Raw genomic sequence first — 144,179 nt, 5'->3', positions numbered from 1 at the left:
CATAACTGTCTAGTTGTTAATATATCATCAGGATTTGAGAGGGGCAGGTAGAAATTGTGTTTTTTTCTAATAGGCGCAAGTAATCAGTTGAATAGATCTGGTTGATTTAGCCTGAGTTAAGTGCCTGCTCAATAAAATGTGTGCCAATGAGCGCATTTTCAAAGGCATGTTACAAATAAAACTGCCGTGGAATTGTAAATCAACTCATAAATTGTTAAAAGCACTCAGTCATGTTATTGTAGGATAACTTTGTTCTGTATTTTTTCTTAGTTGTGATACTAAATGAAAGACACTCTGAGATGCTTAATATTCCTTCTCTTTGTAAATTGTATCTTGGTAAGAATTCCAGAAGAAAAAATGAACCTAAAATGCCTAGAAAAATTGCACCTTATTGTTTTTTCAACCCACTCAAAGTAAACTAACCTTGATAACACTTTAGTTCCTTCCCAATTTATATATCTTGCTTGCTTGTTTTTGTAATTAATAGAAATTCTAAATGAGTAACCCAATCCTAAGAAGAAGAATACATATTGCTCTACCTCCTGTCTTCTCATGCTCTAATGCTTTTATATCCCCATAAAAACCTGTCCTTTGAGGGTACAACATCCTTGGCTTCATTGATCCCCCTTTCTTCCCTGCCTTTCAGTCATACCCATGGTAACAGCTACTCTCATTTGTGCACCTATGTTGTCATAATTTATAAATGTTTCAGGCTGCCTGTAAAGAATGGCTGTTGGCGATTTCTTGGGTACAATGTTCTGTACATCTCAACTCAAGCTTGTGTGTGTATTTGTAAATTCATATACCTTGGTGCATGAAACAAATATTTTCATCATGTATTATAAGTTATAACATAAAATTTATTTTATTACCAATAATTGATACATCTGTTATGTAAAATAAATACTAAACATTTTAATATATGATTATAGTTTGTGTAATCATATATGTTGATGCAATATTAGTTATATACATGTACAGGAGTGTAACTATCCTCACAATGAATTGTTCCTTTAATGATGAGAAATTATATTATACTAGTAATGGTGCATTTTGCCCTAAAATATTTGGTTGGATACTAGTATTTTTGTACCTTAATTATCTTAGTTAATGGTTGCCTATTATATTTGTACTAAATTTTTACTTTCAACTTTTCTCTCACTTAACATGCTGTAAGGCTATCTCTAGTAAATAACATAGATGCAGATTTAGATGTTATCTATTTGTTCATATTGTGTGTGTAATGGATATTTCTAATTTATGTTAATTTTGATAACTGATTTTTTGGAAATGTATCTACCTTTTTAAAATTTGCTATGCTTTTCCTATAATAACATTTTCCTCATTTTTTGACTTTTGGATTGATTCATTTTTCTGTTGGATTGATCATGTTTTTGATTTTCCTTTTCCTTCTATATTATCTTAGAAAGTATTGCAGTGATATTTCTATTATTCTTGTGCTTACCCTTAAATTTGTACCATGCATAGTTCATTTAATCTATAGGCTAAGATTTTTATTACAAACTTTACCTCCCATTTTCCATGTCTTCTATTGTGTATCAATTTACATTATTTTAATTCTAAAAAAAATTACTGTTTTTATTATCATTATATACAGTTAATCATTATTATTCAGAATTGACATCTACTCAAATTTAACAGCATGTTTACTAATTTCTTTGCTCATTGCTTCTTGCAACAACTTCCTACCTCTGGTTTCAGTTTCCTTTTTTCCTACTATACTCTCTTAACTTACTATCATAGAAGTTCTTTCAATGAGGCTGTGGATTTTAAATTCCTTTAAAATCTGTCTGAAAATGTCTTTATATGACCTTTAAACTCAACAGTAGTTTAAGTGGGTATATACCTGTGGTTGCAATTTATTTTCTCTCATTCTGAAAAAGATATTATTCTTTTGTTTCCTGATGTTAATCTCGCTTATGTGAATTCTTCTGTCAGTTTAATGATTGTGACCTTGAAATTTACTTTTTTTCCTGGCTGTTTCCAGTATTGACACTTTATCGTTGAGCTGTTTCAATTTTATCATAATTTACCATAGTGTGGGTTTACTTTTTTTTTAATTGAGATTGTTCACATACCATACAATTATCCAAAGATCCAAAGTGCACAATCAGTTGCCCATGGTACCATCATACAGCTGGGCATCCATCAAAACAAATAATTTTTTTCAATTTTTAGAACATTTTCATTACCCCAGAAAAGAAACAAAGACAAAAAAAAAAAAAAAGGAAACACAAATCCTCCCAAACCCCTAACCCCCCCTCCATTGTTGACTCATAGTATTGGCATAGTACATTTGTTACTGCTGATGAAAGAATGTTAAAATACTACTAACTGTGGTATATAGTTTGCAATAGGTATATTTTTTCCCATATGCTCCTCTATTATTAACTTCTAGTTATAGTGTCACACATTTGTTCTAGTTCTGAATGAAATGAAGAATTTCTAATATTTGTAGTTAATCATGACATTGTCCACCACAGATTCACTGTTTATACATTCCCATCTTTACACCTGCACTTTCCTTCTGGTGACATATGTGACACTGAGCTCTTCCCCTTGCCACCACATTCGCACACCATTCAGCACTGTTTAGATTTCTCACAGTGTGCTACCCATAACCTCTGTCCATTTTCCAAACATTTAAGTTCAAGCTAGTTGAACATTCTGCTCATAATAAGCAACCACTCCCCATTCTTTAGCCTTGTTCTATATCCTGGTATACTTATTTTTCATGTCCTATGAGTTTATGTATTATAATTAGTTCATATTAGTGAGACCCTGCAATATTGTCTTATGTGTCTGACTTATTTCACTCAATACAGTGCCCTCAAGACTTCTTCATCAACCCATTTTTTTCTAAGATGGTTTTCTTCACACACCATGAATTCCGTCCTAAGTAAACAATTGATGGTCCCCTGCATAGTCATGTATTTATGTATTCACCACCATCACCACTCTCTATATAAGGACATCTCCATTTCTTCCACAAAGCAGGAGGAAGAGTCAAAGAAGGCAGAGAGACAAAAGAAAAAGAAAAAAGAGGGAGAAAAAATTACAACAAAAGGAAAGGTAGCATTAAACTAAAGTAGAATAAAGAATCAGACAACATCACTAATGCCAAGAGTCCCATATCCCTCCCTTATGTCCCCCTCTTACATGCATTTAGCTTTGGTATATTGTCTTTGTTACATTAAAGGAAACTTAATACAATGTTTTTGTTAATTATGTGTCTAGTTTGCATCGATTGTAATTTTCCCCCAATATCACCCTATTTTTAACACCTTGCAAGCTTGAATTCATTTGTTCTACCTCACATAAAAAAATATTTGCACACTTTATCACAATTGTTGAGCACTCTAGGTTTCGCTGAGTTATACAGTCCCAGTCTTTATCTTTCCTCTTTCCTTCCGGTGTCTCACATGCTACTAACCTTCCTCTTTCAACCATACTCACAGTCATCTTTGTTCAGTGTACTTACATTGCTGTGCTACCATCACCCAAAATTGTGTTCCAAACCTCTCACTACTGTCTTTTTCTATTTGTCTGTAGTGCTCCCTTTAGTATTTCCTGTAGAGCAGATATCTTGTTCACAAACTCTGTCATTGTTTGTCAGAGAATATTTTAAGCTTTCCCTCATATTTGAAGGACTGTTTTGTCAGATATAGGATTCTTGGTTGGTGGTTTTTCTCTTTAAGTATCTTAAATATAGCACCCTACTTCCTTCTTGCCTCCATGGTTTCTACTGAGAAATCCACACATAGTCTTATCAAGCTTCCTTTGTATGTGATGGATCACTTTTCTCTTGCTGCTTTCAGGATTCTCTCTTTGTCTTTGATATTTGATAATCTGATTATATTAAGTGTCTTGGTGCAGGACTGTTCAGATCTATTATTTTTGGGGTATGCTGAGCTTCTTGGATCTGTAATTTTATGTCTTTCATAAAAGATGGGAAATTTTCAATGATTATTTCCTCTATTATTGCTTCTGCCCTTTTCCCTTCTCTTCTCCTTCTGGGACACCAATGACATGTACATATTTGTGTTTATGTTGTCATTCAATTCCCTGAGACATTGCTCATATTTTTCCATTCTTTCCCTGTCTGTTCTTTTTTGTGTAGGATTTCAGGTGTCTTATTCTCCAGTTCCTGAGTGTTTTCTTCTGCCTCTTGAAATCTGCTGTTATATATCTCCATTGTGTCTTCTCTAGTGTCGTGGCTTTCATATCCATAGATTCTGCCAGTTGTTTTTTCAAACTTTCAATTTCTACCTTATGTTCACCCATTGTTTTCATTATACGCTTCATCTCTTTTGCCACAACTTTCCTAAACTTTTTCAATTAATTTAGCATTAGTTGTATCAAGTCCTGTATCTGAGTTGAAGCATAAATTCATTCTTTTGAATGGGCCATAACTTCATTTTTATTAGTGCAGGTTGTAGTTCTCTGTTGTCTAGGCATCGGGTTTCCTTGCTTACCCCAATTAGGTTTTCCCAGACCAGAAAGGGCTCAGATCTCAGAAGGGGGCAATATTCAGCATCAGGTTTCCCCGAGGGTGTGTCTTAGAAGACTGACACACCCTGTGAGGCTTCTAGCCACTGTTCTTTGCCTAACCTGCCCAGCAGGTGATGCCTGTCAGGCTGTCACACCTGACTGGTGTAAGAAAGTGTGGCCCCTTTAGTTTCTGTTTTGGCTATTCTCCCCCAGGCTCTGGGGTCTGGTTCTGAATGGGAGGCCAGTAGTAGAGCTGGACACCACTTCCTTCCTCTTAGGAAAGATACACCCTCTAGTGAGTCATCATCTGCATTTAAATAGGTTCTTTGTCTCTTTGACTTTGCTATATCCACCCTTGTCTGGATCAGAGCACTGTGAACTGAAAATGGCTGCAGTTTTCTCCACCAAGCTGCCCAGGTTGAGAGAGAGAAATAGGGACAGAAAACCCCCCTTCAGGGCCAATCCACAGCTCCCTCCCACCCAGCTTCATCTGCTGACTAGAAATAGCACCTGGTCCTCTGAGCTCCCCCTCCTGGGGCAGAGAAGTCCTCCAGCTCTTTAAGGTCAGTCATCACTAAAAGCATCTGTCTGCTTGTTGGGGATTTGTAGCTTGTATTGAGCCATCCATGTTTGTTAATTAAAACCCTAGTTGGAGCTGGACTGAGGTATATTTGCTTGTTCAGAGAGTGCTGCTTTCTACTACAGTGAGGTTTTGCAGTTCAGGCTGCCATGGGGGCACGGGGCTCCTGGCTCAGGCCCATGGTTTTTATTTACAGAGTTTATGCCATGATCTCAGGCATTATTCCCAATCCAGGTTGGTGTACAATGTGTGGACGGTCATGGTTGTCCCCCAGCAGTTATTCCAGATTATTTACAAGTTGTTCTTGGTTGTTTATTAGTTGTTCCAGGGGGAGTAACTAACTTCCACTCTTCTCTATGCCACCATCTTCTTGGTCTCTCTGGGTTTACTTTTATTTGCCAGTCTTGTTTCTTAGTATTTGCTTTCTCAGTCAGAAGAACAATGGTTTTAATTCTAAAAAACATTCAACAATTATCACTTCTTTTTTGTCTTTCCCCTATTTTTCTAATTTCTTACTCCAAAATACCTGGATATTTGAAATTTCTTATTCTGTTCTTGATATCTTTTACCTGTTTTTCCTTCTTTTTCTTTTCATTTTCTCTCTCCTCAGGAGTAATTTCCATTTCCGCATTGTTCTAATCTGATTAATTATGATTCATTAGCTTAAGATGCTTAAGATTTTTCTGAATTTTATTCCAAAGTTCATAGTTTTATTCCCAGAAAATCTATTTAGTTATTTTTACATTTTTTTCATATCTATTTTTCCTTTTTTCATGCTTTTTCTTTCTGTATATTTCTCATTCTTGTTTCTTCTTTACTAGTTTTTGCATGTTTTTTAAATCAAATACTTATTGTTTACCCAACAATTAATGAAACCAATGTTTACATTAAAAAATCCAACTAACCAGGTAAAAAAATCTCTAATCTTAAGCTAAAGTGTATCAGTTTGTTGCCAATTCCATGTAGGTGCAAACATATATACACATACATACATGCATATATGTATTTTTTTAATTTTAAACTTTTTATTTTGAAATACTTTCATACTTACAGGATAGTTATAAAAATAATATAAACCCCATACAGAGAACTACAAAATACACCTATCCCCTCAGATACCCATATCCACCAATTTTAACATTTTGCCCCATTTGACATATCATTCTCTCTGTCCATTAATTTATCAATGCATCTTTCTATCTGTCTATCTCTAGATCTTTCTGTCTCCCTATGTATCAGTCCATTTTCTGAACATTTGAGTATAGATTGGGTACATCATGCACCTTGAACACAATACTGCCATGTACATTTCCTTAGAACAAGGATATTCACTTATGTTGCCACCTTAAGTTCAGATAACAAGTTCAAGAAACTTAACACTGATATAAAGCTTACAGTCTATAATCCAATTCTTTTATATGTCCCAATAATGTCCCTTTGATTCTTCTCTCCTCCCCTGTTAGATCCCATCCAGGATCATGTATTACATTCAATTATTTTTGTCTATTTATTTGTTCATTTGTTTATTTTTGGAACAACATAAACTTTTCTATTGCAACCATTCCCAAGCTTATCATTCATATCATTCCAACCCCTATGCTTGAAGCTGTTGGGGCCTTCACCCCAGCATTTGGCAGGAACAGGAACACTGTGCAAGCCCTTGGGGAGTATGGTGCTGTCACTCTATCAAGCTTTGAGGACAAAATGTCATTCTAGAGATGACTCTTAGACCTTGAAATCTAATGGAGTATGCCTACAGGGTTTCGGAACTGCTTGGGATCCCCCTTCCAATTTTTCCCCATGACAGTAGTAATGTTTATGACTGTCCCTCTTTTGTATATTAGAAGCAGATAACTTGTTCTAAGTTTCAGAAGCCTGAGGGGAATTGTGCCTAAGGACACACCACACCTGTAACTGATTTTGATGGGACTTTGTACTTAATATTGTTACTAAAATAATTTAAGGCTTTAATGATTTACAGATAGGTAGCCACTGAAGCTGGAAGCTGAAAGCAACAAAACATGGAATAGAAGGGAGAGACAGTAGATGCCATCATGTGCCTTGCCATGTGACAGAGAAGTCCTAGATCGCCAGCAGCCTGTGTTCAAGAAGACAGTATCATCTTGATGATGCTTGAGTTTGGACATTTTCATGCCCTCAGAACTTTAAACTTGTAAACTAATTAATCCTCATTGTTAAAAAGCCAACCCGTTTTATAGTATCTGCATTTCAGCAGCTTTTGCAAACTAAAACTACCTCCATGGAACACTGAATTTTGGAGAAGTCCACTGGCTGGAATTTAATAGGAAAGCAATCTATCTGCTGTCCTTTTACATCTCCTCTTTCTCACTGATCAAAGTCTGTTTCCATGGGAAGATGTCTCCTCACACTGTAAAGAGCTTCTGGGACAGGCAGAGGTTTACCAGGCCCAGCCTGGCCAGTGGGCTGAAGTAGTAGTCTCTTTGTTAAACTGATGCTTTGCGTGTGTCATCTTTGGTCTATGTGATATTCATGGCTCCTGTGGCACTGGGCTGGGATTTCTTTTTTTTTTCTTTTTAATTTTTATAGGGATTGTTCAGATACCATACAATTATCCAAAGATCCAAAGTGTACCATCAGTTGTCCCTGGTACCTTCATACAGCTGTGCATCCATCACCACACTTAATTTTTGTTCAATTTTTAGCAACTTTTCATTACTCCAGACAAGAAATAAAGTGAAAGATGGAAAAAAAGAAAAAAGAAAAAAAAAAAAAGGAAACTCGAATCCTCCTACATCCCTAATCAACCCCCCTCGATTGTTGACTCGTAGTGTTGGTACAGTACATTTGTTACTGTTTATGAAAGAACGTTGAAATACTACTAACTGTAGTATATAGTTTGCAATAGTTATATATTTCTTCCCTATATGCCCCTCTATTATTAACTTTTAGTTGTATTGTCATACATTTGTTCTGGTCCATGGAAGAGATTTCTAATATTTGTACAGTTAATCACGGACATTGCCCACCACAGGATTCAGTTTTATACATTCCCATCTTTTGACCTCCAGCTTTCCTTGTGGTGACATATATGACTCTGAGCTTCCCCTTTCCACCTCATTCATGCACCATTCGGCTCTGTTAGTTATTCTCACATCTTGTTACTGACACCTCTGTTCATTTCCAAACATTTAAGTTCATCCTAATTGAACATTCTGCTCATACTAAGCAACCGCTCCCCATTCTTAAGCCTTGTCCTATATCTTGATACCTTATATCTCACGTCTATGAGTTTACATATTATAATTAGTTCCTATCAGTGAGACCCTGCAATATTTGTCCTTGTGTGTCTGGCTCATTTCACTCAGTATACCGCCCTCGAGGTTTTGTGCTGGGATTTTTGACTATGAAAAGAGTATGAACCATCATTAGGATAATTCATCCAAAAATCAAGAGGAACAAATAAGGCCTGGAGAGAAAACGGGATATATTGGATTTAAGATGTACTCAGACTAAATCTGTACAGGTTGGGTGTTTATTCTGTAGGAATCGTGTCCTTGATTCTGCAAATGACATAAATGGGAGATTTCTTTCCGAACTTATGCTGTGACCCAAGTGGTCCTAAACCAGTTTTTATGTTTCTTTCTTGGCTTGAGATTATAGCACCATGATGGTAATGAAAATTCAGATTTAATATGTATGCATGGAAGAGGCTTGGATTTGTATTTTTCATAGTGACTTTTTATTTCTCGCTTAGACCCTAGGAAAAAATAAAAGTTTTCTCTTACATTAGCAATTTTTCTGGTTCACTTTTATGAATTGGGGCAGCTTTTTGTGGCTTTAGTCTTTAGTACGGAAATAATTTTCTGCTACATCTGTCTCCTGGCAACCATTTATGGACATTAAAACCCACCCACCAGCCCCTTGGTTCTAAACTTGGATAAAATAATCACAGTTGCTGCAACTGTCAGTTTCTGCTTGCTACTCTGGCTTTAATACTTTTTCTTCCTCAGTGCTGATACCTAGGGATTCTCTTTTCCTTCTTTTGAGATTATTTGTGCATTTAAATGTTTTTCTCATTTTTTAAATCTGTCATGCTAATGTGTTTGTAAAGGAAAAGAGGGTTTGTGCCAGCTCAGTTCACGATATTGTTGGATGTATCAACCATTGCCTACAATATCAGTTGGTTATAAGAAGGAAAAGACAAATGACATAAGACTGCTTAAGAGAGAGGAAACTAATCTAATTTAAGTTGGTCAGGGTGGCCATAGAAAGGTGAATGTGGCCTGTGTGTTGAGGGGGAATATAAGTGATAATGCCACAGGCCATATTATCAGGTATGATTCAGAAAATGGAAGGGCATATTACAAATTTCATCTTTACCCTAAAAGTAATGTGATGGCAGTGAAGAATTTTAAGTGAAGGAGTAATGCAACCTTATTTTTATTTTAAAAGTGTAACTCTGTCTTCAGAGTGGAAAGAAGAGTGACAAGAATGGATGGATGTGAGAAAACTGGTGAGAAGATCACTAAATAGCTGACAATTAACCAGGCAGGAAAATGATACACCTTTTAAATGCTGATAAAAAATAGTACATTAATTATTTATTATTTTTCCCCACATTAACTGCCAATTCTAGGTATTCTAATAGGGGCTGAGCAGCAACTCTCATCTACATTACTGCGACTGATTCCAGGCTGGTCTTCCAGACTTCTACCTGGCCTCCTTTGAATTGATTTACCCTCTGCAGCCAAAGTGATTACTTTAATATGGGAATTGGATCATAGTGCTCTCTAACTTTAAACCTTCCCATGGGTTCTCAATGTTCTCCATAAAAAGTCCACAATCCTTAAAGTGGTGCACAAGCCCCTTTGCATCTGAGCTTTATTTTCCTCTTTCAATTAAACTCTGTCCATTCACATCAAACTCTAAGATCCAGCCAGAGTGAAGAATTTTGGTCCCAGAAACATGTCACACCTTCTCTTTCCTCTGGGATTTTAGACATGCCCATCACTCTGCCTCTAACTCCTCTCCTAACATGCCCCTTCTTGCCACTCCTAACCCCTGTAACACCCAAAAACACATTTTACCTGGCTGCTGCAGATCACAGGTTTTACAGTACTCATGAGTTCCTCTAGACATACCTACTAGGTCAGGGGTTGGTGATCTCCTGTCATTGCAAGTATCAGCGTTTAATTTTAATTGTATACTTACCCTTGGAAATTTCTAAGTTCTTGAAAAATACTTGTAGAATTAATGAAGAAATGAATGTTTGAATAAATGAACATTTTTGATATTTTATGTATAATGTTAATATCAACAGTATTAAATCAAAACTTTGTTAACTAGGAGTTGTATAACTTCAATAAATTACTTATTTGCAGTTTCTCAGACAAGAGCCTCAAGATCGGTGGCTAAAGAAGGTATGAGTTCTCATCTGCTTTATTGTGTGTCTTAATAAAACCATGGAACATAAAACAAAACAAATGAAACAATAAACTGGTGTTTTTTATCATGGTGCACATGTAATCCCAAACAGTATGAAAACAAAAAACTCTAACTGGTTAAAAAATGGGAAGGATTCTCTAACCTCTGCTTGTATTCCTTCTCTCTAGTTTCATGCCTTGGGTTAAATATATTTGAGGTTTCTGTGTTACGCAGCTTTGGCTCTGGACCAGTCATCAGGAGACTGCTTATTCTGCTCAGGATATACTCATCGTCTCCTGAGACTTTTGGATGAAATTCGGGATATTTAGTTCAAACATCTGATCCTCCTACCTCCCTAGTTCTACACCCTTGCGAGCAGCTTGCTGCCTAAATCTTGCTACATGATTCAGCTATGACGGATTCTATTGGTTTTTGATATTGACATTGCTTTCTGTTGGTTTCAGAAACCTGTGATGCCCTTTGGAATATCTGAAAAAGAATCTAATCGCTTGTCAAGGGAGCCTGCCCAGACCCTGAGGTCAGACTGAGATGTAATTAGGACAAAATAAATAGATTAGCTTTAATCATCTGAATAGTTCAGTGTTCCTTGTCCATTATTCACATTCCCATTGTCCCTGCTTGTTTCAGCTTTAGTTCATGTTTATTCTATTAATCTACATCTTTATTTATTTATAATACTACGTCTTTAAAAACTGCAGATTTAAAACTGCACACTCTCTGTGTTTTCCAGTTTTGGCATTTAAAAAAAATATCTTATTTCTTGTTTCCATTTAATGAAATTCCTCTTTCTTGGTGTAGTTGTTTCTATCATTGTGGTGCAGATGACTGAAGAGGGTATCTCATTTTTATTTATGTCACATAACAAAACAATTTATTTTGAAATACTTAATAATGCAAAATATTGTACCGAAAATGTTTTGTGAATATAAAACTAGTTCAAGGTTTAGTTGTAATGGAAAGCAGAGGGAAGATTTTAATGATACGAGTCAGCTTTCTCATTATATATGACATCATTCTGAATTAATTTCTTCATTTAATTTTATTTATACAATTTGTCCAAACATGAAGTGTTTGTAGAGCTTAAAAAGATGTGAAAAAACTCAGAATAATTCTAACAAAATTTTGTACCTCAAAGAGAGTTCTAAGTATTCATTAATCTAGATGAATTTTTATATAGCTTCTTGTAAATTTAAAATCATTCTAACAGGAAAATCTATCATTTTCTTCTACAAGAAAAAAACTGTCAACATTGCTATCTTATTGAAAGTATTGTATTACAGACATAAGAGCATGTCTGACTCAAAGTAGGTGCTCGAATTAAATATGGTAGCTAATTTTACTGTTTCAAATATTTTGCATCCTAAAATCTTGTTCTGTGATTATAGCAACCCTTTTTTGTTGAATGTATATTAACAATGCATTCTAAAATCATTGTTTTGTGATTACATCAACCCTTTTTGTTTTGAATCTATATCTTACACTTATATTTTAGAAAATAAAGATATTTCATTACTTGTGTTACTATTAATATCATTTTAATTGAAAATAAAAATTGTAAGTGGCTACTGCAGAAAATCTAAATCTGTTTAAGGAAGAAAATGAGACTCATTCATTCTCCTACCACCTGGAGATTATCACTTTAATATGGTCATTTATTCCTTCCTATTGCATTTTATATTTAACATAATTAATATTTACTTTTTCTAAAAATTCCTGTTTTTGGACCTTTCTACTGATGAACTTTAGAATCAATGCTTAAATTTCCCACTGGGATTTTGATTGGGAAGACATTTAATTTAAAATTTAATTTGAGGGAGAATTGATATCCTTACACTGTTGATTCTTTCCTCTCTAGGACATGACATGTGTTTCCAATTTTTTTCAGAGACTTATCTTTTTATACAGACCTGAAACATTTCTTTTCGTAGGCAAAAAAAATTCTAGCTTTATTGCTATTGGGAATGTTACTCACTGCCCCACCCCTCCCCCACTTAACATGTTTCCTCACACATTGCCTGAATTGATTAATGGATTATTGTCAGTGCTGGATTGTTAATATTTTTGTCTGAGCCACCTATCTCTACTTCCTAATTCAACTTGATTTTTTCTGCAGTTAATTGGCCAGGATTTTCTAGATGAAAATCATATCACCTGAAAATGCCAGTTTTATCTCAGTCTGTACAAATTTTAGAATTCAATTATTTTTCCTACATTATTGAATTGAGATGGTGATGTTAAACAATTCTGAAGGTTATAAGTGAAAGCAGGCATCCTCACTTTATTCCAAATTTCTGTTTGCTGTTAGTATGTTTATTATGTTAGGGGAAATGTCTTCTACTTGTAGCTTAATAAAATGTAGTTTTTTAAATTCAGAAATGGGCCTTGAATAATTATTTAAAGATTTAGCATACTGGGTGATGATCATATGTTTATGATCTATAAATCCCAATTCAAATTGCTTCAGACAAGAAGTGAAATGTATTGGTTCACAAAACCAGAAGTTCAAATAGGATCCTAAAAACTGAATGAGCCAAACAAGAGCTCAGCAATGTTATCAAGAACTCAGGTTATTTTCATTTCCCTGCTGTGCCATTCCCAATGTGGTTGTAAATAGCATTTTTAATACCCAACTTCTATTCTATTCCATGAATCATTTATAATTTATTTAATTGCTACCTATTTATTGTATATTTGGACTGTTTCAAATAATTTACACTTATAAATGACATTGGGAAAAATTAGATTGAACTGGTCTTTCCTTCACTGTATATCTTTTCCTTACATTAGACTCAGAGAAGAAGATGTACTGGATCAAAAGATATGAGCAGTTCCAGGCACTAAACAAGAAACAGCCTCATATACTCTCACAGCTATGTATGAGAGTTCCTATCTACTCGCTCTCTCTGCGCAGCCACTAGCATTGAGTGCTGTCATTATAAAAGAAAATAATTGCAGTAAGACAAATATGTATATGTGTATTTCATTTAGATTACTTCCACCAGTGTAACATCATGTCATTCTGCATAATCGATGTGATAGTATTATAAGGTAGTTCATAAATTTCATTTGTTTTCACTACTTTGGGGTAAATCTTATTGGTAAACTGCAAAGGCTGAACTAATTTTTTAGTTATTCATATTTCTTGCAACTCAATTCCTCTTTAATTATGTTTGTTAGCACAAAAATATTAATGTAAAATTATGTGCAGCCCTTCCCACCTTCTACTCAGTGGCTCAGAGATTTCATTTGTAAAAGCCTGCATGGGAAGAGAAAGATTAAAAGTGCTGGAAGGAGAAGAGTGTTCCTTCAGTTTGAGGGGAGAGATAAGAGAGTGATAAAGTAAATAAAGGCTGTGGAAAGCAGAGAAAAATAAGGGGGATGTAAGAAATAGTTCTAGGGATTATGATTCCTTCACGGCATTTGATAAATGTAAATAAAGGAGTTGATGTATATTGAAATTATTTTAGGTTGCATGGATTATGTTTTATGGTCCATAGCACCTCTATTTGACTGAACCCCATCATTTTTAAAATTTTACATATACATTTTGATTGTGCCCCGCATGGCCATCATGAAATCCAAGATAACAAGTCAGTTTCTGCCAGCATTATAATATGTACACTTCACCACTCAGTTCCTTCCTTATTCTTATCTATAATAGGGATGTTTCCTTCCCATCAGACTGGACAATGAAGAATGTGTTAAGCATAACCATGTGTGAGCTATTGTGGTAATGCCATGATGAGGGAATATGAGGAACGTAGTTATGATAACTTGGAGGAGACAGACCCACAGTTGTAGAAAAAGCATGTTTATTTGCTTACCCTGAATCTATTCCTCAACTTTGTAATGCTGATTGCCAACTCATTGGTCCATGACATTGTGGAGAAATTTGGCTCCATCCTCAGTTCCAAAGGTAGTTTGTGATTAGCTTAAATCAATGAGCATATGACATTATCGACATTCTGGCTGTTCAGACTTATGGGTAGGACAACATTCACTGGCTGAAGAAGAGGCTCACTTCCACCAGATGTTAGAAAGGAAGCATATTCCCATTTGCTGCTAAGGGTCCTTATATGACCACAAGGGTAACCAGCTTTATGGTAAAGCCAACGATGTAACTAGCAGAGCAAAAGGATGGAAAGAACTTAAATCCCTGATGGCATCATTAAGCTACTGAATCCACAATCCATAAAATCTGCCTCCCTTTTGACTTCCTGTTATGGAAGCTAATTTTTTTTAAAACATTTTAAGCTCGAGTTTCTGTTAGCTACAGTTGAAAACATCACAACTGATACAACAGTTAATTACGAAACAAGAGCCTTCTGATAATTATTGCAGTATTTTCACTTGGAAGAATTAATTTATTACCTTTTGGTTATGTACTTTCTAGTGTCCATTGTTATTTTTAGTGCAAGAAAAATATTATTTGTTTCCCTAAATAAACTTGCTTTTGAATAAATAACAGATAACTTTTGCAAACCTATGTTTCTCTATCCTCTCTTTTTTCCTCTGCTTAAATGTTATGGTTTGAAAATAAAATATGATCAATATTTTTAAGTGAGAAAATTTGAAAATATTGACTTTCATAAATTGCAATTCTCTAATGTTACATGCTGTATTAAGGGATTTCTTTTAATAGTCAATTAATTTGGTAGAAAATTTTAATGTAACAGTTTGCTGTGTTTGAATTTGCAAGGTCTAAAAGTTTGAGAACACAGTTATATTTTTAAATATTGTTATTGGCATGATTATCAGTGATTAAAATATTCTCAGACCCTTCAATATCCATTATTGTTAATTTTCACAAGAAAAAATAGTAAAATAGGAAACTCTGATGATTAGGTTAACATCAATATAGGGCAACTCAAATATATTGAGGATAATAAAGGAGGATTGAATAGACAGTTTTTTGCATTTTGCAAAATGACTTAGACTGAAAAAGGTGAATTCCTTTTATGACATGCATAAAACATGCAGAGGATCAAGTAAAACCTTCAGGTGTGTTAAAGCCATCAAATAGGGCATATGCTTTGGTTTTATACTCTTTGTGTTTTCACCCTTGATTCACGTTCAAGAATGGAAGTAAATGGGCCAGATGAAAGGCACGGTTCTACATTAGAGTGGGAGTAAGGTTTACAGAACACATACTTGTTAACGTTACCTTGTAATAAACTTGGACTTTAGGTGAGTATCTCAGTTTGCTGGGACAAATACAGAACCCAAAGAACTGCAGTGAGATCACAGAAATGATAGGCTACTGAGAGCAGACTAGGGGAGGTGGGACGCTCCCCTGAATGGTCTGGTGGTTTAGACAAAACACAAATCAAAGTTATTAGATTTGTCCACAGTCTGCAATGGTGATCTTCTTGTTGGTCTTGTCATTCCTGAGCCCAGAGTGCTCCATGGCTTCCACAGTATTCATGACCTCTTTCACCTTGCCAAAGATGACATGCTTGCCACCCAACCACTCAGTCTTAGCAGTGCAGATGAAAAACTGGGAACCATTTGTGCTGGATCCACAATGGCCAAGGACAAGATGCCAGGACCCATGTGCTTCAGGATGAAGTTCTCAGCATCAAACCTTTCCCCAGGACTTGCCAGCAGTGCCATTCTGACATGTGAAGTCACCACCCTGGCACATACACCCAGGAATAATTCTGTGAAAGCAGGAACACTTATAACCAAATTCTTTCTCCCCAGTGCTCAGAGCATGAAGTTTTTCTGCTGTCTTCGGAATTTTGCCTGTAAACAGGTCGAAGGAGATGCAGCCCAAGGGCTTGCTATCAACTGGCAATTGTCAAAGAACATGGCGGGATTGACCATGGCTGCAGGATGGGGACTGTGGCGGCAGGCATTGGCATCTGCAAGGCCTAGGCTTGGTTCTTGACCAGCATGGGAAGTCTCATATTGCAGAGACTTCCCATGTCTTTAAACTACTTTCAGAGTGGCTAAGCAAAGATTTGAGCATAGTAGAAACACATGTTTCTATATGTAGGCCCTTCAAACATTAGAGGGTGCAAAACTGTCTGACACACTAAATTGTGAGGCAATTGAATTCCAGAAGTGCCAGATGATTATATAAATTCTACTGCAAACTCTTAGCACTAGGCATAGTTATGCAGCTCTTGATTAATTGCCACAAATTCTATTCTATATTTCCATGGATGGAACTGTGTGAAGTTGACTACACATTACTGTGTTTTGCCATAGATGCAAGTGTCACCCTACACCTTGTTAAATTAGCTCTAGATTTGTTAATTACATTTAAGGGGAAAAACATCTTTAAAAGACAGAAGCCTTGGATCTAAATAATTCCATAGTAAAATGCAGTTTAAATAGGTATTCTTACACAGTGCTGAAATGTCTGTTCACAAAAAACTGTTCCCTCTATACTAAATTCAGTACATGGATGCCAGGAACACAGGACTCAAGAGTAATATGGAAATTAACGTTTTTTATATGGTGGGTGGCAAAGAAAGTTGTCTTAAATGGGGCTGCCACCATTGCCAGTTTCCAAACTTTGGAAGAAGACTGCCATGTCAAAGATGCCACCTCAAGAGGGTGAAGACAGTATGCATTGGAGCATAGCCTTCAAACACCTCAATTTTGGACTTTAACCTCCAGAACTATGAGATAATAAACTTAAATGTTTTAACACATTCAGTTGTGGTACTTTGTTATGGCAACCCTAGGAAATTAAGACATATTTTATCATTCCCTTGGATCTTAACATTCTGGGACTAACATGAGGAAATGTAGTCTTTGAACTTCAACATCTCTCTAAGAGTTTGTTAAGGGTTTGGGGGAATATATTCATGTTGGGCTATCTGTGTGGTTGGCCTTATTATTATTGGAGTTTATTTTAACCTTGTATTTTAAGAATTTCTGAAATGCTGCATTGGATGAAGTAACTAGACATAATTTGACATGGGAAATAAACTAGAGATTGGGATTTAGATAAAGAGCGATCTTGAGTTTTGATGCATTTAATGTTCTACTCGGAACTATTTTCTGGGGCAAAATCTGTACTACCCACTAGTAGTCCAGTAGAATACTAAAGGAACAGTTGTTTGAGTTTGGAGAGCAGGTTGCAGAACATGGCAACATAATTGTCCTGACAGATTCTTGATCTCCTCCCCTGAAGCTAACCATATGGCTTATAGCTTATTTTGAACATGGGTTAACAGAACAAAACTTGGTGGAATGTTAAGAGGCAAATGCTTTGTCTCCACTCTTGTTTCTCCATCTTCCCTAGTGGAGGGATCCTCTTTAGTATGACACTTTTGACTTTCTCCATTCCCTCACTTACTTTTCCTCAGAAGAGATGGAGTGATTAATCCACTTGTGAAATTTGGGAGAAATATGTTATATGTGGTGAGCTGAGCTCCTCCTTTTTTACCTCTTGTGTGTGTCTTCCAACAGAGCACATAACTTCTCCCTCCACCTCCCTACCCCCACTCCTGCAGGGAAGTATCCCCACAGACCAGCACCCCTACAAAACTGAACAGAAGGGTCTGACATTATTGGATTCTGGATTATGAAGTTTTTTCACCCACATATTTAGCAATATCTTGTTATCCAGCCTTCATTAGTAATAAAAGTGCTGTTTGCCTTGCATTTGTCCTGACTTTGTTTTATTTCTTAATTTTTATCAATCCACCATTTCCTTTACCTCTCTGATAGCACTGACCATCATCTAACTTACTCTATATTTTTTCTTACAAATTTTGTTATTATTATTTACCCTCTTTCTGTAAATTCTAAGACCCATGAGGGCAAGGAATTGTGCTGTGATTTGTTTGTGCTGTGTCTCTAGTGCCTAGAAGAATATGCCTAAAACATAGTAGGTGTTCAATAAATATCAGTTGAATTAATGGATTAATAAAAGTTATTCCAAACTTTAGCAGAATAAGGTGTTACTTATTGAGTCTCCTTCAAGAATCCAAAAATAGGCTTGAGTCACAAAAGTTTTGAATTACAGAGAAATTTATATTTTACTTGTTTTGGGGAAAAGTCACAGAACATTTTGTAAACAAGGGAATAACCTAATTAAAAAACACTTTTGGAATTGTACGCTAGCAGCAAGGCATAGGGGGATGGAGCAAAGAAAACTTTAAAGGCAAGGCATGCATTTGGCAACTTTTGCAAAGTCCAGGTGGGGGAAAACAAAAGCTACTTACACTGAAGTACAAATAGGATTGCAAATGTAGTAATGGTTTTTAAAAAAATGTTATAAAATAAACACACAAGTGGTTGTGGGTTGGCTATTTATCTAATTCAAAGATGACTCTGAGGCATCATGACTTGGTGACAGCATTATCAGATAGAAGTAAATAAGTAGGAAGGAGGATATTATTTGAGTTTTTTATTAATCATCCTTATGAAACCCATCGTTTTGTATATTTTGTCTGTTTTGCTTTTTTTCCTGGGGGGTGGGGGGGGTTGTTTCAAGTCAGAAGTTAAATTTGTCCCTGTTAGTATGATGACCAGAAATGGAAGTTAGATCTATGACTCATAATACAGTGTCTTTCTTTTCATCCTGTAATTTTTCTTATTATATCTATATATGGATACATATCACCACACATGCATATTAGCAATGCACATTGAAGATCTTAACCTTACTGAGCCTTCTTTGCAAATCTGAAAAAACATAGGGACTAATACTACTTGTCTATTGTCTAACCATGTTGATATTTTGTTAATAAAACAGTTGTTCTGGTTTGAGTGTATTATGTCCCCCAGAAAAATCCATATTTTTTGATGCAATCTTGTGGGGCAGATATTTTAGTGCTGATTAGATTGGAATTCTTTCAGTGTTTACATGGAGATGTGCCCCACCCAACTGTAGGTGATAACTCTGATGAGATATTTCCACGGAGGCGTGGCCCTACCCATTCATGGTGGGCCTTGATCATTGGAGCTATATAAATGGGCTGATGGCCAGAGGGAACTCAGTGCAGCTGTGAGTGATGTTTTGAAGAGGAGCTACAGCCAAGAGGGACACTTTGAAGAATGCACTGGAACTGAGAGAGGAGCTTCAGCTTACAGAGACATTTTGGAGATGGCCTTGGAAAGCCGACTTGTGCTCCGGAGAAGCTAAGAGAGGATAAACGCCCCAAGAGCAACTGAGAGTGGCATTTTGGAGAGAAGCTGAAGCCTAGAGAGGAATGTCCTGGGAGAAAGCCATTTTGAAAACAGAACTTGGGAGCAGACACCAGTCACGTGCCTAACAGAGGTTTTCTGGACACCCGATTGTTGATGCGTTACCTTGGACACTTTATGGCCTTAAGAATGTAACTGTGTAACCAAATAAACCCCCTTTTATAAAAGCCAATCCATCTCTGGTGTTTTGCATTCTGGCAGCATTGGCAAACTACAACAATAGTGAATGTGAATTTATTTTAAAAACTCTTAGGCTATTCACTAGACTAGAGTTTAAGCCCTACAAAAGCAGTGACCTTGTCTTTCTTGTTTACTATTGCATGCTTGTTGCTTATGACAGTGCATGGAACATGATAAGTACTCAATATGCTTGGATGTTTGAATAAATATTATTGTGCAAAAACATTATACGTAATAATCTCAAATCTGTCTGCTATGATACCTTTTAGGGCAACACAATTGCTCTGGATATGTGCTTATTTTGCAAATCAAAAAAAAAAATGTTCAAGGAAATAAACTGTGATCACAGCAACAATTAACAACACAAAGCTTTGGAGAGATAGAGTCTTCCAGTTATTTGTAAATATCCAGTATTCCTTGTACCACTATTTTATTCAATCCAAAAAATATATGATGTTTAATGAAAAAAACTTTAAATTAACCTTATTTCATTTAAAAATAATTTGCATACTTGATTATTAGTAGACAATTTTCTACAAACTTCACAATTAATCTTAGGATGAGACTGCTGATCTATGCGTGTGCATAATATATACAATAGTGCAGCTCAGTATTTCCTTCTCAGATGTGAGTTCCAGACCCATGAATTGCATTTGGATTGGTGGGATTCATTTTGTTTTAGTGCCTGACAATGACTCAGTGTAAATAGCCTTTACCTAAAGAGTTGATTGTTCTCAAATTATAATCCAAATGTTTTGACCTTGTTGTCAATATAAAAATGTACAAACTGTATGGAAAATTTAGCTCTCAATTTTCTGATTCATTTGCTCTTCAAATGATGTCATTAAACCACTCCTTATTCAGGAAGCTTGGTAGAAAATTATTTCCAGTTTATTTCATAGTCCCAAGAAGTTGACACTGAGTAACCCAGCCTAAATCCCTGTAGATTCTCTTCATTGTATTAACCAGAACTCATGCAGATTTTATGTTGCTACAGTCAGTGAGGAGATGGGTCTTCAAATCCTCCCTAATACATCTTTTGTAAGCCACTCAAACCAAATTCCTATCAGCTATTCATCCCCATTCTCTCCTTCCCCATACACATTTAAAGGAATAATTTCCATTCTTTTGCTGCTTACAGAATTATGCTTCCTTGTAATACTCTGAATCATACTCACTATATATGACTTCTTTGAAATCCATAGTTTTCATATCTTAATATTCTTTTTTATATTGCTGAAGCTTCCTCTTCTCCTTACAAAACAGTATAGTTCTAGTCTTCTTAATTTTTTTTCTTAAGAAAAAGAAATATTCTAGGTCTTGTGTTCAATATAAGTAAAATCATATTAATTTCAGTGAACCAAGAAGAATGGTAACAGTACACACAAAGGAATCTGATTTAACTGCTGCCAGGAACATAAAAAAAGGTCACTTGACAGTATGTTAAATTCAAGTTGAAAATCATATGATGAAAATAAATGAAAGAAAATAAAAGACATATTCTGGGTCATTGGACTAAGGTGACCTGGCAGAGGGTGGGGGTATAAATTTGTATAAAGAGAAATGAAAGCCTAATTTCTGAACTGGAAATCTATAGGATTTTTATGTTAATTCTTCAGGAAAGATGAGGAGAGGGATCAAATGAGACAACCACAATCCACTCTCAATTTACCAGAAGATTACGGGAGAGTGAGTTCGTGGTTTGCCCCAAATCAATTGTAAACAGACCATATAAGGTCAAGGCATGTGCTGGAAAGACAGTAGTGTTTCAACTGCCAGCAGTAAAAACAGAACATGCCTTCTTGATATATTTTGGAGATGTGCTGATTTGAAAAGTAGTAATACAATGAAATGTTGAGTAAGGCAGAGAAATTCAGCAATATTTCAGGATTGTCAGAGTGATCTTGTTTTGATTATATGTCAGAAAGTGTATTCCAGGGTTTGGAATGTGGAGAACTTCCATAGACACAGAGAGCTTATAATTCATTTTGCAGTGAAATTGGGGTGTTGGATTATGATTGTTTCCTTATATCCATTTCTCAATCACTCCATTTCATTCCCTATTTTACTGAGGTATAACTAAGCATGATAAATGCCTGGATCTTAAACATACAGTTTTATGATTTTTGACAAATGTATTTGCTATTTAATCAACACCCCCGTGAAAGTACAGAATATTTCTATCACTCTAGGATATTCTCTTATGCTCCCTTCCTATTAATTTCCCCTCTCTCAATGGCAACCACTGTTCTGATTTCTATATCTACAGATCTATTTTGACTCTTCCTGAACTTCATATAAATGGAATCATACGGTATGTATGTATTATTTTTTTAATGTAAGACTACTCCACATAGTAGGCTGGTTAAATTTCCAAAAGAAATGGACCCTAGATACAGGTTAGGGTTTGGAAAAAGTGCATATAATGCAAATTGCCAAAACCCTATGTTTCAAATTCTCTTACATAGAGATGCTTGGATGAAATGCTTGGCAAATATTTGTGTAAGTTTTGTGAAACATATCATACATAAATATATACATGTGTGTATACAGGTTAACAATGTTCTCCAGGAGGCTGTGTATGCTCTGAATCAGCATTCACTCTATAGTGCTGTTTATCCCTATGCAAGGATTCCTGGATCCAGGAATCAAGGGAAGTGGGAGTGATCAACTAGAGAATTTTGCTTCCTGTTCCTGCAACCTTAAGCTCTGCTGGTCTACAGGTCTTAGTTCTAAAAGGAGGAGTGCCCCTACCAGGAGACACAATGAGGATTCCATTGAACTGGAAGTTAGGGGTGCCACCTGGTCACTTTGGGTTTCTCATACCTCTGAATCAACAGACAAGGAAGGAGATTATTGCATTGGCTGGTGTGATTTATCCTGACTTTCAAGAGGAAATAGCACTGCAACTACACAATGGAGGTAAAGAAGAGTTTACCTGAAGTACAGGGGATCCCCTAGGGCGTCTCTTAGTACTACCATGCCCTGTGATTAAAGTCAATGGAAGACTGCAACAACCCAATCCAAGCAGGACTACCAATGGTCCAGAAACTTCAGGAATGAAGGTTTGGGTCACCCCACCAGGCAAAGAACTATGACCAGGTGAAGCACTTACTGAGAGTAAAGGGAACATGGAGTGGGTGGTAGAAGAAGGTAGTGATAAATATGAACTACAACCATGTGATCAATTATAGAAGTGAGGATTATGATGTATTTATGTTATAGGATATCAAGTTTAAGAGTGAATGGTACCCAAGGACTTGCACCCTATTCTGGAGAGATTTAGTGTATTTCTGGTTGTACACAGGACAGCTGAGTATTGTTGGGCAAAAATATATGTCTGTTATTGTTTTCTACTTAGAGATTAAGTGTGGTTTATGGTGATGCATATAACTTCCAAGTTGACGAGGGGTGGACTATGATGGTTAGGTTCATGTGTCAACTTGGCCAGGAGATGGTGCCCAGTTGTCTGATCAAGCAAGCTCTGGCCTAACCATTACTGCAAGGACATTTGTAGCTAGTTAATAAAACAGAAGGGTTTTTGTTAAATTATCATTCAATTGAATTCATCTGTGGCTAATTACATCAACAAAGGGAGCATCTTCTGCAATGTAAGAATTCAATCAGCTTGATTTAATTCAATCAGTTGAGGACTTTTAAGGGATGAGAAAGAGAACCTTCATTTCTTCAGCCACCTGTCATCTCCTCGAGAGTTCATTGAAGACCTTCATCAGAGCTGTCAGCTTGCTGCCTGCCCTACAGAACTTGGACTCATGCATCCTGTTCTACAGAATTTGGACTTGTACATCCCCACAGTTGTGTGAGACACTTTTATAAAATCTCATATTTACAGATATCTCCTGGTGGTTCTGTTTCCCTTGAGAACACTAAATAATACACTTTTTAATAACTTTTATTGGATATGTGGTTTCTAAATATTTTCTCTCATTGTGTAGGTTGTCATTGTACCTTCATGAAAAGTCCTTTGATGCACAGAAGTTTTTCATTTTCATGAGGTCCCATTTACCTAGTTTTTCTTTTGTTGCTTGTGCTTTGGCCATGAAGTCTAAGGAGCATTGCCTAACACAAGGTCTTGAAGATGCTTCCCTATATATTCTTCCATGAATTTTATAGATCTGTCTCATATTTAGGTCTTTTTTCATTTTGAGTTTATTTTTGTATATGGGGTCCACCTTCATTTTTACCATATGGATATCCAGTTTTCCCAGCACAATTTGTTGAAGAAAGTCTACTCTTTCCCAATTGACTGTCCTTTACTCCCTTGTCAAAAATCAGTTGGTTTATTTCTGAACTCTTAATTAGTTTCTGTCAGTCTACATATCTGTCCTTGTACCAGTAAAATGCTGGTTTGATTACTATGGCTTTGTAATAATTTTTAAGATCAGGAAGTGTGAGCCCTCCAAATTCATTCTTTTTCAAGATGGCTTTGGCTATTCAGAGTCCCTTGCACTCCCATATAAATTTGATGATTGAGGTTGAGCCCTCTACCATAAGATTTACCCTTGGGAAGATGGTTGCTGCAAAGGAGAGGCTAGGCCTCCCTATAATTGTGCCTAAGAGCCTCCTCCCGAATGCCTCTTTGTTGCTCAGATGTGGCCCTCTCTCTCTAGCTAAGCCAATTTGAAAGGTGAAATCACTGCCCTCCCCCCTACATGGGATCAGACACCCAGGGGAGTGAATCTCCCTGGCAACGTGGAATATGACTCCCGGGGAGGAATGTAGACCCAGCATCGTGGGACGGAGAACATCTTCTTGACCGAAAGGGGGATGTGAAAGGAAATGAAATAAGCTTCAGTGGCAGAGAGATTCCAAAAGGAGCCGAGAGGTCACTCTGGAGGGCACTCTTATGTACAATTTAGACAACCCTTTTTAGGTTCTAAAGAATTGGGGTAGCTGGTGGTGGATACCTGAAACTATCAAACTACAACCCAGAACCCATGAATCTCGAAGACAATTGTATAAAAATGTAGCTTATGAGGGGTAACAATGGGATTGGGAAAGCCATAAGGACCACACTCCACTTTGTCTAGTTTATGGATGGATGAGTAGAAAAATAGGGGAAGGAAACAAACAAACAGACAAAGGTACCCAGTGTTCTTTTTTACTTCAATTGCTCTTTTTCACTTTAATTATTATTCTTGTTATTTTTGTGTGTGTGCTAATGAAGGTGTCAGGGATTGATTTAGATGATGAATGTACAACTATGTAATGGTACTGTGAACAATTGAATGTACGATTTGTTTTGTATGACTGCGTGGTTTGTGAATATATCTCAATAAAATGAAGATTAAAAAAAATTTGATGATTGATTTTTCCATTTCTGCAAAGAAGGTTGTTGGAATTTTGACTTGCATTGTATTGAATCTGTGAATCACTTTGAGTAGATTGGCATCTTAACAATATTTAGTCTTCCAACCCATGAACATGGTATGTCCTTCCATTTATTGAGGTCTTCTATCATTTCTTTTAGCAATGTTTTGAAGTTTTCCATGTAGAAGTCTTTACACCCTTGGTTAAATTTATCCCTAGGTATTTGATTCTGTTAGTTGCTAATGGAAATTAAATTTTTCTTGATTTCTTCTTCTGATTGTTCATTACTAATATATAGAAACACTGCTGAATTTTGCATGTTGGTATTTGCCCTGCCACTTTGCTAAATTCATTTATTAGCTCTAGGATCTTTCTTGTGGATTTTTTGGGATTTTCTGTATATAGAATCACGTCATCTGCAAATAGGTAAAGTTTTATTTCTTCCTTTCCAATTTGGATGCCTTTTATTTCTCTTCCTTTCCTAATTGCTCTGCATTGAACTTCCAGTACAATGTTAAATAACAGTGGTTACAGTGAGTATACTTGTCTTGTTCCTGATTTTAGAGGGAAAGCTTTCAGTCTTTAACAATTAAGTATGATGTCAGCTGTGGGTTTTTTATATATGGCCTCTAACATGCTGAGGAAGTTTCCCTCTCTTTCTAGTTTTCTAAGTGTTTTTATCAAGAAGGGGTACTGGATTTTTTCAAATACCTCTTCTGCATCAGTTGAGATGGTCACCTGTTTTTTCCCCTTCATTCTACTAATGTGAGTATCACATTAATTTTCTTATCTCAATTTACCTTTCATATTTGACTAAATACCATTTGATCATGGTGTATAATTCTTTTAATGTGCTGTTGGATTCAGTTTGCTAGTATTTTATTGAGGATTTTTACATCTATACTCATGAGATATTGTGCAATTTTCGTTTCTTGTAGAATCTTTATCTGGCTTTGGTATTAGGGTGATGTGGCTTTGTAGAATGAATTAGCAACTGTTTCCCTCTCTGTAATTTTTTGGAAGAGTTTGAACAAGATTGACATTAATTCTTCTTGGAATGCTTGGTAAAATTACCCTGTGAAGCCATCTGGTTCTGAGCTTTTCTTATTTGGGCAGTTTTTGTGTACTGAATCAATCTCTTTACTAGTCATTGGTTTGTTAAGATCTGTTTCTTCTTGAGTCAGTGTAGGTAGTTTGTGTGTTTCTAGGAATTTGTCCACTTCATTTAAGTTATCTAATTTTTTGCTGTACAGTTGTTCACAGTACCCTCTTATAGCCTTTTTTTTTCTTTTCTATTTCAGTGGGATCAGTAGTAATGTTGTCTTATTGAGACTTATTTTGGGACTTAAGATATTGTCTATGCTGTGGAATTATCCATGGGCACTCAAGAATAATGTGTATTCTGTTGTTGGCTGAAATGTTCTATATTTGTCTGTTAGGGCTACTTGGTTTAGAGGATCATTCAAGTCTTCTCTTCCCTTACTGATCTGTCTGGATATTTTATCCATTATTAAAAGTGGTGTATTAAAATCTCCCACTATTAATGTACTGTTTCTCCTTTCGAATCTGTCAGTATTTGCTTAATATATTTGGTTCTCTCCTGTTTTGTATATAAGTATTTAAAATTTTTACATCTTCTTGTTGAATTAACCCCTTTATCATTATATAGTGACCATTTTGTGCCTCATAGCAGTTTTTGACTTAAAATGTATTCTACCTGATATTAGTATTGCTACCCCAGCTCTCTTTTTGCTACTACTTGAGTGGTATATTTTTTTTCTATGTTTTCACTATAAACCTACTTTTGTCTTTGAATTTAAGGTAAGTCTCTTATAAACAGCATATAGTTGGGTTTTTATTCATTCTGCCAGTCTCTGCTTTTTTCCTGGACAGTTTAATCCATTTATATTTAAAGTCACTACTGATAATGCAGGAATTTCTTCTATTTTGCTACTTTGTCCTTATAAGTCTTATAACATTTTTGCCCCTCTATTCTTCCATTAAGGCCTACTTTCATATTTATTTGATTATTTTTGTTTTGTACCATACTGAGTCCCTTCTTATTTCTATCTGGATGTATTTTTCATATATTTTTCTTGTGATTTCCATGGGATTACAATTTAACATTGTAAATATATATCATTTATATTTTATTTGCTACCAACTTGATTTCAATATGGAACATAAACTGTTCCTATGCCCTTCCACTCCCCACCACCTTTTTTTGTGCTTGTTTTTGCATGTCCAAATTATAGATTTATCATTACTTTTTATGCATATACATTAAGAACCTGTAGGAAGTAAGAAATGGAGTTACATTCCATAAACTAAAACACCAAAGTGTTGGTATTTATAATTACTTAAATGGCTACCTTTACCAGAGGTCTTTATATATGTTGCTTTGAACCACCATCTAAGGTCCTTCCTTTTTCTTCTGAAGAACTCATTTAACTTTGCTTCTAGGGCAGGTCTTGTGGTAATGAACTTCAGCTTTTGTTTATTTGGGAATGTCTTAATCTCTCCCTCTTTTGAAAGAAAGTCTTGAGATATAAAATTTTGGTTGGTGTTCTTTTCTGTCATCACATTAAGTATTTCAGCTCACTGCCTTCTTGCCTCCATGGACCATGATGAGAAACTGGCACTTAATCTAATTGAGACACTTTTTATATAACATGCTACTTTTCTCTTGCTGCTGTCAGAACTCTCTCCTTGTCCTTTGCATTCAACATTTTGATCAGTATGTGATAGGCATATTTTCCTACATGTTGATCCTGTTTTGTGTTCTCTGGGCTTCTTGGATGTTCTTAATGTCTTTTGCTAAATTTTGAAAGTTTTCTGGCAATATTTCTTTGACTATTCTGTCTGCTGCCTTTTCTCTTTCTAGGATTCCATAGAAATATAATGCATGTATTGGTACACTTCTTGTTGTTTCTTTGGTCACTAGACAGGCTATTTTCACATTTTATAACTCTTTTTTTTCTTTCTGCTCCTCAACCTGACTCATTTCAATTTGTCTTGTTTTCATGCTTGCTGAAGATTTCTTCTGCCAGCTCCACTCTGCTCTCAAAACCTTCCTGGGAAGTTTTCATTTCAGTTATTGTGCTCTTCAATTCCAGTAGCTCTGTTTGATTCCTTTTTAAAATGTATGTCTTCTTACTAAGATCCTTATATTGTTCATTCATTGTTTTCCCGATGCCCTTTATTTCTATCTCTGTTTTCCTGATATCCTTTAGTTCTTTCTCTGAGTTTTCCTTCATCTCCTTGAGCACACTGAAGATTTTATACAGTGTGTGCTTAGTCTAGTCTTCTTTGTTGTTTTCTTTCCTGGATGTTTATCCTCTTCTTCTGGATAGGCCATTATTTCCTGTTTCTTTGTTTGTCTTGTAATCTTTTGTTACAAATAGCACTGAGATTTATTCCATGAGATGTCTGTTTCTGTTTCTTGAGTTTGTATCCAGCTAGATTTGACAGAGATTTTCTTGTGTGTCGAGAGGTAAGAAAACCAAGCAAACCTAAGCAAAAAACACCTTTCACTGTCTTTGCAAACTGGCTTTGCAATGGCTGAGGCTCCTTTCAGGAATGTCAGCTCAAGGTGAATGCAAAGAGCAGGGTCTCTCCCTGTCTTTTCTGGGCCTATGCATTTTCAGCAGTAGCCTTAGGAGTTCTGTTTACAGGAGTTTGAATGCTCCCTCTACTTCCTAGGAAACAGCCCTTCTTTTTCACTGAAGGACTTACAGCTGGGACTTAAAGCCTTTTGTCCCAGTTTGCCCACCTCAATTGTTCTTACACTGCTTTTGTTGTCATTATCTGCTTCCCAGCTGGAACAAGGCCAACTTCCACAAAGGGAGCCCTTGTGCTCTACATTGCCCCAAGTAGGAGAGTTCAGAGGGCCAGAAAGGGCCTCGGGATCTTCCTCCACAGCTCCCCAAAGCTGTGCTTTCTTGACTTGGCCAGCAAATGTAAATGCCCAGCAAATGCAGCCTTCAACCATTTTCCACAGCGTTGAGGAAATGTGTCATCTTTAACTGACCTCTGCTAGAATTGGAAAAATGCCTCCCCCTCAGATATAGGGGCCCAGCAACCTGAAGTAACTAACATAAAATAGGAATCAGTGATGAGACTACACACAGCCCCCAGATATTGGAGAACTGGTTTTTTTAATGTCCCTTTCTGGCAGTAGCAAGCTATGCCAGGTGCTGGATCTCATTGTTACCTGCTATCAGAGTAAACGGTAGGTGACATTTACTGCTGTGAAGAGAGCGTAATTTACTGGTACTTGCCATAATTTACAGCCTTTTCATCCCACTCTTCCCTGGATGTTGTACACTGTTCTTTGGACTCTAGAGTTTTTAAATAGTTGATTCAGACAATTCTTGCTTGTTTAACAGTTGCCTAAATGGAGAGACTGATTCCTGAATCTTTCTACTCTGTGATCTCACTATTCTTTTTTAAAAAACTCTCTTCTACTGAATTCAAGGACACTTTAACTAACCTTAATCTACCCCCTCCAAACCTACATGTTGCTTTATTTGTATTCTATTTATTTCAATTATTAATGATTAAGTATTTATTGTTGTTACTTTTATCATTATTGTTTTATTTGTCAGTGCTTAGATTTATACACATATTTACAAATATCTTTCCTGATCATTTCTTCTCCCCTTTCTGATCTTCTACTTAGGATTCTTTTTCTACTGCCAGAAAAACATCCATTAGAATTTCCATTAGTTTTAGTCATAAATCCATATTTGGCTTGCACAAAAATGTCTATTTTTGTTGTTTTCCTCATCATTTAAGCAGATCTAGGATTATGACAGAATTATTATCATCTTTCAGCACATTGAAGATATTTTCCTGTCATTTTTGCTTTTGAAATTTCATGAGATGTCTAATTGCTAGTCTTTTGAAAATGGTCTCTTTTATTTCTGATGTATTTAGAGATTTATTTTTCTTTGGATTTCTGTTGTTTTACTATGAAGTATTTGTGTGCAGATTCCATTTTAATTATTCTCTTGGAATTAATCAGTCTTGTTAGAGATGAAGAGTGTTATCTTTCAACAAGTCTGGAAAATTCTCTGGTACATTCTCCTTGATTATTTGTTCTTTTACATTCTATTACTGTTTCTTAAACTCTGATAAGGTCTGTAATACCTGCTCACTCTTTCTTCTATATGTCTTAGCTCTCTTCGTATTTTCCACTTTTTCTTTCTCTAGGCTACATTCTCTATAATATATTTTGTATCTATTTTCAAATCCAACAATTCTATCTTCACAGGTTTAATCTATCCATTGAGTTTCCACTGTCAATTATATTTTACTAGAAATGTAATTAGTTTCTTTCATTAACACATATTTTATCTTTGCAGTCTCTTTTCATTAGTCATATTTGTAATATTATGTCTGTTTCTTTAATTATATTATCATAGTCTCTTTTTGATAATTTCAATGTCTGAAGTCCTTAGTCACCTGATTCTGAACTCTTTTTATTTGGTTGAATGTCAATCATGCTGCTATGTGTTACTAATTTGTTTTGTAATTTTTTACTGTAAATTGCTCATTTTCTTTCAGCTTTTTTCTCAGGAATTTTCTGCAGACTATTTGTAAAAGCATTACTCCAGAGTGGATTAGCATTTTATTCTGCTGGTTATTACAATAGTTTAACTCAGCCCAGACCACTTTAAATTATATTCTCCATTTGACATTACTTTTAGACCTCATAGAAGGGCTAGTTCCAGATATTAAAAGTGTTTTCTGTGTGGTTTCTTATTTTGAATTCTCAGGTTAAAATATCTTTCCCCTGGATCCAATGCCAAATTTGAGAAAAGCAAGTTTTTAAGCTGTATGCATCTGTCCTGTGGACTTATTAAAGAGACTAGCTTTATGTAGAGGTCTCTTGGATTTTCTCCAGTGAAAGAGGAAGACATGATATCCAGTAAATGGGTAGTTTACTGGATATATGATGAAGGGAGTTCCCAGGAAATTAGAGAAAGTAAATATCACTAAAATTCACACAAAGCATGCTATGAAATCGACAAATCCAATTTGAGCAGAAAGGTAAAGGATTCAAGGAAGGATACATTAAAGAAAAAAATAATGAACAGATTCCTTGGCATACATATTAGATGGTTTAAACTTCTAACAACGAGAAGATGGAGTAAATGAAAATTAATGCAGTTTTCAACTCCAACAAAAATAATTTTAAAAGAAGTAAATATAATTGTGTTACACTACCCAGATTAGGTGTAAATAAAATTTACAAAGACAAAATAATATAAATTCCAGTTATTATTCAATTAAACTAATAACCCAAAGACTTTGGTAGGATAGAAGACTTGGGGGGATTGTGTGTGTTTATGTGTGTCTGCATATTTGCACATGTGTGTTTACGCACAAAATGTGGAGCATGTATGAGAGCTTTGTCCTTTGTATTAAGACATCAATAACTTGAATCAAAATTGGGGTAAAAAAATAAGAAAATGTAATAAAAACATGTTAGTTAATATCTATATAAGTACCGGAAGAAACAGCTAACATGTTGTGCTGGTTTGAATCTGTTTTGTCCTCCAAAAAAGCCATTTTCTTTTAATCCAATTTATGAGTGCAAACTTATTATGGGTGGGAGTTTTGATTAGGTTGTTTCCATGGAGATGTGACCCACCCAACTGTGGGTGAGACCTATTGATTAGATTACTTTCATGGAAGTCTTGACCTTGCCTATTCAAGGTGGGTCTTGATTAGTTTCCTGGAGTGCTTAAGAGAGCTCAAGGGCTGAAGCAGATCCAGATGCTTGGAGATGCAGACAGAAAGATGTCTGGAGATGCTCAGCAAAGAGATGAAGCCCAGAGTTTGCCCCAGAAAAGCTAAGTGACAACCCACAGATGCTTAAGGAGAAATCCACTGGAATCAGAAGCTGAAAGCAAAGCAACCCAAGAGCAAAAGACCAGCAGACATAAGCCACATGCCTTTCCAGCTGACAGAGGTTTTCCAGACACCATTGGCCTTTTTCTCAGAGAAGGTATCTACCTCTTGATGCCTTAATCTGTATATGTTTATGACCTTAGAATTGTAAATTTGTAACCTAATAACCCCCCTTTATAAAAGTCAATCAATTTCTGGTATTTTGCATTTTGCGAGATTTAGCAAGCCTAAATACATGTTAAAAAATGTTTGCCTCTGAAAAGAGAGGCATGAGGGTAGATATTTGACTCTCTAAATGATGGCCAAGGATTCCAGAAAACAATGTAATTAATTTCTAAAGAGTATCATAAAATAAGTATATTCATGTGCATATTCTAATATTATTTTTATTGAGATATTTCCCCATGGGTGAATATAAAATGTTGGCCAACATAAATGGGAAAAGATTTTTTTTCTCTAGACCAGTTTTGGTCCATTGACATAATAATTAAAGTAAAGTAATTTTGGAGTTTTAAGCTTTCTAATTTATTTTCTTTAACATGAGATATTCAGTAAACCAGTCATTATGCGATATCTATAGTGCCTTCATATCACTTTTTGAAAATACTTGCATTTATGATAACTTTATTCACACTACACTATAGACATAAAAATGTTGTGGCAACGTTTCTCCATTTTTTAGCCTTCATGATCTATCCTTATTTTCTGTGCTACATGAACCAAGTATTTGCTATCAGTTTTCCATAGGGTGAAAACAGATGTATATCCCCAATCCTAATTCCTTTATTCCCAATTTATATTCTGCTGCTTTTTTTTTCCTACTCTGAGGTTTATGTAAAAGGAGTTAAATTACATCTTTCTTTGAATAATACAAATACAGTTTATTTAAATTAGCTTTTTTTCCAAATTCCTTCTGGAAAACCAGTTACAGCTTTTATATGCAGTGTCTTTGTTCCCTCTACAATTAGATTGCTTAACTTTTTAGAAACAATTGCAATTTACAGCAGTGATTTAAAATTATTTTATTAGATTCTAAAATATTTCTGTTAGGTCAGTATTTCTATAGTTATGAGAATCATTTTTCAATTGTCCCCATAGTAGTCCAAAGGTACCATCAAAGAAATACACTGTTTTCCATTAAAATGCTATTGATTGATTGTTTTCACAAATTTGATGACAAAATAATCCAAATGTAAGTGGTAACTATAATTACCCTAACTTTCCTCTCTTATGGAATATATGAAATTCTTACTTGAAGTCCCAGAATTTACACTTTTCCCATCAATTAGATGAATAAGTCCCTTCTTCCTGTTTATCTCTATTGTTTTAAATAAATAAAAAGCAAAAGCATTGGCTTATATACACCCAAAGCTTTGTGTGATTCCAAGTGTTGAATTATATATTCCATATAAAAGGATTTTTGTCTTTTATGGGCTGTTTTTTCCAGCTGAATTCAATTTCCATGTAAGTGAGGAATCAGCTATCCCTGATCAAGATAGGCAGTCACATTGGATATAATGGAAAATTAATGGCTGTTAGTAATATAGATGACCAAATATTCCATCCATACTTGGAATAATACTTCAAGAAAAATGCACACTTCTGCAGTTTATAAATGTGATAATCAAATATGACCAACCTGCAATGTGCTATAACCAAAATTCATGCAAATAAAATCCTTTTTAATATAGATTAAATAAAGCTATTAATATATAATAGATGAATAAAGGGAAGTACAAGATTTTAGTAAGACATTCTTATTTTCTGAGCATAATATCATTAAGAAAAATCAATTGTATTTGTTCTATACATATCTTTTTTTTCTACTGTGAGATAGAATATTATAGGATTAATAAAATGCAGATATAATACAGAATAACATTTTTTTGTTTTTACATGCTTGAAACTCATTATGTCACAATTGCAGAGTATACTAGTGAATATAATTTATACATATAATTTTGAATTTTATTTATCTTACTTATATGTACTTACTTTAGCTCCCGAGAACATAGATTTCATTTCTGACAGGATAATATTCAACACCGAGTAATGTTTTTACCATCATGATATTTGCAATATATTGGCTTTTAATAAAGGAAGTATCATGATGTATAAATTTCTTTGTAGGAGAAGTTATTAGTAGTTCTAACTCTATCACTGAATTCTCTCATTCATCTTTGTTCAAAATTTATGTAACTATCCCGTTACATACAGGTTTGTTCAATGTTCAAGATCCTGAGCAAAATGAATGAATTTCATACTTTTTATACTGCAGATTCTGATATATACAATTCTCCTTTATTGCTCTTTATATCATAAAATGAGGTAATATTCAAGTGAAAATAAATGATTTTCAATAAATTTTACATATTTCATTATTTCTACTGTAATATATATGATACCCAGACATGTGGAACAAACATCATCGCAATTGAATAAACTACATATCACTGTATTCATTTATATGTAGCTACATGTAAATGGACATGGATATTTTCAGAAAGAAAACAAACTTTTTTACTCATTATAGTGGACCGTTAAACCTGGATGTTAGAGAGGCAATTTTACTACTCTAAAGAGATCACTTAGTGGGTGAAATAATGCAGAATGCTTGGAAGATTCCCTTCTTTTGAAAATGGAAAATCAGTTCTATAAAACTTGAAGGGTTATTTGAGATTTGTCTCCAGTCTTTTATATGGAATGAATTGTTCTGGTATAGTGCTAAGAATAATTTTCAGGTTAACTCTATGAAAATATTACAGGAAAAGTTGAACTTCAGTTCACATATAAAATGTTCATTATGAAAATAGAAAAAAAAATCGCTTCTTGCCATTTGTTGGTAAAGGTATTATGTTTTTTAACATTTTGTAAGATAACCTAAATAAAGGCTAATTAATAGTAATACTGATTATTGACAATAATAGGCATCAATATATCCTTAGCATGAATCAATTAACTCAATTTAATTGATTATGGTCATACCTCCACAAAAACAAAAATAGCAAGTATCCTAAAGAATAAAAATGGTGACTCACATGTACTTTCAGATACTTTAAAAATTTATGTACATGTAATATATGGCCTGTTTATGTAAGTGGAATATATGGTCATACACATGAATTTGATTAAGTCTTTATGTCCTTGGAGAGCCTAAGAATTTTTGATGGGAAAAATAAAACAAAAATAAAAAGTTAAGTACCCAGGTGATTGCAAAATCATTAGGAAATGCTTTTTGTCAATACGTTAATCTATGATGTAGTTCTCTTTTCTCTAAAACCCAAAACAATGATAGAAAAAAATATATAGAGATTGATAACCAAAATAAAAGAACTGGGATAAGTAACCTTATATCTTCATGGCCCAGATAGAAAACAAAAAATTGGCATTAATAGCTAGTCTAAAGAAAAACCTCATTTTTATACGACCATAGTGGAAAGCTGGTAAAAGATTCGGTCACACTAGCTAAATGCAGTCATTTTAGTTTTGCTTATAGTGTATGGATTATGTGGTAGATGGATGAGGGATGAAAGTATGGACAACAAGGAAGTAAGATGTGTGTGTTGCATCTTTCAGGCTTTTCTGATTTGCCATAGTTGTATGCTTATAAATACATAAATAACTTCATATGTAAATATTCAAGTTAAAGATTAAAAAAAAAAAAATGCATGACCAACATTTAGTGGATCCTCAAAGAAAAAAAAGCATCTGAGAGAGCAAATTTGCTGGGTGGGGTGTCTGTGAAACTGGTTTAAAATGGGCATCTTGTCTTCCATTGCAAATCCAAGATCAAAAAGTATATCATCATATTTGTCTATTGAACTGTAGAGTTTGTATAAAGAAGCTTGGAAACAATGGTATCAAGACCGACTTGGAATGGGCTTTTGGACATGAGATTACACAAAGCATGTGGGTTGCTAGAACCTCTCCTGTGTTTTAAGTTAAGGTATCTGAGGGCAGCTAATGCTACCAGAGCAAGATGAAAACTCCATTCTGTAGCTGCTGTGTAAGAGTGGACCTGTCCAGTGAAAAAGCAGCTGGTAATGAGGTCAAAATTCATCTTGGACTCTTTCTCTTTGAGACAACATAAAAGTCCTTTGTCAGGCACAGCTGGAGCAGATCCCTTTCAGAAAATAAGAAAAGAAGTGATTATGCAAGAAGAGAAATCACAAGCCATCCTGAACTTCTCTGGGTCTTTTTAAGTTCTAGGTCAAGTGAAAGGAAACAGGCCATCAGTTTTTAAGAGGAGTGATGTACAGGAAATAACTATTCATTTGACAAAAGAATGTACTGAAAATTTAAGTATCAGGGAGATTTAAAAAGCTCGATGCTTTTAAAAAAATTGATTAGCTGTTCTAATTTGTTTATTATCTCTGGTAATACTGACACATGAAAAGATGCGATTCTCTAATGATTTGAATGGATCTATGAGGCTTGTAAAATCAAGGATTTATTTTTCAATGTTCCCTTAAGCAAAATTGAATTTTTAAACTATAATTAGTTTGCATACACTAATTGATAATACATCTCTAAAACACGTAAAATTGAAAAAATAACCAATGAAGAGTGATGTCTGCTGATTTTGTTTGTGAGCAAAAAGTACACCAGACTCCTAATCGGTGGTAATACATCTTACTTGCCTTTTTTTTTTTTTTTTAATTAGAGAAGTTGAAGGTTTACAGAGAAATTATGCAGAAAGTACAGGATTCTCTTATAATACCTTCACATATGCAATTTTCCCTATCATTAGTACTGTGCATTAGTATGGCACTTTTGTTACAACTGATGAAACATTATAATTATACTATTAGCTATAGTTCATAGTTTACATTAGGATTCACACTTTGTGCTGTACAGTTCTTTGGTATTTTCAAATTTTTATTCTGATAACATGTATACAACATAAAATTTCTCATTTTAATCACTTTCAAACATACAATTCAGTGGTATTAATTACATTCACAATTTTATGCTACCATAACCAACAACCTTTTCTAAAACTTTCCAATTACTCCAAACAGAAACATTATAAATTTAGCATTAACTCCCTCCCCATTCCCTACCTACACCTTGGCCCCTGATAACTGCAATCTAGTTTCTGACACTATTAATTTGCATATTCTAATTATTTCAAGTAAGTGAGATCGTACAGTATTTGTCTTTTTTTGCCCATTTTTAATTGTGTTATTTGTTGTTGAGTTGCAGGGTTTCTTTATATATCCTGAATACTAAATTCTTATCAGATATGTGGTTTCCAAATACTTTCTCCCATTCTGTAGGTTGCTTATTACTTTCATGAAAAAGTTCTTTGATGCAAAAAAGTTTTTAATTTTAATGAAGATCTATTTCTATATTTTTCTTTTTTTGCTTCTGCTTTTGGTGCAAAGTCTAAGACATCATTTCCTAACTGAAGATCTGAAGATATTTCTCTATCTTTTCTTCTAGGAATTTTATAATTATGGCTCTTATATTTCATTCTTTGATCCACTTAAAGTTAATTTTTGTTTATAGTGTGAGGTAGGGTTCCACCTTCATTTTATTTGCATATGAATATCTGGTTTCTCCAACACCCTTTTTAAGAAGGCTATTCATTCCCCTTTGAGTGGACTTCACAGCTTTGTAAAAAAGTCAGTTGGCTACAGATGTGAGGATTTAACTCTGAACTCTTAATTTCATTCCATTGGGCTATATGCCTGTCCTTGTGTTCCATGCTGTTTTGATGACTGTGGTTTTGCAATGATTTTCAAAATAGGGAAGTGTGAGTTCTTCAACTTCATTCTTTTTCAAGATGGTTTTGGCTATTCAGGGCCCCTTACCCTTCCATATGAATTTGAAGGTTGGGTTTTCCATTTCTGCAATGAAGACTACTGGGAGTTTGGGGGATCACATTGTATCTGTAAAATGCTTTGGGTACAATTGTCATCTTAGCAATATTTAGTCTTCCATTCCATGAATGTGGAATATCCTTTCACTTACATAGGTTGTCTTTGCTTTCTTTTAGCAATGTCTTGCATTTTTTGTGTACAAGTCCTCTAAATTCTTGGCTAGATTTATTCCTAGATATTTGCTCCTTATAGTTGCTCTTTTAAATGGAATTTTTTTTCTTGATTTCTTATTCTGGTTGGCCATTGCAAGTGTTTCAAAATGTTGCTGATTTTTGCATGCTGATGGTTTATCCTATCACTTTGCTGAATTCATTTATTAGTTCTAGCAGTTTTGATTTGCATTTTTTCAAGATTTTCTGCATATAGGATCATGTCATCTGCAAATAAGGAAAGTTTTAATACTTTTCCTATTTGGATGCCTTTTATTTCTTTTCTTTGCCTCATTTGTTTGGCTAGAACTTCAAACACACTATTAAATAACAGTGGTGACAGTGCTCATCTTTGTCTTGTTCTTGACCTCAGGGAGAAGCTTTCAGTCCTTTACCATTGATTACGATGTCAGCTATGGGTTTTCCGTATATTCCCTTAACTATGCTGAGGAAGTTTCCTTCTATTCCTAGTTTTCTAAGTGTTTTTATCAAGAAGGGGTGCTGGATTTTGTCAAATGCCTTCCTGCATCAATTGAGATGATCATGATTTTTTTCCTTTGTTCTATTGATATGGTATATTACATTAATTGATTTTCTTATATAGAACTACCCTTGCATACCTGGGATAAATCCAATAGGATCATGGTGTGTAATTCTTTTAATGTGCTGTTGAATTCAGTTTTTCTAGTATTTTGTTGAGAAATTTTACATATAAATTATTAAGGAGTATTGATCTATAATTTTCTGGTGATTCTTCTTGCTCTGTTTGCTAAGATTCATCAGTAAAGGCATCTGGTCCTAGATTTTTCTTTTTGAGGAGGTTTTGATTACTGATTCAATTCCTTTACTTGTTATTTATCTATTGAGATCTTCTATTTCTTCTTTGAATCTGTGTAGATCTATATTTATTAAGAAGAAAGATAGCAAATCTATAGGAACCAGAAAATAACAAACTAAACCCAAATAAATCAGAAGGAATGCAATAACAAAGATTAGAGCAGAGATAAATGAAATAGAGAATAAAAAATAGAGAAAATCAACAAAACCAAAAGTTAGTTCTTTGGAAAAAAATCAATAAAATCAATATACTGCTCAGGGTTTCCAGGGAATCAGAACCAACAGGATATGTACATGTAAATAAATGTAAATATTATGAAATTTATTATAGGAATTGGCTCACATGACCATGTGGATTGGCAAGTCTGAATTCCATAGAGCATGCTGCAAGTTGGGAACTCCTATGAAGCTGGCTGGCTGAAATAGAGATGGAAATTCTTCTTTCTGGCTGTTGAAATCAGTTCTTCTTTAAAAGTCTTCTATTGTTTGGATGAGACTTCTCTCTTTGCTGAAGGCAATTTCCCTTGTTGATTGTAGATGTAATCATGCACACATGTTAACAACTGGCTACTGATTTAAATCCATAAAATATCCTCACTGTAACAAGCAGATCAGTGCTTGCTTAACCAAACAAGGGACATCAGACCTAGCCAAGTTGATACATGGACTTAACCAACACAGTTGATGAACCTTTAGCTAGACTGACAAAGAAAAAAAGAGAGGATGTAAATAACTAAAATTAGAAATGAAAGGGAGTCATTACCACCAACCCCACAGAAATGAAAAAGATTTTAATAGTGTACTATGAACAACTGTGTGTTAATGAGTTAGATAACCCATATTACATGAACAGATTCCTAGAAACACATAAACATGCTTCCCTATTGAGTAATGAAATTAAAAGTATCCTAATTTCAGGCTAATATTGGGGGTGTGGAAAATAGAACAGAAAATATGTACCAGGTGCCAACCTATGGTGAAGTAACATTTACTAAAGTGGCATGGATGGGAAACAGCTGCAAACGAGGAGGAGCAATTCCTTTCTTCTTTTTCCAGTCTTCAAGTCTCCTTCCAGCACCCTCTTTTGGCCTAACAAGGTGCCAACTGGCAAACTGGAAATGTGATTTACTGAGTCCCAGCCCCAGTATCACAAAGAAGAGTAAAGAAGTGTGGGCTTGAAGCTAAGATACAACAGCTTACTAACCAGCACACTTCTGAGGGAAGCATCATCAATTCCACATCATTTGGGAAATTTTGTATGCATTAACAATGGTTTTTGTCTGTATCTATAGATACAATAATAATTAGAAGCGCATCTAAATGCCAATCTCTTGAACTTGATCCTGTCACACTATCCACTAGTTTCTTTAAACTTTGTAGTAGTACATCAAGTTCTTTCCATTCAGCTTGGAAATTTCTGGAAGCATATTCTACTTAAAACTTGGGACACACTAACCATTCTTTCAGAGGATTGTCTGAAATTTTTCTTCATATTATGAAATCTGAACTTTCAGCAGTTTCTTCTGTGAGGACAATTCCAATGAAATTCATCCTTTTTCTTAATATTGAGTTTTCCTTTTGCCTTTATAGTTCTAGCTTAAAAAGGAGCCACACTAGCCTAGTCTCTGTCTATACTCTGACTTGGCAAAGGATATGTAGAACTTGTTGACAGGGAGCAGATCTATTCCATGGCTTCCTTCCCTGGAATTCCTGAGCCTATGTTTCTTATATCTGGAGAATTTAATATGAAAAGGGAAATTTTCTCACAATATTGCTTATATCTAGCCTGTTTGCACAGAAACAATTTTTACTAGAATAATGTTTTCCTCTAAGTTTATAATGAACATTTTGTGAAAAAATACCAACAGTTTTTGAGTGTACAAATATGTTTGGTGGTTTTAATTCAATCATACTTTTTTTCCTTTACTTCCCATTTCCCTAGAAAGTATTCAAAACATTGTTTCAGAAATACTGAACCGAAGTATTTGGATGATTTTATAGAAAGCCTTAAAATTACTGATGGGTGCAACAAGAAAATAAATAGAAAGTAGGATTTTATTAAGATAAAGATATTCTGAATTCCATCAGGGGCACTGTAACAACCTTGATAAGCCTGCATAAATAATTTATTTTTGAAAATTCACTAAATAGCAGTGGAAACATTTAATGTGGAATCTAACCATGGCTAATTATATGTATTAGCTATGTTGAGTAGTTTGCTAGCCCAGATAACCTTTAAACTTTGGCTGTAATGGTAATTTACTTAATGGAGAGGACTAATAGAAATATTGTAACAAATGTGCCTCCTTAGATTTACTGAGATTGGATTGGGAAGTTAAAAGACATGAATGTGCTGTGCACACATACTGACAGAAAACCATGTCATTTTAATGATTCATAATTTCTAATTAGCCATGATTATTCTGAGTGGCTGTGGATATACATTTTAATTGTATCACATACTGTAATCTCCAATTTCCGCAGAGACGCTGATGAAGTGAAAGTCATATTGCAAAGTCATCATTTAAATATTTGAGAAATGGAAGGCTTTCAGAGGGATAAATATCCACAGCTTAATTATAATTTCCATTGATCTCAAAAGTCAATTTTGCTCCAGTAATATGGGTGGCTATGTCCTTTCTCTTCCCTAGTTCAACATCAGGGTGGGGTGCTGGAATTGCGGTGCCCATACTTTTCCTACAAGGAAAGTCTGCCATTCTTCCATCATGTATTCAGCCATTTAGGAGTCAAAACTAGTCACAGAAACTGGACAAAGATTGTTGCGGTGTGAGAGTTTCGTATTGGTTAGAACTAAGTGCTGAATGAGAGCTGACATTCTCGCCTTTGACACTTATATTAATCATGGTTAGGCAATACAGGTATCTGAAGGATACTTAATCATATTCAGCTCCTTTTTAGGCTTTAAACTCCAAAGTAAAAGATTTGGTAAGTCTACAAGGAAAACACAATTACGTGAGCAAAATGACTCACAACAGTTTGTGATGGGAAAAGAGTGAAAAGGCAGATTAGCAGATACATATACATGATGATTAGAAAAACATGAAGCCATTTGTTTGCCTTTCTTAGATGTAAGGATATTCTACATATCATCTTGGTCTTCTAATACATGGCATACATGAGCTGAAATAAGCCTACTTCAGGCAGTCTGCTTGGAAGGGGTGTTCAACTCTGGTCACTTGAGACCCAGAATCTGAATTGGAATAAAATAATTAAGAATAGTCCACTGACTCTAATATCCATTTATAATAAGACAAGGAATAGTTTCTTAACTCAGGATTTCATGAAGAGTATTAGTGAATTGTTTAGGAATAGACCTGCATTTGAAAAGTGAAATAGGTATAATTAATGATAGAGTTAACCTAAGCAAAAATTACTTATTTAAACCATAAGTGATATTCAGTGAGGTTTGATATGATCTTTCAGTTCCTCCTCACCAAGGAAATGTGATAATACTTAGCAAGGCATGACCAAGACAATAAGTTTTGCCTTAGGTTAATCAGATTTGGATTTGCAAGTTTTATTTTCTCCTGTGCTACAACAATATGCTTAATTCTGTAGTTTCCATCTATGGCTCTCCCATTAGTAATTGCAAACACAAATATTTCTGAAAATTGATTTAAATTACTTTCACATTAATAAGTAAAATTGTTACAAATTCTGCAAAAAGTGTTAGTAGATATAATTCATTCAGTCAACAAATACGTATTAATGTATAGATTATGTATATTGCTATTATACTTGCTTCAAATAACCAAAATATTTTCATGGAAATTCCAACTAAAGGAAATACAAATGAGAATAAAGATAGTAATATGTGTAAAGCAGTTAGTACAGTGCTTGGCACATTGTCAGAATTTGTTTGTTTTTTTTTATAATGATGAACAAAAGTACATATTCCCTAATAAGAAGTATAAACCAGTCAGGGCACTGACATAGCAATGATATATAAGATCTCTGCCTCCTTGGGACTTATGGTTTAGAAGGGAATCCAGACAATTAGACAACCAAACCAACAAAGGTTAATAAGTATTATGATAGACCAAATATAAGGCTTCCTTGAAGATACTTAACAGGAGCAAGTTACCCAGCCTAATGGCTACTTTCTTTGTGCATGTTGCTGACATTCTTGTATGCACATAATTTAAGTGCTAAATATATATATATTTTAAATAAAGGAATGGCTTAATCTGAGTTCTCTCTGTCCCATTCCTAATTTGTTTTCAATGTTCTCCACATTTAGTGTTAGGACAGATATTTTACTTTCCAACTTTTTTTGGAGAGAAAAGGGCCTTTCAGATTGGGTTGGAGCAGAAAATTGATATTCCCTTGGGCAAAACCATACATATCCTTACAATTATTTTTTAAATATTATAATTATCCTCTCGAGATGCAACAACTTATAAACTTAATTGTTTAACAATTACATACCCAGTGTTAAGTAGGTAATTCTCTTTTTATAAATAGCATTCTATCACTAAATATAGACCATGAAGTAGAGATTAGATAGGTAGGTAGGTAGGTAGATAGACAGATACATAAGTTTAGTTTAGTTTAAGTTATCTTTCCTGAGAAAAAGACAAAAAAAAAGCTACATTGAAAGTTTATCCCTAGAATCACCAATGATCAATGACCTTTTTCCAAAGGAAGTCAACTTTATTAAGGACAAGTTTTAATATTACAGACACAACTCAAAGGGCCATCCCTAGTTTCTTTGGAAGGAAGGTGTTTAACCTCTAGTTTGCTACCCTCAAGGTTTCCATTACTGGACTTGGTGGTGAGTGTGGAAATTGTCTGTGAAAGTTATAGGCTTTTACTCATCTTTCTGGGGAGAGGATCTATAGTTTTTATCTGTTTCTCAAATGGGGCCATGATCCTAAAATGGTAAGAATCACTTCTCTAGATGGGTCCCTTCTTTACAAAGGGACAAATGACAGGAGAAGTAGCAGCAAGTAGACTCTTCCAGTTGGAAATAGATAACCACTCATGAGCCCTTTTTCCAATTTTCTTTCAAAACCCTAAAGAAGTGATCACAATAATTTATTTTTTCAGTATGCTACAAGCAGGCATAATACCCTATTATGACAGCTTCCTTAAAGGTTAGCTGGTTGATTCATGATATGGAATGTCATGAATGTCTTGCAGCATATGATTTTCTCAAAAGAAGTTTATGGAGAGAAACCATAAGAGAGAAAAATCTTTATGACTTTTCACATAGTCTGCATGCAGCATTCACCTTATATAGCAGGACAGAAGGGGATGTACATCACTGTATACTTGGTGACCTGAGAGTCTGAGGGTGCACTGAGTTTACAAAAGGGCAGCGAGCACTAGTGCAGTGTGACCCTTATTAATAAGAGGCAGGGCCCTGCCATTAACTTTGTGTGGCACTGGTAGTCCTATAAGCGGAAGAATTTTGTAGCTGTCAAAAGCTCAGATTTGGAGCCAATTTGCCTGGGTTCAAATCTTAACCTTATCACTTAGTTGCTATCAGATATCTTGGGCAATTTTCTTAATTCTTTCAGCCTCAACTTTAAAATAGGGATGGCAGTAATATTGCACACTGCCTGGGGTTGTTTTTCAAAGTAAGTGAATTTACCATTTGTTAAGTATTTAGCATGGCTGTCTGGTATATAGCAAGCACCATATGAATGTACTTTTTAAAATAAAACAAGCTCCAAATTTCCATGTCCATAGAAACATATTATCAACAGTGCTGGGATTCTTATTTAATTCATTGATTTGATTGCCTGATACCATTGTCCCACATTAAATCTTAAAACCTCTCTACACTACCTGCTGCAGTAAAATTTTGATTTATATAAGAGGAATGAAAAGGGTCCCCAGGTGCTAAATTAGACATAGTCCTGACTGCTCTAGCAATTGTCTTAGGGACACATAGAAGAGACACCATTGCATGTTTGTGCAAGTGGGTGCACGTTGTTGAGTTTAGGGGAGTTTGCAGTAGATGTAGGAAAGTATGAGAGAAAGAAAGTATGTTACCAGGGTGTATGGTGGGAATATGGACATAGGGGTCTCATCAGTGTCAGCAATTTGCTCTAATTCTGATCCAGTTAAAAACCTTGGGTATTTCAAATATGTATTCTCCTAAGATTAACTTGAAGATAGGGTAGAGAGGAGATGGTAATATTTTCTGAATTTAAATCAAAGGGCAGTTCATAATATATTCTATAACTTCAGAAGAAACATTTCTCCTAGGCCTTAAGATATACAAATAAATAAGGATTCCATGTCTTATTTTTCAATCTTAATCCCCCAGAGTAAAAAAAAAATTATCGCTTCTAAATCTTCAGCCGTAATGAGCCAAAAGATGACAGACATTCTTCAGCAATATTTTTTATTAATCTCTTTGAGCGAAATTTTCAATAGTTTTTCTACTTATCGTCATGCAGTATTTGTCTCAATGCTGAAGTGTTGCAACTCTAATTCGCAGCTGCAATTACTCACCATACTGGAGATGTCTAGTTACTAAAGATTTTAAATTAAAGTGTTCCCTGTGGATAATAGAGTAATAACATAGGTTCCATTGAAACTCACTCTCACATAAGGTCTATCACTGGAGTAAATTTTTTTAGATAAATCAAGTCCCCAAATGCTACTCTTGATGAAATAGATTCTGCAGAGACTATCTGTATATGTAAAATGTATCCTTCTAATTTATTTTTTCTGTATGTACAAGGTAAGACAATGATATATGAGGTAACATTTCCCATACATGGCTCATCCTAAGAATTATATGGAGAATTTGATTTATGGTGGGTTCTGAAACCTGTATATTTAAACAGACATCCCAAGTGATTTTATGACCAGGGAAACAGACAAATGTAAAGTGAACTGAAAAATGGTACAATCTTACTAGGATATTTGGGAGAGAATGGACACTTTGGGGAGACTTAGAAATATTCCTTTCTGTGCTTCATATTCACTGCCTGTACAAATCAATTGGAGGAAGGAAGCAAGCAGAAAATTAGAAGACTAAAGAATATAAGCTTTACCAACCACTTCCCTTCAACAAAGCTGACACATTTAGATCATAAAACAAATACATTTTCAAAATTAAAATTGTATGGAGAAAGGGTGTGTGTGTGTGTGTGTGTGTGTTTGTGTGTGTGTGTGTGTGCTGGAACAAAGAGATGGATATCTATTGCTTTTTCTGCAAGAACAGCTTCCTTTCTCTGAGAGCAGTGTTATTCCTTATTTGAGGGAAACTTCCTTCTCTTGATTGCAACCAAGTGGGTGCTATCAATCACAGTATTCCATCCCCACAGTCACACAAATCAGAGTCCTGCCCTAGGACTAAATTGGAAGTTAGGAAAGGAAAATCTTCTCTGGGAAAAAAATGAACACATCATCTACAGTGCAGCTAATAACCATGCATCCAGCCATGTAAAAGATTCCTGTTTGGTAGAAGAAAGCTGACATGCAAAATGATTTAGAACCCATCTCCAAGACTAAGATTTGCTTGGTTGTGTCCATTGCTCTCAGCCAGATATGGATTGAGTAATCTCAGTTGGTGTAATCTGCAATCTATAGATTAAATGAAAATGTAAAAGTATTCTCGTACCGCATATAAAGTACAGAAAAAAAAATAACCAACAACAACAAAAACAGGTTATCTCCAGTTTAAAACACCAATTAAGAAAAAAAATGGCAAAAAAAAAGGAAGCAAAGCAATTGTCACTGATTCAGAATATATCCTACATCCTGCTGGACAAGGATAGTAATGTTAACTGACTTGAGCGTCCTTTCATTGATTCACTTCCCTAACAGTGGATTGAATTCTTTGCTTAATTGGTTTCACTTCCGCAGCTTCTGCTTATGAGTGAGATTTTCATTTTCCGTTTTTTCCCTGGCTCAAGTCTGAGGGGTAATGGGAAGTATTCCCCTGCTGGAAGCTTGGATCCCTTAGTAATCTACTGCATGTGGGTGTAGATAGAAAACCTGAGGATCTCTTAGTAGTTGAACCAGCACAGACCTCTTTTATCAAGCTAGGTATTTTCCTGCCAATATAACTTCTTTAAAACCTTTTAACTATTTTGAGAACTTCTGGTTGGTTAAGGCAATTTTTAAAATCATGGGTATTTTGTCTTTTTAGCAATTTAAAAGTTCTGCCTATTCTCCAAAGGAACCTACCCCTGCATCTGTTACTTTCACTGCCTCAGAACACAGAGGAAAATAGATGGGGTATAGGGCTAATTGGGTCCCAGTCTCCAGACTTCATTCCTGCCAATTGCTTTATCATTTGGGGCATTTTCATCCCTGACTTGGAGTATTTGGGAGGTTCTTGGAGATTTTGGCTTTCTTTAATTCTTTTTTTTTGTTTGTTTTTATTGTTTGTTTGTTTTGTTTTAAATTAAATTCTGTTTTATTGAAATACATTCACACACCATACAATCATCCATGGTATACAATCCGCTGTCCACAGTATGATAACGTAGTTATGCATTCATCACCACAATCTATCTCTGAACATTTTCCTTACATCAGAAAGGACCAGAACAAGAATAAAAAATAAAAGTGAAAAAAGAACACCCAAATCATCCCCCCATCCCACCCCATTTGTCCTTTAGTTTTTATCCCCATTTTTCTACTCATCCATACACTAGATAAAGGGGGTGTGATCCACAAGGTCTTCACAATCACACTGTCACCCCTTGTAATCTACATTATTATATAATTGTCTTTAGGAGTCCAGACTGCTGGGTTGGAGTTTGGTAGTTTCAGGTATTTACTTCTAGCTATTCCAATACGTTTAAACCTAAGACTTGTTATCTATATAGTGCATAAGAATGTCCACCAGAGTGACCTCCCGACTCCATTTGAAATCTCTCAGCCACTGAAACTATTTTGTCTCATTTTGCATCCCCCTTTTGGTCAAGAAGATACTCTCAGTCCCACGATGCCAGGTCCACATTCATCCCTGGGAGTCATATTCTGCATTGCCAGGGAGATTTACACCCCTGGGAATCGGGTCCCACGTATTGGGTAGGGCAGCGAGTTCACCTGTCGAGATGGCTCAGTTAGAGAGAGAGAGGGCCACATCTGAGCAACAAAGAGGTACTCAGGGGGAGACTCTTAGGCACAATTACAAGCAAATTTAGACTCTCCTTTGCGGTAACAAGCTTCATAAGGGCAAGTCCCATGATCAAGGGCTCAGCACATCAAACCGCCAGTCCCAATGTTTGTGACAACATCAACACCAGTCCAGGCGAGGATGTCCAACACATCTGCACCTTCCCCCAGATCCTCGGGGCTGGGGAGGGGGAGGCTGTAAATATATTTTTTATTATCTGCCCAAATTACTCAAGGATGTGTCACTATTTCACTCCAGCCTATGCTAACCTACTGTATCTCACTTCCTATTCAGAGTTCCATACAATTGTGGTGTTTGAACAAATTGACTGTAGAGTTGTACCGTTTAGAAAATTTAGATCCTGTACCAGATAGATATCTCTTCCTTTGGTCTCATATGGAAATTGAAGTTTTAAAACACAGTTTCAACCTTTACCCTTTGGCCTGGCTTGCCCTGGTCTTAACCAGACCTGCTTCATTCATATCACTAATTGAAGTCTGGGCTCTTTTTCAGCTTTTTTTTTTTTTTTTTTTTTTTTGACAGTGGCTGTATGCACTGATACTGACATTCGTATCTGCCAAGCTCTAGCTCTGAGTTTCAGGTGTCTCAGAGATATTCATTGTTCCAGAGACCAATCAGGTTATACACTAGGGGATCAGCATCTCAAAGTTTAGAGATAGGCATTACAATTCAGAGATAGAGTTAACTGCTGCAAGAGCTTACAATCTAGGGACTATTACAATTATGTCCACATTAGGCTATGTTCTAAGATTCAATTCTGAGTTTACACATTGTAGTTAGTCCATATTGGAGAGGCATCATCCCTCTCACCATGTTTTCTCCAACACTTTTACTCCTATATATATATTTTCCTACAATTTTATAGAGTTATATTCACATACCATACATTTATCCACAATGTACAATCAGTTGTTCATGGTATCATCATAAAGTTGTACATTTATCACCACAATCAGCACTTGAACATATTGATTACTACAAGAAAATTTTTTTTTTTAGCAATAAGAAAAAAATGATAAAAAGAAAAATAATGTCATACAATAAAATATACTAGTAAGGACAGCAAATAACACCACTACCAAGAATCCCATATTCCTCCCCTATATCCCCCTCTCATATACATTTAGCATTGGCATATTGCCTTTGTTACATTTAATGGAGGTATATTACAATGTTACTGTTGACCACAGACTCCAGTTTGCTTTGATTATGTTTTCTCCTGAATACAATCCCCTTTTCAACTCTCTACATGGTTGACATTCATTTGCTTTCCCACATGCAAAAACATTTTTATATTTGTATATTTAGTAACAGTCATTGGCCACTCCAGTTTTTGCCATGTTATACAGTCCCAGTCTTTATCATCTATCTTTACCTCTGGTGTCATACATTCTCCTATCCTAACTCTTTCAGCTTTACTCACAGACATCTTTGTTCATTGTACTTACAATACTGTGCTACCATCACACAGTATTATGCTATCTATTTCTGGATCTATGCAATCAATCCTAAACATTCTGTAGTCCTTCAGCATCAAATGGCTGGTCTCTGCCCTCTTTCTATCTCCTGGTCGCCTGTGTTGTCACCTTTTAACTCCCAAAGTTTTGTTCATTAATGTCTGTTCATATTAGTGAGACCATACAGAATCTGTCCTTTCGTTTCTGGCTAACTTCACTCAACATGATGTCCTCAAGGTTCATCCACATTATTACATGATCCATGTCTTTGTTCTGTCTTACAGCTGCATAATATTCCATCCTGTGTATATACCACAGTTTGTTTATCCACTTGTCCTTTGATGGACATTTGGGCTGTTTCCATCTCTTGGCAATTGTGAATAATGCTGCAATAAACATCAGTTTACAAATGTCTGTTTGTGTCTTAAGTTTCAGTTCCTCTGAGTATATAGCTAGCAATGGAATAACTGGGTCGTATGGCAAATCTATATTTAGCTTCCTGAGGAACCTCCACACTGTCTTCCAGGGTGGTTGCACCATTCTACATTCCCACCAACAATGAATAAGTGTGCCTCTTTCTCCACATCCTCTCCAGCACTTGTCATTTTCTGTTTTTTTGGATAATGGCCATTCTGGTAGGTGTGAGATGATATCTCATTGTGGTTTTGATTTGCATTTCCTTAATAGCCAGTGAAGTTGAGCATTTTTTCATGTTTTTGAGCCATTTGTATTTCCTCTTCAGAAAAATGTCTATTCATGCCTTTTGCCCATTTTTTAATTGGATTGTTTGTCTTTCTGTTATTGAGATGCAGGATTCCTTTATATATTTGGGATATTAAACCCTTATCTGATATGTGGTTTCCAAATATCATCTCCCATTGTGTAGGTTGCCTTTTTACTTTTCTGACAAAGTCCTTTGATGTACAAAAGTGTTTCATTTTGAGGAGATCCCATTTGTCTATTTGTTCTTTGGTTGCTCGTGCCTTGGGTGTGAGGTCTAAGAAACCACCTCCTATCACAAGATCTTTAAGATATTGCCCTACATTTTCTTCTAAAAGTTTTATGGTCTTGGTGCTAATGTTTAGGTCTTTAATCCACTTTGAGTTAATTTTGGTATAAGGTGTGAGATGGACATCCTCTTTCATTCTTTTGGAAATGGATATCCAGTTCTCCAAACACAATTTATTGAATAGGCTGCTCTTTCCCAGTTGCTTCGGCTTCACTGCCTTATCAAAGATCAGTTGTCCGTAGATGCGAGGGTCTACTGAACACTCAATTTGATTCCATTGATCGGTATATCTGTCCTTATGCCAGTACCATGCTGTTTTGAGCACTGTAGCTTTGTAATATGCTTCAAAGTCAGGTAGTGTGAGACCTCTCACTTCATTCCTCTCTCTTAAGATATTTTTGGCTATTCGGGGCACCTTACTCTTCCAAATAAATTTAGTTATTGGTTTTTCTATTTCTGTAAAGCAAGTTGTTGGGATTTGAATTGGCATTGCATTGAATCTGTAAATCAGTTTAGGTAAAATTGCCATCTTAACTATATTTAGTCTTTCAATCCATGAACATGGTATGTTCTTCCATTTTGTTAGGTCTTGTTCAATTTCTTTTAGCAGTTTCTTATAGTTTTATAAGTAAAGGTCTTTTGTGTCCTTGGTTAAGTTTATTCCTAAATATTTGATTCTTTTGGTTGCTATTGTAAGTGGGATTTTTTTCTTGATTTCCTCCTCTTGTTGAACATTACTTGTGTATAGGAACACTACAGATTTTTGCGTGTTGATCTTGTAGCCTGCTACTTTGCTGTATTCATTGACTAGTTCTAGTAGCTTTGCTGTAGATTTTTCTGGATTTCCTACATATAGAATCATGTCATCTGCAAATAGTGAAAGTTTCACTTCTTCCTCTCCAATTTGGGTGCCTTTTATTTCTTTTTCTTGTGTAATTGCTCTAGCTAGAACTTCCAGCACAATGTTGAATAACAATGGTGATAGTGGGCATCCCTGTCTTGTTCCTGATCTTAGAGGAAAAGCTTTCAGTCTCTCCCCATTGAGTGTGATGTTAGCTGTGGGTTTTTCATATATTGCCTTTATCATATTGAAAAAGTTCCCTTCTATTCCTGTCCTTTGAAGTGTTTTCATCTGGAAAGGATGTTGAATTTTGTCAAATGCCTTTTCTGCATCAATCGAGATGATCATGTGGCTCTTCTGCTTTGATTTATTGATGTGGTGTATTACATTAATTGATTTTCTTGTGTTGCATATCTGGAATAAATCCCACCTGGTCATGGTGTATAATTATTTTAATGTGCTGCTGGATTCAATTTGTGAGTATTTTGTTGAGGATTTTTGCTTCTATATTCATTAAAGAAATTGATCTATAATTTTCTTTTTTTGTAGTTTCTTTGTCTGGTTTTGGCATTAGGGTGATGTTGGCTTCATAGAAAGAGTTAGGTAGCTTTCCCTCTTTTTCAATTTTTTTGAAGAGTTTGAGCAGGATTGGTACTAATTCGTTCTTGAATGCTTGGTAGAATTCACATGTGAAACCATCTGGTCCTGGGCTTTTCCTTTTTGGGAGCTTTTTGATGACTGACTCAATCTCTTTACTTGTGATTGGTTTGTTGAGGTCATCTATTTCTTCTTGAGTTAATGTTGGTTGTTTATGCTTTTCTAGGAAGTTGTCCATTTCATCTAAGTTGTCTAGTTTATTAGCATATAGTTGCTCGTAGTATCTTCTCATTATCTCCTTAATTTCTGCAGGGTCGGTAGCTATATTTCCTTTCCCATTTCTGATTGTGTTTATTTGCATCTGCTCTCTCTTTTTTTTTTTTTTTTGTTAGCCTAGCCAGTGGTCCATCAATTTTATTGATTTTCTCAAAGAACCAACTTCTGGTTTTGTTGATTCTCTCTATTGTTTTCCTGTTCTCAATTGAATTTATTTCTGCTCTAATCTTTGTTATTTCTTCCCTTCTGCTTGTTTTGGGGTTAGTTTGCTGTTCTTTCTCTAATTCCTCCAGGTGAGCAGTTAACTCTTCAATTTTTGGTCTCTCTTCTCTTTTAATATAGGCATTTAGGGCAATAAATTTCCCTCTCAGCACTGCCTTTGCTGCATCCCATAAGTTTTGATAAGTTGTGTTTTTGTTGTCATTTGCCTTGAGGTATTTACTAATTTCTCCTGTAATTTCTTCCTTTACCCACTGGTTTTCTAAGAGGATGTTGTTTAGCCTCCATATGTTTGTGAATTTTATGACCTTCTGCCTTTTATTTATTTCCAACTTCATTCCATTGTGGTCTGAGAAAGTGTTTTGTATAATATCAATATTTTTAAATTTGTTGAGACTTGCTTTGTGACCCAACATGTGGTCTATCCTAGAGAATGTTCCATGAGCACTTGAGAAAAATGTGTATCCTGCTGTTGATGGATGTAGTGTTCTCTAAATGTCTGTTAAGTCTAGTTCGTTTATCATACAATTCAACATCTCTGTTTCTTTAGTGATCCTCTGTCTAGATGTTTTATCCATTGATGAGAGTTGTGTATTGAAGTCTCCAACTATTATTGTAGAAGTATCTATTTCTCCTTTCAGTGATCACAGTGTTTGCCTCATGAATTTTGGGGCATTCTGGCTTGGTGCATAAATATTTACGATTGTTATGTTTTCTTGATGAATTGACCCTTTAATTAATATATATTGTCCTTCTTTGTCTCCTTTAATTGTTTCACTTTTGAAGTCTAACTTGTCTGATACTAATATAGCTACTCCCGCTTTTTTCTGGTTGTTGTTTGCCTGAAATATCTTTTTCCAACATTTCAATTTCAGTCTATTTTTGTCTTTGTGTCTAAAGTGAGTTTCTTGTAGACAGCATATAGATGGGTCCTGTTTTTTAATCCATTCTGCCAGTCTGTGTCTTTTTATTGGGAGTTTAATCTATTTATGTTTAGTGTTATTACTGTAAGGGCAGTACTTTCTACTACCATTTTGTTTTTTGGAATTTATATGTCATATCTTTTTTTTTCCTCTCCTTTTACCTTTCCTGATAATCTTCATTTCTGCACTCTTCTCCAACTCTCTCTCTCCTGTCTTTTCTATCAGCCTGTAGCACTCCCTTTAGTATTTCTTGTAGTGTCAGTCTCTTATTCACAAACTCTCTCAGTGTCTGTTTGTCTGAAAATGTTTTAATTTCTCCCTCATTTTTGAAGGAAAGTTTTGCTGGATATAGAATTCGTGGTTAGCAGTTTTTCTCTTTCAGTATCTTAAATATATCATGCCACTGTCTTCTTGCCTCCATGGTTTCTGCAGAGAAAACTGTACATAGTCTTATTGACCTTCCCTTGTATGTGATGGATTGCTTTTCTCTTGCTGCTTTCAGAATCCTCTCTTTGTCTTTGACATTGGACAATCTGACCAGTAAGTGTCTTGGAGTAGCTCTATTGGGGTCTATTCTGTTTGGGGTATGTTGTACTTCTTGAATCTCTAATTTTCTGCCTTTTATAAGAGTTGGGAAATTTTCAGTGAATATGTCTTCTATTACTCTTTCTTCCCCTTTTCCCCTCTTTTCTCCTTCTGGGATACCCATAACACGAATATTTGTGTGTTTCATATTGTCACTCAGCTCCCTAAAACCTTGCTCATATTTTTCCATTTTTTTCACCATCTGTTCTTTTGTGTGTATGAATTCAAAAGACCTGTCTTCCAGTTCACCGATCCTTTCTTCTGCCTGTTCAAATCTACTGTTGTGTCCCTCCATTGTGTTTTTCATCTCCTCCGTTGTGGCCTTCATTCCCATGAGTTCTGCCATTTTTTTTTAAGTTTATGAATTCTTCTTTATGGTCAGCCAGTGTCTTCTTTATACCCTTCAGCTCTTTTGCTATATCTTCCTTCATTTCATCAAATTTATTTAGCATTAGTTGCCTCCACTCCTGTATCTCAGCTGAGCTATTAGTTTGTTCCTCTGGCTGGTCCATGTTTTCATGTTTCCTGGTATGGCTTGTTATCTTAAGTTGTCTAGGCATCTGATCTTCTTGATTAGTTTATTTTGGAGTTTGTTTTCTATCTTTTACCTAGTGGTTTTCTTGTTGGTTGGCTTTGTTCTCTGGTCTCTGTTATTCAGTTCAACTTATTCTAGACCTCTAACTTAGGTTCTATTTAGTTGATCAGAATTTTTCCCCTCTTGTTTTTTCTGTTTCTTGCTCTGCCTCTATGTAACCTTTTTGTGAGTGGGTTTCCTCAGATATGGTCGACCCTAGTCAGATTTTCCCAGTCTAGTGAGGCCCAGGTCTCATTGGGATGGTATGGAGTTTTCCTGAGCATGAGACCCTCCTATGAGGCCTTTAGAATTGGTGCTTTTCCTCTCCTGTCCAGCAGGTGGTGCTGGCAAGCCCACAGCTCCCCCACCAGTGTAAGGAGGTATGGAGCCTTTAGTTCTCCTGGTGACTCTGATCCTGTTGGGGGCATGGCTGACTGAAGCCGGAATCTGAATTCCAGCCCCTGGGGTCTGAGTTCCCAAAAGGAGGACTGCCAATTGAACTGGACCTCCCTCCACTCTCCCAATCCTCAGAACTCCAGTTGTCTCTCAGGGGCACTATTCCCTTCTCCCCTCTCCTCTTTGGGGCCTCTCCAGGTAGATTCCTTGGTCAGCCTGAGCTGTCAATTAAAGATGGAGGTGGAGACCTTCAGTAGTGAATATGAAACTCAAAGACACAGTGGGTACTCTGTCTCCCCCCAAGCCCAGCCTAGTCCCTCAATCTGGGCTTTCCAATAGAAAATAATCACATATATTACTTTTAGGTTAAAAAAAATAGAAAAGAAAAACAAGAAAAAGAAAAAAAAAAGTCTCTTTTAAAAGTCTTTCCCCAGGAGGAGGGGCAAGATGGAGGCATAGAGAGGAGTGGAAGCTAAGTAGTCCCCCCGGAACAACTACAAAAAAACAGAAACAACTCGTAAATAATCCAGAATAACTGCGGGGGGACAAACGAGACCATCCACTCATCATACACCAACCTGAATTGGGAGGAATGCCCAAGATCACAGCATAAAATCTGTAAGTAAAACCTGCGGATCCAAGTCGTGAGACCCCCTCCCCCATAGCCCAAGCTGCAAAGCCTCATGGTGCCAGAGAGAAGCTCTCTCACAACAAGCGAATATAGCTCAGCTGAGCTCCAACTGGGGTTTTAAGTAGCGAGTGTGAACTGCTCACTACAGGTGCGCATCCCCAAAAAACAGACAGAGACTATGGGTGACGACTGACCTGGGAGAGCCGGAGGGTCGCTTTGGACTGGGTCTGAAGGGGACTATCGGTTTCTTTTTTGGCTCAGTGGAGAAAGCCCCAGTCATTTTCAGTTTCCAGGGCTGTGAAGCAGAGAAGGGTGGAGACAGCACAAGCAGAGAGAGAGACCATTGAAATGCTAATGACCTCCACCTGGGGGCTCTGTCTTCTCTAGGAGGAAAGGGGTGGGGCCCTTTCCATTCACAACCAGACCCCAGAGCCTGGGGGAGCACGGCCATACCTCCTCACACCAGTCAAGAATTATAGGCTAACAGGCATCACCTGCTGGGCAGAAAAGCACAGTGACCTGAGGCATCAAAGGGTGGAGCAATTTTCTAAGACACACCCTCAGGGAAACCAGATACTGAATATTTCTTTCCTCTGGGACCTGAGCCTGGTCTGGTCTGGGAAAACCTGATTTGGATAACCAAGGAAACCATGCCTAGACAACAGAAAATTACAACCTACACTAAGAAAAACAAAGTTATGGCCCAGTTAAAGGAACAAACGTACACTTCAACTGAGATACAGGAATTTAAACAACTAATGCTAAATCAATTCAAAAAGTTTAGAGAAGATATTGCAAAAGAGATAGAGGCTGTAAAGGAAGCACTGGACATGTATACGGCAGAAATCAAAAGTTCAAAAAAACAACTAATAGAATCTATGGAAATGAAAGGCACAACACAAGAGATGAAAGACACAATGGAAACATACAACAGCAGATCTCAAGAGGCAGAAGAAAACACTCAGGAACTGGAGAACAAAGCACCTGAAAGCCTACACGCAAAGGAGCAGATGGAAAAAAGAATGAAAAAATATGAGCAACGTCTCCAGAAACTCAAGGATGAAACAAAGTACAATAATGTACATATCATTGGTATCCCAGAAGGAGAAGAGAAGGGAAAGGGGGCAGAAGCAATAATAGAGGAAATAATTAATGAAAATTTCCCATCTCTTATGAAAGACATAAAATTACAGATCCAAGAAGCGCAGCGTACTCCAAACAGAAGAGATATGAATAGATCTATGCCAAGACACTTAATAATCAGATTATCAAATGTCAAAGACAAAGAGAGAATCCTGAAAGCAGCAAGAGAAAAGCAAACCATTACATACAAAGGAAGCTTAATAAGACTATGTGCGGATCTCTCATCAGAAACCATGGAGGCAAGAAGGAAGTGGTGTGATATATTTAAGATACTGAAAGAGAAAAACCACCAACCAAGAATCCTATATCCAGCAAAGCTGTCCTTCAAATATGAGGGAGGGCTCAAAATATTTTCTGACAAACAGACAATGAGAGACTTTGTGAACAAGACACCTGTCCTACAGGAAATACTAAAGGGAGCAGTACATGGTGATAGAAGACAGGAGTATATGGTTTGGAACACAATTTGGGGAGATGGTAGCACAAAAATGTAAGTATACTGAGCAAAGATAACTATGAATACGGTTGAGAGAGGAAGATGGGGAGCATGTGAGACACCACAAGAAAGGAGGAAAGATAAAGATTGGGACTGTGTAACTTGGTGAAATCTAGAGTATCCAACAATTGTGATAAAATGTACAAGTATGTTGTTTTACGAGGGAGAACAAGCAAATGTCAACCTTGCAAGGTGTTAAAAATTGGGAGGCATTGGGGGAGGGATGCAATCAGCATAAACTAGAGACTGTAACTGATTGAATCATTGTATTATGTTCCCTTTAATGTAACAAAGGTGATATACCAAGGTAAATGCAGATAAGAGGGGGGATAGGGGAGGCATGTTAGACACTTGACATTGGTGGTATTGTCTGATTCTTTATTCTACTTTGATTTAAGGTTATTTTTCCTTTTGCTGTTTCCTAGCTGTCTTTTTTTTTCCTCTTTCTTTTGCCTCTCTACCTTCTTTGACTCTCCCTCCTGCCTTGTGGAAGAAATGTAGATGCTCTTATATAGATAATGGTGAAGGTGGTGAACACATAAATGTATGACCATGCAGAAAACCATCGATTATTTACTTGGGATGGAATGTATGGTGAGTGAACAAAACCATATTAAAAAAAAATGGGTTGATGACAAAACCTCAAGGGCAATATACTGAGTGAAATAAGCCAGACACATTAGGACAATTATTGCAGGGTCTCACTGATAGGAACTAATTATAATATGTAAACTCATAGACATGAAATATAAGGTACCAAGATATAGAATGAGGCTTAAGAATGGGGAGTGGTTGCTTCGTATGAGCAGAATGTTCAATTAGGATGAACTTAAATGTTTGGAAATGAACAGGGGTGTTGGTAGCAAGATGTGAGAATAACTAACAGCACTGAATGGTGTGTGAATGAGGAGGAAAGGGGAAGCTCAGAGTCATATATGTCACCAGAAGGAAAGTTGGAGGTCAAAAGATGGGAATGTATAAAACTGAATCCTATGGTGGGCAATGTCCACGATCAACTGTACAAATACTAGAAATCGCTTCCATGAACCAGAACAAATGTATGACAATACAATTAGAAGTTAATAATAGAGGGGCATATAGGGAAGAACTATATACCTATTACAAACTATATACTACAGTTAGTACTATTTCAACATTTTTTCATAAACAGTAACAAATGTACTATACCAATACTACTAGTCAACAATTGAGGGGGGTTGGTTAGGGATAGGGGAGGATTAAAGTTTCCTTTTCTTTTTTTCTTTTTTCATCTTTCACTTTATTTCTTGTCTGGATTAATGAAAAGTTTCTAAAAATTGAACAAAAATTAAGTGTGATGGATGCACAGCTGTATGAGGGTTCCCAGGGGCAAGTGATTTTACACTTTGGATCTTTGGATAATTGTATGGTATCTGAACAATCTCAATAAAAATGAAAAAAAAAAAAAAAGTCTTTCCCCAGCCTGGAAGTTTTGTCAGTGTCAGAACAGAGCATTTAAAGATACGCTTTGGGCTATTGTCTGATAATTACTCTCCAACAGCTTCAGTTCCACCCCTGCTGGGGGCTATTGAAATGCAAAAAGATAAGGGATCAGTGAGAAGCCAGAAGGGACAAAATGTAGGGGAAAAAAATGGCTTTTTGGAGTCTGGGAATGGGTGCCCGCTTTCACGTGCCTCCACTTCTTGGAGCCCAGCCCTTCCCCAGCACCCCAGCTCCCAAAAATAGTTAATTAATTTGTTAATTAATTTTGCAGTTGAGGCTGGGTTGAGCCTCCCTTCTTGCCCTGAGCAGATTGCTGTTTTTTGCCCCCCCCCCCTTTTCAGGGAGCTGGCAGTAAGACAGTCTGTGAGGTCTGGGTGGGGAGGGGCGCCAAATCCCTGGTCCAGGGAACTTACAATGTTTGCTGCGATCTCAGCTTTTCCTCCAATTCCAAACTTGCGTCTGATGTGTGACTGGTTATTGGAGACCCCGAAAACTCTGTTTCATATAGTTCTTGGGTAATTGCCAGCTGCTCTAGGGGAGAGACGAAATTCTGCTCCTCACCACTCTGCCATCTTGCCCCGCTCCTCGGTTTTCTTTAATTCTGGAGGTTCTTCCTGGATATTCCTATTTTGGTTTTTTATAGACTCCAAATCATTGGCTTCTTCATGGATTCCATGGTTTCCTAATCACTTTAATGTGAGCAGATAATTCAACTTTTCCAATAGAGTAAACAGCATGACATTGATGATAATTTATATACACTAAAATTCACTAATTTTAAATGTAGTTACATATAATATAAATCTATACAGTTATGTAACTGCCATCACAATCAAGATATGTAAAATTTCTATTATCTGAAAAAGTTCCATTGTACCTATTAAGGTTAATCACTTCCCCACCCACATGCAGTGCCCAGGTTATGGTAACCACTGACTGATCTGTTGATCTGTTTTCTGCCACTATACATTTGCCTTTTCTAGAATTTCAATACGTGGAATCATATGTACTGTTCTATGCTTGACTTCTTTCACTTAATACTATCTTTTACAGATTCAATCATGTGTTTTTGTGTGTTTTGTAATTTAGAAGAGTATTCTATTGTTTGAATATTCCAGTTTATCCATTCACCAACTGAACATCTGAGCTATGTCCAGTTTGTGGCCATTATAAATAAAGCTGCTATGGACATTCACATATAAATCTTTGCATATGCATATATTTTCATTTCTCTTTGGAAGTTACCTAGTGAGATTGCTGCATCAATATGCTAAGTGTATGTTAAAGTTTGTGAGAAATTTCCAAACTTTTTTCCAAATTGTCTATAGCATTTTGCATTCCTGCCTGCAATGTATGAAAATTCCAGTTGGTCTAAGTCACCACTACCACTCAGAATTGTTAGTCTTTTTAATTTTAGGTACACTAATGGGAGTGCAGTGGTATGTCACCATTTTTACATTTTCCCAATAACTAATCATATGCCACTGTGGGAAAGTGAGTCTTCCATGTTGCCTGAGGCATATCTAGGGTGGTGGCTTAGAACGCTAAGCTGCAGGCCTGCATGGAACGCCATGCAGGCATGCCCTGTAAAGATATGTGTCTTGTGAATACGACGACAACATTTACCATTGTCCTAAACCTAGATTGTTCCTTCTGATATGCAACAGGATGTAAACATACGTATACTCACTGATCTTCTGAAATAAATAACTGGAGCAAAGGTGCATTATTATCCACTAAGCATGAGATGCAGTGGGCCCCCTGCTCCCTTAACTCAACTTTGTGTCTGTGTCTCATTCCTGCATCACCCTGTCAGCAACAAGTGGTGCCCAACGTGGGGCTCAAAGAACCGGACCTGGTTCCTGACAGAAGAATCACTTGAATGACTGAGGTACAGCGGTGCTGGAACTCGGGTGGAGGTAACAGCCGTCTTTTGTATGTGTTCCTTGTAGAACGACCCCGAGCATTATAAGCAGGGTAATGGGTAATGATGAAGGACACAATAAATATGTTTCCTATATTTCCCTCTTACAGCAGCTGCTGTGGGCCAGGGGTGTCAAGGTGGGGGAGTCACAAATCTTAGAATTGCTGCAGGTTATTGAAAAATACTGCTCTTGGTTCCCTACCCTTGGCTCCTTTGAATTGCATGACTGGGAGTGGGTAGGTAAGGAATTGAAACAAAAACATATGCAAGGAGTTAATTTGCCTATTACTATTTGGTCTACATGGTCTTTAATTAAGTCTGTTCTTGAGACTTTAAAAACTGATGATGACGAGGAAGAATATGAGTCTGATGGCAATACTGGTCCCAATCCTCTTTCTGATGATGATAAGGGTAAAAAAGATCCAGTAAAATCTCAAGTTTTTTATTCTTGTCAATGCCCCAAACCTCCTTCTGTGCCTTGCTGGGAGGAATGGCTCCCGCCTCCTCCGCTGCCTCTTCCTGCAAGTAGCTGAACTCCGGTAGTTAAACCTGCGCGCCTCTCTGGCATACAGCAGGGTCTGGCAGAATCCAGGTGGCAAGGAGATTTAGAGGCCATATGTTGTCCTGTTGCCTTCCCTGTTACAGTTCATGAGGAAGTGCCTCCTGGCTGAGAAGCTAATTATCCTGATGGAGTTTATACTTACTTCCATGATCATGTCCCATTTGCAGTTCTTAAAGAATTGAAAAAAGCTGTACAAACGTATGGGGTTCATTCCCCTTTTTCAGTTGGCATATTGCAAAGTTTAGCTGAAGGTTCTCATCTAATTCCCATAGATTGGACCACATTAGCCCATACAGTCCTTAGCCCAGGAGAATATCTACAATTTAGGACTTGGTGGACTGAGCACGCAGAACAACAGGCTGCACATTATCGGCAACAGAAAGTAAATATAAATTTAGATCAATTACTGGGCCAAGGAGTTTATTCCACTGTTGAAAATCATCTTTTTATAATGATCAGGCAATCGAGCAGATTCGCCATTGTTGTTTGCAAGCTTGGAACAAAATTGAAGCTAAGGGTAAAGCTGCACAATCCTTTCAAAAGGTTTTACAAGGACCAAAAGGATTGTATCCAGATTTCATTGCCCGGCTCCAAGAGGCAGTACACCAGCAGATTACTAGTTCAGAGGCTGCCGATACTATTTTGAAGCTGCTAGTATATGAAAATGCTAATAAAGATTGTCAACGAGCCATTGCCCCATTTAAAGGTAAAGCTGATCTTACTGGCTATATTCATTTATGCCAAGATATTGGGACTGAAGGTAACAAAGCAGAAATGATGGCTCAAGCCATGGCTAATTTGAGAGTTGGCTTTCATTTCCCAGGAAAATGCTTTTCCTGTGGAAAAATGGGTCATACCAGAAAAGAATGCAGTCACTTTAAAAATAAATCTCCACAAAAGCAGCCTGGTATGTGCCCAAAATGCCAAAAAGGTCGACACTGAGCTAACCAGTGCTGATCTGCTTTTCATAAGGACGGCACCTCCCTTTCGGGAAATGGCAATCAGGGCGGGCTCCCAGCCCCTCACAGAAAGGGAGCATTCTCAATCCAACATCAAAATCTGCAGGCTGTCCCTCCGCCAACTCCAAGCCCTCCACCTTGGAGCTTTCCCCAGCTACAGCAGGGAGCGCAGCAGTAGACCCCACTGCCAATGCTGAGGTGTGTCTTCTCCCCAATAATCCTGTTAAGGTCCCCACTGTCTATTATGGCCCCTTACCTAAAGGAACGGTGGGTCTTTTGCTTGGATACAGTTCTCTCAATCTTAAGGGTGTTCGTGTACACACTGGAGTCATTGACTCTAACTATACTGGGGAAATTCAGGTGGTCATGTCTTCTTCTATTCCATGGACTGCCCATAAAGGTGAAAGAATTGCTCAACTCTTATTATTACCTTTGTACCTGTTGGTTCCTCCTCTAAAAATTGGGAAAATGGAAGTTTTGGTAGCACAGGCAAGGCAGGAATTTTTCTCACAGAGGCTCTGCAGGAGCCGCGCCCTATGTGTACTCTTACAATTCATGGGCATAGCTTTACTGGGCTTATAGATATGGGTGCAGATGTCTGTATTATTAGTCAACAACATTGGCCCTGACATTGGCCATTGCAAGGGGCATGAATTACTGTTGTGGGCCTAGGCTACCCTCAGGGACTTATGCAAAGTGTACATATTTTGCCTTGCCTTGGCCCTGAGGGACAGAAGGCCACTTTACAACCTTATGTGGCTGCTCTGCCTCTTAATCTTTGGGGCAGAGACCTACTTGAACAATGGGGTGCTACTGTACATATCCCTCCTCCCAGTGGAGTGTACAGTATTCAAAGCCACAAAATGATGGCAAATATGGGGTATGCCCCAGCTGTGGGCTTGGCGTACCTTTGCAAGGTACCCCTTCATCCATACAAGTCTCACCAAAATGTGATCAATTTCGTTTAGGATATAAACCTTTTTAGTGGCAGCCACTGTTTATTCACCTCCCCAACCTGTCCCGTTAGTATGGACTACAACAAAACCGGTATGGGTAGAGCAGTGGCAGCTTACCAAAGAAAAATTAGAGGCTTTACATAAATTGGTTCAAGAACAATTGTCCTTGCAGCATATCAAAGAGTCTTTTAGTCCTTGGAATTCTCCTGTGTTCCCAATAAAGAAAAAATCAGGAAAATGGAGAACGTTAACTGACCTAAGAGCTGTTAATGCTGTCATTCAGCCCATGGGACCTTTACAACCTGGGTTCCCCAATCCTAGCATGATTCCTGAAAACTGGGCTTTAGTGGTCATTGATATTAAAGACTGTTTCTTTTCCATCCCTTTAGCTGATCAAGATAAGGAAAAATCTGATTTTACTATTTTGTCCCTTAACAATAAAACCCCTTCTAAATGATATCAGTGGAAGGTTTTACCACAAGGTATGCTAAATAGTCCTACAATATGTCAATATTATGTCCACCATGCCTTACAGCCTGTCTATTTAAATTTTCCTAAAGCTTATATAATCCATTATATGGATGATATTTTGTACTCTGCACCTCACGAGACTGAAGTAGAAGCTTTGTTCTATGCTGTTCAAAAAGCTTTACAAGATGTAGGATTGCATATTGCTCCTGACAAAGTGCAATGCGCTTTGCCTGTACAGTATTTGGGTTCTAGTATCAATAGACTTACAATTCAACCCGAAAAAGTACAACTCCACAAAGATGCTGTTACCACCTTAAATGATTTACAAAAACTACTAGGGGATATTAATTGGCTTCACCCCAAAGTAGGTATAGCTAACTATGAGCTTTCCAACCTATTTTCTCTCCTTTGTGGAGATTCTAAATTAAACAGCCCTAGATCTTTAACTTCAGCTGCAGAGAAGGAATTACAATTAGTGGAAGCTAAAGTTCAACAAGCTCAGATATCCCGTGTTGATCCTACACAACCTTTATCTTTACTTATCTTTTCCACTCCCAATTCTCCCAAAGGCTTGCTTTTGCAAAATGATAAGCTTGTAGAATAGATCTTCTTGCCCAATTCTTCTGTAAAATCCATTTCCCCTTATCTAGATCTCTTAGCTACTTTAGTTGCTCAAGCCAGAAAAAAGGCAAAACAACTCAATGGTTTTGACCTTCATTTAATTGTGCTCCCTGTAACTGCTAAAGAACTCTCAGTTATTTTGCAACAACATCTAGCTTGGCAAATTGCTCTAGCTGACTATGTTGGCCAGCTGGATAATCATTATCCAAAAAATGATCTTCTCCAGTTCATTTGATATACACAATGGATACTGCCTAAGTATACTTCTTGTGAGCCTTTAATCAATGCTCCCATTGTTTTTACTGATGGTTCATCTAAAGGTCGAGCTGACTATACTGGCCCTAAGTCCAAACTTTTAGATCTTCCTCATTTCTCTGCCCAGCAAGATGAACTGGCTGCTGTAATAGCCATCTTAACAGATTTTCCTGAAGCTGTTAATATTTTATCTGATTCTGCCTATGTTGTTCATGTAGCTAGTAAAATTGAAACAGCATCCATTAAGCAACAGTTGCCTCCTTGTTAATTTACCCTTTTTCTTGAGCTACAATCAGCTATTTGTGCTCATGTATCGCCTTTTTATATTACCAATATTCATTACCATACCAACCTCCCAGGCCCTTTAGCAGCTGGCAATGCTGCTGCAGATAAATTATTACTGCCTGTTATTTCAGAAGCTTCTCATTTTCACTCACTTACTCATCTTAATGTGCAAGGACTCATGACTCAATTTTCCCTTACTAGAACACAAGCTGAAGATATTGTTTCTGCTTGTCCTAATTGTCAACTCCTTGCTGCTCCACCTTTGCAGGATCCTGGTGTTAACCCTCATGGTCTAGCCCCCAATGATTTATGGCAAATGGATGTTACTCATATCCTTTCCTTTGGCCGCTTAGCCACTGTTCATGTCAGCATTGACACGTACTCTGGCTTTCTTTGGGCCACAGCACAAACCGGTGAAACATTTCGACATGTTCGTACTCACCTTTTTGCCTGTTTTGCCTCTATGGGCTTGCCCCATGATTTAAAAACCAATAATGGCCCAGCCTATACATCTCCAAAATTTGCTGCTTTTACTACAACTTGGGGCATTCGTCATACCACTGGTAATCCTTATAATCCCCAAGGACAAGCTATTGTTGAGCGTGCCCATCATACTTTAAAAACTATGTTAACAAAACAAAAAGGGAGAGATGATGGAACTCCCCATAAACGATTATCAAAAGCTTTATTTACTTTAAATTTTCTAAATTTTTATGAAAAACTGGGTGGCCCTGCCGCAGAATGACATTTTCCAGCTGAAAAGACAACACTGAAACATTATTTCCAGAAAGCACCTCCTATATGGTGGAAGGACATGCTAACTAATGAATGGACAATGGGTACTTTATTAACATGGCGAAGAGGTTATGCTTGTGTTTCCCCAGGTGATGGATGAGCACCACTTTGGATACCAGCCCAATGACTGAAGCCGTACCATGAACCCAGCAAAGAAAAGAAAATTCCTGTGGGACATCGAGCTGCCAGTGATGCAGTTCCAGGGTCTGACGCTGAAGATGACAGTGATCAGGCCAACACCCCAAACTAGGAAAGCCCAACATCCAACTTGGGGTCAGATAAAAAAGCTGTGTCAGGTTGCAGAAAAACAAGTCCAGCAAGCCATGCTGCCAGTAACAGGTCCTAACCTGACTGCAGCAATGTTGGCTCTTATCGCTGTTGCTGTGAGTATATCTCCAGCATGTGCTCACTCAGGAAATTACACTTACTGGGCTTAATTCTCTCTATGCTCAGGCTAAATATCCTATTATTTGGCACAGTGTTGGCTGGTCTCCACCTAGACCTACTTTAAATCATTCTTATGTTCAGGATACACTTTGGAGGCTTCCTATTAGTTTACACAATATTTATTTCACAAAAATAGATACTTTTGGAATGCAAGCCTGTGTCAGAGACCCCCATGTGTTCTGGATAGGAAACTTAACTATTAACACTACTACCAAAAAAATTACTTGTCTGGCCAATTGGACTTGCTCATTATATACTTGTTAAAATAACACCATAAATTCTAGCAACATCACTGTTGTAGTTCTTAGACGATGAAAGGGTCTATGGCTCCCTGTTTCACAGCATAAACCTTGGGAGTCATCACCTAATATGCATATGTTACCACAAATTTTAGAAAAGGTATATAAAAGAACAAAAAGATTTCTTGGATTATTAATAGCTTTTATTATAGGTATAATAACCATTGCTACAACTGCTGCTGTTGCAGGAGCAGCCTTACATCAATCTATTCATACCACTGAATTTGTCCAAAAATGGAACAGGAATGCAAGCAAGTCTTGGGGTGAGCAATGAGAAATTGACGAGGAAGTTATTGCTCACCTTGTAGACCTAGAAAATGCTGTTCTCCTTCTAGGAGAAGAAGTTGAGACTCTCTGGTATCAATTTAAGTTAAAATGTGACTGGAATACATCCACATTTTGTGTGAACCCTCATGAATATAATCACACACTTTTTAATTGGGGTAAAGTTAAAAAAACATTTACTTGGACACTATAATAATCTTAAATTGGATATTCTAAAACTGCAGGTTCTCTTACTGAAACTGAAACTATGCAAGGCATTGCTAAAGGCCTTGCATGATTAAATCCCCTTATATGGGTTATCTTAATTTTGCTTTGTCTTTGTTTAGTCCTCAGACACATGAGAAAAACCCTCTCAGACCTAAAGCAAAAAGAAGCTGCTTGCTCCACCCTGTCTGCATTGAAGAAACAAAAAAGGGGAATGTGGGAAACCCAGTCTTCCATGTTGCCTGAGGCATATCTAGGGTGGTGGCTTAGAACGCTAAGCCACAGGCCTGCATGGAATGTCATGCAGGCACTCCCTGTAAAGATATGTGTCTTGTGACTATGACGACAACATTTACGATTGTCCTAAACCTAGATTGTTCCTTCTGATATGCAACAGGATGTAAGCATATGTATCTGGTGGGCTCTTCCTTGCCTTAGGACATTTAGCATATACTCCCTGATCTTCTGAAATAAATAACTGGAGCAAAGGTGCATTATTGTCCACTTAGCACAAGATAGAGTGGGCCCCCTGCTCCCTTAACTCTTAACTTTGTGTCTGTGTCTCATTCCTGTGCTGCCCTGTCAGCAACATGCCACTTTTCATGTTCTTATTTGTTAGTTATTTATCTTCTCTGATGAAATGTCTATTCATATTTTTTGTCCATTTATAAAAATGCAGCTTATCTTTTCTGTTATTGAATTGAAAGAATTCATTATATATCCTTAATACAAGTCACTTATCAGATACATATTTTGCAAATATTTCTCCTAACATGTGGCTTGCCTTTTCATTTTTTTACCAGTGTGTTTCAAGGAACAAAAGTTTTAAATTTTGATATAGACCAATATGTCAACTTTTTCTTCATGTTTCGTGCTTTTTTGTGTGTCCTAAGAAATTTTTGCCTAACCTAAGGTCACTCAAGTTTTCTCCAGCATTTTCTTGAAGATGTTTAGAATTTAACCTCTTACATTTAGGCCTATGGTTCATTTCAAGTCAAAATTTTGCATGTGGCAGCAGGAAAGGGTCAAGTTTCCTTTTTTCCCGAATGTCTATCTAGCTGTCTCTACTATCTGTTATGCTGTGCTTTCCTCATCCATTTGTTGAAAATCAATTGTTAGTATAAGTATTGTTCTGTTTCTTGGCTTTCAAATTTGCTCTTTTTATCTATATTCTGTTTGATTACTATAGTTTTACATTACATTTTAAAATCAGGTAGTGTAATTCCTCTGACTGTGATATGAGTGTGTTTTTTTAAAATTGTTTGGCTAGTCTAGGTTCCTCCCATTTCCATATAAATTTTAGAATTAGTTTAATTTCTACCAAAAAAGTCATGCAGGGGTTTTGATTGGGATTGTACTGAATTTATAAATCAATTTGTGGACAGCTGACATCTTAATAATATGGAGTCTTCTGATCCATAGACATGTCATTCAATTTATTTGTTTTTAATTCCTCTCAGTGATGTTATGTAGTTTAGCATGTATTGGTCATGTACAAATTTTGTTAAATTATCCATAAGTTTGTCATATTTCCTGAAATTGTTGTTTTTAAAATTTCATTTTCCAATTCTTTTGTGCTAGTATATAGAAGTATAATTGACTTTGTATGTTAAACATAAATCCTGTGATCTTGCTAAATTCACTTATTATTTCTAGTAATTTTTTGTAAGTTCTTTAGGATTTTCTATAAATACACATAATAATGCATGAATAAAGATGGTTTTACTTCTCCCTTTGCCAAAAAAATAAAAATTGTAGCTTTAATTCAAATCTCATAACAGTAATCATATAGCTTTACTTAAAATCTCAAAACTTTAAAAGAATTGGGTAGAATTGATAACATAAGAGGAAGAAATTATGTATTCATCCAAATAGTGGAAACCTACAGGAAGCATGGAGGCCAATATAACTTTAAAAACTAGCTAGAATTCCTCTAAGGTAGTCAAATTGTTAACAAAAACATCAATTTATTGGGATTGAAAATACACTAGGGATGAGATAAAGAAAAGTGATTCTTTTTTAAATGAATATATTTGGCTTTGAATAAAAATTACATGATCTGTTTTTACTATGAACACATCCTTTTTGAAAATTTTTGTAACTCTCACAATGCTTGCCTCATAATATGTGTCAAATACCTGTGTAAAAGTATTCAGAATATAATTTTCAACTTTTAAATGTCTATTGATTTCAGTGATAATTCCTACCTTCCAGATAGAAACTAAAAAAAAGTTTTCTCCTGAAAAAACTCCTAAAGGCCATTCCTCTGCCAATACAATCATAAATTCATGCTTCAATTTCCTAATGAATTAACCCAATCAATATCTGCAAAATTAATCTGAAATACAACAATTACTGGTTAATGTGTACATGGAACATCTGAATAGGAAAGAAACTTTTCTCTATGTTAAGTACAAAATATATTGCAAGCATAAAACATCAAAAATGTACTTGACATGGGAAATTGATTACATTGAATCTAAATGGAATTTTAAACATTATTTAAATTGACAATTAAAATAAAATTCAAATGACCAATAAACTGAACTTTGATGACTCCTCTTCAGGAAGAAATGCTTAGCTTCATATTTAAATTTTAAATTATACTCAAGCAGTGTTACTCAAATTTTTTCAGGTATCAGGGTACTGGAAGTCATAGTAGAAAAGTGATTTTTTAAGGTAGGTTTAATAAGATAGATTATGGAAAGCAATTTAACTCCAAATGAGGCTGTTGCAATTTGCTAATGCTGCCAGAATGCAAAACACCAGAAATGGATTGGCTTTTATAAAATGAGGCTTATTTGTTTACATAGTTACTGTTTTAAGGTCATAAAGTGTCCAAGGTAAGGCATCAACAATTGGGTACCTTTACTGGAGGATGGCCAATGGCATCCAGAAAACCTCTATTAGCTGGGAAGGCATGTGGCTGGTGTCTGCTTGCTCCTGGGTTGTGTTTCAAAATGGCATTCTCCAAAATGTCTGCTTCAGCTTCCAATGGCCATCTTCAAAATGTCTGTCTCAGCAATAGCTACTCTCTTAGCTTCCTTGAGTTCTTCAAATTGTCCCTCTTGGCTGTAGCAAGCCTGCTCCTTCTGTCTGAGCTTATGTAGTGCTCTAGTAAACTAATCAAGGCCCATGCTGATGGGTGGGGCCACATCTCCATGGAAACTATCCAATCAGAGTAATCACCTACAGTTGGGTGGGTCGCATCTCCATGGAAACACTCAGAGGATTCCAATCTAATCAACACTAATACATCTACCCCCACAAGATTGCATCAAAGAATATGGCTTTTTCTGGGGGACATAATACATTCAAACAGGCACAGAGGCCAAAGCTCCTTACCTATAATAAAAATCAGTGAATCAGAAGCTACCTCCACCTGAATGCCAATGTACCATCTAGCATTTATACATAGTTCCATAGCTTTGACTTTCCAAACCTAGAACCCTAATTGGCATTCTTGTCCTCCAAGATCACTGGTCTTCACTTTTCTATAGCCTTCATCACTAAGATTTCCAAACAATTTCATTATTCTAGCTTTCAAACTCCTTCGTATCAACTACCAAACTTCTTATAAATTTACAAACTTATATATAGGTGCCAAAGATTATTTCCTGAATCTTAACTCAGAGTCTATTAATCATCAACCCACAATTTTCTTTTTATCCTTCTTTCCATAAATCTGCTCCCACTTTTGCACTGATAACTATCAATGTCTTTTATTACTTTAGCCATTTTGTCATGTGAAAACACAGGAGTTATACTTGAATCATAATCACAGAACTTCTTCCTCCTCATTTCTGCCTTCATGCCCCAGTATTTATGTCTCTACAGTGAATCATCCTCATTAGAGAATTAGGGTGGCTCTTCTAAGCCCTGGTCTTTATACATTTCTATATACTTAGTGATGGAACAACCAATTAGGAGAAAGTGATCTCATTTGTGCAAATTTTTACTCATTTTGATTACTTTTGCTGAATTCCTTTTCAGATATAATTTGATCACCTTTATTTCTTACTCCAGGACATGACGCATGACTAAGGGTCCATACCCAGTTATACTTGCCATCTATGATATTTTCTTACTCATTTGTATTTTGTATTTGCCTGCTCTTCCAAACAAATTGCTGTGCAAGTAACTATTAAATGTTTGTGTTTGCCTCTGTTCACAAATTCAACACTTCATAACTGAAACTTTTAAGCAATTGTCTACTTTTGTCTCTGTTATAGATCCATCCACTATCGCCTCCTCTTTTGCATATATAGCAGTCCTGAAAATAGATAATGGGGTCATTATACAACACACAAGTTTGAATGACATCAAAACCAATGGTCTTTCTAATACTACTAAAAAAAAAAAAATCTGCCTCTTACCTATTGGTTAAATTTAAATTTATTTCTGTTTTCTTTTTAAAGCTATCAGAGAATAACTATCCAGTGAGTTAACTATTAATATGAAATGATAGAATAAAAAATAATGACTTTATTATTGTGAATTTGTTTTAAGTTAAATAATTCTGTTGTAAATCTTTTTTAAAATAAGGACTTGGGAATTAGTAATAGAAATGACATTACATTTCCTACGGATACACTTGACATAATCTATTTTGTTGGAAGACAAAAATTCAAAAGATAAAATAGAACCTACAGTTTAATCTCCAAAGTCTTTTAAAGCATAGGAGTTTTTTAAAAAAATCACTAATGTAGTATAAATTTGTATTTGAATATTTTACATCTTTTGAGTGAATGCTATCCATGTGCTGGTAACAGGAAGAAAAAGAAACATCATAGATAATGGGAAATCCACCAATCTTTTAATCAGTACTTTTCGGAGATACCATGAATTGATTGCATATTTGTTGTAGTAAAGGAAAATATCTGTCTGAATATTGTCAAGAAGGAATAAATAGGAAATTGGAACAATCAATATGCTTTGATCACCTTTGAATATAGAGATATCATTTTCTTCCTTAATAAAACTCCAAGTCACTCTCTTGCTGTTCCATTTGAGTATTTCTCAGATACCAATTTAACATTATAAAAACTCAGAATGGAACTGATTGTAGCAATACTCCAGGAATTTATATAAAACTGTATCTCCAATTATAATAAAATTCCTAAAGCTGGTGATACCCTTTGGCAGCCCATAATCTTCCATAGAAGCCATCACAATTTTGGAGCAGACAGTTTCCAATTGTGTAATGACCCCCATCTAATTCAGGGATAGGGCCTCTGGTTGTGCACTTATATGATTTTAGGTGGAAACTTTTGTGTTAGAAGATCTAGATTAATCTTCTTTCCATTCCAGTTCCTGAGAACACTGAAGATTATGCTTTAACTTTTCCGGGCAATTGCATATGGATAAACGGTTTATTCCCCTCCTTGATCTCTTATTCTTACCCCTATTTCAGGATCCAACCTGCCTTCCATGGTCCATCCCTTGCCTCTGTCATGGATTTGTATCATTGCCACATAATCCATTGTCTGTAATGAGACACACGTTCATTTATGACCAGAGAGAAAGTGTTGCGAGGAGGTGAGATAGTGAGAAAAAAAATCCACACTTGTCCCTACATGACTTTATTAACAAGTTGATTCTACATTTTGTACATTTTGTCAACAGAAGGCTATGATTCATAGCCTCAGCACTGTTGAAGCACATCACTGCCAAATTAATTTACAAGAAAAAAAAGTTCCAACCTCCACCCTACTTTTCTTAATATCATTCCTAATATAATTTCCAATTACAGCTTTATTCATCCATAACCTATTGAATACTTTTGCTAATGAGTACAAGCTATCTTTGCACACTTTAGTTAACTTACACAATTTTTGAGGGTCAAAGACCATTAGTTAGACTCTATCAATAGATCCTTCCCCTTGTAGCTGGAAACACACACACACACACACACAAATGCAACAATCCCTAGCCTTTTTACTCTAGCTCTATTACTAGGACTTTTGTTGCAGATGAGACTGGATATCAAGACAACATGTTTTAGTGTAGTTTCTCTTAATTGTTTATGAGACTGTAGACAAGTCCAAGGTAGATTACTAGGAAACCAATTAGGTTAAGGTGAGCACCCTTCACATGCACAGGCTTCTTGCTCACTACTCTGAGGAGCCTTGTCAATGTGATCACAAGATTTTATGTCTTTGTAAAATGTGGAAGAGCTATAATAGTTTAACCATAATTAGTTAAGACTACAGTTTGATATGGCTAGGGGAAGTTGAGTTGAGGATAGCTTTAGTTTAGGTTAAGTGGGATATATTTTTATGGCTTGCAGTCACTTTGTGAATAGTTAGTTACATAGTCCAGTGTGGAATGACTTTCAGCAATACCCCTGCTACATCTGTATTGCCGTTTCCAGGATGACAGCAGAAAGGCACAGATCCATAATTGTGTCAGGCAGCTAACTAAAACACATTATTTTATATTTCTAATTTTGGGGATGTTTACAGCATTTAAAATTTTAAATTTCCTGTGTTTTTCCTCATTCTTAATAGATATTTAGTTTCATATTCATAATTTTATATTATTTTTCTTAAAGAAACCCCCTGTGCCAGTTTTGATGTATTGTATCCCCAAAACACCATGTTCTTTGATGCAGTCTTGTGGGGGCAAAGGTATTAGTGTTGATTAGATTGGAATTCTTTGATTGAATGTTTCCAAGGAGATGTGACTCAATCAACTGTGAGTGAACTGTTTGATTGGATAATTTCCATGAAGGTGTTACCCCGCCCATTCAGGGTGTGTGTTAATTGGATCACTGGAGTAGTATAAAGGAGTTCACAGACAGAAGGATCTCAGAGCAACTGAGAGTGACATTTTGAAGAGGAGCTGCAGCTTACAGAGACATTTTGAAGATGGTCATTGAAAGCTGACATTTTGGAGAAAGCCATTTTGAGACACAACCTGGGATCAAAGGAAAAAGACACTAGCCGTGTGCCTTTCCAGACAACAGAGGTGTTCCAGATACCATTGGCCATCCTTCGGTGAAGACATTCTGTTGTTGACGCCTTAGCTTGGACACTTTTTATGGCCTTAAGACTGTAACTTTGTAACCGAATAAACCCCCTTTATAAAAGCCAATCCATTTCTGGTGTTTTGCAAAAGACAGCATTAGCAAACCATAACATCCCCTCAGGTTGTATAAGCCTCAGTCTCACAAAAACTCTGTATATTCTTGAACAAATTAGTTAACCTGTGTAGGTCTCAAATTTCCAAATTGTAAAATAAGGATTGGGGTATTATTTTTATCTGATAAATCTGAGAAATGCAACAAGAGGAAGTAGATGAGGATCAAAAATAACATTTCTTCACAAAGTACATCAATGTCTGTTAGGTATTGAATCGTGCATACCATAAAGACATGTGGAAGTCTTAATCCACATTCAAATGGGTGTGAGCACACTTGTAAATAGGACTTTTGGAGATGTTATTATTTAAGGTGTGGACCCATTTGTAAATAGGGTCTTTGAATATCTTGTTTAGAAGGGGCCAAATTGAATCAGGAAGGACCTTAATCCATATGACTAGAGCCCTGAGAAGCAAAATAAATTTGAATGCAATCAGTTAGTTGAAGCCAGAACTCAGAAGAAGCAGGAGTCAGTATAAACCATAGGAACAGACACAAGGAGAGAGAGATGGCCATGTGAAGAAGGATTGCCAGCACACTGCAGACTCTGGGAGAAAGCAAACCCTGACAATATCTTGGTGTTGGACTTCTAGTCTCCAAAATCATAAATAAATTTTTATCATTTGAGCCAATCCATTGTGTTTTCTGTCATAGCAGCCCTGGTAAACTAAGATGATATCCTAACAAAATGAAATTTTCACCATTTTTCAAATATGGCATACTCTTTCTCATTATATTCATAGTGTGCTCTCTGCACAAATATACTTCCTCTTTCATTTGTATGAACAACCACAACTCATCCTTCAAAGTGGAGTTCAATGTAAATCCATCTGTTTTAGATTACTGTTGCTGTGTAATAAATCATTGCAAACAGCTGAAAACAGCACACATGGATCAGAAGTATGAGCACAATTTAGCTGTGTCCTCTGCTTAGGATCTCACAAAGCTGCCATCACATTTTGCCTGGGACTGTTGTCTCATCAGAGGCATCACTGGGAACAGACCCATTTCTGTGCTCTTTCAGACTGTTGGCATAATTAGTATTGAAGCTGTAAGCCTGAGGTTTTGTTTTCTTTCTGGCTATCAGTCAAGGTCTTTTCTTATCAACTAGAGCCCACCCACAGTTCCTTGCTACATGGCGCTCTCAATAGGTCTTCTCACAACTTATTCCTACAAAGCCAGTTATGAAGAATACTTCTGATCACCCTCCCAGGAAGGTCCTAGATCCCCTTTAAAAGTCTTCCATCTGACTAAGTCAAGCCCACCAGAATAATCTCCCTTTTATTTTATTCAAAACCGACTGATTTGGAAACTTAGTTATATCTGCACTTGCACTTTTGCCATTTATTGTAACCTATTCAAGGTAGGATGTTCCATCTCCTTTGCCATATTCAATTGTTCAGAAGTGAGTCATAGCTTGTACCAAATTCAAGGAGAAGGGATTACATAATGATGTAGACAACAGGAGACAGGAAATCACTGGAGGGTCACCCTGAGCTCTGTCCACCACACTTTTCCAATTGCTACTCCCCCCCCCCCAACTATATTAGTCAAAATTCATTTGGTTGAAATTCAAATTGAACTAACCTAAACAAAAGTATGCTTACTACCCCAAGAAATTCACAGAGGCTTTAGAAAAATTACTGGGAGACATGGATGCTCCCATGGGAAACAATAGGAAATAGAATTTTAGATAGCTCCAAGACAACCTCTAAGCTCTGCTTTTCTTTGCAGGATTACCTGGCTTGGATCTGTTAGACTTTGGAAGAATCAACTGTGGTCAGGGGATTGGGCACTCTGATTGTCCTGGTTTAGATCAAATGCCCAGTTGGACTAACCAACTCTGGTTAAGTATACCCCTAAGAAGTTATTACTCCTAGGGAATTGAGAAGGGCAGTTCCCAGCAAGAAATAGGTAACTGCAGATAGGTAATGTATATATTACAAAAAATCTCTAAGTGGAGTAACCACAGGCTTTGTTTACTGTCAGTAATACCATATTGCATTATAATTCATCTGCTAATACTTGTACATCTACCCCACACAACACAGATCAAGAACGTCTCTTAAGTAGAGTGTGTCCTGTTCATTAATATAACTTTAGGATATGGTGTCCAACATATGATTCACTCAGTAAAGTAATCCCTTATTGAAAAACTAAATTCAATGTAGTCCAATAGAAATCCAGCAACTTTAGACCCCAATATTGTCATGTGGATGGATGTTTTAAACTCAGGCTTCTTCCAAAAAAGAATTTAAGGTTGGTACAGTGCCATTTTTACTTAGTGGGAATAAGGACGGATGAAGTTTTAAAAATAAATAAACAAAAGGAAGACAAACATAACAATGGCCTTAAGAAAACAAATTAGGAAAAGCGCCAGGTTACTATTAGGATCATAGTTTCAGACCCTTGTTTAGCACTTCACATACTTTATTCCTTCATTTTCAAGCTCTTTATTTATAGGTTTGTTCCTCCATATTTTTTCCTTCCTTCATCCCTTTTCCTCCTTTCCTCCCTTCCTTCTTTCCTTCCTTCCTTTCTTCCTAATATATCTTACTATCTATATATCTTATCTATAGCTGTGTCTATCTATCTATCTATCTATCTGTATATTTATAACTGTATCATCTATCTAACCTGTATCTATATATCTATATCTATATCATCTATCTATACCTATATTAGGGCATATCTATCTATCTATCCATTTGTCTAGCATCTATCATTCTTTATAAACAAACATCTATCTTACTGAAAGTAGTTTTCTGCTTTCAGTCACAGCTAACAAACTTTTTAATAGATTGTAGGTAAATCACGATGCTAAGAAATTATTAAATTTCATTTAATAAGACTGATATATCCAGAAATGAATGGAAATAAGTTCATAAGTTAAAATGCAGTTGCTTTCTGGGATAGCATCAGTCCAGTTTCTTGGATCTTCTGTCCCAAACAAGACATCAACAGAGTTAATGAAAGATTGAGGGTTTTCTAGTCATTTAATCAGTAACTGTTTATGGAATGACTATTATGTTATGCTAAGAATTATTAATATATCCATGAACAAGACAGATGAGGAAGTTCAAGTGAATGTGTGAGAGAAATTGCAAATGTGTAATAAATAGAAAATTTAATGGTAGGTTTGATAAAAGTTAGGGAAATAAAACTGGGTAATTCTGGAAGTGTAACAATTTGTACTACTTTATGTAGACTGTTCATTGAAAGCCTCTCTTAAAAGATGATGTTGATGCTCAGGCTTGGGAAATGAAAAGAAGAAAGGCTGCAAAGGGCTGTGGGAAGATCCCTGAAAGAGGTATGTGCAAAAACCCATGGTGAAAAAGGATTTGAGGTATTCAGAGTATCAAAGAGATGCCAACATGACTATGACAGCATTAGAGAGAAGTGTTTGTAATGAAGACAGGAACCAGATCAGGAAGTCTTAAAGGCTAAATCAAAGAATTTGGATATCTAAGAGGAATGTTAAATTATTTAATCAGAAATGTGATATTATTTGATTTGTACTTTTTTGACTGGTTTGTGAAGTAAAGAAAGTGGAAGCTGGAAGACCAGTTATGATGCAATATTTTTAGGACAGATACAGTATTTTAGTATCTAGGGAGAAAGAGAGAAATGGAGAGAGTTAGATATGAGATATATATCTTAGAGGAAAGAAAGAGAAGATTCGTAGATGGATCCTTTGGATTCTGGCTTGAGAAGCTAAATGCATGGTGGTAACATTTACTGGGAAACAGGCTGTAGTATTCAGAGCTCCATTTGTGGATACATTCATTTTCAGATTCCTGCCAGGCATCTAAACAGAGATGCCCAAATGGGCAGTGATTACCTGAGTTTGGACATCAGAGCAGAGCTTGGGTTGTAGAAACAGTCAGAAAAGTGTCAACATGGAGATACTGTCAGGTAAATCTGGTTTCAGATTCCAGCTCCTCCATTTGCCAGTGATGTGACTTTAGACACTTGTTAAGATACTCATCTTAACATTGCCTTGTTCCATCTCTATAAAGTGGGTTCAATAGTTGACATTAATAATTCCATACGTGGAAAAATAGACTGGCATATAGAAATATATTAATTAAAGTGTGCTTCTATATGAATGGGTGCATTACATATCTGATGATTTCCTAAGAATTCTAATAGGCATAAATGGCAAGAGAGCAGTGCAAAATTAGCTGTCTGAAGGAAAGGAAAATGGTGTAATACTCCAAGGAACAGAATTTTATGAATGGGAGCCTTAAGATTAACTCATATGAATCAGCAACTGGTATTGCTATCTGCTCTGCCAAGAAAGACCTCTGTGTATGCTATTTTCAATGAGTATCAAATTTATGAGTTTAATTTTGGGTGTTGTTTCATATTAGAACTAGACTGAGCTTGCAAGGTAGAAGAGTGTGTGGTTTGAACTCAATTCTTTCACAGCAGTTTTGTGTTTATAGCCTCCTCCAGCCAAGATAAACACTAAGCAGGGAATTTCCACAGTTTCCTACATATTAGCAAAGATTGCCTGGGGTTAATGTCAGCCCCAGTTTTGCCAATCATTTCAAATCCTTTGGCAAAGCCAGGAAAATAAAGAGAAAAAGAGTAGAGGGAAAGTAAATTTTAGTGCAAGTTTAGTTCAGCAGCAATCTGGGGCAAAAATGGAGACAGAGATCAAGAGACATCAGAGCATATCAAACTAGCAACATGGGTTTTCTATTTGGAGGAGTTCAATTCCAATCACACTTTTAGTAACTGTTCCTATTTCTTCTTGGTCCTCTTCTCTTAATGTCTCTCCACTTTTTCAAAAGCTTATTTCAAAAGCAACATTACATTCTCAAAGTTCAATTTCATGTTTGAAAAATTATGCAAGCTACTAGCTGGGGACCTTCTTTTTTTAAGATACATAGCAGAAAACTCTTTTCTATTCCCAGCTCTGTTACCTTATCTCTGTAGCAACTTTTCTGAACAAATTCCTTATTAACAAAATGAACAAGTGGGACTTTATAGTATATAAGGAAGCTTCCAGCACTAGCACTTTGTGATTTGATTCATGTCTCATGTTAATATGCAGGAAATACCAGCATATGTCTTCACAACCAAGTGTTGATTTTTTTTTCCAAAATGGTAAGGAGGAGGGTAAGGGAGGAAAAACACATATCATGTGGTAGGGCATTGTAATTTTTTCACTGGAATGTCCACTGTTCAGGTTATGGGTGTTTATGTATATGTGTATTTTGCATGATTGCACAATTGACAAGTTTTTTGGGGGGGAATTCAAGCAAATTTATAGATGCAATTATTAAGGAAGAAAATGTAAAAATTATGTAAAAACTGATTTTGATTGTTAAAGTAATCATACAATGGGGGGAAGCCTCAATCCATATCTCAAATATATATTAAAAATCTTGTTAGTAATTTAAAGGTTCAAAAATTAAACATTGTGGGAAACAAAATTTATCAACTTCTGTACAGTTTATTCTTAAAAGTTTTCTAAGACAACAGAATGCATGAAGTTTTGTTTAAAATTCTGTAGGATTTGCATGAGGTATATGGGAAAATGACTATTTTGGTTTGGTAAAGCTTATGAAATGCAATATGCTGGAAATGGGTTGGCATTTACAATAAGGATTTATTAACTTACAATTTGCAGTTCTTATGCCATGAAAATGTCCAACTCAAGGCATCAATAGGACTATACCTAGACTCTGAAGTCAGGCTGCTGGCATCCAGGACACCTCTGTCACATGAGAAGGCACAGGCCATTGTCTGCTGGTCCTTCTCTCCTGGGTTTCATTGCTTTCAGCTTTGGCTTCAGTGGCTTCCTCTCTCAGCAATTCTGGGGCTTTTTCTGTGGACTTCTCTTAATTTCACCTCTTAATTTCTGTCTTTTATCCTCTTATAAAGGACTCCAGTAACAGGATTAAGACCCAGTGAAGTGGGTCACATCTTGTTTTGGTTTTCTAAAGTTGCTGGAATGCAATATAGCAGAAATGGGTTGACTTTTATGGTGGGGATTTATTAGGTTACAAATTCACAGTTCTAAGGACATGAAAGTGTCCAAATTAAGGCTTCAAGAGGAAGATAACCTTCTCTGAGGAAAGGCTGCTTGCATTTGCAGTTCCTCTGTCACCTGGAAAGGCACATGGTAACATCTACTGGTCCTTCTCTCTGGTCCATCTCTACTGGTTCTCATTTCAGTGGCCATCTCCAAATGTCTCTTAGGGTTTCTCCCTCTTATCCTCATAATGGATCCCAGTAAAGGAATTAATACCTGACCTGAATGGACCAGGTCACATTTCAATTGAACCAAAAAGTACCACTCACAATAGGTCTACCCTCACAGGGATGGATTAAAAGAACACTCCAAACCAGTACATATCTCAATTGAAATAACCTAATCTAAAGATCCCACCTACAATAGGTCTAATACCCACAGGAATGGATTAGCTTTAAGAACATAAGAAGCTTTATGTTCTGGGGTCCATAAAGCTTCTACACTATCACAATGACAAACTTAAATCATTAAATAGGGACTAAAAATGTTCTCTTTATACTCTGATTCTGTTTTACTTTTTTTCTTTCTTTCTTTTTAAAATTATTAAGGATGAGGCTAATTATTATAATTTGGAACAGTGAATAGTAAAGTGGCTTTTTTGCTTCTAGTCATTTAATTCCTGGCCAAGGAAGCTGAACAGAACTGAATATATTTGGAGGCAGAAGACTGCAGAAGAGGGAGACAAGAAAATCCAAAGAAGCAATTTTTTTTTTTTTTCAGTTCTCCAGGGGATGTTGTAATTTTGCATAGGCTCTGCGATGGAAAGAGTGAGGAAACAGACTCATTGGATTTTGGTGCTGGTAATATTAAGATTTTTTTGAAAAGGAAAACGTATTGATCAGTTTTTACCTTGATCTTTACCTCAGCAAAAATCAATGTTTGTTTATTATAATCTTCTCTGTAAGCCATATGCATCTCTAGCTGATAGCATATTTTGATGCCAATATTGTTTTGAGTTCTGAATAGAAGCAAACCAAATATTAATAAATTTTCATTAAGCTATATATGAAAAATAGAATTAATTCAGCTGTTTTATTTCTTAAACTTAGTACAAAATGGAGTTATTAAAAATTCAAGTACATAATAAGCAATTTTAAAAGAAGCCTGTGGTTTCAACTCTGTCCTTTTGCCCGTCTTCCTCCCATTGCTATTTAACTCCTTTGTCTGAATATATTTTCCAGTGTGGTATCACATTCTGGATCTATAAAATAGAGGTCATGTTTTTCCCAGAAGAGAAGAGTAAAACTTTGACTAACCACAGAAATCACTTCCAACTTTTTCAATACTACAATTTTGTTGACTCACTGATTTTAACTTTCTGCCACTTGTCCAGGAAATTCAAGAAGATCCTACATGCAAATGTGAAAGCATTTTTTAAAATAGCAAAATATTATATAAAAGTAAGATAAGACAAGGCATGATCTTTATTGATTAGCTCTCTAAAGATGTAATTGTGGATTTCTGGCAGTCCACCAGCTTGTTATCCATGCTCACTGTAGCTTCTGACCTGGACATGTGACAAGAGGAAGAGAAGTGGAAACAGGATTCCTGGGCAGTTTGTGTATGTTCTGCTGGTTGGTGTGTGGGAGGGTGGGAAGGTAGGAGCAGTGACAGGTGGGCATCAAGTGCTGACAAGGTGGGCATTTCTGTACTGAGTTCAGGTGGAATCTCATCAGACACCACCACATAACTGTTTATTTCTTGGATGAAAGAGAAGCATACAGGCCATGCTGACATGAATCAAATCAATGAGAGTGTGACTTACTTTGAGGAGTGTGCTGGCTTGGAGCTGTTATATGCCCCAGAAAAGGCCATGTTCTTTTGATCCGTTACTGTGGGGGCAGACTTATTGTGGGTGGGACCTTTGGTTAGGTTGTTTCCTTGGAGATGTGAACCAGCTATTTCAAGGTGGGTCTTAATCCCCTTGCTGGAGTCCTTTGTGGGACTCAGGGAGCAGAGAGAAGCTAAGAGATGAAATCCAGAGAAAAGCCTTTTCAGGAGAGAGACAAAGCCATTGAAACCAACCCACGAGAGAAGGGCCAGCAGACATCACCATATGACTTCCCATGTAACAGAGGAACCCCAGATGCCAGAAGACTTTCCTCTAAGAAGGTATCTTCCTTTTGATGCCTTAATTTAGACATTATCATGGCCTTAGAACTGTAAGTTGTAACCTAATAAATCCCCATTGAAAAAGCCAACCCATTTCTGGTATATTGCATTCCATCAGCTTATCAAACCAAAGCAAGGAGAAACTTTACAAATCCAAGAAGGCGTGGAGGCTCAGCAGTAAAAGTGGAAGTTATTGCCACACTACTATGGAGAAGCTGTGTAATATGGGAAATAATAAGTAACATGCATGATATATGTTGATCTTTCTCATTTGTCTATATTAGCAAGTATATTTTCTTTAAAAACTAAGGGCAACAATTTCTGAGCTATCATTCTTGGCATTTTCCTCTTCTGTAGATGTAATTCTGTTTGTCCCCAAAAGGTGACCAAATAGGCACATATTTCCTCAATTACAGACTGGTTTGCTCCTTTTTCAATTCTGTCTTTTTCTTTCTCTTATCAATTAACATACTTGATGGATCCATTTTAGCATACCAGACTTGTCAGTAACTACTTCTAAAACAGTCTGCATTATTCCTTTAATTCTCAAAATATTGTCTCATTCTCATAGGCAAATGGTACTATGGGGAGTGAATCATGTACCTCACAAAAACCATGTTCAAATATTAATCCATGTTCCTGTGGTTCAGAACCCACTTGTAAATAGGACCCTTTAAAGATGTTATTATCAGTTAAGGTATGGACTCATTTGTGAATTGGATCTTCAAAGATCCTATTGAGGTTTGAGCAAACCAAATAAGGAAGATCTTAACCCATATGACTTATAAAGAGAGGAAATTAAGGTGAGTCAGAGAAGCTGGAAGTCAGAGAAACCCATGGGAGACCACGGATATCACTAGGTGACAGAAGACTGCCGTCACCAGAATGCTCCTGTCTCCAGAAGAGAGCATGGCCTTGCCCACATCTTGATTTTAGACTTCGAGTCTTTAAAACTGTGAGACAATAAATGTTTGTCATTTAAGCCACCCCACTCTGTGGTATTTGTCATAGCAACTCTGGCAAACTAAGACAGGTACTTTATACAATGGGTTTCAACTTCCTTACTGGGTTCTGAATTTGCCTAGGCCCTTTTAGGTACATTCTCTACTTTTATCATAAATCCATTGTATAGATGACTCATTTTTTAGTGTATGTGTAACCTCAAGTGAAGCACCAAATTAATCATGTTCCTCCATTTATGACCCCTATCATCATTAGTTACTATGGATGCCCTTTTGTTTTGTTCATTTATTTTATCACCTTCCTCCCCCTTTTCCTATGCTCAATCACCTTTTCCTCCCCTATGGTCAGCTAACTTACATATGGTTAATATGTATCCTTAAATTTGTATGTATCCTTATATTGCTGTCTGGTATGGATATACATTTTCAATATATATAAATGTTATGGTGCTAAACACCCCATGCTGAGGGTTTCACTCAGCAATTATTTTTAACATTTATCTACTTTTCTGTGTATACTCTAGTTCCTTGCTTCTAATAGCTGCACAATATATAGCAAACTTCTATATTTCTTATTATTTCTGGTTCTTGCCATATCTAAGCATATGGGAGGATTGTACTTTCTAAGCACTTGTTATATGTAATTCTGGCCAATGTATGTGGGCAGAAATGATCTGTATCACTTCTGGCCTGGAGAATGTAATTGCTGAGTTGAAACCCTCACTCATATCTTTCTCTCTGCACAGTGTTCAAGATGGGTACAGCTCCATCAGCCTCAGTGAATATAATAGGCAGAGTTGAACTACCAATCTGAGATGGACCTGCAGTGTGAACAGAAATCAAACCTTTGTTGTCTTAAGTAAGGGGTTGGAGGTTGTTTGTTACCTGGACATAACCCAGTCTCCCTTGACTGATAAAATCCTCATCAATGCTCTTCCTAGCCCCATGTAGAATATTCCTAGGCTGTATACCCAGTAATAGGAATACTGGGTTGTGGGCTATATGCTGTTTTAATCTTAATAAGTACTGCTAGAGTGCTCTTGAGCAAGATTAAGATAGTCTGGTTTCTCCACATCCCAACTAATAATTACCCCTATTCAACTTTTTAGTTTCTGCCAATCAGATGGTTGTAAAGTGGTAAATTATTTTTACTTTAATTTGCATTTCTCTGATTACAAATGAGCTTGAGGATCTCTTCATGTGCTTGATAGCTATTTGTGTTTCAGTCTGTTTATCATCAGTGTGTATCATTTGCCCATATTAGTGTTCTCCTCATAGAATGTGTTTAATATGGCTCAGGGTATTTACTCTTAGAATGTAGCCTGTGTTAACATACATTCTTTTTTCCTAAAAGGGAAAATTCACATTTAAACACTTACAGATGCTTTTCTTTCTAAGGTCACCAATAACAGTTTCTTGTCAAATTCAAAGGACTTTTCTTATACTCACCCATCCTTGATATTGCTATAAAATTTGAGACTGCTGATCTCCCAGCATTTCTTGGAATGTTTTGTTCCTTTGAATCCTTTGTGCATTCCACATTCTTTATACATTCTGTAGTCATTGATACCTTTCAGTTCCTTTCTTTGACTCTTTTTAGAAGTTTGTGTTCAGACTTTCTCATTCTGCTCCTTTCCTTCGAGGACTCATGGATCCAACCATTACCTTTATACTCAAAACAGTCAAATCTCTGACTTCCTTCTTAACATTTTCTCTTAAGGCTGCGATTATAACTGCATAAGCAGCATCTCTCTCTAACTCTTTTATTATCATCTCAAATTCAGCCAATCATAATGGAAATAAAAATATCCCTTGAAAACATATGTCACCTTCAAACATAATCCATTCATGTCAGTTGTAAATTACCACTCCTGTCAAGATGAAAACTGGAGTTACCTTTGATTCACCTGCTAAGCTAGGTGACAAATTTTGATGTTTCTGCATTCAAATATGTTTCGGCATTGCCCCTTTTTCTCTGATACCACTTTCCCTTATCCATGGCTATCTTCCTATCAAGAAGTTTACAACCTCAGATCCAAAGTAATGGAAAGCCCACCAAGTAGTTCTGTGACTAGAGTTTTACATAGTTTCATATATTTGCCAGATTTTTAATAGAATTTTGTTGTCATTTATTTCTCTATACATTTTTATTTTTAGAATAACATACATAATATATAGTGATAGTCTACATCAGGAAAAGAATTAAATAATACAAAGCTATAGAGAATAAAATATGACTTCCACCTTCACATTCACACACCCCAATTAATCTTCCTTTTTATGAGAGGTAACCACAATTAAGTTTGTTATTTCGAAATGCTTAGAACATTTGTCTATCCATTTATATGCATGCATATACGCATAGATTGATCCTATTTTATTACTTATGAAAGGACACCTACTTTGTTTTCACACAAACATTGTTTTCATTTTTCACTTAACCATATACATAAAAGATCTTTTCTATGTAAGTAGATGTGGGTTGAAATAAAATGTAATTCCTTTCTGGTGGGAGGGTAGGAAGACAGGGAGACTAATGACAGAGTCATATAAGCTTTTACATAGTCTGCATGAGCAATGACAAAGGTTTGCTCTAGGTGAATGTCAACTGAAATGGGGGCAGGACCCACATAAGGGTGATTTAGGAGACAGGATTAATAGGACTTGGCAATCCCATGTATATGGAGTGTAATAGATGATGGTGATCATGCCCAGGTTTCTCATGTGAGATACCACTTAGGTGTGATGGCAATAATAACTGAAATAGGAGCCCATGAAGAAAAGCATGCTGGAGGGGTAAGGATTATTGATTTTGGAAGTGTGAACAACAGGCTCTTTTATTTGTTTGGACTTTAACGTGTGAGGAAGTGTAATGTCAGAATTTAAGTATCCCCTGGGAATTTGTTAATGGGCTGGGGGAGAAAGTTTATATACAAATTTAGCTTACCTTTTTATTATTGGTAATTTGTTACCGAAGTTTCTTTATGCATTTTACTATTGTAAGATTGCAATGGTGTCTTTAGTTTCATGATTTATAAAAGCTCAGGTGATGGTGGACAACGTAGTAGAAGACATTTGGGATGGGAAATTGTTTGGGGGTTGAATGTAAATATTTTGAGTACAGAGAGGATTTGGGGTAGTTTTATTAATGTACTGTTCTGAGACATTTTAGGGCCTTCTAAAGAAGAAAAATCCTTACTTACCACCAAGAGGAGTCATAAAAGGATCAGTTGCTAGCATCAAGGAAGGTGAGGACAAGGCTATCTGTGTGCTGATTCCTTCCCTCTAGTGGATAGACGTAGCTCTGTTTGACAGTTGGCTTATTGTTTAAGACCAGATGGTAAGAAAACAAAAAGTTGGGAGGTCGTTTGGGTGGAACATTTCTTTCCCGGTCTTTAGTTTTAAAGAAATACATGTTTTCTCTCCTCTTCATGATTATTCCTCCACTGGAGAGTAGAATTTACTTATCTGATTGGTGAAACTGGGCATAATGTGCCCTTTTCTCTTTTCCATTTTTTCCTCTTTGGAATACAAATGCCTGTTGGGAATATGTATCCTTCTCTGTTCCATGCCATATGGTAAAAGGGGCCTGCCGCTCATTGGGGAGCATGTAGTTACCTAGTACTACTTTGACTTAATAAGTAAATCTTCTTATAGTGGGATTCATTATTAGGAGGTCTGCCAGTCCACAGATACAAAACTTTTCTTTAATATCAGCTTTACCAGTTAATAAAGCCATTTAGAATGTCACTTGATTTACTATTTTATTATACTACTCAAGCTGAGTGGAGGGAAAAATTGGTCCTACTTATTGGCAAACACCTCTAACCACAACTACTCAGCTGCCACTGTAGCATGAGAGCACCATCGGCAATGCAGAAATGAATGAGTGTGACTGTTTTTCTGAAAAAAAAAAAAAATATATATATATATATATATTTATGGGACACTGAAATTTAAACTTAATATAATTTACATGTCATGAATATTATTCTTCTTTTGGTTGTTTTAAACCATTTAAAAATGTAAATGATATTTTTAGCTTGAGCGGGCTGGATTAGGCACATGGACAGTAGTTCATGGGCCAAGTTTATAATGTCAAATATAGCACTTTTAGTTTTCTCTTTTTCTCAGCAATTTTCAAAAGATTCATTCTGCCTATTTATTTAAGTCTGAATTTTTAAATGCTGGCTTTCAAGTATTCTATAACTTGGCCTTCCATGCCTGTTTAATCACCAAAAATCATTTCTTCCCATTGTAGTTCCTATCACATGGCCATTGCTCAATAAAGATATGGTGATCCAATTACTAATTGATATTTTAAAATAAACATATATGTGCTCTCTTATTTAGGAAATCTGTCTCTTCAATATGCTTCTTTTTTCTTTTCTTCTAATATACCCATATAGCTTTGTGCTATGCCCTGTAGGTAAAATTTCTATTTCTTAAAGGCTTAGTTTAAATATTCTTTCTTCTATAACGTCCTTATCAACTAATTTTATTCCATAATATTCTTGCTTTTTAATGAGAAATTTGTTTGGTAGAGATTAAAATTGAGAATGCTTGCTATTATATTATGGTTTTGCTAGAAGAAAGAGAAGGAAACAATACAAAATGAGTTCAAAATTCAGGGTGACATTAATATTTAGGAATTTATTTCTTTTCAGGCATTACCTTGTCACTTTTTAATCCAAGAATGTAATTGTCAATGCATTGTCTTAGCACATTTCTGTGGACAGAGCTGAGAAGGCCTGGAAGATAGCATTTATCTGAATATATTTCCACAATAATTCAGTTCAAGTTAAGTTAGAGCCAATCACTTCAGAGTAGGTAAGGGGACAATAAAGTTAAAAAGAAAGAGTTAAGAAGGAAGAGAGAGAGGAGACGTGTCTGTTTATTCATCCCAGTAATCAGTGACAAGCTAGTCCGTTTAACTCTCTGTTTTATCTGGGAAAGTTGAAGTACACTCTGTAGAAAGATGCACTGTAGTAAAGGGGAAATTTTTTTTTTTGAAAGAATGTTTATTTTTCTCTGCATCCCTCTTGGGCAGCTAGGAAGCTTGGTAATATTTTCAAAACTCCAGATGAATCACCACCGCTAGTCATAATTGTCATCTTGAGAGGGAAATATTGTGTTGGGGTGAAAATTACTTTGTGAAAATATTTTCAATGATTTTATTTTTTTACAAAGTGGGAAGTGTTCAAAGTTTACAAAGCATTCAGTTCTACATCTCTAGGTACCTCTTTCCAAATTATCTCCAAAAATGTACCAACTTACATTCTCATCATCTGTCCATCAAAATAATACACAAACTTCATTGAAGAGCATTTTAAAATACCATTTTCATTTTTGTTCATCTTAGCTTTCTTTCGTGCTCTCCCTCACACCCCAAACTCAATTTGGGTTCGAACTACTGTGTCCAAGGTTATATCATCCCATTTGTATTTTTATCCCAACAATAGGCTTTATGTTCATTTTTCAAATTTTCAGTTGTTGATGTTTAATTACATTTTTCTTTAATCTAGGAAAATAGGTAATCTGATGGATAAAATATAATAATCTCATTGAGACCTTCATTTTCTTATGTTTATCCATAATAATTAATTATATAAAAGGTTTCCCCTTTTTTATATCATTCATTTAGCCTGCAAATATTGAAATGGTTTTGTTCTATAACCCAGTAGTTTATTTAATATCTATGCTGGTTTGGAGCTGTTAAGTACCCCAGAAAAGGGCATGTTCTTTTAATCCGTTCTTGTGGGTGCAGACCTATTATGGATGAGACCTTTTGATTAGGTTGTTTCAATTGAGATGTGACCCAGCCCATTCAATGTGGGTCTTATTCCTTTACTGGAGTTCTTTATGAGAGGATAAAAGGCAGAGACATTTGGAGAAAGTAGAGAGAGAAACACCCTGGATATGCTGAGAGAACTGCCAGACACTCAGAGAGAAAGCCACTGGAATCAGAAGCTGAAAGACACGAAATCCAGGAGTGAAGGACCCACAGACATGGCTATGTCCTTGCTATCTGACGGAGGAACCCCAGATGCCAGTGGCTTTTTATCTTCCTCTTGATGCTATAATTTGGATATTTTCATGACAGTTCTAAGGTCAAAGTAAAATTTTAACTTAATAAATCCCCATTATAAAAGCTAATCCATTCCTGGTATATTGCATTTTGGCAGCTTTAGCAAACAGAAACAATATCTCACCCTGATTTCATTTTACTCTTCATACTTCCTTTTGTATTTCAATTTTTGGTCCCTTTCATGTTCACTTCCTTTCAGATGGCATTAACATCTTTTTGTCAGTATCATTATTCCAAAATAAAAAACTAAAAAGTACTTTCTAAATAATTGCTTTCAAAATGTTATGGCAATTTATTTTCTAATATGCATTCCAAAAAGAAAAACTGAAGAAGAAAAAGATTAAATAAAATTCCTCAGTACTACCCATGTCTGATTCTCTCTACATACCGGGTTTGCCTCTGTCCCCGTGCACTGGATGAGTTTGCTCTCATCAACAATACCCTTAAACACAGCTGTCTGCTGCGGCTCTGGGCCAACAGGTCCTTGATTTGGTCAAAAAACCAAAAGAGATTTGAAAAGGACAGATGCACTGAGAGGAAATAAACTAGTGTTCATGTACAGTTGGCAAAAATAGAGCATTTAATGATTTTATTTTCCAAATAACTGAGGCTAACTTCATGATTGTACTAATGTCTTCATATTGCCCACAAGCCTAATGTGGAAACAGTCTGCTTCAGACCTAAAGACAGGATTCCAGTTCATTTAACCCAAAATATGCATCCTAAAGCTACTTTTAAATTAAATACATCTTTACAGTGGAACTATATCAAGACTTGCTATATTACATTGTTTCCTGTGTAGATGAAAAAAATATAAATAAGACTAAAAAAATAATGCTGACTATACAATTGCAAACATTTTCCTGATGTCAACACAGACCTGAACACCTATATTCTTGGAAATTAAAGATATATGCTTATAGTTATCTTGCTATTGTAATAGTTTGTAAGCAATAGCATTTAAGTAATTTCTTTATGTGCTTTTGTGATTTAGCAGTTTCATGCACTTAAATATTTTACCCATGAAAACAAAATTAAACATATTTTTAAAGAAATTCTTGACTTTATGGAGGTAAAAGAATGATGAAGTAGAGATTCAAAAACACTGACAAAGCATCATAAATAAAACACAATAATATCTGAATTAAAACAAATGTATTTTAATATTTTTCTCAAGTTCTTATCTGTAATTTGCTTTTTCCACACACTTATTCCTCTTTCTCTCTTCTTGTTTTTCTCTTTCATTTGCCTCATAAATGAAAATTAGTAGTAAGATTGGAAAATGACTGGAAATCAGATCTCATTTTGTTCATAAGTTTTCAAAGATTGAAATTCTTCTTTTGATGGTTTTATATCATACTCAGTAAAAACATTTTCATGGCAGAGATGAGCAGTTAGTTGGCAGAGGTGGAGCTAGAATAGAGGGGCAAGGTGGAAGTCTAGGAGAGAGTCAAGATAAGATCACATAACTGTGAGATAACTAAAGACCAAGACAGAATAGAGCATCAAACATCTGAAGACTATGTAGGTATCAAGAAATATGCACTTAAAATAAAATCCAAACTAAGCAGGCACTGAAAACATTGTGGTAAACAAGACTGAGAAGGTTTTTGCCTTCTTGGGGCTTACATTCAAGTGTGGGGAGTCAGATCAAACACAACAAAACAAACAAAAGATAAAGTTTTATATACTGAAGAAAAATATGCTGAAAACAAGAAATTCATGTGAGTAGAAAGGCTAGTTAGGGTCTTCTCACAAAACTCTCTGAGGAATTGACATTTCAGTAAGGAGTTGAATGATGATGAGAAAGAAGGCAGGAGATTGTTTCTTATAGAAGGAACATCTGGCACAGAAGCCCTGAAGAGGATGCAAGTGTGTTATAATGGAAGCACAGGGGAAAACACAAACACAAAACAAAAACAAGGTGTGGCTAGAGCACAGTGAGCAAAGGAAAGAATTGGGATTGCAGACAAAGGCTGGGACAAGTTATAGAGGGCTTTTCAAGCCAAAGTAAAGCATTTAGATATTAAGTGTATTGAAATTCTAAGTGGAATGAGAACCCAATAAAGGGAACAACTAAGCAGAATTAGAGACTATTTTAATGGATGAGGCAAAAGACGATGGTGGCTTGGATTAGGGTTGGAGTGGATGAGAGAAGGAGACATAGATGAGTTTAAAATGTATTTTCTTTTTATACTCAGTGCATAGGTCTTGCTGATTAATGGATGTACATGGTGAAGAGAAGCAGGATCTCCAGCTAAATTCTTAGATTTTTGTCCAGAGAACTACCTGGATGGTGGTACCATTTACTGAGTTAGGGAAAGCTGAGGGGAGAGCAGGTTTGGTCCAGAAAGAAACTGAGGTTTTAGATTTGTCAACATTCAGTTTGAGATGCTTCTTATAATACACATGGAGAAATCAATTAGGTAGTTGAAAGTGTGATTCTGGAGATCGTGGGTAGAACCTGCTTTCAGGGTATCGATTAGGGAGCTACCAGCATATCAATGTTGTTTAAACTAGGATTAGATGGGCTTCTTCCTTTCTTTATGAAAAGAAAGAAAGAAGCCCAAGACTGAAGCCAGAGGTTCCCCACCATTTATTGATCATACAGAGAAACAGAATTGAGCAAGAGCAGTTTGAGAAGCAGTATCATAAGGTAGGAGGAAGCCTGAGTGCTGTGACATCACAGAGGCTGAAAGAAAAAAAGTTTTACGGAAGAAGAAGTAATGGTAAACTGGATCTATTGATACCGAGACTTCAACTAAGAAAAAGAAGAAAAAAAGACCACTGGAATTTGCAACATGGAGTTCATTAGTTACCTTGACATGTGCAGTCTTGATCGAGTTGGGGAATGAAAATCTAAATACATAATGCTGAGGCAAGGTGATGAAATGGGAAAGTAAAAGGATTATAGGCAACCCATCAAAAGATTTACTACCAATGGAAGTGAGGAAAAAAAAAAGTGGTGGTGGGAAGGAAAGATACTAGAGGATATTTAAAGGCTTATAGGAATGACTCAGCAGAAGGGGAGAAATTTCTGATGCAGGAGAGGGGAAGTATTTGCACAGTGAAATACTGGCCTTTGGTAAGAGCAAGGACAATTTATCAGTAACAAAATGATAAAGAAATAACTAAAGTAATCATTCCCATTTAGAAAGGAGAAAAAAGGGTGACATATTACAGACAGTGGCAGTAGATATGCTGAGTTCCTGAAGGGTGGACATTGTGAGGGATGCCATCCTCAGGCTGGAGAATACTTTGAGTGAACCCTGATCCCACTTCCTTCCTTTAGCCCGAACTGAAACAGTCATTGAAGAATGGCCCATCTTGGGCCCTGAGCTGTTTCTCAGCCTACTCCCTGCCTTACATAGTCACAGTAATGTTTAGTCCAGGCTGCTGCTTCTTTTGGCAAAACAATTCTTTCAAAAACTTTTTAATGTTTATATGTAGTTGATCCCAGTAACCTCCATGTGCCATGCTCACAGTTCCTTTCTAGACATTCTTCTCACATTTGCTACATTTCTTTGCTTTCTTAAGCATGTGCCTCTCCCCCTAGACTTACTAATGGTCCTTGGGCATAGCCTCTGTTAGAGAAAAAGCCAACCACTTAGCCAATTTTCTTAGAGCAAATTTGCTTTTCCAGTTGAAAGTATTTAACTCAGGACCACATCTGGTCCTTTTTCTCAGATACTATAACTAAATCTTGTAAGATTAACCACCAGGTATATTGGCCATTTCCTTTATTTAATTCAGCTGCAATGCAGAATTTTAATAGGTATTTGTTGCTCAATATTCTTCTCATCCTTGTGTTCTATCTGTATGGATTCAGAAACAGTTGCCTCTTTCATTGAAAGATGAAAGACCCCAATTTTGTACTCCTTTTTCCCTTTAATTTCTTCTCAAGCTGACTAAAATCTTTTCTGAGTTGATCTCTTTCTTTCAGCACCTTGTAAAAACCAGACATTCTGTTTTCTGACCTTTTCTAGTTCATTAAAATCCTGATCTATGTTATAACAGGCAATAGCTTTATCAAATCCTTTTGTTATTTCAAAACATCAGCCCTCTTCTTTTTTTTTTACCTTTCAATAAGTTTTCTAATTTCCCACGAATTAACCGCTATAAGCAGCACCAAACATTTTAGGGCTCTGTTATGTGAGCACTGCACTTCAGTGTACATTTTTCAGTATCAGTCAGGCTACACTGAAGTAGCAAATATCTCCAGATTCTTAGGTTTTTGCTTATTCAGTTTGCCCTGGTGAGGAATTGGGAGGTGCTCATTACAGTAAGGTAGGGACCAAGGCTGAATTAGATACTTTCTTTGCACATGCTTCCAGGATCACTGTGGAAGGGCAGAGAATGTGGAATATTGCTGTCTGGTTCTTTGAATGTCTTCCTGGACATTTCTGGGAAATGATATTAACAGTGCGCTTACATTTGAATAGCAAAGCAACGCCTAACTTCAAAATAGACAGGGGAGTTCATTCCAACCACATCTAAAAGGAGATGCATACCAGAATATTTGTGAAAATCCCTAAAAGCTATCATATAGGCCATTAATAATATTTGTTAATTAAAAGAATGAGCAGTTAATACAAGGTAGTGGGGAGGGGATAAGAATAAGAAAACAAATTACATGATTTTTTTTTCCCTACAAGAGGCAATGGCAGAGTGCCTAAAGATTTGATTAACATGGAGCCACAAGATAGGAAGGAAACTATTTACTTGGGTGATGGTAAAAAGATAATATGTAGATGACCAGGCCAAGAAGTAACCGTGAATTCAGAAGCAGGTATCTGACAGCAATCAAATAGACCAACATAAGATTAAATGGAAACCTTTTGCTGAGAGTGAAAACACAAAATCAAATAGCATAACTTACAGCCTCTTATTACAGAAGTATTATTTGTTTGTAAGAGAAGCCATTCCATAATTGGATACATTTCCTTCCTCCTTCAAAGATATTTTTCTGTATAGGCAGGGGCAGAGGCAGGTAATGCAATGGAAAGATCACTGGGCTGGAATCATGAGATCTCTTCCAACTTTTAAATATATGAACTTCCATGTATCACAAAGCAAGGTCTTTGAAACTTTAGCTGATCACATTCTTTGTTGTGGTTTAGTCATTAAAAAGCATTAAAATCTCAATCCAGAACAATATGTCTTCTGCCTCTATTACCTGAACGACAATGTCAATAATAAATTCTTCTCTCAGTCACTTCTTTTTTACTTCTTGCACTCATCATATCTCACCTAGATTATTGTCTATCAATTTTCCCTTTATTTCCAGGTTTTCCCCTTCAAATTAACCCTCAACTTGGCTCCAAGAATGATCCAGCATGTTATAGCTCCTTGTTAATTGTGTGTTGGATTAAAAAAAGTTGTGTATTGGATTAAACTGACTGTCTTTGAGTGAGACTCTCCACCTATATGGGTACAAAGAGAGATGTGAGGTTTGAAACTGTATGTACCCCAGAAAAGCATGCTCTTAAAGCTGATTCATTCCTGTGGCTGTAGACATATTTGGGGTGGGGTCCTTTGATTAGGTTATTTCAGTTGATGTATGACCCAGGTGGGTCTTAATCCTCTTACTGTAGTCTCTTATAAGAGGATAAAATACGTGGAGAAGACACAGAAGAAAAGCCCCAGAGAAGCTGAGAGAGAAAAGGACAAGGGAACTCAGAAAGAAAGTCATGCAGACACAGCAGCTAGAAGCTGAAAGCAAAGAAACCCAGGAAAGAAGGACCAGCAGATGCTGCCACACACCTTCCCATGTGACAGAGGAGCTGAGGGTGCCAGCAGCCTGTCTTCGGAGAGCAGGTATCATCTTAACAATGCCTCAATTAGGACATTTTCCCAGCCTCAGAATTGTAAGCTTGTAAGTTAATAAATCCCTATTGTAAAAGTCAACCCACTTCTCATATATTAAATTTCATTAGCTTTAGCAAACCTAAACAGGGGAGGTTCTAGGAAGAGGACAAATCTATTTTTAGAAAAGGGGATGGTGGGCTACATCTACTTCCTCACAACATAAGAGCTTTTCTATTGCCCTCGTTTTTCTTCCCTTAAGAGCCAAGTTCTAAGTGTTTTCACAAAGAAAATCTAATAATAGAAACCATCTTCAATGGTATGTTCTCAGGTGTCATGCATGCCTCATGAGGTTTAACTCAGAAGACATTCGTAGTAAGAATATTGAAAATATTTTAGAGTAGACTGGCATGGCACATAGAAAAATGTCTAAAGGCAGGTTGGAACTTGTGTTCCCTTGGTAAAGACCCATATATGACTGGACTAGTTCTCCTGAGAGAACCTAACTGCAAATCTTCTAAATTGAATGCTTTTTCTACATTTTTCTTAAGGAAATTTAAATATACTTCAGGTAGTCTATATTCAAACATGCTAACTTATTAATGATGATATAGTTAGCAACACAGATTTTTTTAAAATGCCATCACAATGAAAAATACTATATTGTAAAACCCTTTTTATTAGGTGGCTCCATGACAAAAAATAATGTTAATTCTCACACCTCTTTAGAGCTCTTTTCTGTAATTTAACCTTATATATAATCTAGGCCATTTCTCAAAGAAATGAGATGCTTAATTTGATGTATGCACATTTAAGTATTGGCATGAGCGTTCATATTTAAGCTAAAGATTTTTTCCCTTTCAATATATCACACAGTAGCTATTATCCTGAATAGGCAATCAGAAACTTTTTTTTTGGCAGCCCTCAATTTCCTTTAATATTTTTCACTCCTGACATGAAAGATTAGCTCATAGAACATTTAAGCAACAGCCTAGGACAAAAAGATCCACACTCCCAGCTTTGAGTTTTACAAAAATGTGAATGATAATTGAGGTAAAGCTCAGAACAAACCCCTTAGCCAATTTCACTTCCATTTTGAGGAAATGTCTTCTATCATTGATTTTGGTTCACCTGTTTCTAATTCAAGCCTATAGCAGCATTCTATTCCATAATTTAAAAAAGCAATTAAGTTACTTTTAATATTGGAATCACAATTGCTATCACTCAATACTTATTTAATGACAAAATTAGATGTGATTTTAAACCAGTCTTGTTATTATTTAGGGATAGAATTCTAATTTGAACTACGTCAGAACATAGAATATGTGCTGTCAATAGTATTTATGGTTAAATTAAAAATTTTAATAGTAAAAACCCAGTAAGCAAAACAGAGCTTGTTGTTAATAGTTGCAGGGTTTTGATGGAATGATGGCCTATTATGTAGACTCAGCATGCCATGGAGAAATATCTCCATTTGTAAGCTTTATCACAGGAAATTAATTAACAGGTCTTTATCGAACATCTTTTTATAGTTTTGTAGAGCTGAAATTGACTTTCATTAATATAATTTAATTAAAAGTAAGTAAATCTATAACCAAAAGTGGAATATAGTTTTAAATGACCTCACAAAAATATTATTTTCCTGAGAAAGAGAAAAAGAAAAAAATTTTCACTGTGCTTTTATATAGCATAGGAGAGTTTCATGATAGGACTCTGTCTTGACCTCCTTTTATAAAAATTTTATTAGGAGGCATGGTAAAGCAGTGCAGTTGATTAGAAAACCTCTTATTCTAAGCTGGAGACTTGGATGCCTGTTAGCTATGTCTGAAAGCTGGAGTGAAAGAAAACTCGATTTGCAGGTTGAATTTCCTATAATTAAACTACTGTTAAAGTATACTCCATTTAGCAAATTTCTTTAATTTAAATTAGAGTTTCAAATAACCTTGCCAACTACTCTACATCAACTAACACCAAACTATATATTTTTAAAGAGAGAGCTAACTGGAGGAAGCTTGGATGTATTTATTTTCTTCAGAAGGGAAAATGCATATTTGTAATTTCATGTTTTTAACTATGAAAATCATGGTGGGCCCATTTTGGTTAGATCCAGCTTCCTTTCTTAAGCTTCGGAATTGGGGTGGGTTAGTTCTGGTCTGACTCAAGGCCAGATAAAAAAGGCCTAATAAACACTAGGGGGTTGTCTCTAAAGATCATAAGACTCTACATTTGAAAAACAGGATAAGGGGGTACGAGTGAGGATCTGTCACAGGTTCCTACAATCATGAGGGCACAAGATAAAGGATATACAATCATTATCAGAAATTGAGGTATCTGGATTGGAGTTCAAAAGCTTCAGGTATTTTCCTCTGTCTACTCTAATATATCAGGAAGTGAAAAAGGAATATCTACATAATGAGTCAGTAATATAACCATCCCCTAAATCCTGACTTCTTGGTTACAACAGAAAGTGGGAAAATTCTTAGAATCTGAAAGCATGGGAAGGGGGTGGTGGTGATTTCTGATACTTTATTTAACATCGGTATAAAGTATTTCATTATTTTGGTCTGAAAGTCATCAAAATGTGTAGGGTGAGTCTAAACTCTTTTCTACATGAATTTTCCTCTCAAGCAGAAGAGCATGTCCTTTTTTTTTTTTTTTTTTCTTTTCTTTTGGTCATTCATTGTAAAAGAAAACCTTTTAGAAAAAAATCAAAGACAGCCTTCTCCCATTTCACTTCACAATTCTGAATGTGCTCACTTTTTCACATAGGGGCTAGAAGACTCTTGCTTTTAAACATTTTCTACCACTCTCTGAAATTCATTTTTTGTTCTATGCAATTCCAATAACTTATTATAAATTCTACCTTATAATCTTTAAAAAAAAAAAAAACAGAAACACTTTTCTACCCTTTTACAGAGTATCAGGTATTTATACATTAGAGTGTTTTTAAAGTGGCATTCTTGGAAAGGGTCCCTTAGTGTGTGAAAGGAGTGTGGAAGACTGGTTACTGTGAGAATCTTTTGAAGTAAGCTGAGGACAGTGTTGGAAACTCTAAATGCAGGAAATAGAGGAGGATAATAGTCAGGGAATTTACTCCTTACTTGACTATGCATATGGACACTGACAAAGGGCCCTCTAACAACACTCGGATATTTACACTCCAACCAATAATGGGTTGAAGTGTTCCTAAAACCTTTGCCATAATTATTCATTGTAATTAATTCTTGTTTTTCTTAATCTGAGGGTAAAAATATCTTATTTTTATAATTAGCATTTTTGTATCTCTTGGTGAAGTTGAGTATCTTTTACTTTTTTGTTACTCAGGTAAATTTTTTGGTAAATTGCTTAGTCATATCATTTGCACATCTTTTTTGAATGTATAATTTATTAGTAGGGTATCAACATTATTTCTATTCTATGGACAGTAACTTTATATATTGCTAATGTTTTATACTAATCTGTCTTTTAGTGTTTATTCATTGGGCATTATTTCTAATAGAAAAGCTAAAAATGGGAAACTAACTGTCCATCAATAAAAATAGTTAAATAATGGTGAATTCATGTAATGGCTACTATGCAGCCATTAAAAAGAAAGAGCAGCTCTACAAATAATCATTAGATTGCTCTTCTGGTTTGCTAATGCTACCATTATGCAAAATACCAGAAAAGGATTGGCTTTTACAAAGGGGTTTATTTGGTTCCAAATTTACAGTTTTAAGGCCATAAAATGTCCAAGGTAAGGCATTAACAATAGGGTACCTTCACTGAAGAACACTGATAGTGTCTGGAAAACCTCTGCGAGCTGGGAAGGCACAGGCATGAGGCTGGCTTCTGCTCTGGGGTTCTGGGTTCAAAATGACTTTCTCCCAGAATATGTCTCTCTAAGCATCTGGGGATGTTCTCTTAGTTTTTCCCAGGCCAACTCTGGACCAGCAAAAGTCTACATTCAATGTTTGTCTCCAAAATGTCTTTCTTGGCTGCAGTAGAGAGCTCCCTCTGTCTTCGCTGTTACAGGGCTCAGTAAACTAGTCAAGACCCACACTGAATGGGAAGAGCCACACCTCCATGGAAATAATCTAATCAAACATATTACTTACAGTTGATTGAGTCACATCTCCATGGAAGCACTCAATCAAAGATTCCAACCTGATCAACACTAATACATCTGTCCCCACAAGATTGCATTAAAGAATATGGCTTTTGGCCAGATATAACTAGCAAAATTGCCAAGCAGCCTTGAAGACACATTTCAAATAAAATCAAAGCAAGTTGCAAATTGTTCCATATGCACTTGGAAATTTATTCATAGAACATAAATGGTTTTCTTTATTTTTATGTTTGTGTATATTAATTCATAAAACAAGGTCTAGAAGGATGTACAAACTGAGAGTAGTGATCACGTTAGGAAAGGGAGTTCAAATGTAGGAAGCAAGAGTGAAGGTGCTTCCAATTTTTACTCTGGATGTTTCTGCATTTTTAAGGTTTTTAAAAATAAGAAAATTTTCATGGATTACTGGGCATATTTTTAGATTATGTGCTGGTTTGAATTTATTATGACCCCCACAAAAGCCATGTCCATTACTGCAATCTTGTAGGGGCAGACTTATTAGTCTTTTGATAGGGTGGTTGTTTCCATAGAAATGTGACCCACCCAATTTTAGATGAGAAATTTTTATTAGTTCGTTTCCATGTGATTAGTTCACTGGAGTATTTTAAGAGATCTCATGTAGAAAAGAAGCTCAGAGAAGCTGAGAGATACATTTTGGAGAGAAACTAAGAGCTGATGCTTAGATCTGCTAGGGGATGCAGACAGAAAGATGTTTGGAAATGCTGAGCTAAGAGATGAAGCCCAGAGTTTGAACCCCCAGATTCTTAGAGAGAAACACTCTAGAAGAAAGAAGCAAGGGTATACAGAAGCTGAGAGAGAAGAGTGAAGACAGAAGCCCAGAGACATTTTGGAGAAAGCCATTTGAAACCAGAACCTGGGAGCAAAGGACCAGTAGATGCCAGCCACGTGACTTTCCAGCTGACAGAGGTGTTTCAGATGCCATCGGCCTTTCTTCAGTGAAGGTATCCTCTTGTTGATGTATTAGTTTGGACAGTTTTATGGCTTTATAACTTTAAATTTATAACTTAATAAACCCCTTTGTAAAAGCCAAACCATTTCTGGTATTTTGCATAATGGCAGCTTTAGCAAACTGCAACAGATTACTTTGTTTTTCTTCATTATTGCTTTGTTGTTTTGTTTTTAAGGCAAAATAATTGGGACGACATGAAAGGAAAATACACTTCTGAAATTTGATTCCACATAAGTCCTGATTCCACATGTCTAGAACTAACTTTCCATGAAATGATGAAATGACCAGACCAAGAGTTTTCACGAACCAGGTCTTAGCTATCTATAATCGGTGAAGAAGGCTCAAGATTTACAAAGAAATATGTTATAATATTTGTTTTTATGTGTTGTTAGTTTTGGGGAAAGGAGGAAGGAGGAAGGGGATAACAGGATTTATTTTCAGTTTTGATCTGAAGGAGAGTAATAGACAGGGAGAAAGCTTTCAGGTCATGGGGTCAAGAGAAAGAAATATGATGGTAGAAATGACAATGGAATACCCTGTCCCTGCAGAGCATTCTCATTATTCTTAAAATAAAGTCTAACTCCCTTTCATGGTTTCTATGGGCCAGTCTGATCTGGGCCCTGCCTGCCTCTCCAACTTTAATGCCAGCACTGTTGCATTATCTGTTTAGTGTCAGCCACACTGCTGCTCTTTCCTTGTACCATACAAGTCAACTATCAAAGTAAGCACCTATATACTAGCTCTTTCTTCTGCTTAAAATGCTTTGCCCTGGCTCCCTGTATGCCTGGCTCTTTCTCGTCAATGAGCCCAAATGCTGCTTCCTTGTTTAGGCCTCCCTTGGCTGCCCATTCTAAAATAGCTCTAGTATTGACTCTTTTTCACATCTTCCATTTTATTTTCTCCATAGTACTTTTTTTCCCCTTGTTCATTTACTGTTTACTGTACATTGCCTGTCAACCCCCAGTAAGAAGTAAGTTTCCTGAAGTCCAGGAGTTGGTCCCTGCTGTCCAGAGCTTAGAACAGTGCCTGGCATAAAGTAGATGCTCCATAAATATTCTGGAATAAATGAAAGGATGAAATAGCTAATTAATGCTGGTCAGATTTTTCTAGATGTTGGGGATCGAATTATGTCCCCCAAAAATGGCATGTACAGGTCTTGTAGGTTTGGACCCATTGTAAATAAGAACTCTTCAAGATGTTACTTCAGTATGGGTGTAGCCTACCTGAATCAAGCTGGGCTTTAATATTGATTAGTGGAGTCCTTTATAAGCAGAGTGAAAGCCACCAGAAACAGCCAGAGCTGGAAGTCAATGGAACTGGGAAGAGAAAGGAGAAGACTCTGCTATGTGCATTGCTATGTGATGGAAAAGCCAAGGACCAAAGGTCACCAGCAGCCAGATTCAGAATGCCACAGTCTTCTGGGAGAAAGCATTGCCTTGATGACATCTCAATTTTGGACTTCTCCTAGCCTCAAAATTGTGAACCAATAAATTTCTGTTGTTAAGACAACCATTGCATGGTATTTGTTTTAGCAGCTAGGAAACTAAAACACTGGGTTTCTAGCTATACACAACTTAATGGTGCATTGTCCACTTAACTACACCAGTCAAGATAAGAATGAAAATAGTTGTTTAAGAAAAGGACTGGTTCAAGTCAGAATCTGAACTTTTCCTGCACCACACTTGGGTCTTGATGATCTAGAACATATGGTGAAACAACTATTCCATAAGAGAAGGAATATCTTTCATAATTTGAGTCCTAATAGAAGGAAATATAATTATCAAAAATGTGCTATTCATTTTACACATCTAATTTGTAGGATTAAAAAAAAGATCCCTTCATATAAGAACTGAGGGAAAAAAACACATATCTGGAATGAAATAAGCGATCAAGAGATTTATAGAACTGTCTGTGGGTTATGGATTGAATCATGCTCCCTACAAAGACATGTTCAAATCCTTACACTTTAGTCCTAACCCAATGGCAACAGAATCTATTATTTAAAGTGAGACCAAACTGAATCAAGATGGGCCTTAATCCAGGGTGAGTAGAGTTCTTATAAGTAGAGAAATTTTGGACACAGGGAGTTGGAGACAGAGAAAGAGAGAGAGATGTCTCTCCAGGTGATGGAGGCAGAGATTACAAATTGTGGGCAAGCCACCACTTGAATGCCACAGAATTCAGAGAAAGCATAGCCCTGTTTGTCACCTTGAATTTGCACTTCTAGCCTCCACATCTAGAAATTTCTGTTGTTTAAGTCATCTAGTCTGTGGTACTTTGTTGGAGCAGCCCTTACAAACTAAGACACAGTGATAGTTATTTTTAAAATATAAGTTTTGTACTTAACTCCAAGAGGAACTAATTTTTCATGATTCCCAAGATTCTATTGAAAACAATAAAAAATTAGAATGTTTATGACAAAAGTGGCACAGCTAGTGGAGGATTTAACAGCAGAACATGGTTGAGATTTGTTTTATTGGATTCCATTTGCAGTGCTTTCTAGAAGGTTATCATTGTGTTTTAAAATATTAACATGGTCAACACTAGTGTTGAGTCAATGGGCTCACTGAGTTCTTATTGTCCTTAGAGAGAATATAATGCAAATTGCAGCCAAAGATATAATTCATTTGTCAGGGTAAAGGAACTGTTACTAGAGAGATGACCTGTAACAAATATTTAAATACAGCATTGTCTCCTCTTAAAAATATTTTATATTCTGAAAAGGATGGTCCACCACAGAAAGAAGCCAGGTAGGATTAGACATGGGAACTAAAAGTATTCCTTTGAATTATGTTTCCTCAAATTGCCAAAACTAGCCTTTGGAAAGCTCCTGAGTATAAAGGACAAATTTGTTCATTTTCATATATGACACAATGAAGAAATGGAGTTCTGGATGTTTGTTTCAGAACTCTAACTCCCAAGGATTCTCCACACTCTTTTAAAAATGTTTCCAAATACTGTTAACTAAAGTTTGAATTAAAATATCAAATTTTGCTTAAAGTGATTTAAAAAAAAACCCATAAAATAACAGAAACAGTATGTGAAAAGGATGAGGATGAGAAGGAGAAGGATAACAAAGGGCAGGGGGCTGGCATTTAGAATAGTAGGAGGAGAAAGAAGTTTTTCATATCAATGATGAAAAATAATAAGAGCTACTATTAGATGGCAGGAATTTTCAGAAACAACTGCAAATTCCAAATTAAAATAATAGTAATAGCTATTAAAATGACTATTATTATTATTATATATAAAAAAAGAGTAGGGCCACTTGTGACAGTCTAGAGGGTAATTGAATAAAGAAACCTGCCTCAAACTGCTGAGGCCTCCCTTCTTCACCTTGTTCATGCCCAGAAGCTGACATCCACACCAAAGCTTTTTCAACTGTGAGTTCTTTCCGGGGATGCCTAGTCATTCATTCATTCATTCATTCACTAAGCAAATATTTGTTGAGCTTCTCCATGTGCTAGGCACTGTGCACTGTGTCAGACATAAAGTTGTATAGAAGACAGATATGGTTCCTGGTCTCTGGGTGAGGTGAGATGAACAGCAAACAAATAAACAAACCAATAAGTAGAATAATTATAAATCACGTAAATATCCAAAGAAATCCAAAGTAATTCAAAGTATACAAAAAAAGCCTTGTGTGATAAAGAGTAGCTGTGAGCCACTCCAGAGATGTTGGTCCAGAAGGCTTTTCTGAGAAGGTGATTTGAGGTCATTTAAGATGATACCAAGAAGATGAGAATGAGCTAAATGTGCAGAGAGCTGCTAGAGAGAGAAAAAGGAAACCAAACAAAAAAAGCTACTTATTCAAGAAGAGAAACAACAATCTCAAAGAAAAGGGCCCTGTATTTTTGAAGTTCAGAGCAACAACAAAATGCCTGAATGGCTGAAGTCGTCAACTAGAGGGACAGTGATATGAGATGAGGTTGGAGAGGAAGCAGAGCAGAAAACTCAGATTGATTTTATTCTACCTGCCATGGGACTCTTGAGTGAATGAGTGATATAATGTGGACTACATATTTAAAAAGTACTCTGACATCTCTATGGAGAAGGGATGGTAGATGAGCAAATGTGTAGGCAGGGAGACCAGATAGAAGAGAATCACAGAGAATCAGAAAGAGATGAGAGTTTGGAGCAAGAAGGTGGCTGTGGAGATGGATGACATAGACATAGAAATATATAAGATTTGAGTAGGACTTTCTGATGCACTTTGAGAAATGAGGAAAAGGAAATATTCCATGGTTAATAACAGACTTGTCTAACAATATGAATTTCTAAGATGAGAAAGCCTGGGGTTGGAAAAGATTTCTTATCTTGCAGTATGTGGGGAGAAAGTATTAAAGCTTTTCATTTTGTGTATGTTGGGATTTTGAGTTTGCTAGCTGTCCCCAGTTTTTATCCTCCCTTTCTTCTAAATTAATGGAACCCTAATTGTTAGCTATAGATAAGGAGGCCTGGAAGAAAAACTCCATTTCTCAAACTCACTTACTGAATGAAGTGGCCCTGCAACTTAGAATGTAGGCATAAGTAAGAATGTTCAATTTCTGGGAACTATGTTAAATAGAAGAGGTTTGCTCTTCTGATCCCTTTATTCTTCTCCTTCTAACTGGAAGGTGAGTGTGAGGGCAGAAGCTGTAGCAGCTGTCTTGGACAATTGCAGATTAAAGACTACCAAATCCTTTGACAATTATCCACTTAAGAGGTGGATTTTCATTACCTTCCCCTTCTATCTGTGCTGCATATCTCATAAACTCATAAGTAATGCTGACAATTCTGGCTCTTGGACCAGACTTTGAGTAGCAATTAAATAACTGTTTTTATTATCATCAACAATGACAGGAAAGAGCAATTTTGTTGGGGGTTGGGGAGAATTAATATTGAAATGGATTAAAGAGTGAGTGAAAGGTGAGGAAATATCAATAAAATATAAACCCTAGGCCTGAGGTTTTATTCTAAAGAGTGAGAGTGAAATACTGAGATGTATCTTAACTGCCTCTATTGTTCCATATCTCCTTCTACACATCTCAGTATTTCATGAAGTTGCCCCATCCAAAGGTACTACAATGGGTTCACACCCACAGGAAATGATTAAATTTAAGAACATGTTGTTTATTGTTGTTGTTGTTGTTTTCTGGAGTACATACAGTTCTGAACCATTACAGAGAGGAAAGGAAGAACCATTGTAGGGAATAAATGGAAGCTGTAAGGATAGAAGAATGAATTCAGTGTAAAGCTAGATCTACCTGTTGAAAAGACCCAGAAGTAAAGAAACTCCGGTGGCAAATGAGCGTGCCTAAGCCCAAATACCTCTAATAACACTCTCCATGAAGAAGAAACAGGAATCCTTGGAGAAATTACAAATTCATGGTCTTGGGCAGAAAATGTTTAGATGAGTCTGCAATAATAATTTATGTCAAAAAATAAAAATTTGCTCAAAAATGATGGGGACATGTTAAAAGGACACCTTCATCAGCTTGAAGGTGTTCCCACCTGCTAAGTCCAGAACAACATAGTTAAGGAGAGGGTAATGAATTACATACTATTGGGAAAAAATTAGAAACCCTTTAGTCCATACTGAAAATAAATAAATCAACAAATAAGTAAATAAATGATGGGATAAATAAGCTAATTTATTTATTTGTTTGTGTGTTTGTTGAAAAAGGAGAAGTCTGGCCTCTTTACAGCAGCATGCTAATCAATGGACAGTGCTAGAGTCAGAAAATCATTTTGCAGTCATTATTAAAAATAATGTTTCAGGCACATATGGAGGGGTATATTGATGAGGAATAGAATTTTTCATGGTCTTAGAGGATTTCTCCGCAAATTGCTTAAAAGATACAAAGAGAAACATAATAAATATGCAATGGCGAAGCCAGGCAGCACCCTGATCAGCTGATCCAAACTGATATCACCATTGAGGGATAGACAGATTCATGGACCTCCTAATGTGATGATACCCTGAGGAGAAAACAATATTGTGTATATAGAATTCAGACCTAGGAGGCATAAGCTGAATCTAATCATGAGGAATATTCTAACAAATACAAAATCCTAATTTTTTTTTAAAAAGGGAGGGCCTATATTCTTTGGAAATGCTATTGTCATGAAAGATAAAAAGCAGCTGAGGAAATGTTCCATATGAAGGAAATGAAAGAAATATGATCTCCAAATGCAATACATGATATTGCACTGGATCTTGGATGGGAGAAGAAAAATACTATAAAGGGCGTCTTTAGGATAGTTGACAAAATTCGGATATTTACAGTGTATTGCATGAAGAGATTATATTAATATTAGATTACCTGTAGTTGTTAACTATATCATGGTTATGAAAGAGAATATTCTTGTTTTTAGTAAATATGAACTGAAGCGTTTAAGAGTACAAGGATAAGAAAAAAACATGATGTGTGCAGATATACAGGCAGATAGATACACAGAATGATAAAGCAAATGGGGCAAAATGTTAACAATTGGTAAATTTAGGTAAAGTATATACAGGGATTTGTATGTTCTTGCAACTTTTCTGACTTTTCTGTGAGATTGAAATTATTTCCAATAAAAGATAAGAAATACATACCACTTTTAAGTATTAGGCATTTGGCCATATACTTCAGGTACTTCACAGAGTAGATCTCCAAACATTTTTGAAATGAATGAATGAATGAGTTTTAAAAATGCCTTTAATGCTGTTGCTATATGTTCCTAAATGTATTTCTTCACATGCTCAAAATTTAGCCTATTTTCATAAAGGGGAAGAACTAGACTCCCTTTGGCTAAGGGAAAGCGTCTGGCTAAAATGCAAGACACAGGAAACTGAAATAAGGTCAGTTACAGAAGGGAAAATAGTTGTGTGAAGGTTACTAAAAATATGCTACAAGTTAGGGAAGCATGCATCAATATTATTATGACATTTTCCAGTGTTTCTCAAATGCACTACCTGGCTTAGTTACTTTAAAGATTGAAATATGAAATTTAACTCTTTATGAACTTTCACTCTGATTCTCGGCTTGTCTTGACCCTAATACATCGAAGTTATCAATAAAGTAATTTTTCTCCTGATATCTCAAAGCAGGAAACATGAACATTTATAAGCTTGAAGAGATATAAATCCTACAACCATACTTGTGTTAATGATAACATAAAGGGTATTGAAGCATTCTTATTGGGTATTAAATATAGCTTATAGGCAGTTGAAGATCGATATCCATTAGGAAGGGGAAATTATAAGGAAATAAACATTCACTGGTACATCGTTAACCTATTATTGCTGCAGCTACATTGTTTTCCCAAACAATTCAACAATGTTCAAATGGTGACTGTTTTGAAAGTTTTCTTTTTCCAAAATGAGTTCTGGTGTATCATGTGCTTTCAAATGTGAATTAATTTATCTTTAGTCTCCTTTTTAAAAAAACTACTTTATTGTAATTATCTTATCATTATTTGTAAATTAAAAACAAATGAACTAAATTGATCACTACTTGTATATGACGTGATTTTTGAAAGTATATGCAAAATCTGAGAATTATGTCATTAATTGGATAATGTATGAAAACCAGTTCTTCTTTAATTAAAGTTTAGATGTGAATTTTCTTGTATTCTGGTATGGCATTGCTGTTTTTTCCTTGTGTCCTGAAATGAGAGGATAGGCCAATGGCTAAAGAAATTTTGCATATTTTAAATATTGATGCTTTGCTTCCTGTTTGTTTAACACTAGATGTTCATGGAAACTTTGGGGATTTAAAAGTTAAAAGACGGAAAAATGCCACTCTAATTCTGTTGTACCATTTTAATCTGTAATTTGAAAAGTGCTGGATTCATGAGTTGGAAAACATTTATCTAAAGGGTCAGGCTTACAAATCCTGCACAAACAGGTGACTAATTTGTGTAGTGGAGGAAAAAAAAAAACCCAAAGTTTGCAAGCAAATATATATTGTCAAAGGGAGTTTAAGGAAATTCCTTGGAATATCATGGACAAAACCATTTTAAAAAATAAACTTAAACATACTATAATATGCCTAAATTAATATGCTATAATAATCCTGTTCTAAAGCAAAGCATCTTAGAAGGATACTGAGGACACTGCAATCTCTACTGATGCTTATGTGGGACATGAGGGAATTAACATTCATTAGATACCTAATAAGTGTGTGCCAGAACTGTAACCAGAGTTTAGATTTTTTTTTTTAATTCTTCAAAACCATTCTATGAGTTATTTGCTCCTTCATGCTATACATGAGGAAACTGAATTGCTGTCGTTGAATTAATGTATAAGTTCACACAACTCAGTGGCAAAGCCAGAATGTATATTTTGTTCAATTCCTTTTAGAGTTGCATGTGAGCAAAGTTTATCTCTTCCATGAACTGGCATTTTTTCCAAGGTTAGATGGGAGCTATAGAACTGACTGTTGAGTCTTCTTGGGTTTTGAATGTCGGAAATACTTTCAGGTCTGTGTGTCATTGTCGCTCTCATAAATCCAATGACTCGACCTCCCCAACATCAGTGTTTGCAAAGTCAGAGTTTGAACTAATCCCTGTTTAGTTCCAAATTGCATACACTTTAAGGTGAGCAGTGTTTCATCCTAGAACAAGGGTTGACAAAGATTTCTTATCCTGGCTAAGCAAGTGGCTTGTGTGGGGCTTTCAGACAAGCAGCCATGTACGCATTCTGGAGCCTGAGTCACGTGAGGAAATGTATTATCACCTGCTCACAGACTGTTGCATATAGAGTCCAAAGTGGGTCATCTGGACGGAGGAGTTTTGTTTCCATCTGAAACAATCATCTGGTTAGCCCATCCAATGAATCATTCATCAAAAGGGACTAGGCAGCAAGGGATAATCCAGGTACAAAGCAAACTGTAGCAACAAGTTTATTGGAAAGGGAGGTCCAACCCAGTTTATAGAATAATTTTTGCCTTCTCATTACTATTGTTATTTCTCCTAAGTTGACTTTTTGACCTCAACCCGAGGAGCTGAGAAATAACTGTCTTCCAATTCTGTATGCGGACACTGGGCTGAGAATCCTTACGGTCGTTCAACATTTCTTTTCTGCAGTCGTATCCACCAAAACCAAAATCTGACTTCACTGCTTTCTAAATCTACCGCTCTAAGGAAGTACAGTGCTTCTGGATAAGCAAGCAAAAGTTTATGCTTTAATAGATGTTTACCAGCTCTTACAAACAATATCTGAACTTAAAATTCTGGTTATCACTATGTTAAAACCTTCAGTGACTGTACATTTTCAATCTTGCTTTTGTTTGCTTGTTTCAAATGTTGTGTTTTCCCCCACTTCATCCATAAAGGCATAAAGGCAAAATATATGAACTGCAATTAGTAGATATGAGTTAAGAGTGGAACAAAAGAATAAAGGAGTACAAGGACATGGTTATCGAATGAAGTCAGAGCTGTGAGTGTGCCATAAATTTCCTTTTTAATGGCCTAGGTGAAAATTAAAACCTGGTCAGTTGCACAATTTAGAGACTGTACACAACAAAACCAATTATTAAGCAGAACTATTTCTGGTACTAAGACCAGATAGCAATTTCTCTCAGGATTCTGTATTATAATGAACAAAATCATTGACCACATTCTACAAAAGACTTAATGTCAAATTTCATAGGGGTATTTCTTATGATTACAATCTGTATAGTCTGAAAGATTCACCCAAATCTCAGTACAGTGCAAACAATTAATGTTAAGGGTCAGTATGATTTGCTCCAGATGCCCAATTTTTTTTCTCTCTGTTAAAATGTATCCCATCCTTCATTGTCCACCTTAAAAGTTATCTTTCAGTGTTTACTGTCCACACAATTCTTCATGCATGTATCCTCTTTTGGTTCTCTGTTTATTCCTCTTCTATGGCATTTAAATAGTGTCTAAGCACCTACATTTAAGTTCAGGGAATTTGTCTTATTCCTATTTATAACCCCAAGCCTTGGCATAGTGCCTTGGAGAGTGAGAGAGCTAAACACCTAATTCTCATGTAACAGAAAATTCTCAGGCTGCACTAGCGTGGGAGGCACTAATTAAAAACACTTCACAAGAATACCTTATCTCTACAATTAAAAATAAAATTCTCCCCTCTAAGGTGAGCCTACAGAGTGTTATTCCTTATTATTCCCAAGAATGGGTTCACTTTTAATTCTGGGCACCATCTGGAGGATAGAACCACTTGCTTAAAATTCTTTGTCTGGAACTACTGCTGAGATATTCGGGGTTTTTTTGTTTTTTTTTAATGCAATTTTCTTGAGAAATATTCACATATCATACAATCATCCAAAGTATGCAATCAATTGTTCACAGTATCATCATATAGTTGTACATTCAACATTTTGGACATTTTCATAACTCCAAGAAATAAAAATGAAAAAAAAAGGATAAAAATAAAAATAAAAGTACCAAGGAACACCCCAAATATCTCATCATCTCATACTCCCCCCACATTATTCATTTGCATTTTGTTCCCCATTTTCTATTCATCTGTCCATACACTGGATAAGGCGAGTGTAAGCCACAGTGTTTTCACAATCAAACACTAAAACCATATAAGCTATATAGTCATACAATCGTCTTTAAGAATCAAAGATACTGGATTGAAGTTCAACAGTTTCAGGTATTTCCTTCTAGCTATTCTAATACGCTAATAACTAAAACAGGATAGCTATATAATACATAAGAATAACCTTCAGAATGACCTCTCAACTCTATTTGAAATCTCTCAGCCACTGAAACTTCATAAACTTTATTTTGTTTCATTTCTCTTCCCCCTTTTGGTCAAGAAGTCTTTCTCAATCCCATGATGCCAGGTCCAGGCTCATCCCTGGAGTCATGTCCCATGTTGCCAGGGAGAATTACACCCCTGGGAGTCATATCCCATGTAGGGGGGAGGGCAGTGAGTTTACCTACCGCGTTGGCTTAGAGAGAGGCCACATCTGAGCAATGAAAGAGGTTCTCTGGGGGTGACTCAGGCACAGTTATAAGTAGGCTTAGCCTCTCCTTTGCAGTAACAAGCTTCATAAGGGCAAGCTCCAGGATCAAGGTCTTGACCTACTACAATGTTAGTCCCCAGTGCTTGTGAAAATATCAGGAATTCTCCGTGTGGGGAAGTTCAATATTTCCAATTTTTCCCCAGTCCCTCAAGGGGGCTTTGCAAATACATTTTTATTCTCTGCCCAAATTACTGTGAGATGTATTGTGGCTTCATGATGACTTGTACAAACCTACAGGATCTCACTGCCTTTTCAGTGTTCCATATAATTACAGTGTTTGAATAAATTGACCATACAAGTTAAATTATATAGCAAGCTACAGAAAATACAGATTTTACACCAAATAAATATTTCTTCCTTTGGTCTCACATAGAAGTTGATGTTTTAAAACACAGTCAATATCTTTCTTTCCCCTTTAGAATGGTTTACCTTGGTCCTAACCAAGACCATTTTGTTTCTATCTCTTATTAAAGTCTGATCTCTTTTTTCAGCTTCTTTAACATTTGCTGTTTGGGGTAATGCTGACATTCATAGCTGCCGAACTCTAGCTCTGAGTCTCAGGTGTCACTCAGGTACCCGAAGTTCTAGGGACTGACCAGATTATACACAAACAGCTCATCATCTCAGAATTTGGAAATAAACATTGCACCTCATGAATAGATGTGACTGCTGTAAGAGCTGACAATCTAGGAACCTTTACCATTAGCCTTTCTCTGATGCCCTGTGCTCCAGATTCAATTCTCAGAATTTGCACATTATAGTTAGTCCATATTTGTGAGGTATTATAATGTTAATCTTTTGATTCTGGCTTATTTCACTCAACATACTATCCTCAAGGCCCATTCACCTAGTTGCATACCTCACACATTCATTTCTTCTTGCCACTGCTCAATATTCCATTGAATGTATACACCACAGTTCACCATTCCATGTGTCATTCGATGTACCCTCAGGTCACCCCCATCTGTTGTGAATTGTGAATACTGCCACCATAAACACCAGTGTGCAATGTCCATTCATGTCCCTGCTCTCAGTTTTTCCAAGTATATACCCAATAATGGGGTTGCAGAACCATGCGGCGACTCAATATTTAGCTTCTTGTGGAACCACCACACTGCCCTCCAGATGGACTGCACCATTCTATTTCCCTACCAATAGAGAAGAGGTAAAACCTTCTCTCCATGTTTTCTCCAGCATTTGTATCCCTCTGTTTATTTTTTAAACAGTTTTATTCACACACATACAATCCATTCTAAGTAAACACTCAATGATTCTTGGTATAGTCACCTAGTTATGCATTCACCTCCACAACCTGTGTGAGGATATTTCCATTTTTTCCACAAAGAAAGAGGAAATGGAGAAAAAAAAAAGAAGAAGAAAAATATAAAAGACAGAAGAAAAAGAAAAAGAAAGTAAAATACAATGAAAAGGTCAGACATCATCACCACCACCAAGAATCCCATATCACTCCCTTATAGACATTTAGCTTTGGTATTTTGCCTTGGTTACAATTAATGGAAGCATCTTACAATGTTACCATTAACTATAGACTCTAGTTTGCATTGATTGTATTTTTCCCTTGTACCATCCAATTTTCAACATCTTGCAGTAACGACATTCATTTGTTTTCCCTCTTTTAAAAACATTATTATATTTGTACATTTAATCACCATCATGGACCACTCTAGGTTTCACTAAGTTATACAATCCCAATCTTTATCTTCTATCTTTCCTTCTGGTGTCATACATGCCACTAGCCTTCCTCTTTCAGCCACACTCACATTCATCTTTGTTCAGATTACTTACAATATTGTGCTACCATCACACAGTATTACGCTTTCCATTTCTGGATCTCTACAATCAATCCTGTTTACCCTTATGTACTCCTTCAGCATCAAATGCCCAGATTCTAACTTCTTTCTATCTCCTGATAACCTGTGTTCTCAACTTCAACTCTCAAATTTCACTCATCAATGTTAGTTAATATTAGTTAGTCCATAAAGTACCTGTCCTTTTGTTTCTGGTTAATTTCACTCTATGTACTGTCTACTGCCTACCATTTTGACTTTTGGAATTTATATGTCATATTTTATTTTATTTTATCTTATTTTATTTTACCCCCCCACCTTTACTTTCACTGATAGTCTTCACTTCTACTCTCTTCTCCAACCTCTCTCTCCTGTCTTTTCCTATCTGCCTGTATTGCTCCCTTTACTATTTCTTGTAGAGCAGGTATCTTGTTCATACAGTGTTTGTTTGTCTGAAAATATTTTAAACTCTCCCTCATTTTTGAAGGACACTTTTGCTGGATATAGACTTTTTGGTTGTCAGTTTTTGTCTCTCTGTATCTTAAATATATCATGCCTCTACCTTCTCGCCTCCAGGGTTTCTACTGAGAAATCTGTACATAGTCTTATTGAGCTTCCTTTGTACATGTTGGATTGCTTCTCTCTTGCTGCTTTCAGGATTCTCTCTTTGTCTTTGACATTTGATAACATGATTATAAAGTGTCTTGCAGTAGGTCCATTCAGATCTATTCTGTTTGGGGTACGCTGCGCTTCTTGAATCTGGAATTTTATGTCTTTCATAAGAGATGGAAAATTTTCAGTGATTATTTCCTCCATTATTGTTTCTGCCCCTTTTCCCTTCTCTTTTCCTTCTGGGACACGTACATTCATGCACTTCATGTTGTCATTCACTTCCCTGAGACCCTGCTCATATTTTTTCCATTCTTTTCTGTATCTGTCCTTTTTTGTGTAGGATGTCAGATGTCCTGTCCTCTAGTTCCTGAACCCTTTCTTCTACCTCTTCAAATCTGCTGTTGTATTTCTCCATCGTGTTTTTCATCTCTTCTATTTTGCCTTTCACTCCCTTAAGTTCTGCCAACTGTTTTTTCAAACTTTCAAGTTCTTCCTTATGTTCACCCAATGTCTTCTTCATGTCCTTCATCTCTTTCACCATATGATTTAGCTAACATATTTGTTTGAAGATCTTTAGTTAGTTGTTTCAACTCCTGTATCTCATTTGAAGTGTAAGTTTGTTCCTTTGGGCCATATCTTTGTTTATTTCTGGTGTGATTCATAATGTTTTGTTGTCTAGACATCCTGTTTCCTTGATTAGCCCAATCAGATTTTCCTGGACAAGACGGTCCCAATTCTCAAAAGAGAGTGTAATCAGTATCAAGTTTCCCTGAGGATGAGACCCAGAAAGTTGTCAGTCTTTCCTGTGAGGCCTGTGCTTTTCCTATCCTGCCCAGCAGGTGGTGCTTCTCAGTCCGCAGCTCTCCACCATCATAAAGAGATGTGTTGTCTTTAATTCTCAGTAGATGCTATCCCTGACAGGGGCTGAGAGTCTCAGAAGCCAAGCTTAAGATGCTTCTGTTTTGTTTTCTTTTTCCCCAGGCTCTAGGGTCTGAGTTCTCTGAGGGAGAGCAGCCACTTGAGCTGGGCCCTACCTCCCCCTTTTCTTATGGAAGATAAGCACTTTAGGGTTTATCTCCTACATTTGACTTCTTCCTTTGTCTCTCTGTCTTAACTCCACCCTTGCCTGGGTCAGCCCTGACAAATAAAAAATGCCTGAGGCTTTATCTAATGAGTTACTTAGAATGAGATGGGGAAAAAATGGAAAAAAGAAATCCTCTTTTCAGAGCCAGTTTCCACCTCCCCACCTCTGCCAGTTACCAGTCAAGAACCAAAGTTGGTGCACAGTGATTTTTTTCTTGGCATACAGCCCTTTTTCAGTATTCTGAAATCAGCTGACTCCAATAGCCTCTGTTTTTATTTATTTATGTATTTCTTTTTTCATTGCCCTGCCTCCTTTCTGCCAAGAGAAACCTCCAGGTTCCTTTCTTGCTTGCTCTGGGTTTATTTGTGCTCAAAGGTTGCATTCAGTAGTCCAAATTTGTTAACTAAAACCACATTTGGAGCTTGGTTGAGCTTCCTTCCCTTCCTCCTAGTAGACTGCTTCTTTTTCCTACAGGGAAGTGTTTCAACTCAGCCTACCGTGCCAGTGGGAGAGGGGCACCAGCTCTGCATTTTGGGGAACTTTACTTACAGTTCTTATGCTGCAGTCTCAGCCATTCCACCCATTCCTGGCTAATGTATGATGTGTTTCCAGTCACAGTTGTCCCCCAACTGTTGTTCTAGACTATTTCCTAGTTGTTCCTGGCTATGTGCTAGTTGTTGCAGAGAACTAACTGAATTCCACATCTCCCTATGACACCATCTTGCCCTGCCTCTGTCTTGGTTGGTTTTTGTTGTTGTTGTTGTTTGTTTTTGTTTGTTTGTTTGTTTTGTTTTGTTTTGTTTTGTTGCTATGTTCATCTCTATCTGCCTTTACTTTCTGAAATCTCAGTGATGAAATAGGTGAGGAAAAACTACTGTTTCCGCTAGAATTATATCCTGTTGCTTGGACACAAAACCTGTGAATTCAATTATATATGGTAAACCTAGTGCTGAAGCATTTTTTTTGACTGAAATTTTATTATGGTCTCTCCAACCTCAAAGGTCCATGATTGTGCTAAAAGCGCTGGGCCAAAAGACAATCTGAGTTTACCTGAATATACTAGTGAAGATGATTGATCCACTTACTGGGAATTTAAGTTTGAATTCCCAATTCTTTGTCCCCAAGGAGTTAAGACGTCTGACATCTGGGGTCAATTCAATCTATCAATCCAATGTGTCAATCCAATTGTCCTTCCCAAGATGAACAGTTACTCTTTCCTCATCCATTCTCCCTCTTGCTGCCCTCTCTTCTCATCCCCACCCCGCCTCCTATAAATCTAGTCTATTTGTTCTCCAAGCATTCACCGTCTTGTTTATATTTGCAGTGGTTATTCAGAGTTATCTTATTATTGAAATATTTTTGCACTAAATAAATAAATGTGTAAGAAAATTAGTAGCTGTATTTAATTTGACAGAAGAGGATTGCTCATAATCAAATGCTTGTTTAGAGGCACAAAAAATGATGACATGGATTGAGAGTCCTAGAACCAAACAAAGTCACATATTGGCCAATGAGCCAGAAATGAAACAGAGGGACTCAACAGTGGTTTAAAATAATGGCTTTCTTGATTCTGCTACAGTTCTTAAGCCACTGCTGATGATTGTTCATATGAATAACTCTAGAATCCATGACATAATATATGACTTTTTGTTTCATGCTTTTGTCCTGACTCGACTACTACTATTTTATTTGCACAAATTTTGGGGTGTCTCTATATGGTTTAATTTCTGCATCAGTAAAATTTGAGTCCATTATTATCTTTATGAAACTTAGAACTGTTGAGATAATGGATGTGAAAGTCCTTTGAATGTTATAAAATTCTAAGTATCTGATCAACTTATATCTTCAGTAGTCAAGAATTTTGCAGAAATGTGGTACCAGGTAGTCGGATAAAGGGTGCCAAAGAGTTTTCTAAAGAAGTATGTAACATACTAGCTAGTATCAATATTTTATAATGAAAATTTAGGCATAAATAGACTTACCAAATCTCCATTGGAAGTGCCATAACATTTTTGCCAAATATATTAGTAAAAAAATTTCTGTATTGTGTATTGAATACATTCTTCAACTAAATAACATCTAAAAAGTTGTGTTTTCAAATATTGTTTTCTTTGTACCACTTTATAATATATAAATATGCAACTGTGGGGGATGACATAAAATTAGCATTTTGAGATGTGGGATTAAGGATAGTTTGGGTACATCTGTAAATATAATAGCAATCAACAAATATTACTTAAAAATTGTCCTCACAGCCAGGAATGCCAGCATCTTAAGCTAAGGGCAGATAATGCTACTTAAGTAAAATTTTGCTTTTGGCGCTATTCTGAAATGAAAACTTTTCATTTTAATCCCTCAATTAGCATGATTAATACTTCACTTTTAATTGATCATCATCATAACTCATCATTAAATTATCAAATTGAGCTCTCCTTGCGAAAGGCACTCCACAAAATGTAATAATGAATAAGAACCCTGTCACTTTTCTATTTTACCACATAATTGTGAGTGAGGCATCTATCTGTAGACTTTTGTTCTCCATCTGTATTTATTGCTAAGGTGAATAATTTATCCTACCTCCCATCCTGAAAATGCTACAATGAAGAAGAGATTTCAGAGAAACCAAGCCAGCTGGCAGCCTCTGAGATAGCTATCTAGAAATTAGACATTTTCCCCCATCTCTGCCCTGCAGATACCTAGCAATGTGGATGTAAAGAATTCTCCCCTGAAATACACAGAACACATTCTGTACAGAGAACTTAAAGGGAAGCATCCATGGCAAAAGGAATCCCCAGTTATTCTTCCTGAGTTTCTGCCTCCCTTTACATTTCTCTCATTCTTACCTTCTTTGACACTGCTGGAAATGTTTTGAAATTACAATGTAGCAATATAACAGTAGATTAAATACATGGGAATAATAACAAGCATCATTTCCTCAAAAAGAAAGAAGCATCTTCACTCATTACAGAGTCCAGGGATAAGCAACCCTGGTTTTCTCCGAGCAGCTGCCATCCCCACAAAACCCTCATTTCCATGGTGTTCTGCTCTTGGAAAAACCTTCCCCACCATTAGGACTGATACAGAAGAAAAAAAAAATAAACAGCTACAGAGGAATAATTATTTCTAAAGTATATGTGGGTGGTCCATGTAAAAAACAATAAGGTATAAAATGAAGCTCTTTTCAAATGGGCCACCCTGCATATAAACATGAGTATATATATATATACCTGTGTATATAATTAGATGTAATTGAAATAATATGGAACCTACAGGAGAGATGATATGTTTTTGAAGGGCTTTCAGGTTCTTTTTTCTAAAATGAATTTAATTTCATAAGAAACAGAAGGCTTTGTGAAATGCATATCACAAAGGATACACAGTCCCCAACCTCCACATTTACCTATTCAGCCAATTCTTGCTTCTGTGTATATACATTCACACATACTCATTCATACATATTCCACTCAAAAATTATTCCAGAAGCATTTCATTAGTGTTTTTAATCTTAAGGTATATGGGAACATAGATTTTTTTAAAAACCAAAAACAGTTTTAAGGTATAAAAACATAAAGAGTTTTATCATTTCCCTAGGCAGTAAATGTCACCAGACCTTCATATGCATCCCACACTCTACCTAAGGATTTTGTTGTTGTTTTGTTTGATTGTTTTGGTATGAGTGGCAATGAGATTCTTTTGGAACCCCAACAAAAGATATTCTGAGTTTAACACTATGACCTCCACATCCATACTCCTTTTTGCCACAAACTTTTGGTTTTTCACACCATTTCTTATTTCTCTTCTTGTTTTCCACCTACTGAAAAACGGTTGTTGTACCATCATCTGTGATTCCACAGATAGTGCTTTTTTAAAAAAAAGACACAATAGTGAATGTTTCTGTGTGATAAAACCATGTGGAATAAGGTGAAAAGGTATGCCTTGTTAGAATTAAATCTAAGTTCTGTTCTGTAGGAGATTCACTTCAGGTAAATTACTTACTTGCACCTTGCTTTTTCATCTGTAAAACGAAGATAGAGCTTTCCACTAATTCACATTTCATTGATTTACTTCTGTTTGAGAAATCCAGATTGAGTTACTAGTTTTCTACTATCTCTATTGTTAAAAAACATTTGCTCCAAGCTGTTTTTTGCTTGTTAATTTAAAAAAAAAATTATATTCATATGGTACTTGACATTTTTAGGTGTATTATCTGCCTTCCAATTTCATTAGATGCAGTCAAGTTTATAGGGAATGTATCTGGAGCACTCCACTAGACAATTTTCATTTTTTTGTTTGTTTCTTTTCGTCATGATTTGGGAGGAGAATATAAAGAAATTAGAACACTTAATAGCAATTACTTATAGTCAGCTTAATAGTATAAATTTTAAGATCTTTCATGAAAATTGGAAATTGACTTCCTCAGTAAGTTAAATGTCAACGCTGACGAAATGAAGTTTATCACTGAAATCATAACTTCATTTACAAGGCAGTAAGGGAAATACAGAATTTCTTGGGTTTTTCTCAAAATACAATTTGACCATTTTGTGTCTCCTCATCTCTCATCTCTTTCTGAGACTAACAGTTTCCCTTTTTGGAAGCTTAACTCAGGTGAAGTTCTAATGATGTTTATTTGATCAGTGAATGGCCCTTGAAAATTAAAGGCAGTGCTTTAGGTTGCTATTTAATTTTCCCTAAAGGTCTTTTATGTCTCACATTGTGGCTATGCTTGGTGAGTCTGTTGATATGAATAAAGGACATTTAAAAAAAATGCATTGTGTGTGTGTGATAGTTACAGTGCCAACATTGTCATTATTTTAAGGAATAATAACTTGGAGAAAATACAAATAGATTTTTGATTGGTTATTGAATAAGAAATTAATTTGGAAGAAATTGTTATTCGTGTTCATTCTCCCAATAGTATTAGGAAGGAACAGATTTATAGCAGGAGATAAAAGGTACAATTGCACAATATGCATTTTTCATAATCAATAATGTAGTTATAATTAGACATGACAATTCTTGAATCCTCAAATCTGTGTAATATATTTATGAATTGTAAGTACGTATATACTGTCCAGGGATAAAAAAAAAATAAAAAGAGAATGCATGCTCATTTGTTCACATTCAGAAAAAAATATATATCTGTATCTATATATATGCACAAACATATATAGCAAATATACATCATATTCCTTCCCACTGAACAGCAATTCATTTTTTTTCTATTCATCAAACTTCATCACTTTTAGGTTTTTCAATCACAAAAGTTGTACAGGCAGAAAATAATCAACAGTTTTACTCCAGAATTGTGCAAATGTTTTCATGCCACCCTGTTATTAACAGTAATGACCTCAGCACAATGCATTTCCAGGGGAATTAATGACTGGGGTTAATGGCCCAAGGCAAAACCAGCCAGTCATGAATCCCCAAGAAATGCCCTGTGCTTTGATTATTATTGCTTCATTACAACATAAAAATAATCAGCAACAATTATAGTTGGAAATATGGAAACAGATCAGCCTTGAAAATTAACTCTTTCATGCTTGAAGTTGCTGAATAGTCCATTGCTTCCAGTGAATTTAGTATAAACTATCCTGAGACCAGAAGAATTGATACAAATGGCACTGAATCATAATGTGATCCTGAGTGGCCAATATTCCAATTAAAATCAGAGACATGGCTGGCTAAGCAAAGAAAGTGAAATGAGCCTGTGCAAATAAAACATCAAACAAGTCAACCTGAACTAAGAATTTTTAAAGAGGTATTTATTGACATGTTCAAAAAATGAAAAAGTTGATTCTGCAATAATGCCCATATTCTGATGAATTACAGGAAAATATTAGTAGGGAAGCAAAAAGAATCTAATCAGGAAAAAAACTTGAAATAAATTCTACTTATTCCTAAATTTGATTAAACTTTTAGGTTAAAAGGCAACAATAAATGCATTTTTACATGGTATATCAACTTTCAAATTATTCTGCATTTAAACATAATATAAATCTTTTCCAGAGCAATACATAAGTTGTTAAATTAAAGGATGCCTAGGAAAATTCTCAAAATTGGACCTATGTAATCTTTTACTGGAGTCCTTTATGAGAGGATAAAGGACAGAGAAAAAGCCCAGAGAAGTTTGGAGAGAGCTTAGAGAGATTACAAAAAAAAAAAAAAAAAAAAAAAAAATAGCCCCAGAGATGCTAAGAGAGGACCTACCCGAGCTCAGAGAGGAAGCCACTGGAACCAGAAGATGAAAACAATGAGAACTGGGAGTGAGAGACCAGCAGACACCAACCATGTGCCTTACTATCTGACAAGGGAACCCTGGATGCCAGCAGCCTGTCTTCAGAGTCCAGGTATTATCCTGCTGATGCCTTAATTGGAACATTTTCAATACCTTAGAACTGCAAATTTTACTTATAAATCCCCATTGTAAAAAGCCATGCATTTCTTGTTTATTGCATTCCCCAGCTTTAGAAAACTGAAACAAAGACTTTCTGAGAAAAACAAAAACAGAAAATTCAATCCCAGTAGTCCTGCACTCCAAAAATATTGTTAAAGGACTTTTCTAAGGTAGAAGGATCATAATATCAGACAGTAACTTGAATCTATACAAAAAATGAGGAGGACTGGAAAAGTAAGTGAAGGTAATAGCTCACTTTTATTTTAGATTTCTATTGCTCTAAAAAATAACTGTCTAAAGTAAAAATAGTAGTAATTCCTTGTGTGTCTCTAGCATGTGCAAAATTAAAATGTATTAAAATAGTAGTTTGAAAGATAGGAGAAAGTAACCAGAAATACCTGTTGTAAAATTATTTGAAAGTTGACTTTGTAATTAACAATGTACAATATGGACACTAGGACAACTACTTAAATTTTTTAAAAGAGGCATAAATAACAGGCCAGTAACAGAGATTAAATGGAATCATAAAATTGCTCAATTAACATAAAAAGGCATAAAAGAGGAAAAATCTAAGCAAAGAACTTATTAAAAAAAATTGCCAGATAAGTATCTATCAAAATAGCCAAGTCAGATTCAAGATTAATTAGTTGTATATATTATGTCCCCCAGAAAAAGCCATATTCTTTAATGCAATCTTGTAGGTGCAGAAGTATTAGTATTGATTAGGTTGGTATCTTTGGATTAGGTTGTTGCCGTGGAAATGTGACCCACCAAACTGTGCGAAATAACTTTGATTAGACTATTTCCATTGAAGTGTGGCCTAACCCTTTCAGGGAGTGTCTTGATTGATTTACTGCAGTACTTTAAAAAGAGCCATGCAGGCCCAGATGCTGGCTGCAGCTGAGACAGACACTTTGAAGGCAGCTGTTGAAAGCTGATACTGACATTTTGGAGAAAGCCATTTTGAGATGCAACCTAGAAACAAGCAGACACTAGCCACTTGCCTTGCCAGCTAGCAGAGGTTTTCTGAACGCTAGTGGCCTTTCTCCAGTGAAGGTATCCTATTGCTGATGCCTACCTTGGACACTTAATGGCCTTAAGACTGTAACTTTTTGTAAGCAAATAAACCCCCTTTATAAAAGCCAATACATTTCTGTATTTTGCATTCTGGCCACATTAGCAAACTGGAACAACTAGGGATGCAGGCATGGAATTAAAAGTGGCAAATGGATTTGAGAATTGCTATGGAAATCAAATCAGCTAACCTGACAAGTGATTGGATATGGAGGTGAATAGCACTCAAATGATGAATGGAAATACTGACATCAAAACGTAGATATTCTGAACAAAGGGAGGATTAAAAATTGGCAGAACAGGAAGGTGCTGAGTTAGGTTTAAACATAATGACATTTCAAAATGCCCAACAGTGTACGTATGACCACTTGTTCAGTAGATAATTGGACAGTGCTAATTTGAGACAAGATTGAACTAGGGAAGAGACTTGTATATATCTATAAAAAAATGAAATGAATTTATTTCAGATAAATTATTGCAGAATTTTAGGGTACGGATAGGGAAGAAATTAATGTCAAAAAAAAGTCTTGATTAACACTTATATTTAGAGAATATAAGGAGAGAAAAAGGGCATCAAAGGAGGTGTCAAAAACTCAATATGTAAGTAATCAGAGAGAAATGAGAAACTTTTGACATAAAAGCCCAGGGAAGAGAAAGTTTTGTTTTGTTTTTGTGTTTAAGTAAATTTAACTATGTCAAATGCTGATCTTGGGTGGCAGGGGAAAATACAGGAAAAGACTATTGGACTTCTTGATAAAGACACTGTTAGTGAATAATAGTTCAAGCAGAGTTGTGGGGCAGAAAATACATTCTCATATCTGATTTTATTAAATACACAGGTTCAATTATTTAAAAAACAGAAAATTGTTATCAAATAATAGATTTAAATCCAACTGTATCTATAATTACATAAAACGTAAGTGGTCTACACTCATCAATTAAAAGACAGAGATTATCAGGTTAAGCAAAAAAGGACCAGCCACATATAGGTTGTCTACAAGAATCTCACTTTATTATAAAGAATATAAAAATATAAATTAAAAGTAAAAGCATGGAAAAATATGCTATGCAAACACAAATCAAAATAAAGCTGGAATAACTATATTAATATCAGACAAAATAGACTTTAGGAAAAAATAACTAAAGAGAAGCAAAAAAGGATATTACATAATGATAAAGTGGTCAGTTTTCCAAGAAGGCACAACAATTCTAAATATGTATACACCTTCTCAATGGAGCTTCAAAACACGTAAAACAAAACCTGGTAAAACTGAAAGGGGAGGTTGATAAATCCCCAATTGTGGCCGAAAACTTCAACACTTCTCTCACAATAACGGATAGACTAAGTGAACAGCAAGCATATCGGAGACCTGAGCTTCACTATCAATCACTGCTTTAGTCTGCTAGACTGCTAAAATGCAATATACCAGAAATGGGTTGGCTTTTACAATTACCGCAAACTTTGTAGCTTAAAGCAACACAAATTTATCATCTTACAGTTCTATATATCAGAATTTTGACACAGATCTCACCAGGGTAAAATCAAGGTGCCAGCAGGGTGCATTTCTTTTTGGAGTTTGTAGGAGTGAATCTGTTTTCTTGCCTTTTCCATTTCTACAGCCTATCAACCTTCCTTGATTTATGTTCCTTCATCTGTTGTCAAAGCCAGTAGCATAGCATCTTCAAATCATTCTCCGGTTCTAAATCTCTGCTTCTTGTCATCATTTCTCCTTCTGCCTTGTCCATCTGCCTCCTTTTTTGCAAGAACCTTGTGATTACATTGGCCCACCCAGGCAGTTCAGGAAAATCTCCCCACCTCTAGATTCTTAATAACCAATCACATTTGCAAAATCCCTTTTGCCATGTAAGGAACATGTTCAAGGGTTCTGGGGATCAGGACATGGACATCTTTGGGGGACATTATTCAGGCTACTGCAGCCAGATTCAAACTCCGCTGGCCACACCAAGGGAAAAAATCCACCCATTGTGCCAGTCTTGATCGTATAAGATTGTACTCAATGTATGCCCAGTTACTGCCTGATAATGGATTTCAAATTGTCTTCTGCAACACTGCAGCCTAATACAGAGTTGTGCTTGCCAGAATATCAGCCAATTAGAGATTCCTTTATTATGTATGAGAAAGGCCTAAGGACATAAGAGATGAGCTTCCTTTGGAGAATTGCCTGTTAGGATGCAGTCTCCTGATACCTTCTGTATGCCTTACCAAAAGGCAGTTGAAGTTTTGCTTGGTTGTAATATCCCTGAGTAGGTAAATGTCGTAGTCAAGGACAAAAACAACAAGAAAAGCAAAAAACAATTTCTGCTTTTCCAAAATTATAAAAAGAATGTAACTTCTCAGTCTCTCCCCTCATTAGATATTCCAAAAATATCAGAAAAATGAGACATTAGACAAGTCGAGAGGGAATAAAATTAAGAAGAAATTTTATAATGGAAGATGTAAAGGTAGCTGAGAACAATTAGTCCCTGCAAGGCATTTTGCTCTATTATTTTAAGACACATTAAATGTGATTATCTTAGAGTGACATTACCTATTTCATCACTTTTCTTAAGTGTGAAGTAACACTTAATCTTATTTGCTGAGAGCATTACTAAAATTTCTGTTTTTCCCACAGTTTCATTTCAAGTTTGTATCACCAGAAAAGTCTGCCATTATGCGGTTTAAGAAAAAATGACCCCCTCCCTCAATAATATCAGTAAAAGTGGAAAAGTATCCCAGTAAGGCAGAAATACTCACTTTCACTCTCCTTAATATAAAGAACTAACAGAATATGTCAGGGCTTTTTTTGTTTGGTTGGGTTTTTTTGTTTGTTTGTTTGTTTTGTCTTTTTGTTTTTGGTATGTTTACTGTTAGCTGTGCTCATTTACCCTCTATCAAAAATAAATACTTCAGTTGTTTAGGTCTTAATAAAATCTTATCTGCTTTAACAAAAAAGATATTCACTATATATGACTGCCTTTTTTTCTTTATAAACATATTCCTACTTCCCTTTCAAGTGCATATCTGTTCTGAAATTATTATTGTCTGCAATTATTTACTTCTGCTCACACTCTGCACACACACACACACACACATCCACAGAATACATTTTAGTTGTAAAATTAATTAACAAAGGATAGCTGAGTTCCTCAAGCAATCAGGCAACAAATAATTTTTGAGCTACACTTGGAAAAGAAATGCAGATAGTAATTCTTGTCCACTTAAGTCTCAGGATTTAATTGGAGAGACATGTTTAGTATACGTAAACACAAAGAAAGTAAATATGCGTGTAATCTCTGATACTGACCAATAGATGCATCGAGTTTCTATGTGAAGGAATATCACATGGGTTACTATTCACGATTTTTCTCTGATGCCGTGGGAAGAGAGGTTCATTTGCTTGGTGAATCTTCCTGGTGGCAGGGAGCATAACTTCTGGGCAGCTCTCTGTCAGCCTGTAAGGTATGAGTGTCCAAATCTGAGCTGAAATAATGTCAAACTCACGGCAGCCTTAGATCTAGGTTGGCATTTTCCGTCAATAAAGATGATATTTCAAGCTCCATTTGTCTCATTTGGTTCCAAACTTGAGTGAGAAGGAGAAATACTAATTTTTGTCACTCTAAAATAACAATTTTGACTATAAATGCAAAGAGAAGCAAGAGAAGCTGAACCAGGTAAGCAAAGTTAAGAAGAAAGAAATTCTAAGTGTGGAAATGGCATGAGAGGGGATAATAGCTTCAGAGGTAGAAATGAAAGTGATATGTCTGCATCAGTAAGGAAACTGACCCAGCTCTGGTGAATAACTATGGGACATTTAGAAGATTTGATCTTATAAATATGAAAGCCTTGAAAGCTAGACCAAGCAATTTGGTCTTGATATGACGGGCAATAGGGAAGTATTTCATACCCTGGAGAAACAGAATGAAATGATGAACTAGTTTTTAAAAGATGATTCAGACAGTGATGTCAAGGAGTTAGGGTGGGTTGAAGTGGGACATGGGCAGATTGACTAAAGACCAAAAATGCCATCCAGAAAATATACAGAATAGTGGACTTGAACAATCAGAGTGAAATGGAAAGAGAGAGCTGATTATACAAAATTGCCCATTTTTCTTGGGAAAATTTCTCCATGAACAGATAACCTTTAAAAGAGCAGAAAAGATTAGGCATATGGACTTTGTCTTTGGAAAATAATTTTAATCATTTGGAAAGATGATTAGATTGCAGTTATGCTGATTTGCAGCTTTGATTACCAAGCATTAATTTGGAGAAAATGGAATTTAAAAACTTAAATGGGTTTTTGAGAGACTTCAGATCTCACTTTATAGATAAGGAAACCGAGTATTAAAGTGAATTTGTTCAGGTTACATAATCTGTGTGCAGCTGGGACTAGACCAGACGTATTAACTTCTGTGTCAGTTCCCTGTCCACTAAGCCTCAGTGCGATGAACTTATTATTGTAAACCCCATCTTCTGGGACAGAATTAAATAATCTAATTGGTAGTGCATAACCTGAATAGATTACCCTTTAGGATACCATACAGGAAGTGCTCAGTGTAATCAGAAGCAATGTCAATGACATATTGTGATTCACAATGCACAAATAACAGATTGATTTTTATTTCCCACAGAATAGTCCTTGCTGCCTTAACAGCTTCATATTTGTTCTTTCATTTGAAAGGCCTGCATTTTTTTTATCCAGAGAGGAATTTGATCGAGGGCAGCAAGGCAGAGAGCTATGGCAGTGGTCTGTGGCTTTTGAGAGGTCTCACAAATGATGCACAAGCCCAGGTTTAGCTAATGGGAGTTTCATCAGTAACAGCAATGGAAATACCCCATACGTAGCTGGAACGAAAGAGTGTAAACATATTTGTACAATGTTTCTAGACCCCCACACAGCAGTATATGGAATTGCAAACATCATCCAGAAAGCTGCAGCTCCTTTTAGTCACTCCACAAAGGGCTGCTGTGTCTTCGGTTTCAGTGAACAAACAATTTGCTATGTGAACAGCTGAAGCAAGCTGTGTCAACGAGACAGGATTTGAATTATGACATGCTGCTGTGTCTATGAAAGCAGAAGAGGGGAGTACATGATTACGGCCTAGAGCATGTGGTTAGGAAAGGAGTAATGGTAGCTCTCCAGCATCAGTTAGTTGTTGATGGAAAACATCTGCTTCCTTGCCTGTCCCCTTGAAAGATTCTCTTGGGAAATAGGCCCCTCCGAAGCAGGTCAGTTGTCTCACAGACTTCTGAAGCAATTTTGAATCTGTTGAGAAATCATTAAAAAATAGAATGAATAACATGCTTGATGGAATAAAAGGGGATGTGATAAAGAAATGTGAAAGCTTACTGCATTCCCAGGCTTAAAATATCATCTGTGCTTTAGCTCCTAATTTTCACACTTCACAGTTGCTAATGGATCTCAGCGGAACTAAAGTAAGACTGTTGACAGAAAAAGATGTCTTTTTGTCATCTCTGTCATGTTTCTTTTCTTATTCTCTTATAGAAAGCTCTTATTTGCCTCTAAGTCCCTTGATATCAGTGAGGTTGCTTTTCTTTTCTTTCTCTAACTTAAGATCTCCTCTTCTTCTTTTTAAAAAAAAAGTCTTCAGCAGCCGACAGAAGGGTGTAGATAATAAAGGATGGTGGATATAAACAGCTCCCCATGTCTGGATTGCTGTGAAAGTCACTGGAAACAAAACACGGCAGAGGAGCTGGTGATGTGCCCCAGTACCAGGAGCTTGAGGCAACTGTTCCAGGTGTTGGAAGATCCCACAGCCCCCCCACATCTGGGACATTTCCAAACAAAACAAACATTTATTCAGGCCTCTTAAGATTCTTAACCGGGGTTGGGAAAAGAAAATGCAAGCTGATTCACTAATAACACAAATAAGCAGTTAACAGGAAATAGAAAGAAAATTCACTCTTTTAAAGCTCTGATGACATTCCATAATGATATCAACTTTTCTAAGAAAAAGATGGATTCCCGGGATTTCTCAGCTGACTTTAAACCCTGAAAAAGTTTTAAATTCTTTTCTTCATCCATTATATTTCCCTTTAGGAGTCTGGAATTAGGTATTCAGATATACTGATAAATCTCATTGTCTTTGAAGGATTTTGACCTAATAATTCTATGGCCAATCTATATTATATGTTTATGTATATACATATTTACCCCTTCAGGAATATTTCTAGCTGATGCAGTAAAATATAACATAAATACCTCTTTGACCCATATTTTTTTGCTGATATGATTTTCTACACTTGATCTTAGCCAAAAGACTGAGAAGCAATTACATGATTTTCTTATCCTGTGAATTTCTCTCAAATTTTTTTTTCTCCACTTTAAGGTGCACAAAATAGTACTATTGGAAGTTTTTATATAACTTATTTTAATCATATTTCCTTTTGATATTTTTCACAACACTATGATGTAATATTCTATTTAAAGACATCTGATAATGAAACACCAATAATTTATCCCAAACTATACTATCATATTTCCATATGCTCTAATTTCTCAGAGCATTATGCTTGATCATTGGTACTTGTCATATGAGATAAAAAAATTTCCAGTACATCTTGATAGTTTCTCATTATCAGTCACTGGGTCCTACAATTTCTTTATGTACTAATGCAAACTTAAATTTTTATTTTGTGGAACTTTGCAGGTTGTGATGACACCTTTGAGCAGCAAGAACAGGCTGGAAAATGCATTCATTGCTGACAAACAGTAATAGAAGATAAGGATCTAGTTCAGAATACAGACTTAAAGTTTGCTAGAATATTTATATTTAAATAAGGAGAACATATTTGTTCAGCCAATTTGAAGTCTTTTCATTTAAAACAATTATCCCACAAGTATTTAGAACCTTCCAGGTTCAATGGAAGGATTATAGATGTCTCAAACAGAGCTATTTTCAGTTAGCTATATGACCTTGGAGATTTAACTTATCTGAACCTCAATTCTCATTTATTAAATGGATTTAATCATGGCAACTCTGAATATATGCTATTTCAGGTCCTACAAATGGGTAATTGAAATATGCTATTGCCCTTCCAGAAATGAACATATTTAATAAGGCATCTGGCAGCAGGAATTTCACAATCTGAGTAAAACAATATTTGTGACAAAGTACCATTGATAGTGCAGAAAGAAAGGAAGAGGGGAAGGGCATAATAATGGGAAAATAGTTCTTTGGTAAACTGAGACATCAATTTGGCCGTAAATAATACACAGGAATAATACTGGTAGAAGCAATACATAAGATTAACAATGGTGAAGGCAAGAAGAAAGAGCCATCAAGGCAAGGTAATCCCCACTGAGAAAGGTATGCTGACAGGGATCATCATGCTGTGTCAGGGACAGTGCAACCTGTGTGTTAAAGGGGCACCAGAAGATGGAATCCCATAAATAAGATTAATGCACAAATTTTGTTCAGTTTATAGCGAATTTTGAAAACTTTGAAGAAGAATTTAGAAATGATGTGGTGAATTGGATGGGAGCAATTTTGATTCACTGAACAGAAAGTAATCTAATTATAGCTAATCTTATATAATTGGCAAAGAAGAGGTTGAGAGCAATAGCAAGTAAGGCAGCATTTTCCTGGAGAAGGAAGTTTAAATTTTAACTTCTGCTGGCAGGGGAGTTTTGGAAGTAAGAGATGGGAAACCACAGTGAAGAAATTCATTCCTTGGACTTGTGCAATAGCAATTATAAACAGAAATAGTTCTTTCATTGGAAGAATAGTTACTGGGCTCTATGAGGAGGAGAAGAAAAGGCTTTATTGTATGCACTGAGTTTCTAGAAATGCCAGAGAGAGTTACAAATGAGATGGAATTGCTATGGCTCCCAGAAGAGGACAAAGTGGGATAGATATAGGAAACAGGATCATGAAAGAAGGACATATAGATGAACTAGGTCCCAGATACTACTAATTAAGGACTTCACCAATATCAATGTGGGAAAATATGTTGTCAACAATTGAATTATTGATTGCTATGGCCATACATAATTTATAGTTTTCTCAATTTCTATCATTCTTTATCTATAAATAACAGGCATATATATATATGTGTGTGTGTGTCATCCAAATATACAGAGAGAAAAAGCCATTAGCAAAGAGTATATATTTATTCTAAGCCATTAAATGATTTCTTCTTGCTTTTCTTTTAAGTCCTGCATTAAAAGCGGTGCTTCATTTATTCCTAGGGAAAAATATTTGAAGCAGGTAGGCCTAATTGATATGGTTAATCTCTTCTGAAAAAAGAGCAAGATGGAACTGAACTTTGAGAAGGAAATGGAGAAGGAAAACTTATTAATGAAGCAGATATTTAAAGACAAAATACAAGATAAAATGGAAACCAAGCTAATGCAGAAACCCAGAAGCCATGATCAAAGAGGAGGTTTTAAAATAGGGAGTAAGTCTATCACATTCCTTGGCAGCTCAAAGTGGAGAAAAACTTCTAGCCTTTCTGATAGCAGTTATAATTTTGGTGGGCTTAAGTAAATACCAGGTGGTTAAGAATTTAACAATTGTTGAAGAAATAGAAGTGATAAGTGTGAAAGTGTCTTCCAACTCATTAGATATAGTTGGAAATAAACACATAGCCACCACCTAGATTGTATAATTAACCTTTGTGGATACTTGCTTTATTGTATATCTTTATTCATCCCTCTATTTATTTATAAAGCCATCTTACTTTTAAAAAATATATTAAAAAATAATTGACTGGAGTACCAAGGAAAAATATTTTGCAAAGAAAGGTGATATTTGTTTTTTGAGAAAGGAGATCTGAGAAATCCTGTAGAAAGAGGGAAAGGAGCTAATGAAAAAGATACTGAAAACACAATGAAGAGGGAGGTAGTGATTGATAACATTTGCTCTTTTATTTTTTGAAGACAGGAGGAAAAGAAATCAAGCATTGAAGAATTAATCCTGGAAAAACCAAAGTCACTATTTTCCTCAGAAAAGAAAGGGGATGGGATGAGGTATTCAAAGAAATTTTAAAAGACTGGAATAAGTACAGTGGAGGACAGAGTAGGAAGAGAATGCAAGATAAATATAAGAACCGGTGAGCTATAGCTAGGGCTCTATGAGCTTAGCTACAGTGACTATTATATGCAATCAGTTCCGTGTATAGACTTCATACATCAACTTTCAACAAGATGGAGGAGAGAACAGAAGAGAACAGAGCTAGTTGTGACTAAGCACTCAGGAATGCAGTGCAGGCTAAGGGGATGAGTGATTCTAGGGTGCTGCAGGAGGAACTTTGAGATGACAGATCACTACAGGAAGCCAAACCAGAAAGGTGAGCCAATTTAATTCAGTTCAAAAAACGTTTGTGGAAGGTGTCCAGTTTCAAGGCCTGGTGCTAGGTCCCAATAAGTGAAGAAAGAAAAAGACCAGAAAAATGAGCAGGTGCTGAAGGATCAGAGGTCACAATGAGAACAAAGTCAAAGGCATAGAGCAGATGTGAAAGTGGAAAACAGAGAATATTAAAAAGCTAAGTCACAGTAAAATAATTGAAGTCCCAACTGTTGGTAAGGTCTGATATAGGGTGTTCCAGTTTGCTAATTCTGCTGTTATGCAAAATACCAGAAATGGATTGGCTTTTATAAAGGGGATTTACTAAGTTATAAATTTACAGTTCTAAGGACACACAAGTGTCCAAACTAAGGCATCAACAAGAGTTTACCTTCACTAAAAAATGGCCCATGGTATCTGGAACACCTCTGTCAGCTGGGAAGGCATGCAGCTGGCATCTGCAGGTCCTTTGCTCCCAGGTTGTGTTTCAAAGTGACTTTCTCCAAAATGTCTCTCTCAGCTGTTCTGAGCTCCTTCTGCCTGAGAGCTCTCTTAAAGGACTCCATTGGTTTAATTAAGACCCACCCTGAATGGGCAGGGTCCATATCTCCATGGAAATAATTTAATCAAATGTTTCCACCCTGATCAACAGACTAATCAGTCTTCTCCCACAAGACTGCATTAAAGAATATTGCTTTGTGGGGGACATAATATATCTAAACCGGCACGTGAGGCTTTGCCAGTTAGTGATTGTTTAACTGTAAGTCATTGCATTTGAGAAAGTCAAGGAGTGGTACACATGTGCCATATAGGTAACTGAAGAAGACCAATAAGGTATTAAGTAGAAAGGTATAAAATAGCATGAGAAAGAAAACTCGTAGATGAAATCAACAAGGTAAATCTGGGTAGCAGTATAGAGTAGCCATAGGACTGTGAGATGAAGGGATAAGGAGAATGTCATGGACTTTGGAATAGGAAGTTTTGGGCAACAACAATGGTGCAATAATATTCTAGGACCACCAATGGGAAATAAGGGATATGCTTACCTTTCCTCCTAGTTCAAAACTCAGAAGGGGCAAAGTGAGATTAATTTGTGTGAATAATACTCAAAGAAGGAATGTTATCTGAGAAATGGCAATTTTCAACAAAGAGAAGTCTAGGTACATAGAGAATTTATTTGTAAACAATATAGCCAGTAGATGAATGGAAATAGATAAAAAGATCATTTCAAGGAGGACTCTAGCTTTTAAGCTATAATAAAAATTAATAGAGATTATTAACAGAACAGCTCAGCTAAAAACATGTGATTTGTGGAAGAAATCCCAGGTAAACCTTACCATAGAGGATGGGCCATGGAAAATGGAAGAATATCAAAATATAAGAAACACATTTTTAAAAAGTAACAGGCAGATCTTGGCAGGTGATCTCACTGCACTCCCCCCTACAGGGGACCTGACTCCCGGGGTGTAAATCGCCCTGGCAACACAGGATATGACTCCCGGGGATGAGTCTGAACCCGGCATCATGGGATTGAGCACATCTTCCTGACCAAAAGGGGCAGGCAAAATGAAACAAAATAAAGCTTCAGCGGCTGAGAGATTCCAAATGCGAGAGGTCACTCTGGTGGACATTCTTACAGACTATATAGATAATACTTTTTAGGTTTTATTGTAGTGGAATAGCTAGAAGTAAATACCTGAAACTACCAAACTCCAATCCAGTAGCCTTGGCTCTTGAAGATGACTGTATGACAATGTAGATTACAAGGGGTGACAATGTGATTGTGAAAACCTTGTGGATCGCACTCCCTTTATCCAATGTATGGATGGATGAGTACATAAATGTGGACAAAAACTAAACAAAAAATAGAGTGGGGTGGGGGGGTGATTTAGGTGTTCTTTTTTATTTTTATTTTTTATTCTTATTCTGATTCTTTCTAGTATAAGGAAAATGTTCAAAAATAAATTCGGGTGATGAATGCACAACTATATGATGATACTGTGAACAGTTGATTGTACACCATGGATGACTGTATGGTATGTGAATATATCTCAATAAAACAGAATTTAAAATAAAAAAAAAAAAATTTCAAGTGACAGGAAGGAACAATTAAGTTATATGTAGTACTTTGAGAAAAAATTATCTCCCAAAAACATGGTAAGATGTAATTGTAAAATATGGATAGGGAGCTAAGAGTCTCAAGTTTTTATGTGCATAATAATTACAGGGTGCTTTGTTAAAATGGAGATTTGGGGATTCATAACTTCTGGAAACAATCTAGAAATCTGTATTTTAAATAAATATTCCCACCTAGCCCTTCCTGGTTTTGAAGTTATCTGGGGTAGCAGAGGCTATATTTAAATTCTATGCAATGCTTAGCAAATAATATTATGAATACAGTAGAAAATAAGATAATGTTTTATATTTTTAGTCCCCCCCAACATTTTATTACATAAATTCTAAAACATAGAGAAATGCTGAAAGAATTTTAGACTAAATAAACATATAGCCACCACATAGATTGTATAATTAACCTTTGTGGATACTTGCTTTATTGTATATCTTTATGCATCTTACTATTTATTTATATATCCATCTTACTTTTAAAAAATACATTAAAAAATGAATAGCAAACAATTCAGCACTGAATATTTTTGCATATAGATCATTAACTCAAGTTCAATATTTGTTTTCAATTATTTCTTTTTCAAGTAAAATTTACACACAGTGAAATGCATATATCTGAAATATACCAGATGATAAATTTTGACAAATGCATATGCCTGCATTGGCAACCACCTCTTAAGACAGAGAACATTACTGTCACCCCAGAAAGTTCCCTTATTCTCCTTCCAGTCAATTCCCAACCCCATTATCTCCCACCCTGAGATAACCATAGATTAGCCTGTTTTAGAAGTTCATGTTAATGGGATCATACAGTATGTACACTTGTTTTAAGACTTCTTTAAATCAGCATAATGTTTTGAGAGGCATCTTTGTTGTGTGCATCAGTAGTTTGTTTCTTTTAATTGCTGTGTAGTGTGGCATAGTATGAATATATTACAGATCATTCTATTGATGATGGACATCTTAGCCATTTCTGGCTTTTGACTTCCAGGACAAGCTAACAGTGTTTTTGTGGTTAGCTCCCCATTTTCAACCAACCACAAACTTCCTGATCCATTAGAATTATTCCACCAAAGTGGAAGTCTTCATTAACTGCCTGGCCAACCTGCATTTGCAGGCCTCCTACCCTTACCTCTCTCTGGGCTTCTATTTTGACCTCAACAGTGTGACTCTGAAGGGCGTGGACACTTCTTCAGATAGTTGGTGAATTAGAAACACCGGGCCCCGAACATTTCTTGAAGATGCAAAAACAGTGCAGTGGTGGCAAAAATCATCCCAAGATGAGTGGGCTAAAACTCTGGATGCCATGGAAGCTGCCATGGTCCTGGGGAAGAGCCTGAACCGGGCCCTTTTGGATCTGCATGCCTTGGGTTCTGTCAACACTGACCCTCATCTCTATGATTACCTGGAGAGCCATTTTCTGGACGGGGAGGTGAAACACCTCAAGAATATGGGTGACTACCTGACCAACCTCCACAGGTTAGCCAGCCTGCAGGCTTGGCTGTGCAGTATCTCTTTGAAAAGCTCAAGCATGCATGACTAGGAGGGCCGAAGCCCAGAGGTCATTGGGGGGCCCTTCTGCATTACCTCGATGTCCAGGCTTCTGTCTGAGCCCCTCCTTCCAGCCAGGAGGCATCTTTTTAACCAACCACCTTGTAGCTCTCTAACAAGCCACGAACTAAGTGTAAACAATAAAGTTTTTGCAGCAAATAATAATAATAATAATAAAACTTTCTGCAAACAGTCTGCAAACATGTGCCTTCATTTTTTCTTGGGGAAATATCAAGTGTGGAAGTTCTGGGTAATAGAGCAAATGCATTTTAGTTTTATAAGAAATTGCCAGATCTTTTTCAAAGATGGTTGTACCATTTTACAATATGATAAATAATGCATGAGAATTATAGTTGCTCATCAGTCTCATTAAAATTTGATGTTTTCATTCTTTTGAATTTCCATTTCCAGTGGCTGTGCAATGGTATCCCATTGTGGTTTTAATTTGCATTTTTCTGATGAATGATAACTTTGAGCACTTTCTCATGTGCTTACTGGTCATCTATATACCTTCCTTTATGTAATAACTGTTCAAATATTTTTCCCATTTTGTATAAGGTTGTTTGACATTTTATTATTGAATTGCAAGATTTTGTTATGAATTTTGGTTGCCAATCTTTTGACAGATGATGTAGTTAGTGAATATTTTCTCCCCGTCTGTGGCAGGTCTATGTTTTTCCTTGAATAAATCTTTTAAGGAGTAAAAATTTTAAGTTCTGATGAAGTTTAATTGATAAATTTTTACAATTATTCCTTTCTGTGCCGTCTATAGGAAACATTACCCTACCCCTATGTTACAAAGATATTCTCTTATGTTTTACAGATTTAACTTAGCAGTTTTCACTTTTACAATAAAATCTATGATCCAGCTTAAATTAATGTTTATGTAGGGTAAATTTGAGCTTGAGATTTTTTTTCTTTTATGTATTAGATTTCCCCATTAGATTGTTTAGGCACCTCTGTCAAAAATTAACTGAGCATATAAGTGTAAGTCTATGTTTGTGCTCTCTATTCTGTTCAATTGATCCCATCTATCCTTAGGTCAATACCACATTGTACTGACTAATGTAAGCTCACAGTAAGTCTTAAATTCAGCTAGTGTGAATCCTACAATTTGTTCTTTTTTATAGGATTGTGGTGTGTCTTCTATGCCCTTTTTCTTTCAAAATAAGTTTTGCAATCTGCTTGTAAATTTTCTACCAAAATATTCTGACAGGATCATGACTGGAATTGCATTGAATTGAGTTTTATTTGGGTAGAATTGACATCTTTACATTATTGAGATTTTAATCCATGAAAAATTGTATATCTCTGAGTTTATTTAGGATTTATTTAATTTTTGTCAGCAATATTTTGTAGTAGTCAATGTAGAGATTGTACATTTCTTTTGCCAAATTCATTCTACTATTCTGTTGTTGATGTTCCCATAATTGATATCATTTTTTTTTTTTTAATTTTCAGCTTTCTTCTCCAAATTTTTGTGGCTATAATATAAAAATACACTTAATTTTTATACTGAACTTATATCCAGTGAAACTTGCTAAATTCACTTACTAGTTCCAATATTTGTTTTACTGATATATTAATATATTCTACATTAAAAAAATCATATCATCTGTAAATAGTGTTTTACTTTCCCCTTTTTTGATCTAGTTGCCTTGAATTTCTTTTTCCTCCCTTGTTGCATTGTCTAGGATCTCCAGTAAAACACTGAATAAAATTGAAGGCACTCTGCTTTGTTTCTGATCTTATGAGAAATGTGGTCAGTCTTTGACCTGTAAGTAACATCTTAGTTGCTGATGGTCTGGATATTCCTTTCATCAGATTGAAGACGTTCCCTTCTATTCTTATTTGCTGAGAGCTTTTATGATGAATGGAAGCTGCATAGTTTAAAAGGATTTTTCTTCATCTATTGAAGTAATCATATAGTATTTATCTTTAATTTTATTACTATGGTAAGCTACACTGATTGTTATTTAAAATATTAAACCAATTTCACATCCCTAATATGATTAACTACTTGGTCATCATAATGGATTAATACATACTGGTGGATTCAATCTGCCAAAATTTGGAGAAGATCCTTTCAGCTATTGTTGTCCTATGTTTTACATCTAAAGAAGGCAGACAATACAAAGCTATGTGATTTTTATGAAGTCATAGAGAATTTAAAGAAATTGAGAGGAACAAAACACATTCTATATTTACCCTTATATTTGCAATTCCCATGCATTTCATTCCTTCCTGGAGATCTGGGTTTCAATATGTTATCATTTTCATGTATCCTGAAGAATTTCCTACAGCATTTCTTGTAGCTCAAGTCTACTGCTGATGAATTATCTTAGTTTCTGATTATCTAGAAAAGTCTAAATTTTGTTTTCATTTTTGAAAGTTATTTTCAGCAAATACAGAATTTTGGATTGACAGCTTTTTTTGTTTTTTTAAATCTCAGCACTAAGTGCCTTTCCACTATCCTATTCCTTCCATTCTTTCATGTGAAAAGTCTTCAATCTTTTGGGTCACCTATTTTAATATGTCATTTTTCTCTGGCTGCTTTTAAATTTTTCTCTTTATTTCTGATTTTCAGCAGTTTGACTATGATATTTCTAAGAGTAGCTTCTTTGTCTTTATCCTGCTTAGGGTTGACTGCAGTTCTTGAATCTTTAAATTTATTATTTTCCCTAACTTTGAGGAAATTTTTCCCATTATTTATTTAAAATTCTTTTGTCCAATTCTTTATCTCTTCTCCTTTTGTAACTCCAATTACACATCTGTTAGACTCATCCATGCTTTCCTCTGAGTATAGATTCCCATTCAATTTTTGCCTACTTTTTGCCATTTCTTCAAGAAATTCTTTTTCCAGAATTTTTAATTGTTACTATATTTTAAAGTTTAAATAAGTACATGGTAGAATAAAAGTATTCACTGTGCAATATTTTTTTATTGAATATTAAGTATGATCTGCGAAGACAAAAGCCCAAAGAAAAATGGTTAGGTTCATTTAAAGATCTTACTAAGTTTCTTTGCACTGTGACTTCAAAATTTTTAGGAAGACTTCTCTATAGAGGCATATCTGAAAAATAGGAATAATATATCACCCACCTCAAAGGACTGTATTATGATAATGTATGTAAAACTCATAGAACTGTGTCTGGAACATGCATTTCTTGATATAAATATATATTATGATCACCATTATTATTTTTTTTGAAAAGCAATACTAACCTTGTCCTTCACTAAACATTTTTTACAAGTAAAGTTGTATTTCTTTGAAATCATTGTAAAAGCCCTGTCTCCTGATAATATCTGAGCCCTTCATTTATACCTCAGTGTGAATGAATTAATCGGATTCCTTTCTAAAAGCAACTTCTCATGGGGTGGATCAGGCAAAAGAGACTAAGATGGGTTTCCACATACATCAGAATGGCAAGGACAAGAGCCAGGAGCAAAAGCCTAGTTATTTTATTTCACTGAATTTGTTCTCTTTAATGTTGCTGTATGACTCCTTAGGATATTCATTCTTCATGTAAAAACCTATCTGCCCCATACAGATTCACAGGCATAATCAACAACTACATTGCACATCATAAGAAGTGGCTAGAGTTTTATGTACAAGTGGAAAAGTTTGATCAGAATAATGAGTTGGAGGAAGGCCATCAAACTGCATGATTCATTACAAGCAAAGGACAAAGGAAAAAGAATGTGCTTTACACCAAACTTTACCCTATTCAAGTAATCTGCCAGATAAAAAAAAGCCATGGTAGACAGAGACATTAATTTCTTAGTTTAATAGTTTGAGATGAATTGTTTTAAGGAGAGTTCTGTTCAGAATCAAAGTTATTGTAAGCCTTTGTAGGCAGCATAAATAAAGGTATAGTGATTGCCTCAATGGTAATAACTGAATTCTGGCCATAGCAATGGACAAATGATCTCATGGATTGCTATCACCACATGAAAATACATTTTAAATAATAACTCTGTATTGAGTTTATTAATGAGTTTATTAATGGTAAATGGAACAAGTGATCTGAGGTTGGAGAGATTTAAAGGAATTGGCATTAAATGATCTAATCAGAGAAATAAAATTAATTTCAGATTCAAACAGCCTTGGGGTGTAGTAGCTTTTTACCATGCTGTTAGAAATTAAAGACCTAAATGAATGCTACCATTCAGCTCATTATATAAACAGCAAATATAAGTGAGAATTCTTTAAAATCATTCTTAACATTAAAGTAAAAAACGTTTATACAGATTATCATAAAAGGTACAAAAGCTTTGCAACAGTTGAATGCCTTTTGTATAGTTTAACAATATATATGTAATACCTGCTTTACATTTTAATGCATTTATGATTTGTCAGCCCAATGAAAGTTTTGATCATTTTATTTTTGAAACACTCCTTTTTATGCATAAATAAATGTTGAGCTGTTTACTAAACATTAAATGCAGAATGAATGTCTTTTACTAATTGTAGAAAGACATGAATGCTAAAATAAGGCCATAAAAATATTAGTCAGCAGTGTACAGGATTCCAGTAAATAGATGAACAATATGATTCAGCAACTTATTTGTGGCTAGAGTTCCTGGCCATTAGTTTCATAAATTGATGCTGAAACTGTTCTCATGTTTATTTAGAATACTTTGTATAATGCTGGCCACTGACCAAGAATACAATTTAAGAAGTAATAAATGTCAGCTTAAAAATTCCCTCTGTCAGCAACTGATAAAAAGAAGTATTCATTAATAATAATAATACTAGGAAAATATGGTAAATATTAAATAGTGATGAGTTTAACTATTGCTGATTAGGAAAGAAAATTAGTCTCTTCCTTGTCCCATGATGGTTTTGGTATTTCAGAACACATGTTCTGCTAGGCAAAAATTTACTAAATAGCAAATGTTTTCAAGTTGATGTAATGATTTAATGATAACAGTTGTCCCTTCATTTGCAGAGCAATACACATTGCTCTACAGTGTGAACTGGCAGGGAAATATTAAATCAAAATAAGTTAATAAAATACTATTTCTAGTGTAAAAGTAAAATTTAATTGTGCCAAGAAAGGAGCACTTAATAACTCAAAAAAAGAAAGTGATTAAAAGTGTATTTTTGTTGTTGTTGTGAGCTTTGTTAATTAAGAATAATAAAGAAGTTGAGATTTTTCTCCTAGAGAATAGTCTCCATTTTTGCTACTTCCCTTAAATGCTGCCATTCCTAGGTCCTAATCACATTTCCCTTAGGAATGTAAGTTGTTGATGCCAAGAGACATATTGAAAGAAGTAGGCTGAGGGGCATACGCCTCCCTTAAAATATAAAGCCAAGGGAAACTTTCCTTCATGCCCCCAGCGAAATCAGTGACTATTGCTAGGAAGCACAAGCTGCTGCTTAATGGTCAGGAAGGGCAATCCAGAAACATTTATTTTACAACATGAGACCTTATTTTCAGCAGTAGAGATACTGGTCCTATTAAATAAACTTTTAAAAAATAATGACCTAACATACACTAATAATAAATATGATTTTTTTTTCTTCCCAAAGAGATTCAGGTATTCTTTTATTAGTAATTTTAAGAGTGTGCTGATAAGAAATAGCAAAATTTAGGCTCAGAACTTGAAAAAGATACCTGAATTGTTTTCATCTTTATAGCAGTTATGCTTTTCAAAACAGCCTATTGCACTTATCATTTACCTTCAATTTGTTCTTTTTCTTAGGTTATGTGAATGGGATGCTGGATAATCACAACAACATAAGAATGATTGTGGTAGATAATGTATGGTCAAATTAGGTCCTCCCACCCACCCACCCGCCCCTCTTTTTTTTTGCCTCCTTTGGAGGGCTCAAGGTTGAAATTTTCTCAATAAAGGATTTTAATTTTGCTTGTGTAGGCAGTGATTGTCATTATAAATTAAAAATTATATTTTAGGACTCTCTTAAGAAGTTGTACTGGAAATTACCTTTAAGAACTTGCATAATGGCACAACATGGAAATACATGATTCTTTATAATAGAAACACAAAGTCAGGTGGCAGTTACTCAATAATAATTTATAGAATGACAAGTTTCATTCTGTCTGAACCAGAGTTCACAGATTTTCCCCACTACATCTAACTCAAGGCTCCAACATCAAACCAAATATCAAGATGAACAAAGAAGCCCAGAAGGCCTCATGTGCTCATTTGCCCAAGTATCTGATCACAGTGTAGGATAACTCTTAGAAGATAACACAAAGGTGCTTGCGCAGGTTAATTGGTGATTAAATAAAACTATTACAGTGCTTCTTAGTGAATTCCTGTCATTTCCAAAGTATTTTAGGCTGGATGGAACCTTGCCAAGCCTTCTAGCTTAGGAAGCAACGATTCATGGTTATTAGAGCAAATGCCCTAGAGAGATTAATCTGTGCTATCCCAACAGGCTGACCTTTTCCGAAAGACATAGCAATTTAATTATCTACTTTGAAAAGCACAATTATAGTAAAATTCAAAATCTGATTTATAGACAGGTTTTATATTCTCATCTATAATGCATGTAAATAAGTGCACAGAACCAAATTGCTTCCTCTTGGGTTTCTTTTTCCTAGGACTGTTAAGCATGCATTTTGTAAAAATGAGGTCTAAATAGTTCTTGCTTTATAAACTATTGTTTTTTTCTTGCATTTAATGACAGTTATTAATAATAAGGATATGTCATATGTTTCTCAATATTTATAAATTCCTTCTTCTTTCTATACTTGGGATATCAATTACACTCTGCGAGTAAACAGATGCTTCTGTAGTTTGTGAACTTAGAAACTTGACCTGGATAGGATTTCCATTTAAGGACAATTATGATGAAAATGACGTCAGATTTTATTTTATACTTAATCATGCTAAAAGACGTGTTTATCTCATAGAGTCATAGAGTAGAAATTCATCATAATATGAACTTGAAATGTGGAACATACCGTAATATAGACCTTAAATAACATGGATTATACTCTTAGTTAGCTAATATGTATCAAACATTTATAAAAGATCCTTCTACCCACCACCTTAACACCCCTCCAGTCAGAGGAGAAGAGATATTTAAAAGCATACATACCCACTTGCACACATCACACACCCAAAAAGACAAAGACTTGTGGTACCAGTCTTTTGTTGTTTTGTGTTTTTTTCTGTGTAGATGTCTTGTTTGCACAACAATACTGACAACGATATGCTAGCCAGGTGCAATATCAATGCCAAAGGGATTCTTGGAAAACCCTTGTTATTCTTAAAAGAAAACATTTGCATTGTCCAATGGGGATACAATTGTGATTATTTTTATACTATATCTAGCTATGTAAAATGCAAATATGGGTTAATTTTTGTATAAAGTGAGAGATGGGGTGGGGGAGGGCTCTTTCATTCTTTTGGATATGGATATCCAATTCTCCCAGCACCATTTGTTGAAGAGATTATTCTGTCCCACTTGAGTGGACTTGGCAGACTTGTCAAATGTAAATTGGCTCTAAATTTGAGGGTCTATTTCTGAATTCTCAATTTAATTCCAGTGGTCAACATATTTATCTTTATGCCAGTACCATGCTGTTTTGGCCACTGTAGCTTTGTAATATGCTTTAAAATCAGGAAGTGTGAGTCCTCTAACTTTATTCTTTTTCAACATGTTTTTAGCTGTTTGAGGCTCCTTACCCTCCCAAATATATTAGATAATTAGCTTTTCCACTTCTACAAAATAGGCTGTGGAATTTTGGTTGGGACTGTGATGAATTTGTAAATCAATTTGGGTAAAAATGACTTCTTAACAATATTTGGTCTTCCAATCCATGAACACAATATGTCCTTCCGTTTAATTAGGCCTTCTTTGATTTCTTGTAGTATTCTTTTGTAGTTTTCCATGTGCAAGTCCTTTACATCTTTGGTTAAATTTATTCCTAGTTATTTCAGTTTTTTAGTTGTTATTGTAAATGAAATTTCTAAAAATTTCCTCCTCAGATTGCTCATTACTAGTGCATAGAAAGACGACAGAATTTTGCGTTAAACTTGTATCCCGCCACTTTGTTGAACTTATTTATTAGCTCTAGGAGCTTTGTTGTAGGTCTTTCAGGACTTTCTATATATAGGATCATGTCATCTGCATATAATAAAATTTTTACTTCTTTCTTTCCAATTTGAATGCCTTTTATTTCTTGTTCTTGCCTAACTGCTTTAGCTAGAACTTTTAGCACAATGTTGAGTATCGCTGGTGACAGTGGGCTACCTTGACTTTTTCCAGATCTTAGAAGGAAAGCTTTCAGTCTTTCAACATTGGGTATAATGTTAGCTGTGAGTTTTTCTTATATGCCCTTTATCATGTTGAGGAAGTTTCCTACTATTCCTATCCTTTGAAGTGTTTTTATCAAGAAAGGATGCTGGATTTTGTCAAATGCCTTTCTGCATCGATTGAGGTGAACATGTGCTTTTCCCCTTCAATTTGTTAAGGTGGGTATTACATTAATTGATTTTCTTGTGTTGAAACACCCTTGCATACCTGGGATAAAACCAATTTGATCATGGTGTATAATAGTCGATTTGATTGACTGTTCTTTTCTTGAGGTTTTTGGTGTCTATATTCAGTAAAGAAATTGCTCAGCTGTTTTGTTTTGTTTTGTTTGGTAGTAGTAGCTTTATCTGGCTTTGGAATTAGGGTGATGTTGATTTCATAAAATCATAAGGTAGTGGTCCTTCATCAATTTTTTGGAAGATTTTGAGCAGAATTGAGATTAATTCTTCTTAGAATGATTGTTATAATATACCTGTGAAGCCGTCTTGTCCTGAACTTTTCTTTTTGGGGAAGTTTTTGATAACTGTGTCAATCTCTTTACTTGTAACTGGGCTGCTGAGATCTTCTATTTTTTCTAGAGTCATTGAATGTTGTTCATGTGTTTCTAGGAATTTGTCCATTTCATCTAAGTTAATTTGTTGACATACAGTTATCCACGGTATCATCTTATGATCCTTTTTATTACTGAGGGGACAGTAGTAATGACCCTGTCATACTTTGAAGCTGTTATGTACCCCAGAAAAGTTGATGTTCTTGTAATCCATTCCAATGGAGGTAGACTTATTGTAGGTGGAACCTTTTGATTTTGTAGGTGGAAACTTTTGATTAGGTTATTTCAATTGAGGAATGCCCCAAGGTAGGCCTTAATCCTCTTCCTGGGGTTCTTTATAAGAGG

The 144,179-nt window shown here is 35.9% G+C and overlaps 1 pseudogene; it reads left to right on the top strand.

Annotated features, from left to right (window-relative positions):
- The first annotated feature begins 65,717 nt into the window (after positions 1-65,717).
- LOC119507607 lies at positions 65,718-134,976 on the top strand (annotated as a pseudogene).
- The last annotated feature ends 9,203 nt before the right edge of the window (positions 134,977-144,179 follow it).

Source organism: Choloepus didactylus, chromosome 1, assembly GCF_015220235.1.
Source record: "Choloepus didactylus isolate mChoDid1 chromosome 1, mChoDid1.pri, whole genome shotgun sequence".
In the NCBI taxonomy this organism is placed as follows: domain Eukaryota; kingdom Metazoa; phylum Chordata; class Mammalia; order Pilosa; family Megalonychidae; genus Choloepus; species Choloepus didactylus.
This window is presented reverse-complemented; position numbering and strand designations above follow the sequence as displayed.